Consider the following 144179-nt stretch of genomic DNA (forward strand, 5'->3'; position numbering starts at 1 on the left):
CTAGATCCTCAAATGGAATCATTTTGAAAAGGATAATAGATTTACAAAATAAACAAATCCATTTGTATGCAGTAAACATTATTTCCCTTAAATCCATGGATTCTCTGAGGTTTTGACGAGCTGTGTAATCTAGCTGGTTGGCAGCAACTGACATTTTTGGCTGGAGTGATCATAAGAGGATGCCAGGCACTGAAGCCTGTATCCTGGGATGAAAAAAAGGGTTGAGTGGTGTAGGGAGGTAAGGACAGCATCCCCTGCCGCAGCGAGTATGTGGGAAGTTCCAGAGAGGCACATGCTGCCCCACAAAATAAAAAAAGATACCATGTTTCTCATGGAATTTGCTGCTCTGCCCACAAGGACAATTTGTGCGTGTATAAGGGAACTGCAAATTTGCTGGTAGATCTCAAATGAGTTTTTAAAATATATATTTTTAATAAAAATGTGTTCTAGCCTTTTAATGCAACAAGAAAACATAGCATCTGGCTTAAATGCAGGGCCTGACCGTTTACACTTTTCTTAATTTACCACTTTTTGTTGTGTTCAGGAAGAGGAAGGGGGTTCATTGTATTTTCTGCTGTCGAGCGAGTGTAGGGCCTGGTTTGCTCTACTACACAACATTTGGGGTTATAAATAAAAAAAGGTTTTCAATAGCCTATTGCAGACCATATCGATGTACACCATTATTGTGATCATGTCTATCAAATACATTCTAATACAATCTTATGCCGTTCCTAATATTAGCCTTCTAGAAATGATACTTTTTGGGTGCTCAGGGTCCATTAAATACTAAGATAATACAGTCAAAATGCATAATGGTGCTTTTATTTTAGAATCTCAGGCCATTTCAAAAGAAACTACCTTAAAAGACCCAAGTAATTCTGGTTAGGAAACAAAAAAGCTCTATAATAGTGGGATCCTACCAATTAAATCATTTACTATTGCTTTGTATCTGCTTTGTTGTACTTTTGTAATGCAAATCCGACTCAAAGTGTTAGCATGAGATTTACTTTCCGATACAAATCTGAATTTGCGTTGGATAGTGTACAAAGTAACACAAAGAAACGTAATATACTGCCATGCACTACTCTACATCTGGGGGGACCATGGGTGGTGCATGGGTGCTACCATGCAACGACCCATGGGTGCTCCCTTGCAACCACCCATGGGTGCTCCCATGCAACCACCGATGGATTTTGATGCAAATCCCTATCTACAAAGAATCGCACACATCGATTTGCACCAAAAACCTTCACCTCCTCGAGGCCAATGCAAGAAGGAGAAATGTTTTCATTCCCCTCTGTCTTTATGAATGTGCATGTGTGCTGTATTGTACCGTACACTCACAATATGGGGAAAGCTTTAAGGCATAGTTTTTGTACTGGAAGGGACTTCATGCTTTACAAATCCTGCCCCTTGCGCAGCTGGTGTCACTTTTTTGGCTTAATGCTGCCTTCCATATAACATTCCCTTTAACACAGTTTTCTGCATTAAAGGGGCATGCAATAGGTGTTGCTGGGGCATTCCCAGCAACATCCATGGTTTTCTCACACTGCCCCAGATTTACGATAAATCTTAGCTCTGAGGCAGCACCAAAAACGTACGTCTCTCCAGGGGAGATGTAAGGTAGGCCAAACAAGGAGAAATATATTTATCTCTACTCGTTTTTCCTTTTTCTATGCATTCTGCAGCACACATAAAAAGAGGAACAAGCCTCTTGTGATTGTTTTTGTGCAAGAAGGTTTCCCTTCCTTCACAAAAATAATCATCCCCACAACGCAGGCACCCTTGCACCATGGCGCAAAGGTGCCTGAGTTGGCCCACGGCAGCCGATTGTGCTCCAGCGCTGGAGAAAAGGACAGTAATACTCTGTATCTGATAGGTACAGCGCATTCCTGCCCTTTTCTTTTGCATTAGGACAGCCCAGCAGGAAGACCTGCAGCGCTGCCCTACGGCAAAAATTCATAAATGAGGCCTCCTATCCTTTAGAGAACGAAGCTACCCTAGTGTAAGGGTGTCTGCATTGGCTCATGGTTGCTTATTGGGATTAGACGGTCCATACAGAATTGTGGCAATGTGATTACCCATTGCTATTTGCTGTGGACAAATAGCAGGACAGTAATAGCTTTACTACTATTTATGAGGTGGGTTCATGGACTTTTATTTTTTAGTCAGTATACACGGGTGTCATTAGAATTTTATGGTATGGGTTCACTTTATTCCTAGTCCCTTCACTTTTCACTTTTCACTTTTGAATTTTTTCGCAGAACATCACATTTCCGTTTTTCTTTGGAATCTTCCTGTTCTGAACCAGGCCCATGGTTACGATCCAACTGCATCACTGGCTTAGCCACTTAGTAACATATCTGTTCAGCGACAAATGGGTCACAATTCGCTTCTCTTTTTCTCTCTCTTTTCTCACAGTTTCTTTCTTCATGTTTTCTTCCTTTTATTCTCTCTCTTTAATTTTCTCTCTCCCCTTCTTCTATGTCCTAATGATGTTCATATTTTATCTACGTGCTTTTATGTAAAAAATTACTATCGAATCAGTACATATTTTACAGCCTTGATAAAGTCACGGGATGACAAAACATGTGTTGGCTATGCTTCGTCTGGACATTTCAACATGGACGAAGGCTGTGTCTTATGTTACAAACCATGTTTTATATGTTTTGAATTGTGCAATTGTTCCAACATATATGTGCTATAATAAACAGAATGATTGTGTTTATTTAAAGAAAGTCCATAGTGTTTGGACCTTACACTTATTGGAGAGTGCTTTGGTTTTTGTATAACTTACATTAAGATACTTTGACTTTGTCAGTGTATATTTACACCTTGGGTAGTAGGGTGCCTTCACCATTACAGCGCCTCCATACTCTTTACTGTGTCTGTGTCCTAACTGACTATTTTTCCCAACAATTGTTCTTTTGTTACATTAACGAGGTGTGATAATTTCACCACTGCTACCCCACTGTTTTAGGATTTTTATTATAGTAACACCAGCTGTTTTTATAGTCTGATTTACTACATTACTTTAGATAAGATTGATACATGTCAAACGCTTGAGTTGCGCTGTATTCACAGGTGTATGTATGTATGTATGTATGTGCGGTCTTATATAGCGCTCAAATTACCCTTGGGCATCTCGGCGCTTGCATTGGGAACCCGTCCTGGTTTTTCCCTGTGAGATAACCCGTACTGGGCATCCCCAAGGTGAAAGCCAGGCATCCCGACGCGGGGGGCCGTTGTGGAGATTAAGCAAGCTTGTTGCCCAGAGCTGCATAGTGTGAACTCGTGCTTAGAGTAGGCACCGAAGCGAGAATTATCGAGTCCGTGGACAATTGGGCTCCAGACCCTGCCGCGTCGGGAATCGATCGCACCCTGGTCCCGGGTCTGACCTCTGCTTCAGGGTATGCCTCCTCTAACCAGTGAGCTACACTTCTCCACAGGTCAAGATGCAAAGGCATAGGTGGCATTGATTACTAGGGGTTTGCTTGGATCAAATGCACTTACACAGATACTGAAGAGGAATTGCCAGTGGTTAATGCAGCATTTTCATAGTGAATACACAAGGTATAGTCAGCACAATATCAACTGAATGTATTTGTCTTATATGAAAAGCTGTTCATTTCTTGCGGTCGCCAGGTTTCTGGTCCACGATACTTGCTCTACTCTTTCTTTTTTCCATGATTTAAATTTTGTAATACATGTATGAAAAATGGTAAGGCAGATGTTTCTCTGTGATACAAGAATTGTTTCTTTCTCAATACAATATATTTGCAGACATGGGACCAGTGCTTCAACATTTCAAACGAATCAACAAAAATATCATAGAGATAAGCGCCATTTCTCAGCACACTCTCTCCTTGGAAGACATTCATCAATGGGTGTGGAGCATATGGGATAGCTTAACATTCCAGGGTGTGCCTGTGCACATCCCTAACAAACCTTTAAAAACACACAGTGCACTGGCCCCGTGATGACAAACCGCCAGGGCTTGCGAGACAGGAATGAGCTGATCAGATCTCCTTGCGTCCCGGAGGGCCATGAAACCGCGGCTCTGCTTTCTGCCAGTCTGAATCCTCGATGTCTAATTAATGTCTTAGTTCATGGACCAGCACAACAAAGTCCTTAGTTGTGCTCTGGTGACTGAATTCGTTTGAAGAAAAGCATATCGCGTCCTCATTAAGTGTCCATTGTTAGTCAGCTCTGTGACACACCAGCAAGACAGCGTCACCAAAGGCATCACCACAGCACATATCACACGTTGAATGCAACCGTCTGGACAAACAGGAAGATAACACCCTAACAAAAAGACTTGAGTCACAAAACTCCTGGGGGAGCACTCAAAGGTTTTTAGATACAAGTCTGTGCCTAGGAATCGTGAAAATATCTCAAAACCCCAGAACTCACCAGTTTTAGGATCCCACCGGGGTCACACATTCATTCCCAAGAGTAATTTCATAAGTAAATATGTGTGCATACATAAACGAAGTAAGTCTTTTGTTTTGCATGTGTGAAAGATCACAGAAGTACCTTTGCTCCTTTAAAACTATTTTTAATTCTCCATGGGAAAAATATTTCTCTTTGTGGAAAGAACTGTTGCTTGACACACCCTCCATGTTTGGGGATGTCCCCTCCCCAATCTAGGAACAGACTTACACCTGCCCTTGGCATGAGTTGGTCTACAGACGTGTGCCTGCCACCCTTACTTGCATGTCTTTGGATGTTCACCAACTTTTCGTAGTGTCGGTACTAGTACCATACCCACAACCTGTCTCCGTTAGCGAATTAGAAACATAGGACATTCTGCAATACTGATATTATAATGTTATGTGTGTGTATGCTCGCATGCATTAATGTCTGTGTGTGTAAAATCGTTTACAAGTACACATTAATGGTTTGTGAACCACTGACGTTAATTAGCACGAATAAAGGATGACATTTGCATGATTTTTATTAACTCAATTTAGCAAATATATTTGTGAGTCGGGCCCACCGTGTTCTGTTTAACCCCTTGCATCCTTTATGGGGGGGGGGGGGGGGGGCGTCCATTCCCACCACCTCTTTAGTCCCCTGCTGGAGACTTCTGAATACAGTATATGGTGGAACAGTGGGGATGACTTGGTCATTTTGGATGTTGTCAGCAACAGACAGTAGGCATGATGCTAATGCGTGGTCTTTACTCCTTCATTGGCTCATCCAGTCCCCCATAGTTAGAGAAAGGCACGTGCCGATACATTCCATGGACAGGCACCCAGGCGGGTTCTCTGGAAATCGAATGGGTGATGATGTCATATGTGCAAGCATGCACTAGATCTGACAGTACCATGCACGAGTCTAACAACCTTGAACACAACGCTGCCTTCTGACAGAGTGCAGACAGCAAAGCATCCCTGAAAGAAAACCTACCAAATGTTCTAGTTCGAATACTCATTGCATACCGTTAAGCTACTGCAGTGTCTAATTTCTGTAGCTGTGGGGTTAGTCTGGATATTGGGAGTATAGATTGAACCTGAATAAATTCTGTCAGCATCCAATATGTTCTCGATTGAGCCACACACTAACTGTAGTGGCACAATCTGCCCTTTAAAAACATCCCTATCAAAACGGCAGGAACAAAAGATTGTCTTTCCTCGTTTTAAGAAATGCCGTGCCACGTGGCATGTGCTCTTTCAACAAAAGGCCATTCGTGTGCTTATCTCATACGACATGGCAAATATTTGAAGCCCTTATTACACCTAAAATAACTTTTTCATCTTTGTCTTCTCTTGCCAAGACCGGGGCCTCAGCCTTTGAGGCGATCAGCCCCGAATAGGGAAGTGCGCCTCGGCCTGGACAGGGAGGGACTGTGGACACAGAGCTTTGGAATGGCTTTGAAGCCGGCCTCTTCACAGCTGGGTTGTGGGTTTATGCTGAACAATTACCGTTTTATTTAAACAAAAGTGAAGCACGAATATTCTACATCATAAAATAACCAATTGATAGCTTTTTCAGCCGTCGAACTCTTGTGGACACGCCTGAATCCTAAAAACACATTAGTGTGAAATGACGCTTTTCGCCAAGATTTATTTTTCTACGCCATTGTCCAGACTGCCCTGTTATGTTATGGAGACTAGTTATGGAACAGAATAACAGGGTTCCTCAAAATTTCTCAGCATAAATAGCGTCCTAAAGTTCATTTTTAAAGGGAATGGAATATTAAAAGCAGAGCCGTGTAACGGCACCAGAATGGAAAATTATTACTGCTTTATTGTCTGAGAGAGTTGTCTCTTAACGCCAGAGATTAATGTGTTATTCAGACACGGTTTCTGCCTTGATTTCTTACTGGTAATCTACATTACTTTCAAGTTTATCATCATCATAGTCCCTATGGTGTCAACTATTCTCCCCATTCACTGTGTAGTTCAGATGTGGCCTAACAGCTAGAGTGGTCACCTCGAAGGCGGGAATCGGCAGGGACGCTCAACATCCTGTGATTCTGGGCAAATCACTCAATCTCCGCGTGCCTAACAAAACGAATGTGCCCCTTTGTAGCGCAACTGCTCATATAAAGCGCTCTGATACCTTCGGGTCGAGTGTGCGCTACATAACTCGAAAAAAAAGGGTCTCCAACATTTTCCGTAATAAGAGGTACGCATGTTTAATGAAAATTATCCCACGCCTAATATACGTGTTGCCATAGTGAATACACCAGATTAGTTTACATTAGTTGCTACCACATGCAAGAATGCGAGCAGTGATCAACTCGGTGCATCAGGCGCGGCTGGCGATGCAGCGAGCGCACTGTAATTTGTTGTATTTATTTATTTAGTTACTTAACTCTGGCCATATGCCCTAGTTTTTCACCCCCCACCCCGCCCCTCCCCCACCCCGCCCCACTGCCCCAAAGCACTCCCTCCAGGAGCCGCTACTGACAGCCATAGCTGACGTGCCCGTGGCACCAAGATAATAATATTAGCACTAAGTCTCCTCAAGACCGCTTGATTTAGCACTCAAAATGTAAATTTTACCTTTGTTTGGGAAATTCACTATTTTTCTTCAAACATCAGTTGGAGTTCTGAAAATACAATCACTTTTAACTCGAATACACACTTTTCAATGTTTGTATACTATTATTAACTTACCAAGCAGTGGCTGCTAATTTAGTAGGCTGGGCTGCGCACAGGAAAGCCACTTAGAGGTAGCTTGAGAGATACCAGTAGCTCATGAGCTAATACTTGGAGAAGCCTGGTGCAGCTGCGCCTGCTGCAGGTAAGAGCGGTGGGTGTTGGGGCCGGCTGGGGGGGATTTCAAGAGACGACCATTTTCCCTTGTGATCGTCTCTCGAAATCCCCTCCCCCCAGCTGGCCCCACCTCCCCACTGCCCCACTGCTCTTACTTGCAGTGCCGTGGCTGGCTCGGTGTAGTTACAATTAAGGGTGGGTGGTAAACTAATTTTCGCCCATGGAGTTCTCGGAGTTTTGCCTACTCCACGCTCTGCTTAGACAGCGGAGTTTGGCAAAAACTCTGCCGACCAGGCATAGTAGAATTTACTGCCCAAGCCCAGGGACAATATCTCTGTGGAGCAGTTCCTCCATAGCCCCAGGTTTTCGCAGCGTGCTGACTCAGTAGTGCTATTATTATCTCTTTGTGGGTTGGACTTGTTCAGGGCTTTTTTTTTAAAGACAATGCAGCTTGTTGTGCGATTGTCTTGGAGGCACAGTGCAGAGCTTGCTTTGACACTAGCCCTGGCTCTTCCTCACTCCAGAGTTTATGCTGCTCCCTCTGCCCCTATGTGTGATCGCCCGCCACTGCTGCCCCACCAAGAACCAATAGCCAGCTACTGCCTCCACAATTTGATTTTGTAATTCCTCTCACGAACTCTAGCCTGGCTGATGAAGGGTGATGCACTGAAACCGGTCCCAGGATGCTTGTTTCCGGTCCAGGGAGAACCTGGCTTGGCAGTTCGGGCTGGACTGTTCCCACAAGGAACAGGGTCAAGACTGATTTGCATATGGCTGGGTCCGAATTGGGGTGGTATGGTGAGTAAAAGAATGATGGATTAAACCCAGATCCTTGTGACTGGGGGTGAATGTTTGCATTGCCCAGCACTCGTTCATCAATTGTTTCTTCTGCATATGTCACCTTAAGTGGGTAGGGCATGCCCAGACGTGGGTCCTGTGCTCACTACACCACTGGATTCAAGCTAGCCTGGCTGATGAAGGGTGATGCCCTGAAACCGGTCCCAAGATGCTTGTTTCCAGTCCAGGGAGGACCTGGCTTGGCAGTTCAGGCTGGACTGTTCCCACAAGGAACAGAGTCAAGACTGATTTGCATATGGCTGGGTCCGAATTGGGGTGGTATGGTGAGAAAAAGAATGATGGATTAAACCCAGATCCTTGTGACTGGGGGTGAATGTTTGCATTGTCCAGCTCTCCATCCATCAATTGTTTCTTTTGTATATGTCGCCCTAAGTGGGTAGGTTATGCCCATACATGGGTCCTGTGCTCACTACACCACTGGATTCAAGCTAGCCTGGTTGATGAAGGGTGATGCCCTGAAACCGGTCCCAGGATGCTTGTTTCGGGTCCAGTGAGGACCTGGCTTGGCAGTTCGGGCTGGACTGTTCCCAAAAGGAACAGGGTCAAGACTGATTTGCATATGGCTGGGTCCGAAAACTGGGGTAGTGTGGTGAGCAAAAGAATAATGGATTAAACCCAGATCCTTGTGACTGGGGGTGAATGTTTCCATTGTCCAGCACTCCGTCCATCAATTGTTTCTTTTGCATATCTCACGGACTCGGCACGCAAAAAGAACAGAGAATTCTACCAAAAAGAGAAGAGTAGTTAGACTACTAACTGTAAGTAATCATCATGGCGATGCAGCAGCCTTAAGGGTCGCAGTGGGGAGGGAGCAAAAATCTTATTTGGGGAATTTATGGCTGTGCTTGTTGATAAAGACGGAATGGCGGGTGCAGAGAAAACGTTATTCTTACTTCAGTTTGAACTACATTGTAAATGAAATCAGCATATTCAACATGTAGCGGACAGTTTTGATCTATGCAGGTATAATTACGGTACTGCTGAATAAGGAGTATGCAAAAATTACTGCTACACCCACAGTGAAAGGGTGTGGTTTCCTGTGTAATTCGGTACCGGAGTGCCATGGGGAAAGCCAGTGAGGGAAGCACTCCAGCCCGTGTACCCCACTCCCCTGTTACTTTGCTCATCCTCTGTATGGAACACCCTGAGGGAAGGGGTGGGGGAGAAAGTGTGCATGTGTGTGTGTGTGTGTGTACAGTGTTTGAGCATTTTAGAGCAATTAGGAGTCTCCGAGCATTACTGTGTTGTTATATTGTGGAGCGGAACTCTGCGGAATCATGCAGAGTTTTCAGGTAACTACGCAGAGTCCTGCGGAGGGAAACTCTGCGAACTCCGCCTACCCCTGGTTACAATCCTTCTTCTCTTTTTATTAAATTTAGCTCTGTCTTCCAAGCCTCTGAAGGCCTCCTCCACTAGTAGCTTTTCTTGGTCATACCAGGACATCAAGTAACTGCTTGAGCAGCAGAGACTGATCACAGAAGGCCCCCAAAGAGAGGACAGGCTGGACTGTGATGAGAACGATCTAGAATAGAGCTTCCAGAAATTACTGCTAAAAACCAAGTTATTTTGCATCTCGTCTATATTCCTTCCTTCATACCATTTGATACATATGAGAGGCAAAGTAATATCAACCCTGACAACTATGAGCAAGATGGATGACAGAAGTCAAAGTGCTGTCTCACTTTCATAGTTCAATTAAAAACAGAGCACAGCTATCATGCAACAGTCTGCCATACAGTAGCCTAACATAACAAGCAATGGCAATGTTAAAGGTTTGATGTTTCTATGTTGAATGCAGAGGAGTGGATAAATGAGTGAGTGAACATGAGTTGGATGGATGGTTCTATGGATGAGTGGATGAGAGCATGGATGGCTGTCTAGATTAATTGGTGAGTACATGAATGGATGAATGGTGGAGTGGGGGAACAGTGTTGGAGTAGGAGCAGTGTAAGCAATGCGAAAGTGAATGGCTGATTGTATGAAAGGAGAAATTAGTGCATGCATGGCTACCGCATTGCACTGTAATTTGTTAGTGGTATCCACAGAGATACAAAAACTGGATACAAAAATATCAACTCTGAGGCCTGGATGACAAATAAAAGAGACAGTATCTTTACCCCTTTAGTTAGGGTTCAAAAAGAGGATTAGATTGCAAAGTAGTTGTCTCAAGGAACTACCAATGTCAGTAAATAGAATACAGAAGCATAGTAGTTGTGATATGGATCCATAGAAATGTAGCCTTAACCATGTCATTTCTGTAGCAGAAGATTTAAAACGTTCCTGCTTGGACAGAAATACAAATAACTGCACTGAAAGATGGACGTGCCATTATTCTCATAGGAGGCTGGAAACAAAGATACTGGGGCTGGTGCTATCTCTGCTTCAGAACCCTAGAGGAGGAAACCCATGTTTTACAAGTAAGACAGAACAAAGAATCAACAAGTAAAGCGACATATGCATTTATAAAGAACTAAAAAATAAGTCCAGTTTTTAAAATATTGCTCCAGCCAACGAAATTAAAAATGTTGATGCCTGCTGGCCATGTAGGTATAGTGTCTCTGAACTTGCATAGCAAAAGTGTCTATCTAGAACAAGGAGAAAGAAGCCAGATCTCCACTGAAAGGCAATCAATTGTCATTGGCTATAGGTATGGTAGGTCAGAAGTTGATTGAAAGTGCAGGCACGGAACAACTGCTCTGTTGAACCTGGCTCTCTAGGCAGGGTCAACCCAGATTCTTGCCTTCTCAAGCTAAACCCGTTTTTATTGGCTCTGTACTTTTTACTGCTAATCAGTGGTAAAGTGCTTAGGCTCTTTTTTCGAAACATGGGAAAATTGGTTTACACCCGGTTAGAGTAGTTAATTTACTTGTAAGTTCCTAGTATATGGTACTACATTTACCCAAGGACTGTAAATTAAATGCTGCCAGTGGGCTACAGCAGTCATTGAGCAGCCCACTAAAGTAGCCTGTAAAATATTTCTCAGGCCTGCCACTGTTGCCTGTAGAGCAGTTTCAAATGGTCATTTCAACTTGTTAAATTCAACCTTTTGCAAGGCCTAAAACTTTATTTTTAATACTTACAAGTCACCTGTAAGTAAGCCCTGAAAGGCTCATAGGGCAGGTTGCATGGTATTTAAAATGTTCATGTCGTGGAAGTGAAAAACTCCTCAAGTCATTTTTTCCTGTTGTAAGGGTATCTCTCCATAGACTAACCCTGGGTTACTTTAGTACGTTAGTTAATAAGTGAAAGCTTTAGTTTGGGGCCAGATGGAGAAGTGTTGATTCAACTCAAATTAATTGGAAATTAAAATCCTCTTTAATGGTAAAGTCGGATTTTAAGTTACTGTTCTGAAAATGCCACAGTTAGAAGGTTGTCATTTTTCTGCCTAAAGCAAATATGCCTTTCTGCCATTTTCCAGGGTCACATGCTTGGGGGATCAAAAGGGCCTTGGGTGTGGGGCAGGGTTTTTCCATCTTGAGCATGATGTCCTGGAGGATTGTACTCAGCCCAATTTGAGCTTGAAAGGGTAGCCTCAGGGCTGGGATACCCCTATCCAAACTTCCAAGGGCTGCCTGCTCTGCCACTGAGAAATGCAGCTCACACATAGGTCTACCTGCCCTTTGGTACCCTAGACAGTTTGAAACTGAATCAGGAAAAGAGGGAGGTTAAACAAAGGGTGCATACCTCACCCACAGCCTGGCACTAGGGATAAAAGTGTCACCTTCAGAAGCTCTCATCAGAATACTACTGGACCTGTAAAAGGTTCAGAAGAAAGACTGGCCTGCCACCTGAAAAAGGAAGACTGAACCTGCTTGCATTGAGCCCAGGATCGCTAGAAATGATTCCAAGGGTCAGTTGGCTGACTTCCTGTTTGAGCTACAGTGACACAACACACTTCCAGAGGAATCTCTGCAACTGCCCAGCTGACCAACTGGGCCTGCCTGTACCTGCCCGAGCCCTAATAATGGCCTTTGCTGGAGTGAGTCCTAATCCCCAAGAGCTGTTCCCCAGGTCCAGGACCCTTAGTGTACTCCTAGCGGGGTCTTCACTTCACGCCGACAGAAACCATCCGTCACTATTAACAATGCAATGCTTCAGCAAGGTCTGCACTTCGGTCCCACAGTGACAGCCTGGATTGACCGCCAGTGCAAACCTTATGCAATGACATGCTCTTAGTGCCAACACAGAAACAGTTTGTGACACCCAACCTGCTCCTTGGGCTGACAAAGACCTACTTGCGACCCCCATGAATGGCAGCTCCTAATGCAGACTTGAGAAGGTAATTCCCTGGACTACCCTGGTCACTGTATCTAACCTGCACTCCATTGTAGTCGGTCTGAACTTCTGACTTCACCCCGGTCTAGGGTGACCAGATGTCCGCAAGTGGAACTTTTTGCTTTTTGGTGCTCTTTTCACCTAAAAACTTTACAAATGTATATGTCAGTTTCTACTGATTAGATTTTTGGTGTAATAATATACATTAAAATATTCTTTATTTTTCTAAATTGGTTTGAGATTTTCTTGTGTTTTGTTTCACTTTATAACTGTTTGAATACAGCATAAAAACATTACAACTTGCCCCTAATTTAAGCCTGACTGCTTTTGTGCCAAGTCACCAGAGGGTTAATCACATGTTTATCTAGTGACTTTGTGGTTCACCCTGACAAAGACTGTTTATTATTTGAGTGAGGCGTCCACCTCTTTCAACTAATAACCCAATTTCCTACAAGCTATTTTATCAGAGTTTGCTTACAAGAATCCACATAGAAATGGAAAGAAAAAAACTTCCATTAAAAATCAGTTGAAACCAACCATTGTTCCCAGTCACAACAGAAGATCTGGAAGCCTTGTTAGTATAGAATTTGCCACCAGCAATGATAAACCACTATACTCAATATCTGTATCTGTCTTATGTCTTTCCTCCAGGTCATGTTTAGCTCTGTGAACATGCATAGCCAGTATGTCTATTCAAAGACAGGAGCTTGGAGCTCTGTCTCCACTGAATGTTTGCCAGTTGTAATTAGCAAAGGAAGTATGGGTGAAATCATGGTTGAACAAAGCAAGTGTGTGATGGTGGCCAAAGCTCCGTGCAGGGATAACTTGCTTAAGAGAGCTGCTGTTTCATCAGACTTTATCCAAAAGGGTCCATCCTTTGGGGAAGAATGTGCAAGTATTTAGGGATTACTGCAGTGTGGACAGGTCAGGAACCATAAGCTATTTTGCACAGCTATTTTGCACAGCTCATGTTCTATAGATTTGGTTTCTAATTGTAATCAAGTTTGTCTGTATAAATAACCACAGTTGATTGTTAGACTATTAGACTACTGTACTGCATTGTTCCTGGATAATACAGGGATACTTGTCATAATTTTAGCTGTATTTTAGCTGGTGTTCTATCTTCACTGGAAAAAATCTTCTTTTTTCTGCGTGGTCATCCCATATTTTTCACCTTTTGCTGGACTCTATATTTGTGCTGGCATAGAAACTCTGTGTTCTTTACTCCTGCTAATAAGTAGTAAAGTGTCTGTGCCCCCTTTTAGACATGGTCGAATTGGCATATTCCAAATTGGTATTTTTATCTTACCTATGAGTCCCAAGTATATGGTTCAAAATGTAAGTTAAATGCCACTAGTGCAATGCAGCACTTCGAGGGCGATCCACTACAGTGGCAGTGCAGACATGGCCTCAGTCTACCCTTGAAGCCTGATGATAGCAGTGCAAAACCTGCAGTTTGACTTGTCAAAAATAAAGCCTTTAGACAGATCAAAACCTTTCTTTTGAAAATGAATAAATCGACCCCCTTGAGAAGGCATGGTGCATAGTATTTGAAAGTAGGACATGAAGAAATGTAATGTCAACTTGTCCTTACAGCGAATGGGACCCAAAAACTATTTTTCACTCACTCCTACACAAACCACAACTCTGCACTACAACACAAACAAAAACACATTTTGCTTTCATACCAATAACCCACAAAGCATACACTCTCAATTTCATAACCACCCATTCAAAAACAGTCCTACAACTGTCCTCTGTCTACGCCTAACATTGCTTCTGCCGCCCCTCTCAACCCTCTTTCATACCACTTCACCACACAACACTCCTCCTCCCATCACACAAGACTATTGACAACACTCTTTCAACATTCCCCTCCACCAATAAGGCAAAATCCTCCTCCAACTCAGCCTACAACCATCTCGTCAAACCCCTGTTTATCCACTCTCATGCTACACAGACACTCTCCTTTCACATTTAATCTCACCCCCTTCTCCTTTAACAATCATTACTCTCCATTTGTACACCTCAAATCACTACCAAAATACTAGATAATACTACCCCAGAACAACAGAAACAAATACACATACAAAATGTATCTGAACAAAGGCTTTAACAAATTCAGAATCCACCAACCATCCCACCACATCTACACACATCCCTCTGCTCTTAATACCAACATAAATAGTGCACATTTAAACCAATCTTTCTCCCACTTTTCAAGCAACAACTATGCCACCTGTGCAGCCCACAAACACACAACACTCACTCACACGTCTAGCATCCATTGCTGAATTCAGAGCCATAAAACCTGACCATCTTCCACCCATCATCCATACACCTTTCACTTTCAACATGCGCAAAAGAAAGCAAATCTACTACACTAATCATGACTCGCATCCCCTTGTCTATTGCACAATAAGCCTACCCTTTGGACACAACTCCACAGCCCATACCCTAAATTTCGACCAGTCTCACCACCATTCACACTTGCAGAGCCGAAAAATGGCTTCTAAGTCTTTTGGAGGAAGATAACAATAAACTAAAACAACACTTTTTCTCTTCTGCAATAGTTAACATCACCACCAGTAGCACACCACCTATGATTTCAAAGGACAAACCATACTCTCTCTCTAGCAGCACTAATCACTCCACCTCCAAAAAACATTCTTTAGAAATTCCTACTGATAAATGTTCATTCCATTTAAAAAACCAAGTACTACATATTTGACCTATTACCAGACACAGGACCTGACAATCTTTTCATAATTGAATCATGGCTGGGGAAGAAATGGCAGCAGTATTGCATGACACAGTTACATTAGGCTATCAAGCAATGACACAACATTGCAAAGGCAAAAGAGGAGGCAGCTTTGCCACCATATTTAGGGAAACAATAAATCTCACCAAAGCTGAGGATTATTTTAAACATGATTGTGATACCTTCCTTGTCAGATGCAACCCTACACCAACTTATCAAAGGGAACATTCCCAGACACATTTCTAGATGCAATGTTTAACCTTCTTGCAATATATTCAAACCCATGTATCCTGGGTGACCTCAACATATGGTTTGACAAGCCTAACATGGCACACCTCGGAGCCATTCTCACTGACATAGACACACACAACCTACAATAGCTCACTCATAATTCCACACACATTATAGGACACACTTTATATGTCATTTAATCAACCCAAATCAAGTATCATTCCAAATTTACTGCAGTCATGTGGCCAGATCACTTCATGGTTGCCTTCCAACACAAGACACCACAACTTACCCCAGCTAAACTCATTTTACTCACCAGTAGATATAGACCTTGGAAGAAGCTGAATTTGGAGGATCTAGAAAACTTGCTTTCCTCCAACGCAGATCTGGTCACAATAAATTCTATAGAAACACTATATGGATGGCTCCATGAAGCTTTAGATCTCTTAATTCCACTGAAAACATCTACACATAACAAAAAGAAAGCAGACCGCTTGGGTGAATGCATAGCTAAAAAGATTTTTAAAAACAAATTGCTAAGCTTCTATGCAACTGGCTCAAAATAAATCCTCAAGACAAGATACGCCTACACAGACATAACAGAATATACGTGTCAAGAATCACATAAGCTAAAAAAAATATATACTATTCCAGCCAAATCTACAATGCAACATTTTTCAAGAATGAGTTTTATAATATATTCACAAAATTCCTTAAGCCATAATGCACAGAAGCTATCAATCCAACTTCCCAAGATTAGTGTGACAAACTGGCAAATCTTTACACATTAAAGCAAATATTTTGGATTTATAGTTAATAATTAAAAAAAGCCCGGACCCGTTCACATCAAAATGATTCAGGCGAAGGCACACACAGACTCTATACTCCATCAAAGACCTATCACCGACTGAATTTCTGGATCATGTTAAAGCGAGCAAGTTTAGCCAGCGCACCAGGCTCTTATTCTTGTCCATCTCAAATCTCTCAAAGCATTCTTTAAACAATTTCAGAAGCCATCCCAGTTAGAACACTCATCAACAACTTCTTAACAACAAGAGTTTTCCCAGAAAACTTAAAAAAAGGCATATATTTGCCCGCTATTAAAGAAATGTGACCCGGACACTCAAGACTCCAGCAGCTACAGACCTAAAGCAAATGGACCATTCCTGGGCAAACATATAGAAAGAGAAGCCTTACTTTGCATGATATATATGTATCTCATAGTACACAATAAATGCATCTTATTTACATACTATATAAGAGGTGGAGTGTGTGTATATGGCGTAATACTGCTTTTATGTGAAAACATATACATGTCACAGTATGTCAATAGGGCTGTATTACGATATATTTGGATAAACTTAAAACAAATAGACCATACATGCCTCTCTCTCTGTATCGCCACTTCGTGATTATAGTTAGGTCTGTGTTTTCATAGGAAGAGCGTTTTTTGGTTTGCTAATAACTTTGGCCCTGTTTGACAAATCTTTACGAAACTTGCCAAAGCAAAAAAATAGTTCATACACCTCTGCTCCCTCCTGGAAAGTTTCAGGATGATCCATCAAGCAGAGGCTAAGAAAAAATGTGGGTACCAAAACCAAAACTTCCTCTGCATTTTCCATAGACTAGACAAAAACTGCTGAACAGATTTATGCCAAATATGGCAGGAAGCTTAATCTTCATTTCAAAACCGTGCATTTTGTGATTTGGTGTATATCTATTCAGTAGTTTTTAAAGAAATTAAGGATAAAAATATTTGCATATCTAGATGGTTGTGTTTAGGTGACTCTCGTAAGAGTACCTCAAATCGAGTTTAAATAAACTAGAGCATTTTGATTTGCCCAGGGAACTTTTTTTGCTTTGCCCAATTCACTACCGAAGGAGTCAGGCTACCACACCAATAATGGGCCCCCGGGAGAGAGTGGCCCACTGGCACTCTTCTGTAATGTTCCACTGTTGTGGTAATACCTAAAATTTTGCTCCAGCATCCTATGTGTATGTCGGGTGCATATGTTGTAATGTGCATGCGGAACATACCCAGTAGTAGTACTCTCTTTCTGTATGAGTCTGAGTACTAAAGCCAGTGGGATACATTTTAGATGTGGCTAGTTTAGCATGAAGCAAAGACAACGGATGAGGGCAGATTCTCCAGATGCTTACATGCTTACATTGATGTGGCTGGGTTATGAAGACCCAGACACTAACATAAGGAGATAGAAACAGGAATGCCATTAGAAGTTGCATGAAGACTTCTTTAGCAAGGTGCTGATAAATAGTTTTTCCTGAACTCTACTTTGGTAAGTGGTAGGGGTGAGGGGCGCCACTGTATTTTCAGTTTTGCAAGGTGACTACGTTTATTGGTCAGGCCTGCCCTTTTGTGTAATCCTGATTACTGCTCCAGGAAAGCTAATGACGGCCAGGTGCACGAACCTCACACTTTGAGCCCATCTCATGGGTTTGCCAAAATGGAGACAGCATGTGTAATATTTGAAATGGAACCACCACTGACATGTAACTATAGGGTAGGGTGGCATTTGGCCCCCTTCCCAAGCCTTAAAAGACCCTATCACCCAGAGCCGGCTCACTCACTGTGTCCCTGGCAGCCCACCCCGGAACACCGTGGTTTTCCTTCCTGCAAGAAAGCAAATCTGCTTCCACTTGATGGGAGCATTGTCTGTGCTCTTGCAATCCGGAAAGCTCTAACTGGGAAGGAGCAATGGCAACTCCTGTAACACTCAGGATGGGGAGCCAGTGGGGCTGCGGGGCCCTGGGGCTCCCCCCACAGCTTCCAACATACTGTTTGGTTTGTACTCTGGAGGCTGGGGACCCCTCTCCTTAAATTAAAAGAAAGACCTCAGGTTTGGTGTCCCCGGGGACCACAGTGGCTCAGGAAGGAGTGATGCACACCCCTCTAAATATATGTTTTGGCCCGGAGGATGAAGCCCGGGCTGTAAAGGCCCGGGGAGATGGGTCACATGCCCCCTCCCCTTATATAAAATTGCCCTGGGAATGGGGTCCCAGGGGCCCCAACAGTTAGGGAGGGGGGACTGCATCCCCCTTCTCCGTAAAAAAAGAAAGGCCTTGAGGGCCGGGGTCCCCAGGGGATAAAGGCTTGGGGAGGAGGGATGCGTGCCCCCTCCACCAATTAAAAACATATGGCCCCAGGGGATGAAGTCCATGGGGCCCGTTGTGGGGTCCCCATGACCTGCAAAGGCTTGGGGAGGGGGCCAAGTGCCCCCCTCTTCATAATGAAAAAATATTTCCAGGGGATTGGTCACCGGGGCCTACAAATGCTCTGGGAGGGTGAACGCACACCCTGATCCTTTTTTGACAAATTGGCCCCTGGGGATGGTATCTGTCTGTGTGGCCATAACCTGTGAGACCAACTGCACGCTACACCAGGCCAAAGGCTGTGCATGGCAGGAGATTGGCTTTACATATGGTAATAATCTCTTACTTTACTTTTTTTTTAAAACCTTGAAATTCACTGAAATAAATGACAGGTTTAGGTGACTATGTTTCTTGTAATAAGCAGATACATTAATATAGGGGGAGGGTACACAATTTGTATACTTAGTCACAAGATATATGTGTACATCAGGTCATGTAAATAGGGCTCCTTCTATATACATATGGGTGTATGTATAAGTTAATTTCAGTTACTTGTTAAAAAACAACCATTGTTCCATTCCTCCTATTTTGCATTTCAACTTTATTTTTCAACAGGCGACCCCCGCTTCTTGCTTTCCGAATCTTGCAGCTATTCCTAGGATTCAGAAAGCAAGAAGCGGGGATCGCCTGTTCTCCTTCAATGCCCCTAATTTATGGAATACTCTCCCTCTCCAAATGTGCAGGGAACCTAATCACCTTGCCCTTCGTAAGATGTTAAAAACCTGGCTATTTCCCTAGTTAGTCGGTTCTCTGCTGCTTGCTGCTTTCAGCGCTGGGATGCCCTAGGGTAGCCATGAGCTTAATAAATGTATTTTTCATTTCATGTTTTCAACTTTATTAATGTTTTGGTGCTGCATAAATACTTTACAAATTGCCCTAAGTTAAGCTTGCCAGCTCTGTGCCATAGCTACAGAGGGTTCAGGTCACACAGGGATGTTAATGAAGGTTGGGAGACAATGCTTTTACCAGGACTCAGGTGTTCCCTATCATTTTCCGCAAGAAAGCCTGAATTGATCCAAAATTAGCACATTTGTATGATGAATCTCCTAGGGGTGATCATAAACAAGGGAAATGGCGCTCAACAAGCAGTACACGTATTATCAGTTCCGACAATTGATTACGGTGTTCAAAGGTAGGCAGATCCTCCCAACTCCCTAAAAGTTATCAAAAAGATCATCAAAATAAAAGCCTCTTAGACACCGGCACACGCATAAGTGTTTTACACATTGGTTATTCCAAATTGGTGTTCAAAGAAAAAGTCTCTTCACAAGTGAATTGTTTGTTCTTTCTGCATGTTGTCTAGTTCTTTTGTTCTTGGGCACAATGCCTTTCATAGCCACAAAGCCAACACATGTTTTGCCGCTGTCCTCAGGGCTAAAAAATACAGAATAATCACCACTGTAATTTAACATTATATCGGCAAATCTATTTGCCCCCGTCATAGTGACATCACTGCCAAAATACTACTTATGTTTATTCATATCACTGGTGACTTTCAAGTGGAAACCCATGCACGAATTATAGTATTAACATTTCATTCAATATCTAATCAGTAAAAGACGCAACGCCAAATCCAGAGTGACATGTCAAGGATAGTGTCCCACCATCATTTAATTCCCAAACTAAAGCTAAGAGTCTCATTGTACATGACAGAACCAAAATATTAGTTCAATTCACTGCCCAGTCCTGTCCCAATGGCCATATTGTCACCCAAAGTGACACCATCGAAAGTACGTGTCAGCATCTCAAGTATCTTCTCGTCTATAAAGGCCAAAAATAGAAAGAAAGAGAGAAAAAGAACCAGACCACACCTGCGTCAATATCTGGTATATATATATATTCACTGAAAAAACCATAGGTTTCACACATGTTATAGTTAGTGGAAATTTTACTGATAAAAAACCAATGAAATTGCCCCGTTATAGTTAGCGCAGGCAACTATAACTCACGCGACCGCAATCCTCTGCTGATGCTAATACTGTATTTAGACACTTATTTGCCCATGTCTTCTTCCATACATTTTTAGCTATACATATATTACAAATATTTTTTTTTCATAAAGACACATATGTCATCAGCAGAGGATTGCGGTCGCGTGAGTTATAGTTGCCTGCGCTAACTATAACGGGGCAATTTCATTGGTTTTTTATCAGTAAAATTTCCACTAACTATAACATGTGTGAAACCTATGGTTTTTTCAGTGAATTTGCAAGGTTTTTTAAATGCTAATTCCTAACTATAACGTGTGTGAAACCTATGGTTTTTTCAGTGAATTAGTACGGTTTTTTAAATGCTAAGTTTTTTTCCCTTATAATAAGCCCTGTACATTTGGTGGCCTACGGCCACCAAAAGCACAGGGGGTGGGGTAAGTGTGGATAGTGTTTTTTTCCATTGTAATAAGCCCAGCACATTTGGTGGCCTTCGGCCACCAAAAGCACAGGGGGTGGGGTAAGTGTGGATAGTGTTTTTTTTATTTTTATTTTTTTACCGTACGCTTACCGTAAGCGTACGGTAAGCGTACCCCGCGAAATTGCCGAAAAATGTTTGGGGACTCCCTCAACATGACTATGTGGGAGGGAGTTGTCAAAACAGCCCCTTTACATGTTTTTGGGCTTCCGATTTTAAAAATCTCTCTCAGTGCGAGAGACAAAATGGCGGCCGCCGCTTCCTGGTTTCGGCCGATTCGAATGTTTACTAAGATCTAAGAGCCAATCAGAATCGCGCTCGCGCACGCCACCGTACGCTTACCGTAAGCGTACGGTAAGCGTACCGTAAGCTGGCTCAGATATATATATTGATTTAAAGGCTATTTTCTCAGAATCTACTGAACAGATTTACACCAAACCTACAAAAGGCACTTCCTTGACCTAGGGACTACCTCTCTGCCAAATTTTGAGTAATTCTGTTCAGCCATTCGGGCTGTAGCTCGTTCTAAAGGTCCTATGGAAAAATGCATGGGAAAAACGCGTTTTGGGACCCCCCTTTTATCTCAGCCCCCGCTTGACGAATCCCCCCGAGACTTTCAGGGTAGGAGCGGAGCGTAGCGCCCCACCTATTTTGAGAAATTCGCGAGGATTCGTCGACCGGCGCCAAAGTTATTCAAAATAGAATGTTGAGGTTTTCCTATGGAAACGTGGTCCTAACTATAACTACCTACTGGCTATCGCCAGTAGGTAATATATATATATATATATATATATATATATATATATATATATATATATATATATATATATATATATATATATATATATATATATATATATATATATATATATATATATATATATATATATATATATATTCACTTAAAAAACCATAGGTTTCACACATGTTATAATTAGGTGGATATTTCACTCATAAAAAACCAATGAAATTCCCCTGTTATAGTTAGTTCAGATAACTATAACTCGCGCGCCCGCAATCCACTGCTCATGACGTCACATATTACATCACTCATGACATGGTCAGTGGAATCACTCATGACATCACTGATGACATCATCCTTGTGATAGAGTGGCGGTCGCGCGAGTTATAGTTATCTGAACTAACTATAACGGGGGAATTTCATTGGTTTTTTATGAGTGAAATATCCACCTAACTATAACATGTGTGAAACTTATGGTTTTTTAAGTGAATTTGCAAGGTTTTTTAAATGCTAATTCCTAACTATAACGTGCGTGAAACCTATGTTTTTTTCAGTGAATTTGAACGGTTTTTTAAATGCTAATTTATTTATGTATTATTATTTTTTTTATATATTTATTTTACAATAAACTACGTGTTAAAAATACGTATTAAATCGCGGGGGTGTGCGCACCCCCGTGATTTAAAAAAAAAATATATATCTTTTTTTTTGGGGGGGGGGTTTCACCGTGCGCGCACGGTGTGTGCACCCCCACGATGTAAAAAAAAAATTCGGCCTTCGGGGTCCTTCAGGGACCCCCTGACAAAGGCTAGGGGGTCAGGAACTCTCTACCCTGCCCCCTTTTCACGTTCACCACCTTCCTTTTTCACTCTCGCACTGAAAACAAACAAAATGGCGGCCGACACTTCCTGATTTCGACCGATTCGAACGTTGACTAACATGTAACCACCAATCAGAATTACGCTCGTGCACGTTAGGGTGCTCGCACGGTGCGCGCACGGTGCGCGCACCCTGCACGTGTATAGATATTGATATGCTTTTAAATGCTATTTTCTCAGGAAATACTGAACAGATTTACACCAGACCTGCAAAAGGCACTTCCTTGACCTTCTGACTACCTCTCTGCCAAATTTCAAGTAATTCTGTTCAGCCGTTCGGGCTGTAGCTGTGTCTAAAGGTCCTACGGAAAAATGCATGGGAAAAACGCGTTTTGGGACCCCCCTTTAATCTCAGCCCCCGCTTGACGAATCCCCCCGAGACTTTCAGGGTAGGAGCGGAGCGTAGCGCCCCACCTATTTTGAAAAATTCGCGTGGATTCGTCGACCGGCGCCAAAGTCATTCAAAATAGAATGTTGCGGATTTCCTATGGAAACGTGGTCCTAACTATAACTACCTACTGGCGACCGCCAGTAGGTAATGTATATATATATATTATCTACTGGCCCATCTAGCGTAACGTGGGCACGGCACTAACTGCGTAAAGTGGGCGCGCGGTGCGCAAAGTGCACCGCGTGCTTACTGTGCGCGCACGGTGCGCGAAGCGCACCGTGCACGCACGGAACGAACTGCGTTAAGTGGGCGCGCACGCAACGAATGGCGTAAAGTAACTTAGCATTTAAAAAAACGTACAAATTCACTGAAAAAACCATAGGTTTCACACACGTTATAGTTAGGAATTAGCATTTAAAAAACCTTGCAAATTCACTGAAAAAACCATAGGTTTCACACATGTTATAGTTAGCGGAAATTTTACTGATAAAAAACCAATGAAATTCCCCCGTTATAGTTAGTGCAGGCAACTATAACTCACGCGACCGCAATCTTCTGCTGATGACATATGTGTCTTTATGAAAAAAAAATATTTGTAATATATGTATAGCTAAAAATGTATGGAAGAAGACATGGGCAAATAAGTGTCTAAATACAGTATTAGCATCAGCAGAGGATTGCGGTCGCGTGAGTTATAGTTGCCTGCACTAACTATAACGGGGGAATTTCATTGGTTTTTTATCAGTAAAATTTCCGCTAACTATAACATGTGTGAAACCTATGGTTTTTTCAGTGAATATATATATATATAGTGTGAGAAAGGCAAGTGTGCCGAAACGCGTCAAGCTGATTTAATAAACTTAAGCTGAATGGTGAAGCTCACCCAAGTGTCGGAGTCAGATTTCTGCGGTGGAATCGGAGGTGGTTTGAATATATATATATATATATATATATATATATATATATATATATATATATCAGTCCGTCAGCTTGCTGCAGAAGCAGCCCCCAGGCCTGCGACGTTGGTGCTGTTAGTGGCAGCAGCAGCCACTGTAATCCGATCAGAATCTTGTATCCCGTATCAATTCCAGGAATGAGAAAACAGCACACCAGGAAACCGCACAAAACTTTATTGTGCACTAGCTTTAGAAGGACGACGCGTTTCGGCGTTTGCCTTTGTCAAGTCACTTCCGACATGCCAATCAGCCATAGAAATACAAGTGTATAGTTCATTAACATGGAAAAAATACTACAGGATTGCGCTGCATCGTAAATGCTGTGAAAAATAATTCTAATACATTCATTCTGTAATATTATGAACGAAAAAGTGAATGCAGTTGCATAAACATAAAATTACATTTTACTTGAAGAAGCATGCTACGTAAGTAAGTAATTGTGTTCGCTAACCGTAATGTTGTTCGAAACAATAAAGTTGGATTTGATACAAACGCAAGTGACGACCACTGATTGTATACATCGTAATTCATGAATGGCTCTGCGCAATAGTACCATTTAGAATACAAATAATTAATTAAATAAATGTAGGCTGAAATAGCCATGTGAGTAATCCAAAAAAGCTCAAAATTGCACTAGAAGGTACAAACTCTGCGAAACGAATACAGATACATTCATGGTTATATTCAATCAAATGATACGGTAAAAGCAATTAAGTAGGACACAGAATCCTATTTTAGGGGCATGCTATTTGGATGATTATTCAGTCCTCATGTTAAGTGAACTTGATATTAAGGGAATTATTGTGACTCAATCAAGTTGGAGTTAATATCTACACATTGATAATAGCTGCCCATTATTTCAACATTGTGAACCATCACCCTGGACAATGAAATGTAAATTATTAATTCAATGCATGCTAAAATAGCCATGTTTTATATCTAAAGTGACATTCAATAATCACATAGGATCCTAAGATCACAGTTATTATGCTTATATTTGATAACGGGCAGATGGTATTGACAGTAGATACTAATGTCGTTAATATTATTCTAATAAATCAATAATAGAGCCTCCCTATAATAGTGTAAGAGGATGATTGGCACATTACGGAAGCATCCATTGCTAAATGCTGGATAGGAAGGAGTGGTGGGTTAGTGATATGTATGATGAAAACACGTGACAGAGGAAGGGTAAAGAGGAGTAACTGGGATGAGAAGTAGGAAGCCCAAAAGGAATTCCAATGAGAGCATCCACAATTGTGGTAAGCGCCTATATGATATCCCAATTGGGAAATGTGGTATCATCCTCAGTGCACCTATATCCCTATCTGAATAAAAGTGGGTGTAAAAACAATTGTGAAAAATAAATTTGAAAATAACATAAAATCCCAACTGTAAATCGGGAGTGTTCATAATGCTCTAGAGACCATTTAGTAATCGTACTACTTTTGATACCAAAATGTTATCGACTACAAGCCTATGTGAGTTGCAAGTTCCTCCCCACTATTGAGTCCTTTAGGTATTTTGCAATCCAGATCTATGATAAATCTGGACTCCAGTACTCTTAAGTTTTTCTCTCGATCCCCTCCTCGAATATGTTTGGGAATTCTCTCTACTCCAAAGAATCGCAAACTGCTGTTGTCACTGTTGTGGAATTCAGAATAGTGGCGTGCTACTGGATAGTTATGGTCACAGTTAGCAATGGCACGTAAATGCTGCAAAATTCTTAGTTTTAGTGGTAATATGGTACTGCCTACATACCGGAGGCCGCAAGGGCACTCAAGTATGTAGACAGTAAAGTCACTATTACAGTTGATCTGATGTTTTATTGGACGTTTTTGTTTGGTGCCTATGCTGTATTCTTTGCAGTTTATGCCATTGCGATCCGCATTGCACATTCCACAAGTGGTGAAACCATTGGGCATTGTCAGCCATTGCGGTTGAGTGATCTCTTCGCGGTAGCTATGGACCAATTTGTCCTTGAGTGACCTGGCCTTTCTGTACGTTATTTGTGGTCTGGTTCCTATGGATTCCCCAATAATGGGGTCTGCTATGAGTAGATTCCAGTGTTTACTCATGATTCTGTTGAGTGTCCATGCTCCCCTGCTAAATTGTGTTATCATTCTTGGCATGCTAGATTGATTACTGTCATTGTTGATTCTTTTGGTGGTACTTCTAGAGGGCTTAAAGAGTATGTCATGTTGTTTCAAATCTTTAACTTTACCTTGAGCTCTCTCTAGGGTTTCCTCTTTGTATCCTCTTGCTCTAAAACGTGTAAGCATATTATGTTGCTCTTCCACAAAGTCACTGTTTGTGCTGCAAGCACGGCGTGCTCTTAGCAACTCCCCATAGGGTATGCTTTGTTTTAAGGGGACTGGATGGTGGCTCGCAGCGTGCAACAATGTGTTGCCGGCGGTCTGTTTTCGGAATAGACGTGTTGTGATGTTATTTTCTTTAATTTCAACTGCAATGTCCAAGAATTCGCAGTAGGTTGAACTGATCTTATGAGTAAATTGCAGGTTTAAATCATTGGTCCCCAACTGGTCAATGAATTCATGAGCTAGATTTTGTGGGCCATTCCAGATCAGGAATAGATCGTCTATATACCTGATCCATAAAAGTATGTGATCGGTATATGTTTGTAACTCATCTGTCCACACTATTTGTTCCTCCCACCAACCCAGGAAAAGGTTCGCTAGGCTGGGGGCAAAACAAGTACCCATCGCGGTACCGGACCGCTGACGATACACTGATTTTTCAAAAAGAAAGATGTTATTTTGGAGACAGAATAACATCATAGTCTCTAGCATTTTGTTGTGCTCCCAAAGATCTATGTGTCTACTTTTTAGGAAGTACATACATGCTGCCACCCCCTTCTGTTGATCAATGCACGTATATGGGGAGCAGACATCTAGACTGATCATAATGTAGCCATCCTCCCATTGTATATCATGGAGTCTACGCAAAAAATCTGAGCTATCTTTGCAGTATGACATCAGATTAAGCACATATTTACATAGGAAAAAGTCCAGAAACATTGATGTGTTTTCAAGTAGTCCCCCATTGGATGAAACTATAGGACGCCCTGGTGGTAAAGTGGCGTGCTTATGGATCTTTGGTAAAAAATAAATGCACGGTATACGTGGTTTGTTTGTTCTCAAAAAATTGTACTCATCCGCATCAATAAGCCCATAAAAATACCAATCACTTAAGAGTTTATGATAGTCGGAGATAGTTTCTTTATATTGGGCCCAATCAATAAGTTCGTAGCAAGTTTCGTCCATGAGCTGTCTCATCGCTTCTGATCTGTAATTCTCCACATCCATCACCACAACATTACCTCCTTTGTCGGAGGGCTTAATAATGATTGTAGAATCAGACTCCAAAATTTTAATGGCTTCCCGTTGTTTCTTTGTGAGATTGTCCCATTTGAATTTTTGGAATGCCTTTCTTGATTTCTTTAATTCGATGATGACCGCTGAGTTGTATGCCTCGATGTTGTCAAAGGGAACATTCGGATTGAACTTCGATTTCCTTTTTAGACCGCTATATTCATGTTGTTTATTGGTAACACCACATGATTGTAAGAGTGAATGATCATCACCACCACAGTTGTTTTCCATCTCTAGGTCATATATAGATATATATATAGGATGCAAGCATGTACCTATTTTTTAAAACAAAGGAAAATAACTGAAATGAAGCACACACAAATGTTACTCAGTATGATCGAGATATGCCTTACTAACAACATCTTCTGTTTCAACAAAGAACTCTTTAAACAAATGTGTGGAACGGCAATGGGCATTTCCTTCTCTGTAAACTACGCCAACATCACTATGGGATGGTGGGAAAAGACAGTAGCCTGGAACTCAGACAATCAAGAAGAGATGGACAAAATCATCTTATGGGTTCGTTACATCGACGACCTGTTCCTCATCTGGAATGGCACAGATGGGGACTTCCGAAATTACTTTGACAAATTGAATAACAACAACATTGGCCTATCTTTTACATATGAGATGAGCAGATCGAAGATTCCATTTCTCGACACCCTGATCTACATTGAAAACAATCAGATCCATTCAACACTTTACAGGAAGAAAACAGCAACTAATAGCATTCTACATGGAACCAGCTTTCACCCCAAACCATTGTTGAACAGTATTCCCTTTGGAGAATTCATAAGACTCAAACGTAATTGCTCTAAACCAGAAGATGCAGAGAACCAAATATATGAATCCATGGAAAGGCTCAAACAAAGAGGTTATACTGAGTCCATCTTAAAGCGGAACAAAAATAGAATTGATGCCAAAACAAGAGCGGATACTCTTATGCCTAAAATCAAACCAACCTCTGAAGATGAAAAACAAGTTCCTAGGTTTATCACCACGTACAGCAAAGAGAGTGCGCTCATTATGAGCAAAATTAAGAAACATTGGCACTTGATCACAAAAGATCCTGACATTGGGAAACTAGTTGGAGTAAGACCGACAGTAACGTACAGAAAAACGACATCATTGAAGGATATGCTTGTAAAGAGCCACTTCGTTCAGGAAGAAAAAACCAGCTGGTTAACTGAACAACAAAATGGGTTCACCAAATGTAACTCTTGCAAGGCTTGCAAAATCGGAAAAAATGTGAAACACATTGCTGAGCCAAATGGAAACAATATATACATAAGTAAAAGAATAACCTGCAACACCAAATTCGCCATTTATATCATTGAGTGCACCTGCGGTCACAAGTACGTAGGTAGTACTATCTGCCCACTTAAAAAGCGCATTCTAGAGCACATCCGAGCAGTTAAAAATAAGGACACCGTATATGCAACTGCCAAACATATGATATCATGCCAAAAGGGAGACTGGCGAGCGATGTGCTACTATGGAATTGACACTATCATGCCAAACGAACGCGGTGGCGATAGAACTAAAAAGCTACGACAGTTGGAATCCCGCTATATTATCAGATTACAAACTAAGACCCCGAAAGGGATGAACAATGATGAAGAACTTTACGTGCACTTGGCATAACAAATTCAGTTTTCCTTAGCCATCAATGACATTTTGAGACAGTAGTATTCATCCCGTCTCCTTTATCCCCTTTTTTCCTCTTTCTCTTTCTCACCCTTTTTCCCTCTTTCATACACTTTAAGCACTGATTCTTTCTTCTTTTTTGACACTACTTAGTACTTTCTCTTACTTATATTTTTTATTTTTTACCTTCAGAGTTCAGATATCCCGCCGTTTGTCAATACTTTGTACTAAACAGAGACACAAGGCTGAATAAGCTCTATGACCTATAAGTTGTTTGTATACCTTTGCGTTTTAGGTACTATACCATGACCCGTTGATGCTAATTCATTTACCTGTTAAATACAATATAAGATCGATTTTCTTTTGGTTAAATTGCACAACATTGTATTGATTGCACTACATTTCCCACAATGCCATACTCAGGCTAGCTGGGTGTATATATAGTGCCATAGAAGAAGGACTCACTAACCGTGAGCAAGGCCATGTAGGCTGAAACGCGTTGGTTGAGCTGTGTGAACAATAAAGAATTGTTTGAAATCACCTCCTTCCTGAGTGCCGCATCTTTGGATTATTATTGTGGTTTCCGTGGCCAGGATCCGGCCCGTTATGCTGAGCACCCGCTGACAGTGTGCCCCGGAATTTGGATCCCTTTGTTTGGATATATATATATATATATATATATATATATATATATATATATATATATATATATATATATATATATATTACCTACTGGCGGTCGCCAGTAGGTAGTTATAGTTAGGACCACGTTTCCATAGGAAATCCGCAACATTCTATTTTGAATAACTTTGGCGCCGGTCGACGAATCCTCGCGAATTTTTCAAAATGGCGCCCGAACAGTTTAATCTCTTTCCCCACACGCCGGAGATGAAGGTCCAGTTTTGCCCCCTTCCATAGCCGTGATGGACTTCAAGCGTGCACGTCGCGGGTTTTCCCGCCAACTCCCTCAGGCCACCGAAGGGGACAGACTGCGACCAGGCATCCATACGAGGCGGTGAGGAACGCAGATTGTCTACCCAGAGCCCACCTGCGAGAGAGCTGCGTCCAAGGTATACAGAGGCCCACCAGGTTTTCAAAGTCCCGATGTCCAGAGGGTCCGATGTCCGCAGTCGTCGAGTCCAGTCCATTCTCTGAGGCCTTCCGTTTCAAGGAGCTACTCGGTGAGTACCATCGCCGGGGAGGCGTGTTGACGCGCACATAGGTTGTGCCGGTCAAGACGGATTTGGGTACACAAATCCGGTCTGCACTGTTTAGCAGTGTATATGTACTGTTTAGCAGTATATCAAGTATTCCGAAGTATTCAGTTATTGTCAAGAATTCTGCTTGGTGATTAGTTATGCAGACTGTCATCATTGTTGGTCATTTTTAAAGGTTAAAATGTTTAATGTTTAATGTTTAATGTGTTAAAATGTCCTGCATATTGTGGTATGAATGATTGTTCATTGTTGTGCTTTTTGTATTAAGTGAGTTCAAGAGTAAGTATCAGATCAGTTGTCAATATGCCGCTCTTCTCGAAGTTAAGACAGATTACTACCAGAAAAGGGGTGCTTGAAGAAGCAGTTCCTATTCCTCCTAGGGACACTCCAGGACATTTTATGTATCACAAGCATGGCTTAGACGCCATATTATTCCTTGATCTATGGGTGGACTACACCAAAGAGTTACCAGAAAGTCAGAGATGGCCCGTAGCTGGGACCTGGGATGCCGAATGTATCATGAAAGTCGAAGAAGAGTTGTGGAAGAGGAAAGCTAGACAGTCACAGAAAGACGCTGTTGAATTATGGCGTAAAGAATAGCATAGACGCACAGAGTAAGCGCTCAGAAAAGAAGAGAAAAGTAGGGAGGATTCAGACAAAGCCCGAGAAAACGTGTTAGTTGAGGAAGGTATCTGAGTAAAAGCAGAACAAGTAGACGGACAACGAAACACTCTTATGAAAGAGAAAATGTAGACCAGCTTGGAAGGATGCCATTGAGTTTTTGGCGCAAGGAGTGACATAGAAGGACAGAGTAAGTGTTTCACGAAGCAGAGAGAAGTGGACTGGTGTCTGGAAAAGCCAAGGATGAGATGTTACAGGAGGAATTTGAGCTGGTAAAATGAGCGCAGGCTGACAGAAAAAGAAATACTGACGTTGCTGGTATTTATCCCGTCCTTTCAGAGGACCCAGCAAGAGTGGCCCCAGTAAAAAGACCAGTTATAATACATATATTAATTACATAGTAGCCCAAAGGTTCTTGAGCCACCCACCAAATGAACAGCGCATAGCCGGTGTTTACATGGTCCAACATTTGACTACATTGTCAATAGGAAATTGAGAGGGGTGCAGCTAGAGAAGGAGCAACTCCTGTGATTTGATGACACCCCTAATGTACAAAGTGTTAACGAAAAATAATTAGTGACAAGTTTAGCTTGGAAAAAGAATTGTGGGTATTTCGAATTTGCAAATTTTTCATGAATACAGGTTTGTGTTCTTGATGGTCCAGTGAGCCAATGTGCTGGGTCAAGTCGGTAAGATTATGACCCCCTGAGTGCAAATTGTATGTAAAAATAATTTTTCAATTGAGCGAATTATTGCAGTTTTTATGGAATTGAGTAGTCTTTTTGTCTTTGACAGCTTCAGAGTGAGGAGAAGGTGGGGGCCGTGTAGAGCAGAATGTGATACAGAAATCGGAGACAGATTCTGACCTTGTAGCCAGTGTAGGTGGGGGCCGATGAGAGGAGCAGAACAGGGCACTGCTTAGAAGGCTTCTCTGACATCGCATCTGTGTAATGCCTGCAGCTGGAGAGCCTTGGAGCCAGGAGTAGGAAAAACAAACAAAAGATGGCTGGCAGCCCAGGCTCAGGCCGCGCTGAGGGGCTATTTTTAACTTCTCTGATAAGACAGGGCAGCTGAGAAATGTAAGTCGAGAAAGATTCCCTTGTTCTATTCTGTGCAAAACAAGTGCCCCGAGGAAATGTCTATGGAGAAGATTTGTTTTATTTTTTAGCAATTGTTATATTGCTGCTGGTCAGAAAGTAAAATGTTGCTCTTGCTTGGAATTTTAAGGGCTATGTGCCTATATAAAAACGATTTTCAAATTCAGACATTTTTGAATTGTGGCCACAAGCTGCCACCAGTTGCATTGGATAAATGATCCAGTGGTTACGGGTCTGTGAGGAAAGATGTGGGATGCATCTTCGACTAGGACATGAGGGTACATTGTGTACAAAGAAGCATAGCACATTTTTATAAAAAAAAAAAAAAAAAAAAAAAAAAAGAGACAGGTTCGTGTGTTCGTCATTTTTTGATTATTGTTGCTGATCCTGTGTGTCAGACTTGACGCGGTCATCATTGGGATGACCCACTGCCAGATGGGGTTGTATAGGGCAGGTAAATAAGTTATTGATTATAAGCCTGACAAATTAAGCAGGCCAGAATGTTCGCATCTGAGCTGTAGGTACTGTAATTACGCATCGCTGCTCATTTATATATGTTAGTGTAATTATCTATGCTTTCTGTGCCCGGTATACTGATGGCTTGGCACAATTACTAAATTTCACAGACATGATATTACCATTATCGTGCTGTCAAAATAGCAGACAACACGTTATCAGTGTATGTCTAATTGGTGTTGGAGATGAATGAAACAAAAGAAAAAGGCTATGCAAGACTAAAATATTTTTCACATAACTGCCTTTCTCTTATAGACAGGCAGCCTCGGTCATATGTTTCCAGATTGGACATTAAGGAACAATTATGATCTGTGCACTCGCATTTTAACTCTTGAAAGGCCTGTTTTAAATAAGGACTGCCACCACAGAGTGACAAATAAGGCTCGGTATTTAGGGTAATGAGAAAATATCTGACAGGATTTCCTTTTTAAAGTTTGCTTTAGTAAGCTCATTCTTGTGTGTGGTGGCCCCAAAAGTTGACTTGTTTTTGAATTAGGCTATTTATTGTATAGGTGGAAATTATTGCACATTGACTGATTTCTTTAGCAGATAAATTATTAATTATCAACATTAACAACTGTTCTTAAACTTGGTTTTCCGAATATTTAGGTAATTTAGCATTCCTATTAGGGCCTCCTAGCATTAATATTGACTTCAGGTTGGTGTAGGTTCATGTAGTAGGGACATTTGCATATGAGATGTCATTTGGCCAGCTTATGAGCTAACACAATGAGGTTTGTACATTAATTTGAAGGATTTCTCGCCGTTTCACATACGCTGTGTATCTCCTATAATTTTGCTTACGCCCAGTAGCTACACACAGGGATTAATAGTGTTGACAAGACACAGGGTTTGATAGTGTTTGACAGCAGTGAAATCTGTTTCAGATTTCCTCCTGTCAAAAAGGGGGGGAAGGAGGAGAATATTGGCTTTCTGCTGGCCCCTGAGGAGGTTCGCTTCCCGCTAGCCTCTTAAGAAATTAAGCCCCTTAGAAATTAGCCCCCTTAGAAATTAAGCCAAGGAAATAGGTATGGTGTTTTCCCCTTTTTCTCATGTTTTATTGTGATCTTTCAGGGGAATTAGTCCAAGCCCCTAATACAGCTTCTACTAAAGTCCTCCCTTGGACACAAGAACACACTGTGGCATTTGAAGAATTAAAGAGAGCTTTATGTCAAGCACCAGTTTTAGCAAACCCTGATTACAACAAATCGTTTATGTTTTTGTGACAGAGCGGGATGGAACAGCACTATCTGTCCTAACACAAGATCATGCAGGAAAACACGAGCCCTGTGCTTATCTTTCTAGTACATTAGACCCAGTAGCACAGACTTTGCCTGCGTGCCTAAAATCAGTTGCAGCAACGGCCTTAGCCATAAGACAAAGTGACTCGATAGTGCTGGGCCACCCTCTGACAGTACAAGTACCACACGCAGTAGAGGTTCTCTTGAACCGGACACAAACACAACACCTGACTGTAGCTAGACTGACGGATTATGAGCTGACGTTATTTCAACCACACATAGAGATCAGACGATGCAACATACTGAATCCTGCTACCCTTTTGCCCTCCAGTACAGAAAGCGTTTCACCACACAACTGTGTTGAAGTAATACATACCGTGACTAAACCAAGACAAGACTTGACAGATGTTGCACTCCCAGACCCCGAGCTAACACTATATGTTGACGGCTCATGCATGAGGACAGGGGCGGGAGAATTAGTGGCAGCATATGCAGTGACTGCTGATACTGTAATAATAGAGACTAAAAGAATAGACATATTGTCAGCACAAGCAGCAGAGCTCATCGCCCTGACACAAGCGTGCATAAGAGCTAAGCACCTGAGAGTAAACATTTACACCGATTTTGTGGAGAGAAAGAGGTTTCTTGACCTCTCATGGGGCCAAGATACAGCATGGCCCCTTATTCAAGCCCTACTGGAAGCAATACATTTACCAACAGCCATAGCTATCCTAAAATGTAAAGCACATACTAGAGCCACAGATACCATTTCCCAAGGCAATGATCTGGCAGACCGAACTGCTAAACAGACAGCTCAGACCCCACTAGACATGACAAAATCACAGATACTATCACTGTCCAAAGCCATGACAGTTAGGGATCCTTCCAGGGATGTACAAGACATTCAGACACATGCTACTGTAGACGAATTAAAGAAATGATCGGAACAAGGAGGGGTACTGACTGATCAAGGTTGGATGACAAAGGGCAAATCCACATGGTTTCTTCCTGATACCATGGTACAAGTGATTATAAATACCGCACATAGTCCTGCACACTTAGGAGAGAAAGCAATGATAGATAGCTTACAGAATATATGGTTCAACAAGCACCTGCGTGCAGCAGCGAAACAAAAGGTCAGAACATGTATGATCTGTTGCCAATTCAATGCAGGTAAAGGCATTCCGATGGAACAAGGTGGATTCCATCCACCTGACCACCCTTTTGAAGTGCTCCAAATGGATTATATCCAAATAAACAGATGTAGAGGTTACAAATATGTCCTGGTACTAATGAAGCAGGTGTCCCTTCTGTTAGGGTATACCTGGAAATTCCATTGTGTGCGACATCCTGAAGCAGCAGGCCTTGTAGAAAGACATAATCAGACATTAAAAATTTGCGCAGACAAAGGTATAGACTGGATGGTAGCCCTGCCGGTTGCCCTCTTTTACATGCGAATTGTAGCTCATTCTAGAACAGGCTTATCTCCCTATGAAGTGGTCTTTGGTAGACCACCAAAATATGTGGGCACTACAATGCCTAAAAGATTACTTATGTTGACAGTAACATGCTGACAGATTACCTGGCTTCCTTGATGTCTGCACTACTCTCTTGTTGTTCGCAGGTTGCTGCCGCCTTGCCTGACAACACCCAGGTCAAAGAATACTCCATCGCTCCTGGATGAAGTGCTCTGGACCACGGGGACGACCACGGGGACGGCCGTTAAAGTCAAAGTGCACCTTCACCACTCTTTTACAAAGGAAAAAAAAACTTTGAACTTGGATTTTGAACAACATTTTCTAGAGGAGAATGCCCAGAAGTTTCCACAAAGCTAAACCTTGATTCAAAAAGTCAGAACCCGTTTGATCAATTAAGTCCACTAGGTGGTGAAGCGGTTGAACATGTATTCTGGCTCGCATAAGATCTTGGACAATAACAAAGCAAAAATAAGAGAGCTAGATAAGAAGCAAATAGATGTATAGTGACTGTAATTTTTCAATATCTTAAGAGCATCACGATAATATGTATCAGCTTAATACTACATGCTATTTTTCCTCCTATTGCCTCACTCTTATACTCCTCCACTAATGATACCATAAAGCACACCATAAAGCACACATTTAGTGATCTGCCATCCTATGAGCTATCATATCGACTTGCCTTACGCAACAATACCTTTATTCAGATGCTGCACCATTCACATCAGACTAGCAATGCTACAGACTGCTGGGTCTGTGGCCGACTCCCCCCCTATCAGAACTATAAGGGAGTTTTGCCCCTTTATTCTCTATCCGTTCACACACAATGGCTCCTGTGGAGCATGGTTTAGTTTGATTAATTCCCTAGATTCGAATTCCGCAGTTTATCAAGACAACTGGGTATGGGGAAACCTGAATTTAGTTTTTGCTTAAAGTCTGCTACCCTAACAAGGAGGGACTTCCCAAAAGAACAGGAACTGATCTAAGAAATGAAGTATATGGATTAGGTAATTTTACACTTAACCTCATGATCCTGAACGTTGAATCTGAAGCTACACCAATCTTGCCCGCCATGTCCGTATTCCCAGTAAAAGAGGAATTATGTATAAGAAAGAATGGCTCCATACACATGGGCCATAGTAAATGCACCACTGTAATAAAATTCAGTGATCAAGGCAAGTCTACATTTAGAGCTTCTCGTCATTCCTACTTTATATGTGGCCAGACCGCATATATACGCCTACCTCTAGATTGGGATGGTACCTGTTACATAGCATTCCTCCTACCACCTGTTTTCCTAGCTCCTCCTGATTCTCATAGAAATACTCATTTAGTACACAATAGACAGCAGAGAGATCTCCCAATTGTCAATTACACTGAAACAGCATGGGAAAAATACACAGATTTCAATAAAGGTTTCTTTCCCTATATAGGTACAGTTACCAATAGTAAGCTGATACGTAGATTAACCAGAACCCTTGAAGCAGTAGTGAACGAAACTATTCCCGCCTTAGGCAATTTAACAGAAGAGCAGTCTGCTATGCGGATTGTTGTGCTTTAAAATAGTCTTGTCCTTGACGTTATCCTGGCCGATAGGGGCGGAGCTTGTAGGGTCATCGGATCAAGCTATTGCATTTTTCATACCAGAAAATTCGCCATCTGTATATAAAGCCATAACTCGCCTTCATAAGATTGTAAGCCAGATACACCAGAATCCAGGCACCTGGACTTGGTCCGGTTGGTTTTGGAGTGTATTATCTACCTTTGGATGGAGGGTCCTATCCTTCCTAGGTATTGGCCTTCTCATACTATTCAGTTGCTGTCTATGTCTACAATGTGGACCAGCGATCTGTGGTCTGTGTGCGACATCGTGTATTCCACCACCAAGATTTCATTCAAGATCACGGAAGAAGAAAGAAGAACAAATGATGCTATATGAACAGATCAATGGATTGATGAAGATTGATATCTCTTGAAGGGCAAGTAGGGGACAAGGAGGGAATGTGGAAATGTGGATTCTCCTGACCAGTTATGTCCCCTATCTTGGACCCCAACGGTTCTATATGCATGTTACAAGTACATGTATGTTCCCTCCAGTTCCAGTTTCGAAGACGCAAACACATGTGCGTCCACCGTTAACATGTCCTCTGTCAGATCCGCCATGAATGGGCTGGATATTCGATTCCTAAGTATGAAAGGCCACCGACTTTTTATGGCTAAGTTACTCCATTTTTACAGTTCAGGCAAGTAGGCCCGATTCTGTCCTCAAGCCTTTCCCTGCTCTCTGCCTCTGACAGCTTCAGCTTGAGCTCGCATCTGTATCCATGAACTTTGTCCTACTCCCTGTGCGGCTAACAGTGCCTGCCTCGGCTGGTTCTGCCTGCCTGCCAAGAAACTGTATTTCACCTTCGAATTATCTACTTTGCTCCTCAGCCGATGCATTCCTGTCTAGTAGTTTAAGTAAACATTCTTCCAGTTACCAAGCAAAAGGCCCGGCTTCGCTGTCTTTATGCAAGTAATTCATAGCCCTGTTACCATGGAATATTCCTACCCCATCGCATTTAGTGTAGACACTTAGACGCTTGTACACGCACACACAGTCAGTATAGAATAGATTCTGTCCGAGAGCCCTTCCCTTGTGGATAACACAGTTCTTTAAACATAGGATATTAGATATGATGTGGGATTAGGTTGACATAACCCCAGACTTTTGTCTCCACATGTAGAGCTAAATGTCAAGTCCCTTTCACCCTCTAGTTGCACGTCTATCACACGTCATGCTGCTGCACGCGCATCTCTGCCAAGTATTTCTGCTGACATTGCGAAATCATCTCCAGGTATCCACCCACACATGACAATTTACCCATTATCATCAAGTGGACGCCGACATGGACGCCAACCTTCACGCCTACTTACACGCCCACATGCTCTTATCTCATTCTCTCTTGCTCTCTTGCTTACGTACAATTGAGAAATGTATATATACTGTACTCTGTGAATAATGTTTTGAGAATATTGAGAATACTTTTCAGCCCCGTCCAGATCCAATTTTGGTGATGGAGATATTCTCCCTTTGACTCGAGTTATTGGAATAAAGCCCTTTATGTATCTGATACCACAGACTCAGCCTCTTGCTTTATGCATGATCTTATTGATATCTGAAAAATTATGACAGCGTGATATTTTATTATATATATATATATATATATATATATATATATATATATATATATATATATATATATATATATATTACCTACTGGCGGTCGCCAGTAGGTAGTTATAGTTAGGACCACGTTTCCATAGGAAATCCGCAACATTCTATTTTGAATAACTTTGGCGCCGGTCGACGAATCCTCGCGAATTTTTCAAAATAGGTGGGGCGCTACGCTCCGCTCCTACCCTGAAAGTCTCGGGGGGATTCGTCAAGCGGGGGCTGAGATAAAAGGGGGGTCCCAAAACGCGTTTTTCCCATGCATTTTTCCATAGGACCTTTAGACAGGGCTACAGCCCGAACGGCTGAACAGAATTACTTGAAATTTGGCAGAGAGGTAGTCCTCAGGTCAAGGAAGTGCCTTTTGTAGGTTTGGTGTAAATCTGTTCAGTAGATTCTGAGAAAATAGCCTTTAAATCAATATATATATCTGAGCCAGCTTACGGTGCGCTTACGGTACGCTTACCGTACGCGTACGGTGGCGTGCGCGAGCGCGATTCTGATTGGCTCTTAGATCTTAGTAAACATTCGAATCAGCCGAAACCAGGAAGCGGCCGCCGCCATTTTCTCTCTCGCACTGAGAGTGATGATGAAAATACAAAGCACAAAAACATGTAAAGGGGCTGTTTAGGCAGCTCCCACACACATAGCCATGTTGAGGGAGTCCCCAAAGATCCCCCATGGCCAAAAACGGAATTTTTTTTTTTTCGCTAATTTCGCCGATTACGCTTACCGTACGCGTACGGTAAAAAATTATATAAAAAAAAAAATTATCCACACTCTCCCCACCCCGTGTGCAATCGGTGTCCGAAGGCCACCAATTGTGCATGGCTTATAACTTTAGAGATAATCTATAATATTTTAAAAAAAATAAATTAAAAAAAAAATTATCCACACTCTGTCCACCCCGTGTGCAAATGGTGCCAGAAGGGCACCATTTGTGCATGGCTTATACTACTACGGTAAAAAATTATATAAAAAAAAACAATTATCCACACTCTCCCCACCCCGTGTGCAATTGATGGCCGAAGGCCACCAATTGTGCATGGCTTATAACAGATGAGATAAACTATAATATTTAAAAATAAATAAATATAAAAAAAAATTATCCACACTCTGTCCACCCCGTGTGCAAATGGTGCCCGAAGGGCACCATTTGTGCATTGCTTATAAAAATTACGAAAAATTAAAATATTACCTTTCAAAACGAAGTGCATCATATGTCCTCCATGTGCGCACGGTGCGCGAAGCGCATCGTGCGTACATGGCCCATCTAGCGTAACGTGGGCACGCGGTGCACGTAGCGCACCGCGTGCCCACCGTGCGTGCACGGCACTAACTGCGTAAAGTGGGTGCGCGGTGCGCGAAGCGCACCGCGTGCTTACTGTGCGCGCACGGTGCGCGAAGCGCACCGTGCGCGCACGGAACGAACTGCGTTAAGTGGGCGCGCACGCCACGAATGCCGTAAAGTAACTTAGCATTTAAAAAACCGTACAAATTCACTGAAAAAACCATAGGTTTCACACACGTTATAGTTAGGAATTAGCATTTAAAAAACCTTGCAAATTCACTGAAAAAACCATAGGTTTCACACGTTATAGTTAGCGGAAATTTTACTGATAAAAAACCAATGAAATTCCCCCGTTATAGTTAGTGCAGGCAACTATAACTCACGCGACCGCAATCTTCTGCTGATGACATATGTGTCTTTATGAAAAAAAAATATTTGTAATATATGTATAGCTAAAAATGTATGGAAGAAGACATGGGCAAATAAGTGTCAGTATTAGCATCAGCAGAGGATTGCGGTCGCGTGAGTTTCCGCTAACTATAACATGTGTGAAACCTATGGTTTTTTCAGTGAATATATATATATATATATATCATGTAAGATATGTCTGCACTCTAATTTATAATTCTAACAGCATACCTGAATATTCTGGTTGTAATTCCGTCCCAGTAGAAACAAGTAGTGTCCTCATAAAAGTAAGCTGCAAGTGTGTAAGGCAGTAATCAGTATTCTTTTATGAATGTCTGTCAATATTTGCCAGCAGCTTAATATATACAGTAAATATATTAAAAATATCACCCCCGTATGGGAGAACATTCTGTCGACAAATATGCAGGTATACTGGTATGAGTAGTCAAAAATCAGGGGCCTAATCCTAAAACGAGAATTGTAAGCGTGGGGCATTAATATTACCTCCAAAATTCATCCGCGTCTATTCCACTATCATAGGTTCATAAATAAATTTGCTTACCGGTGATAGGTAAGATGATCAGTCCCCCCAAGCCCAATTCAAGCCTCAATGCACTGTTAATTGTGCCTCTCAGGAAGCTTAATCATCAGCGATAGAGATTCTTATGGTCACTTCCTAAAGACTCCCTGATTTCAAAATATTAACCAAACGGAATTCTTGGTAGAGAATTATAGCATAAGCAATGAGAGTAGACAACTTTCCATAGTCTATTTCCCTGGCTCTTCTCATATTCAGGCTTTCCAATATTGTAGCCAATTTCCTACTTTTAACACTTTAATGAAATTGAGAAATTTTAGAGATGTCGATCATGTGCATTTTGAATTGGCCAAAATAAATCCATAATGGGTACATCACCCTGTAGAGAGAACTTTTAACCCCTTTGCTGCTAGGCCTCCCCCCCACCCCCCGTGCTAAGCCTTTTTTTGGCTATTTGGAGTAGTGCGCTCTTAGGCCCCTGTAACGTTTTGACCACATAAGGTATCCAAGCCAAATTTGCGTCCTTTTCTTACAACATCATAGGGATTCTAAAGGTACCCAGGGTTTGTGGATTCCCCTGGAGGGGTCCCAGAAATTAGCCAAAATACAGCAACATTTTGGGTTTCTTGGGAAAAATGGGAAAAAAGGGCTGCAAATTAAAGCGTCTGGGTTTTTCCCTGCAAAGGTATCAAAAAAGGGTTTGTGGGGATGAAATCACAATTTTCCCAGCTTTTAGGAAATGATAGACTTTTGTCAGAAAACCAACATTTATTACACCGTTTTGGCATTTTTCTGGGACATAGCCTATTTTTGCTATTTTTTGTGCTTTCAACCTCCTTCCAGTTAATGGTAGAAATGGGTATGAAAGCAATAATGGATCCTGGGAAGCTATACATTTGAGAAAGGTAGAGGAAATTCTGAATTCAGCAGGGGGTCATTTGTGTAGATCCATCAGGGTTTCTTTATAGAAACTAACAGTTAAATATAGGAAAAATTGAAAATTAATTGAAAAAACAGCCTTTTGTGTCAACGTTTTCGCCTGTAACTTCTTCTAATTATGACAGCTCTTTGAAAGCAATATACCGTTACATCCACTGGACCTTACTGGTTTTGGGGATATATAGGACTTGTAGGTTTACCAAGAACCCGACGAACCCAGAGTCAAAAACTGAGCAGCAATTTGCAATGGCTTTTTATTATGTACCGGGACTATAGCAATTATTGTGGGAAAATGTATACATGGAAAAATCGGTATGAAAGGCACCTATGTATTTCTGAAATGGGAACAAATTATTGAGTTTAGAAACAGTAGATATTTGCACATTTTCGAAATTGGGAATACTCATCGTAGCATGAGAATAAGAGGTCATTTTTCAAAATGACTTATTTTTTACACAATGTCTTTCATTTGGAAGGCAGAAATGCATTGAAAGTCAATAGGTTATAACAGTTGCTTTACTAATCTGAATTACCCTAAGTCTCCTGATAATAATGGTACCTCACTTGTGTGGGTAGGCATAGTGCCCACGACAGGAAACGGCTCAAAACACAACGTGAACACATCACATTTTCACAATGAAAAATTCCCCTTTTTTTTCAAAGTGCCTAGCTGTAGTTTCTGAACCCTAGCTGTGCCAGCACCTAGGGAAACCTAGCAAACCTAAAAAATTGTGAAAAAAAACACATTTTCTCCACATTTCTGTGGTGGAAAGTTATGGAATCTGTATGGATCCACAAATTTCCACCCACCCCGCGTTCCCCAAAGTCTTCCGTAGAAAAATGGTACCTCACTTGTGTGGATCGGCCTAGTGCCCGTGACAGGAAACGGCGCAAAACGCAATGTAGACACACCTCAATTTGGCAGTGAAAAATGACCCTTTTTTGGCAAAGTGCCTAGCTGTAGTTTCTGAACCATAGCTCTGCCGGCACCTAGGGAAACCTAGGAAACCTATACATTTTTGAAAACTAGACACCCAGGGAAATTCAGGATGGGGTGACTTGACTGCCTCCCACCAGGTTCTGTTTCCCAGAATCCCTTGCAATCCTAAACAATTGCAAAAAAAGCACATTTTCCCCACATTTCTGTGGTGGAAAGTTCTGGAATCTGGGTGGATCCACATATTTCCTCCTACCCAGTGTTCCCCCAGGTCTCCCGATATAAATGGTACCTCACTTTTGTGGGTCGGCCTAGTGCCCACGACAGGAAACGGCACAAAACGCAACGTGGACACACCTCAATTTCGCAGTGAAAAATGACCCTTTTTTGGCAAAATGCCTAGCTGTAGTTTTTGAACCATAGCTCTGCCGGCACCTAGGGAAACCTAGCAAACCTATACATTTTTGAAAACTAGACACCCAGGGGAATCTAGGATGGGGTGACTTGACTGCCTCCCACCATGGTCTGTTACCCAGAATCCCTTGCAAGCCTAAAAAATTGTCAAGAACACCACAATTACCCACATTTCAGTGGTGGAAAGTTCTGGAATCTGTGTGGATCAACATATTTCCACCCACCCTGCGTTCCCCAAAGTCTTCCGAGAAAAATGGTACCTCACTTGTGTGGGTCGGCCTAGTGCCCGCAGCCGGAAACGGCACAAAACGCAACGTTGACACACCTTAATTTCACAGTGAAAAATGACCCTTTTTTGACAAAGTGCCTAGCTGTAGTTTCTAACCATTGCTCTGCCGGCACCTAGGGAAACCTAGCAAACCTATACATTTTTGAAGATTAGACACCCAGGGGAATCCAGGATGGGGTGACTTGAACGCCTCCCACCAGGTTCTGTTACCCAGAATCCCTTGCAAACCTAGAAAAGTGTAAAAAAAACAAATTTTCCCCACATTTCTGTAGTGGTAAGTTCTGGAATCGGCGTGGCTCCACAAATTTCCACCCACCCCGCGTTCCCCAATGTCTTCCGAGAAAAATGGTACCTCACTTGAGTGGGTCGGCCTAGTGCCCGCGACAGGAAATGGCGCAAAATGCAACATAGACACACCTCAATTTCTCAGTGAAAAATGACCCTTTTTTGGCAAAGTGCCTCGCTGTAGTTTTTGAACCATAGCTCTGCCGGCACCTAGGGAAACCTAGCAATCCTATACATTTTTGAAAACTAGACACCCAGGGAAATCCAGGATGACTTGACTGCCTCCCACCAGGTTCTGTTACCCAGAATCCCTTGCAAACCTAATTTTTTTTAAAAAAAGCACATTTCCCCCACATTTCTATGGTGAAAAGTTCTGGAATCTGGGTGGATCCAAAAACGTCCTCCTAACCAGCGTTCCCCCAGGTCTGCCAATGAAAATGGTACCTCACTTGCATGGGTGGGTCAAGGACCCGTGACAGGCAAGGGCCCAAAATCTATTGAGGCGACATCAAAATTACCTATCACAAACCAACCTGGTTTTGCATGGGAGGTCCCGTGAGTTTTTGGCCCGGGGCTCGGCAGCCATCTAAGGAAACCTACCTAACCCACACATTTCTGGAAACTAGACACACGGGGGAGTCCAGCGAGGTATGGCTTGCGTGGCTCCCCCATCATTCTCCTACCCAGAATCCCCTGCAAACCTCAAATTTCGCCGAAAAATGCACTTTTTCCATATATTTCTGTGGTGGAAAGTTCTGGAATCTGCGTGGATCCACAAATTTCCTCCTACTCAGCGTTTCCACAGGTCTCCCGATAAAAATGATACCTCACTTGCATGGGTAGGCATAGTGGCTGCAACAGGAAATGGCCCAAATCGTACTGTGGAGACTTCAAAATTACCTATAGCAAAACTACCTGGTTTTGGGGGGGCACCTTAGATTTTGGCCCCGGGCTCGGCGGCCATCTTGGGAAAGTACCAAACCTAAACATTTCTGAAAACTAGACACCCATGGGAGTCCAATGAGGTATGGCTCTCGTGGATCCCCCAATGTTTTCCTACACAGAATGCCATGCAAACCTCAAATTTAGCTGAAAGAAACACATTTTCCACATATTTTTGTGTGGAATCACCGTGCCGGCACAAATGTCCCACCACCCAGCGTTCCCCTTGTTCTCCCGAGTAAAATGATATCTCACTTGTGTGGTTGGGCCAAAGGCCTGTGGCTAGAAAGAGCGCAAAACATAGGGATTTAGAGTATGGCACCAAGAATTCTAAGTGCTACATTTAAAAAATAAATACGTTTTTAGCCAATTCTGCTTTGGACACCCACACAAGTGAGGTATCATTTTACTCGGGAGAACAAGGGGAACGCTGGGTGGTAGGACATTTGTGCCGGCTCGGTGATTCCTCACAAAAATATGTGGAAAATGTGTTTTTTTCAGCTAAATTTGAAGTTTGCATGGCATTCTGGGTAGGAAATTATTGGGGGATCCACACAAGCCATACCGCATTGGACTCCCCCGGGTGTCTAGTTTTCAGAAAAGTTTGGGTTTGGTACTTTTTCCAAGATGGCCGTGGAGCCCGGGGCCAAAATCTAAGGTGCCCCCCCCCCCCCAAAACCAGGCAGTTTTTCTCTAGGTAATTTTGAAGTCTCCACAGTAAAATTTGGGCCATTTCCTGTTGCAGCCACTATGACTACCCACGCAAGTGAGGTACCATTTTTATTGGGAGTCCTGGGGGAACGCTGGGTGGGAGGACATTTGTGAACCAGTTCAAACACACCGCCAGCCAAGCGCCAGTACAAACACACCGCATGCCAACCGCCAGTCCACGCACACTGCCAGCCAATCGCCAGTCCACGCACACCGCCAGCCAAGCGCCAGTCCACGCACACCACACCGTCAGCCATGCGCCAGTCTACGCACACCACCAGCCAAGCGCCAGTCCACGCACACCACACCGCCAGCCAAGCGCAAGTCCACACACACCGCCAGCCAGGCGCCAGTCCACACACACCGCCAGCCAAGCACCAGTCCAAACATACTGCCTGCCAAGCGCCAGTCGACGCACACCGCCAGCCAAGTGCCAGTCCGCGCACACCACACTGTCAGCCATGCACCACTCCACGCACACCGCCAGCCAAGCGCCAGTCCACATACACCACACCGCCAGCCAAGCGCCAGTCATAGTGTTTCCTTGACTGAATCGCTTTGTGTTATTATTAATGGTTTAAAACTACTTGAATCGTGCCTTCTTGAGGCTTTTCTGATATGTGGTCTTTTCCATGTTTTACAGTTACCCCTGACGAAGGGCGGAAAGCCCGAAATGCATTGGGTTAAATCTCATCATGACTATTGGCTATATTGGATTCTTTCGACATGCTGTAATTAAGACCTCTGAGCATAATACATGCACTTGAAAATCGAAATGATCAATTTCATATGCCAAAAGATTCGAATAAAATGTGTCTAAAATGAACGAACTTTGGTTGAACGATGATTTTCTCATCTAGAATGCAGGTGTCGCATCCTGGGACTGATACACAGTTGTGCATCAGCATTACGTTACATTTTTTGGTGCCATGGGACAGGGCACTCTCCAGGATTGCACCCTAAAAAGGATTAAACTGAATAGAACATTGAACAAAAGGAGTGCGGGTTGCTAACTAACTAAGTTGTTATTCCTCTCGCTGCCCTACTAGCACCCAGCACCCATCACGAAACTCACCTTAAAGAACAATGTTCGCTGCAAACTGGACTTGATAATAACAACGGATTACTTAGGAAGACTTTTCAAGGGAGTTAACATAAACGCATTGTATTTTATGTGTTTACAGGGACTTAGTATATTTGTTTAAGCACTTGTCTATGTAATAGAGTTGCTTCGTATGGTTTTAACTTTATTGATTTGTTGAAACTTTATTGATTTGTTTACACTTTCTTTCATTTCTATACTCGGAGGAGCACACGTGGTCGCAATGGGGGTGGAGTTAGATTTTATTTAACGGGGTTAGTGAAACTGATTTTTCAAACATGGAGTGTTCATCTGCTAGTCGCTCCACACGACTAATTAAGATGTTTGAGGTAGGCAACGCCGAGAGCGGCATTTTGCAGGTTTTGTGTGTATTGCACTTTGATTTATAATCAAGTCACAACATGAGTTTATTGTGAGTTTTTCTTTTATCACAGGGGTAGTATTTGCTTTATGAACAGATGGGACGTTTTTTATTTTGACATGACATTCATCATAGTGTTTCCTTGACTGAAACGCTTTGTGTTATTATTGTTAATGGATTAAAACTACGTGAATCGTGCCTTCTTGAGGCTTTTCTGATATGTGGTCTTTTCCATGTTTTACAGTTACCCCTGACGAAGGGCGGAAAGCCCGAAATGCATTGGGTTAAATCTCATCATGACTATTGGCTATATTGGATTCTTTCGACATGCTGTAATTAAGGCCTCTGAGCATAATACATGCACTTGAAAATCGAAATGATCAATTTCATATGCCAAAAGATTCGAATAAAATGTGTCTAAAATGAACGAACTTTGGTTGAACGATGATTTTCTCATCTAGAATGCAGGTGTCCCATCCTGGGACTGATACACAGTTGTGCATCAGCATTACGTTACATTTTTCAGTGCCATGGGACAGGGCACTCTCCAGGATTGCACCCTAAAAAGGATTAAACTGAATAGAACATTGAACAAAAGGAGTGCGGGTTGCTAACTAACTAAGTTGATCTTTCAATCTAGCAACATCCTCTAAGATTACTTGCCTGTTCCACTAAAACAAGGCTGCCTATTACAGACTCCTGAAACTTTTCAAAATTCATCTTTGACTCAGGACAAGAATCCTGGAACACAACAAAAGCATTAAAGGTTGCCAAGTGGAAAAGATGGATAGCCAACTTCTTATACCAAATATAAGCCTTACGAAGAGCAGCGTAAGGTTCCAACCTCTGATCAACTCTGTCAACACCACCCATGTGCCTATTATAGTCTAAAATGCACACAGGTTTGCGTGCTTCAGCAACCTGACCCCAAACAGTCACAGGTGCACTGCTTTCATCATGGATGGTAGTCAGCATGTAGACATCTCTCCTGTCTGAAAACTTCACAGCTAGAAGCTCCTCGCAACACACTGCACTGCCCCCGCACAAGCTTTTGACAAACAAGATCTTTTGGGAGACCTTTACGGTTAGAGCGGATTGTGCCACACGCAACAATGTACACTTTGGCCAATTCCCTGAACAACCACACACCAGTGTAGAAGTTATCTACATATAAATGGTGGCCATTGTTAAAAAATCCTCTACCAAGTTCCCACACAATTTTCTCAGTCACTCCAAAAGTGGACGGACAATCAGGGGGGTTAATCCTGGATTCCTTACAGGTGTGCACCCTGAAATTAGAGACATATCCATTCCTACTGTCACACAGCATATACAGCTTAATTCCATAGCGTGCCCTCTTACTAGGAATGTATTGCCTAAAAACCAAGCGGCCCTTGAACAACACCAAAGACTCATCCACTGCAATTTCTTTCCCTGGAGCATAGATCTCAGAAAATCGATCAACAAAGTGATCAATGACAGGCCGAATCTTAAAAAGACGGTCACAATCAGAGTGATCTATTGGCAAAGCTAAACCATTATCGACAAAATGCATCATCCGAAGCAGAAGCAAATACCTATCATTACTCATGACTGCCGGAAATATAGCAGTTGCCATCAAGGGACTAGTAGACCAATATGAAGACATTGATGGCTTCTCTTAGCAAGCCCATCAAAAAAGTTAAACCCAAGAACTTCTTCATCTCTTCCAGATTTGTGGGAGTCCACCGAGTAGCTCTAGAGTGGAGCTTAAGGCTGGCACTGTTGTCCCTCAAAAACTGTTCAGCATACAAATTAGTCTGCTCAACAATCTCTGCCAAAAAGACATCGTCCATAAACAACTGAAAAAAATGTATTGGCAAAAAGTTTTCAGTATTCACTCTACACCCTGGAACACCAGTAAAATCTGGCAATGCCAGCTGCACCATGCCTGGGGAAACCCAGAGGTCAGCACTTTCAACGGGAAGCCTTGCAGCCCCAGGCTGCAGCCCAGATGCCTTTTGCCGCACTATACCAATGGGAAGCCTTGCAGCCCCAGGGTGCAGCCCAGATGCCTCTTGCCGCACTATCGGCACATCAATGTCCTCCTCTAACACAGGCACTTCATCTGCACTAAGAGTAGCTTCATCCGCACTGAGAGTAGCTTCATCATCAGATGATGCCATGTGGAGAGAAAACTCACTGCCTAAATCTTCCCCTCCCACCTCTGCCTCAGAATCAGAGTCAGTCTCTGGACCATGGTCAAGGGAAGACTCAAAAAGCATACCAACAACCTGCTGAGCAGTAATCCTGCGGCTAGCCATTATTCTTGCTAAGAAAGGAGACTGCACAAACAAGTCAACAAACAACCTTGTACAAAGTAAGTAAAAAAATGTGTGCCTTTATCACAAAGGTCTATATACTCAAAAACTATACGATTCACTTACAAGAGACAGCTACACTCACCAGCACCTACTCTGCAAAGACACAGCAAAAATCAAGGATATCCCACTAGAAACAAAAAACAAAAACAATTACTCAAAAGATAACAAAATACACATCAAGCACAAATGCAAAACGTTTTAGACACTCAAAAAACAGAAGCCAAACATACTGGTATTATTACACAATTTGCAAAAAATACATTCATGCAGAAAAATGAAACTCATTTACATTATAAAAAAAGTCTCTTACCAAACACATGCAACTACACAAACAGCAGAACCACCAGTAACGAAACCGCAACCTGCAACAGTGTAAAGTGCAAAAGCCTCGAACTAGAACAAAAAGGGAGAAATAAAGCATTATAATTACAATTCAAAAGAAATAAAAACAATTCACATTATAACACGCTATGTCACTACACAAATGGGGGCAGAAAGGCCAAATGGGATGATCTGCCCGGGGGGGGGGGGCAGAATACACATAAAAAAATATCTGTCCCCTGGAAGCAACCAATTAATTTATTTTTAAATCCCTGGATCCAGTGGGCTTTTCTGCCCCCCGGACCAGAAACGCCCAAAAATATAGGTGATCTGTCCCCAGGGGGGGGGAAGGCAGAAAAGTCTTTAAAATTATTTAGGCCCATAAGGAAGCGACCCTTGCCAAGGGGGTAGCTTCCATTTAAAATTTAAAACACTCCCTGGTGTCTAGTGGGGTTTTCTGCCCCCCCCCCCCGGGGGCAGAAAGGCCAATTAAACAAACCAATCTGCCCCCGGGGGGCAGAATATACTTTTTTTTTTAAATATGGCCCCTGGAAGCGACCCTTGCCCAAGGGGTCACTTCCAATTTAAAAAAAACAATTTCCCTGACTCTAGTGGGCTTCTCTGCCCTCCAAGGGCCAGAAATGCCCATACAATCAGGCTATCTGTCCCCAGGGGGGGGGGTAGAATATAATTGTTAAATAAATTTGGCCCCTGGAAGTGACCCGTGCCCAAGGGGTCGCTTAAATTTAAAAATAAATAAATTCCCTGGTGTCTGGTGGGGTTTTCTGGCCCAAATAAAAAAATATAAAAAATAAAAAAACTGATCTGCCCTGATCTAGCAGAGGGGGTAGAATATACTTCAAAAATATTTTGGGCCCCTGGAAGCGACCTTTGCCCAAGGGGTCGCTTCCGATTTAAAAAAAAAACAATTCCCTGGCTCTAGTGGGCTTTTCTGCCCAGCCCCCCACCCCCAGGTCCAGAATCGGCCCACAACATGGACACACCACATTTTCACAGTGAATACAGACACTTTTTTTGCAAACTGCCTAGCTGTAGATTTTAAACGCTAGCTCTGCCGGAACCTAGGGAAACCTAGCAAACCTATACATTTTTGAAAACTAGACACACAGGGGTCCAGGATGGGGTGATTTGACTGGCTCTGACCAGGTTCTGTTACCCAGAATGCCTTGCAAACCTAAAAATGTGTCAAAAGAAAACACATTTTCCTCACATTTCTGTGGTGGAAAGTTCTGGAATCTGCGTGGATACACAAAATTCCCGCCACCCGCGTCCCCCAAAATCTTCCCAGAAAGATGGTACCTCACTTATGTGGGTAGGCCTAGTGCTTGCAACAAGAAACAGTCCAAACACAATGTGGACACACCACATTTTCACAGTGAAAACGGGCGCCCTTTTTTTGAAAAGTACCTAGCTGTAGATTTTGAACCCTATCTTTGCCGGTACCTAGGGAAACCCAGCAAACCTATACATTTTTTTAAACTAGACAACCAGGGGTCGAGGATGGGGTGATTTGACTGGCTCTCACCAGGTTCTGTTACCCAGAATCCCTTGCAAACCTAAAAATTTGTCAAAAGCAAACACATTTTCCTCACATTTCTGTGTTGGAAATTTCTGGAATCTGCGTGGATCCACAAAATTCCCCCCACCCCGCATTCCCCAAAGTCTTCCGAGAAAAATGGTACCTCACTTGTGTGGGTGGGTCAAGTACCTGCGACAGGCAAGGGTCCAAAACCTATTGAGGCGACTTCAAAATTACCTTTCACAAAACAGCCTAGTTTTTCAAGGTGGGGTCCCATGAGTTTTTGGCCCCGGGCTTTGCGACCATCTAGGCAAACCTTTCAAACTCACACATTTCTGAAAACTAGACACCCTGGGGAGTCCAGCAAGATATGGCTTGCGTGGGTCCCCCAAAATTTCTCTCAAATTTCTGTGTGGGAAAGTTCTGGAATATGTGTGGATCCACAAATTTCATTCTACTCAGCATTCCCCCAGGTCTCCTGATAAAAATGGTACCTCGCTCGCGTGTGTGGTTCTAGTACCCGCAACAGGCAAGGGCCCAAAACCTATTGAGGCGACATCAAAATGAGCTATCACAAAACAACCTGGTTTTGCAAGGGGGGTCCCATGAGTTTTCGGCCCGGGCCCGGTGGCCATCTAGGGAAAACTACCAAACCCACACATTTCTGAAAACTAGCCACCTGTGGGAGTCCAGCAAGGTATGGCTTGCGTGGGTCCCCCAAAATTTCTCTACCCAGAATCCCCTGCAAACCTCAAATTTTGAATTGAAAACATCTATTTTTCTCACATTTCTGTGTGGGAAAGTTGTAGGATCACCGGGCTGACACAAATTTCCTACCACCCAGCATTCCCCCAGGTCTCTCAATAAAAATGGTACCTCACTTGTGTGGGTGGGCATAGTGGCTGCAACAGGAAATGGCCCAAATCGTATTGTGGAGACTTCAAAATTAGCTGTAACAAAATTACCTGCTTTGGGGGGGTACCTGGGGTTTTGGCCCCGGAATCGCCACCATCTAGGGAAACCTACCAAACCCAAACATTACCGAAAACTAGACACCCTGGGCAGTGCCCTGCAAACCTTAAATTTAGCTGAAAAAAACACATTTTCCACATATTTTTGTGTGTAGTCACTGTGCCGGCACAAATGTCGTACCCCACAGCAGTCCCCTCAGTCTCCCGAGTAAAATGATACCTCACTTGTGTGGGTAGGGCAAGGGCCTGTGACTGGGAAGAGCCCAAAACATAGCGAATAAGGGTATAGCACCAGGAATTTTAAGCGATACATTTAAAAAAAAAAAGTTTTTAGCCAGTTCTGCATTGGACACCCACACAACTGAGGTATCATTTTACTTGGGACACAAAGGAGACCTCTGTGAGGTAGGACAGTTGTGCCGCCATTGTGATTCCACACAAAAATATGTAGAAAATGTGGTTTTTCCAGCTAAATTTGGAAGACTGGAAGAGAGAATCTCTTCAGATACAACGCAGGGGCTTGAGGACAGATTAGTGTCCCATAACTTAAAATTCCCTAAGAGAATTGAGCATAGAGGTATATCAGTCTCATGCACTTAATCCACTTCCTGTTCTAGATTGTCTAAGACTGACTTATCACTTAATTGATTGGGTTCGACAACAAGGTTCTCCACACCTTTAAAATCCGCCCCCCTTCTTTCAGTGTGAATCCTTTATCATGAGAAACAGGATTCTGTTGTTTTATCCCACTAGATATGTGCCTCCTGATGGGGCTATTTGATGACAATGCCTTGATTACATCTAAGGCAGACCCCCTTCCCTGTACACAATTCCTTGGACAAGTTGGTATGCACCCCCACATGCACTTTATTCTCACACTTTTTTCCTGGGCAGGGGACTAGTATTATGGTCCCAGACTTCTCCCCAGGATAGCTGTCCATAAAATGTGTGGTCATTGGATCCAGAGGTGGTAGATCCTTGGTCACCTGAGTATCTAACCCTTCCCCTTCCTGAACAACAAGACATGACAAAGGATCATCATCAGGAGTAATACTTAAGCCATTACATGAGTCTCGTACTTGGGCTCAAGGGCTATAGCTACCTTCCCCTCACCAATCTCCATCTTAATACCCACTGTAGGCTCAGGGACAGATGAGTACTTTCACTTTGGCTCACAGATCCAGCATTCAATATTTGTACCACAGTTGTAGGCAAAACAACTGAAGGAACGTTGTCCATAAGCCATGTTGCTGCGACCGCAGCAGTTTCACCCAAAAGGAAAATAAACTAGGAAGAGCTTTCCCCTTCACTCCTCTAGCCCACTCAACTCAACTGCTTTGAGGCCCCACAAGCAGCACTGGGGCTACCTTCATGCCAGCTCAACAATCCCACCTTACCCCAGGCGCCCGTCCACTCCTGTCTTCTCATACGGATCTCCTGCTCCTTGCACCACACACCCCATGCATTAACATGCACCATAGGCCCCACTCATCAGCCTCCTCTGCTTCTGCTGGTGGAGCCGTCCAAGCTTGTGTCACTTTGGCAGCCTACCTACTGCCTGGGATCCAGGCAGAAGCAGGAACAAGAGTGGAAAACAGAAAAGCCAGCCAGGAGACAGACAGAGGATCGGGCCCAGCGAGCAAGAGAGAACCGCGGGGCAAGAGCACACCCTGTCGCTTCCATGGCCGGCCAGTAAACAGTGAACAAGATCATGGGCAGGGGGAGCAGCACTCCAGCTGCAAATATCAGTGGTGAAACCTTCCTTTAGGCTTTTTTATTTGATTTTTAAACAACTTGAGCTGTTAGATGTAGTCCTACACATGGTTGATGCCAATGCAGCTAACCTTTACACAGAATGTCCATATGTGTGTACTGCAACTGTTTGTGTGCCTCTGTCACCTGCGTGAAGCAGTCTTGTGTCATTTGAGTGCCCATATCTTTTATTGCCATTGTCAGGTTCTCAATGCCTGTTTTCATAAACTAATTGCCTTGCCTAATGGCTCTCTATAACCTTTCTACCCTTCTACTTAATTCAGATGTTGCTCTGTGCTGCTTGCGTTATATTTTCAGCATAGCTAGCTCTAACACATGAAAATGAGCAGGAGTAGGTGATGACTCACGGATATCTTGCCTCCTAGACCTTCCAGTCTGTCTTACAGGCCTTCTTCCTCTATGCACTGCAGGTACCGATAGCATGCTTTGTTCTTTATGCCCAGCTTAAGTTGCATTAGTTGTAGTGTGTCCTATAAACGTAGTTGTTTTGGAATGAATGCTAGCTTCACTTTCTGTGTCGGTGTATTATTGTTGGTTGGTTGTCTCTCTATCAAGTTGAATAAAAATGAAGGAACTTGTTAAATACTGATGTTATTGTTTTTCAAAAACTAGCAATGCTTACACAGGTACAATTTGTTTCTTTACAGAAAGAATATGTTTCAAAATCACCAGAGGATTTGTATTTTTATGACATGAAGCAAGGAATGTAAATTATATATTATATGTTATTAATAAGAAAATCTTGACTACATCAGCCACAATGTATTGTATAGAACCCTATGAAAAACTGATATGTATCTCAAAACAATGAGATATTAAGTTGATTTGACTTTATTTATTAAATAAAACGTTATACTACAGTATTTGGTACTTCTATTTTGTAATGTTTAAACTTGATAAGACAAAATTAAACCACTAACCTTGCTCATCTGATGCAGGTAAAGAAGTATCAATAGTAGATACTCCATTATTGGCTTCTGGCTGCTGGGTCGATTCTATCATCTCTTCCATATGGGTGAGTAGTGGTTAGCTGGACTTGCCTTCACCAGTAGCTGATGCCTCCTTCATTCTGTTTGGTAGTAGCTCATTAGAACAGGAGCATAGGTCTAAAATATTTCTTCGACCAACCTTTTGGTCACTCCAACAGCAAATATTCAGTGCTGGATCCTCTTTCATGTTTTCCTTTGTAGACTGAAGAACAGGCAGGGAAGCTTCTTTAAGGAATCTGTCATGCTACCTCCCACACTCTTCTCCAGCTCTGTCTCTTTACATTTTCTTTTTCACTCCCTTCCAACCTCCTCTTTTGGCTCCTGGCACAACATCTTCATTGTATTAAGTGCTAGACTGGAAGCAAAACAATGACTGTGTTGGTGCTCCCAGAAAATACACTTCCTGAACTGTGTGTGATTTTCATTACCTCCAAGTTCAATATTCTCAAATTGCGATACACACCATATCAAATTTGCCAATTAGATATTTTAAATCGTAACACATCACTATTTGCATCAGGAAAAGCTACATAAATCATCTTTAGCATTTCCTATTTTGGAAGTTGGAATGACTTTGAAATTAGAAATAATTACATTTGATTTTCATAATTCAGCCCTCTAGTACTTGATAAAAATCAGGATTTAGCGGTCAATTATAAAACGTAGTTGAAGGAATACTCAACTCCAGACATTTCATTAGCATTCCCCCTAGTTTATTATATTTAGCAGTTGGTTCATTGTTTATGTCCGGGAGGTGGAGTTGCAGTTATTTCTAAACCTATTTTAACTGTATCAGCCTTTTCCTTGGACTAGATTCAGAAATCTGAGACATTCTCAGTGAACATAACTGTTAGTGGTAACCATTCCATGAAGCTAATACTCTACATAGACCTCCCAGCCCAATAAAGTTTTTCTTACTTCCCTGCTGGAGTCATTCTCCCATGTATGTCTCTAAACTGACAACACAATTGTTCTAGATAAGTTTTAGTTATAGGCTGATGATAAAAGAGATGAGGATGTCCAATAATTAATTAGCTTTGGTTCTGCTCTTCAGCTTGCCCAGTTAGTTTTGGGGCTCTCCAACCTAGCCGGTCTTACTAATGTTCTTATTTTTGCCCAAAGACCATTAACTCAGTCCGTTACAACTCTATAAATGAAATGGTCTGAAAGGCCATTTTCTTTTCTATCATGAGTCTTATCATGGGCAAAAAATGTTCTGTAACTAAAGAAAATCAATTTTATCATCCTTAGTCTAATTTAAATGTATTATATCTTGCTTCTGTTTTAGAATCAACCATGCAGATGTTAATAATCATTTCATCCTTTTTAATAAATGGGTCGCGAGGGCATAAGGCACAACAGCCTATTAAAACCTATGAAATTGATTCAGGAAACCCTTTTCTCCCATAGTATTTAGACAAACTCCTCATAGCTAATAGTGGGGGCAAGAATGAATGAATAATCTTTATTCAGTCTTACCAAGTAGATCATAAAAGATAAACACATTACAAAACACGCATCATTAAAATGAACAGACAATAATATACAAGACAAAACATGTTAAGACATGTTAAAACATACCACAGTTTGATACCTTTCTTAAAGTGCTTCACCAACAGGAGTCAGAATGTTGAATTAGTCGATTGAGGAAAGGTGCTTTGAGACCCATGATATAAAGTTCAATTGTAAACAAAGTAGACCTTGAGAGGAAAAGGATCTACACGCGGGCCTGGTGAAGATCACATTAAGGCAGATACAATTCAGGTCCCAACCCAATAGACAGGAAGAGGAGTTGGCCTAACAGCTAGGGCGGTCGACCTCAAATCTGGGGGACCAGGTTAGAGTCTCGGCAAGGACGCGCAACATCCTGTGATTCTGGGCAATTCACTTAATGTCCCCGTGCCTAACAAAAATGAATGTGTCCTCATGTAACCCAACTGAAGCTTGTGTAAAACGCTCTAATACCGGATACCTTGGGGTCAAGTTCACGCTATATAAAACTCTGAAAAAAAAACATAGACAACGACCCTATTTGGGAATTTCAACAGCAAATACTACAACAAGTCATAAGTATGTCACAAGCCATATGTCTCAATAAAGAGGAGCTCACGAGGGCTAACTTGATTTTTCCAACTCCTTAACTGCCAAAGTCAAGAAATTCATGGCTTTACATGTTAGTTGGATCGGGGTCCCTCCCAATAGCTTAATTGCTGCTGGTCGACATGATCTTATTTGCAGCAGTCTTAAAGATGGTAGTAGAAATTGCTTCCTGAGTGATAGCAAAGCTGATGTACAACAAATGAAGCATGCTTCGCTGCAATGTCCATCAGAGTCGACACTCTGTGGTGGGCCAGTCCTGTTTACAAGCAGGGGTTAGGTCCTTCGATGGAAAAGTGCCCAGCCTAATTAGCAGTAAGTCATGCTTCTTGGACTCAGAAAAGTGTGCGAACAGATATGGCTGAGGGCCCCCTACTGTGTATGAGGGCAAGACCACCCACGTGTGCTGTTTGCTCACCAAAGTAATTTATCTGTGATGAATGATTGGAACTTGGCTGCTTTATTAGTTGCTCTTTTTAAAACAGAGCATTCCATTGTAGTGCCCCAGTGTAGTATGGGGGAACACAGATTTCTTGGTGTGAGCCTGTTTTTCTATTTCAAGCCAGCACTGGTGGGTCAAAGAGTTTTTATCTGCTACCCTCATTCTCCAGTAATATTTTATTAGGGCACCATGTCTGGCCGGGTCCTGATGTTGAAGACCAATCTGCAGCCTGATTTGAGCTTGCGAAATGTACAGTGGAATCGCAAATAATTTTTTTAAGAGGCTTGATTGTAAGGTTTTCAAACTCTCTACTTCTTTACCTTTAAGTAATTCCGAACCATATTCTATGGAGGGGATGAATTTCACTCCCATGACCAGTAAAAGATGGTTTGTAGATACATATTTTAACTTTTGTTACAATGATGCAAACATCAGTATATTTGTGGTTACTTGCGTAGATAGCAAGCTATGTTTCTAATTCAGATGACGGTCTAAATGAACTTCAAGGTATTTGTAGGTTGTGACCAGTTCCAGGACATTGCCATTTGCCCACCAAGTGAATCTGGCCTGGCTATTGTTGTTCAGACTTGTAAAGCATAAGACCTTCTTTTTATTGTAATTGAGTCCCAGACAAAAGATTTGTGGTGTAGCCCAATAATTGGTCTATTAGCCACTGCAACCCTATTCGGGTTTTGCTAAGAATAACAATATTGTTGGCGTATTGCAAGCTTCTGATTTGTTCTTTGCCCAGTCTTGTGGGATCTCCCTATACTTGGCATTGGTGGTTATTCAGATCAGCTACATAGATATTAAAAAAGCAGGGTGCAAGAACATACCAATGTTTTAATCCATTATTAGTGAAAATTGTATTGGTAATGCTTCGGGCATCTCCTAACTTTATTTACACCCATGAATTTGATTAAAAAATTATAATTGCCTCCAACAGTTTCACCGGCACTCCCCATTGCGTCATCTTTTTCCACAACATGGCCCTTGGGACCTTGTCGAAGGCTGCTTTTCTTAAGTCAATGAAGCAAGCATAGAGTTTGCTAGTTTTAAATAATTGCTTTCTTTGCCAAACGTGTGACTGCTGATAAGTTAGTTAAGGTGCTCATTCCTGCTCCAAAGTCTGTTTGAGTTTTGGGGACTGTTGGGCACATGCATTAATGTAGGCTTTTGCGATTCCTTAATTGCGATTATTAAGGAATCGCAATTAAGGAATGGCAAAAGCCTATGCATGTAGGAATCGCTATAAAATTAGTAATTCCCAAACATTTCTTAATTGCAACTCACAAATTGCAAGTCGCAATTAAGGAATGCCTTCCCATTCATTCCTATGGGCCTACAGGCCCATAGGAATGAATTGGAGATTGCACACGCAATTTGCGAGTACCAATAGGTACTCGCAAATTGCGCATGCAATTTCAAGGGTGCAAGGGTGTCAAAAGGACAGCCTGTTGCACCCCTGAAATTGAACTGTGCACACATGTTGCGCACACACATGCACCAAGGGCATGTGTGTGTGTGTAACCTACAACTTTGAAAAATGCACTTCAATGCATTTTTCAAAGTTTTGCAAATTACCATCAAGTTCAAATTTGCACCCCCTATTAGCAAAATCGCTATTTGCGATTTCATCATGCATTGCATTTAAGGAATCGCAATTTGCCTTATATGCAATCACAATTTAAGAAATCGCAATAAATTGCGATTTCTTAAATAGCGAGAACCTTTCAGTTTCATGCATCACAGTGGCCCTTTTTGCGGGCGCAACCGGAGGATTTTCACGAATCGCACCGTTTGCGCTCGCAAAAAAGGTTGATGCATGTGCCTGTAAGTTTCTACGGGGGACCCAGTCCTCTAATTAGGACAGCAACTTTGAGGCCTAGATCTTAGCTTCAACATTTATTAAAGCTATTAACCTGTAAGCATTAGGGTTTGAGGGACCCCCGATTTATATATTGGCTGAAATATGCTGCCTCGCCAAGATTCCGGAATAATAACGGTTTCTAGGGCGTAGTTGAACAGAGGGCTTAGATGTGATGACCAGAACCTAGGATCCTTTTTCAATAACGCGTTTGGGAGGCTATTTGGCCCTAGAAACCCACTCAGACCTGAGCCTTTTGATGGTTTGCACAACCTGCTTTTGATCAATCTGTAAATGGGCCTCCTCTGGCATGTTCAGAGTTAATTAGACCCCACAAGGCTGTACATGCCCTGATGGAGAACTGACCTGAACCGTTTTGTTGTAGATGGTATCGATGTGGATTATCCCTCAGTAGCGGCCGGCACGGACCAGGGGTGGCAGGGGTGAATGAGGTAAATAAAAATTTTAATTAAATTACCTCCTCGCCATGTCCTCCTCATTGTGTCTCTCCTACTCATCCCTCAGGCTGAAACATGATTCGGGAAGCACCCAGAAAGCACCTAGGCTCCCCTGAGCCAAGCACAATGCTGCAATGCAGCGTTGGGATTGGTCTGAGCGCCCTGGTTTGGACTCAGATGGGGACCGGGAGCCTGGGCATGTTCTCCACCCAGGCTGTAATGCCGCCTTGGTGGAGAACATGCTAAGTGCGCATGAAAGTCTGTCCGGCTGAGACAGCCGGTCAAACATTCATGCACACTTATTAGCAGAGCAGCTCCGCCTCCCAAAGCTGCCACGCCCGCAAAAGAAAAAATAAAATGATAATAACATTGACTTATCATCATTTTATATTTCCTTACACTGCGGAAGAGCAGTAGGGCGACGCTCCTCCACCTTAGTGGAGGAGTCACCACTGTTATCCATACAGTTTCCGTGATGTCAGTATTGCAATGCCGGTTGTTGCTATTGGACAATTTATTTTTTTCAGTCCAAAGGTGTTTATGATTCTTCTGCTGACTTGCGTGTAGCAATTTGGTCCAAATACCTCCACTATGCCTGACTTTTGCCACCCTAATCGCTTTTTTATAGGCTTGTTTCATTCTGATGATGTTGGAGATTGAGCCTTGACTCAGTTGGTTTCCACGCAAGCCTTCACATCTGAGCTCCTTATTGAGGTTTGTTTTCATGGACCTTAGCTCAGAAGTGAACCACTCTGCCCTGTTCTGGCCTATTTCTTGTTTGGTTAGGATCTGATCAAAAATGTCGAAATGAGAATATCTACAAATGCCTCCCAAGTCTGTGCAGGGTCGTCCTGTCTTCTTGGCTCGAGGAATTCTGATTTAGGCAGGTGCTGAGAAAATCCATGATTGTCTCTGTCATCTCTCCTTTCCATTTAGGGCACCTTAGATTGAAAGGCTGTGAAACTGAGAGCAGGCCTCTCGTTTCTAGAGCCTTAGGATGAAGGAGCACCAGGGTGAAGATTTGGGCAAAATTATCACTGTCTAATATTTCTTTTATTTTAAAATTGGTGATGCCCAAGAACAAATCTGGGTCTACCAAGGTGAAGTCTGTGGTAGAGCATGCCCTATCAGGCACCCTTGCAAAGTCAACCAGGTAGTCCATTGGACAACATCCATTGAGAGTATATAGGCCCAAGGCCTTAAGCACAGTAATACATGTTTTACCAGACGGGTGACGTCTTCTTTGATTACCAAGTGTTTACTGTGTTTGGCCTGGTAGTTTAATTTCAGAGCCCAGTAGTAAGTTCATATTGATATCACCCGACAAAATTATTTTTTCTTGTGGGTGTGTAGACTTCAAGGTTTTGGGTGTCCCCATCAAGGACTGATTTTTTGCCACTTTATGCTTCTGGGCTGGATGTATGTAAAGGTTCAAAATTATTAGTGTAGGGTGCTGCATTAAGCTTAACGCTCTGAATACATGTCTATCCAATTCCACCTCCTCATGGGCCCATGGTATATCAGTTGAGAAATAGCTTGACAGGCCACCTTTTGCTCTGCCGGTCCTTGCCTCTTTAGTCGCTGTGTTGTTATATTCCTTAAATCCCACCATTGGTGTGTGTGACAACTGCCAAGTTTCTTGCAAAAACAGGAGCTCGTGTTTATGGAGAAATTTTATAAAGTCTTCCTCACCCCCCTTCCTGCTAAAACTATTCACATTCCAAGAACATATTTTACAAGAATGAGTCTGTAAAGGGGAGCCCGAGGGTCTCCCCCATGCCTCTCTGTTGTGTGTGCCACTGGGGGGCCCATCTTGCTGATGTTGGCTCTTACGGCAGACATGTGCCTGATTACTTGCAGTCCTTCCTTGACTATAATGGGATAGTCCAAGCCAACACCCCCTTCAGCATGCTTAATGTTGGTTTTGGCTGTTGCAGCGGGCTAGGGTAGCGCATTGGCTCTACCTTCTTCATTGTTATGCCACATGCTGCAAAGGTTAGCCTATACGGTCATACTTGGGCTACAAAGGTTTCATCCAACCAGGTAGTAGTTGTAATGTCATTCCCTGGTTGTTTGGGATTTGGTCTAAACTCGATTATTTCTATGTTCTGGACTAATGAAGTTTAGGCCTGGGAATGCTTCAAGCAATCTTAGTACTGTACTTTGATGTAGAATGTCATGGGCATCCCTCGATTTGTAAAGTGAAATCAACTCATTCTTTACACCTCCCTGATTTGAGAAGCCCCTCACCTGTCTCCAGTCCCCCTGTATGGGGGGGGGTGTCACTGCTGGTACCTCTTTTAGCCCTGAGTATGTTTTTGTAGTATATGTGATAAACTCAGCAGGAAACTGGAAGGTTCTTTGGCACTATGTGGTGGGACTTTACCCAATAACCCTTCTTGGCGATTTTCTTACCTCTGACCATGAGGCATGTCCATTCAGTAATTCAGGCCTCTTGATTAGGAAAAGCCTTCTGTCGTGATGAAGGTCCACAATGCATGGTTCTTTGATTTGCTGAGATCTGACTGAGGAGACTTCAATGCTCCGATACATTGCAGATTTCTTGGCTGTATTTATGGAGGTTTCCTGTAGGAGTAGTTGAGGCGCATGTGGACTATGGGCAAAACGATCCGGTTGGCCTCTTGTTGTAAAGCCCTCCGCTGGTTCTGGGCACCAAAATATTGGATATGGGTTAATGGCAGAAGTTATCTGTTCTACTGGTTCCGTTGCCAGCTCCATGGCTAGCTCCTTGTCACTATAAATGCAAAGGGCTTGCGTGTATACAGGTGTAATGTATTTGCCTTCGCTTTGCTATTATTGCTAGAGGCTTGCATTTGTGTAGATGTGTAGATGTAATATGGGTACTCTGTTTTTTCCCTTGCTTTTCCTGGTTTTCCTCAAGTGTTTACGTTCCCTCTTCGTGAGAGAAATTTGTGGACTGGTGCTTGTTAGGATTCTGATGATTTTCTGTTGGAGCTGGCTGTATTGAGGAGATGTTTGCTGCGCCATTCGTTTGTATCGCCTCTATCTGTACAAAGGCATGATCCATAACACCAAGATCAACTACTTCTCGGAGAAAATTGAAAAAGCAAAGAATAACTCCAGAGAATTGTTTATTACAGTTCAAAAACTCATCCGAGTACAAGAATCTAGACAGAATATACTAGACCAAGCCCTTTGTAATACCTTAGAGTCCACCTTTTGTAGTAAGGTCATGAGTATCTATGATTTGTTCGCGGCTCAACCGGTATTGGATAATTTTTCTCAGCCCGCACCCCCTGATGTTGGAAAAGAGGATTCTCAGGACTCTAGCTTTCCCATAATCTCCCATCCTCACTCTTTTCGTTCGGTTGCAGAACGAATGGGTCTTTATGACCCCAACATTCCTTACTCCTCACATCTCTTTGAATCAGGGACCCGCTTATTTGATTGACCTCTTCTGCTGGTACACCCCGATCAGATTGTTAGTGGATGTCCCCAAACCACGTTTATCAAGCTGGGGTGGTAAAAGCTTCCTAAACATCACAATCAGACTTTGGAATATTCTGCCCTACACACTTAAAAACTCATGGGACTTGATGTCTTTTAGGAAGGGCTTGAAGACCTGGTTATTTACTGCATATTTTCTGAATTTTCAGGCTCTAGCCTTTAATGTAATCTCAAGAACAGCCTGATGTTGGTTGACAAGCGCCCAGTCGTCCCAGGGTATTAGCCGCGCTACACAAACAAATAAATAAATAAATATATCGATTTCAGGCTCCATCTGTGTGGGAATTGGAATGAGAGCTCCTGTTCACTGGCTCTTGCAGTGGCATTTTGTGTTGTCAAGCCACTAATTGGAGGAAGGTCTATTTAGAAACGCCTTCACTTCTTCCAATAGTTCTGTCAATATATTGTGAACAATGGCAAGTTTGTGTATGATCGATGAGCAATGACACATGTGACAGGTGGTCTATGAGTCCTGTTGAACTTTTATTATCATAGTGTTCAATGCCTAAAAATTTTTTCTTCAATTCTCAGTATGTGAACTGCGAGTCCATTTAATAGGTCCACTTGCCTGTCCATTTTATCTGTGTGGTATGTTAATGCCGTTCCCAGTTACCTCCATGGTGCTTAAAAGCTGGTGCCAGATAGATGAATATGGCAGTTGGTTGATGTGCCCAGAAAAGGGACTCTTATGTGTCTCTTATCTTTTAATTTGAGCCTCCTGTGTACCTTGTGCCCCATTTGCTCGATTTGTTTAATTTGCTTCAATTGTGGATGACTCCTCAGTGTCAATTTTGAAGAGATTCCCTACTTCATGGGCAATATGACACCCATTGAGGTAATTTAATGGGGAGAGCAAAGTATTATAGTCATGTTTACAAGCTAGAGAGGTAGAGGAACCTGACTGATCGGGAGGTAATGCCTGGGACTGTTTGAAAGGACTTAGGAGAATCTCCTGCCAGACCGCTGAGTCGTCTATGTCTTCCTCTAATGCGGTATTCTTTGGCAGATTTGGTGTCTAAGTAGATGTTTGATGTGTCTGATGTATCAAAGGCAAGTTCTGTAAATTCTATTTCTCTGAAGTCCCTTGCACGTGTACCAAAGCCTCTACCAGAAACAATAGCCAGACCTGAGTTGCCACCTGTGATTTTATGGGGGAGTCAAAACCTTACGGTGTTTGGAACTCTGATGTCTTGTCTGGCCCACTTAAGCTGCTCATCGAGTTGATCACTAACTGTGATGGTTGTGGAAGCTGTTTGTGCTTGGCTGTGCTGTAGAGAAGGCTCCTCTCAGGGAATAGGCCATTATCGCTACCTAGCTACGTACCTATTGAATGTGTCCTCATGTAACGCAACTGGTGCTGTGTAAAGCGCTCTGATACCCGATTCGGGTCAAGTTCGCGCTATATAAAACTCAGTAAAATTTAAAAATTTAAAAAATAGCCCATGGGCTTCTAGAGATGTGGAGGTGGACCCCCTACAGTACACGGTTACGAAATCTGTTATATGAACCATTTTTGGGACTGTGGTTTTAGGACTTGTCACAATTTCCTCCGTATCAGAGGCTGGGTCTGGAGCTCTTTCACTGTTGATCCTGGGCTTCATAGGCTTTCCGTTCTCCTTCTTGGCTCCCCTTTGTTCTCACCCTTGTTTTTGTGCGGGGTTAGAGGCACCTCGTACTTTTCCCGACCTCATGGTGGGCTGTTTAAGCAGTTGCAGATGGGTAACCCCAATTGTTGCTTGGTGAAATTCACTGATGGGCTTTGGAACTCAGGGACTCATGGTGAGAGAGCTTTCTCAGGGGGTACAAGCCATCCTGCCTCTGCACCAACCCTGGCTCAACCCTCGACAGCACCCCCCTAATGCTGCATCATGCCCACTGAATCAAAGTCCAAGCTCTGACTTCCCAATTTCCCGAGCTCTCGGCTCCAGGTCCCTCCAACGCAGCATTAGTGCCACCTCACCTTTCCCTGCCACTGGGTCACTGCTCTTCTCTGTGGAGAAGCGGCATGAGCACGCTATGTCTCTGCAACTAAAAACCAAGCTCTGCTGCGCCCATCCTGCCCCCAAGCTAAGAGGATGCTCAGGAGATGTCGGGTGGACTAAGGTGGACTGCAAACTAATGCGGCAAGTGGGGGAAAGCCTGCCACCAATGCCTCGACCAGCATCCGGCTCTTCAAACCGCAGCACACCACTGCCGGCGCCAACCAGCGTTGTCATAGCCAGTGCCAATACCAAAAACCAGCGTTGGGCCAAGAGTGGGGCTTGGGCTTTGACGTAGGGCCTCACGGGGAGGCCTCGGCAGGGACGGTTTGAGCTATTGGCTCCCGACTCATCACAGCATTCAGCATTTAGCCTTCAGCATCCTCGACCATGTCCTTGACCACATCCCTTTTACAGGACCTCCAGAAACACCTAAAGCAATTCAGCGCAGTGTGAGTGATTTGCAACAGGAAGAATGGAGATTCTCAAACATTTTTGTAGGTAAAGTTGCATACTATTATTAATATTATTATTATTTCAGCTTTATTTCGGTCACTAGGACCATAAAAGAATGCGAAAAATATACAGAAGAAAAAGAAAAACGTGTCACACATAATAAAATTTAAAAAACCAAGCATAAAACAGTTAATCTAAAATCATCAAAGATGTTCAATCAATTCTGGACAGCTTAATACATCGGTTACGACTAAACCACATTGTAGTTAGGTATTTAGCAACTGCAAATACAATCGGAGCCGATAAGTCTGTTTTTAAAACTCTGTATGCTGGTAAGTACTGCCTAAAACCAAGATTTTTTAAAAGTGGGACAAGCCAATACTTCCTTGCTTTTTGGTAGGTGGGGCAAAAGAATATAACGTGTAAATCAGTCTCTCGCAAGCAAGCACAGCCTGGGCATTGTCCTGAAATCTGGGAATGTGTCCAGCGAGCTGTTTGCGCCCCAAATGGGAGGGTGCTATATCGCCTTTGCATATATAGCTTCCTTGTGATCGATGGTCCAATATCGTCTAGAGCGAGCTCCAGACGATACGAATCCTTGATGGCCAAAAAACATTCGGTTAAAGAGCCCTCCCGGACACTCTCAATTACAACACGTAAACTGTGTTCATAGTAAGCCTTGGTGATGGATTTCCGTGAAGTCCGACAACACGCATTTTCTGGATCCAACCACAAATCCAATCTTCCTAATAATTCGCATGTCTGTTTAATGTGTTTTAGCCATGGGATTTGCATGGCTTTCACAAGACGCAGGACCTCTTGAAGCTCAACTCTATAACTAAGTAATTCCGGTGAGCTCCATATTTTGAGTCAGAAGGTTATGGGTTTTAGTGCCAGCTCCTCTGTGATGGATCTTAGGCCCAAGTCTAATCTTAATGGGAGGAGTGGGGTGCTAGATGGTAACGCTGCCAGTTGCCTCAGGAAGTTGTTCTCCGTAACCTGCAAATTCTGGTCAGCAGAATGCCCCCATGTTTCTCCCCCATATGTCACTGCCCCTCTTGCCTGAGTTTTATAGATTTGGAGGCGGGGACCGAGTGGCTTGTAAATCAGACCTTTTGCCATCCTGGATATGCCACCCGTCATCTGAATCAGTTTCAGGTTTGCCTTAATTTTATGTGAATCCCAAGCCATAGACTGGTTGATTGTTACCCCCAGATAGTCGAACGTGTAAACCCTCTCCAATCTGGAGACCCTATCAGGGGACTTGGGCGTGTTGAGGGGGGCGGGTTGAAGATCATATACTTGGTTTTGGAAGCATTGATCTCCAAACCGGATTTAGTGCAGAAGTTCGCAAAACCGTCCAGCACCCGTTGTATACCCATAGGGGATTTGGAGAGCAGCAGGGTATCGTCTGCAAACATTATGGCTGGGACCCTGGTGCCCGCCAACCTGGGTGCATCGGTATTGTTCAGTCCGTTTAGATGGCTAATAACCCCGTTGACAAAGAGGCAGAACAGGGTCGGTGCAAGCACACAGCCCTGTCTAACCCCCCTGTCAACGGGAAAACCATCCGAAAGGATTTCCCCCCCTTCCACATCTTACTCTGGCAAAGTTTCCCTGGTGTAATCTTTTCAGTATTATTAAAATGTCAGCAGGAATCCCCAGGTCAGTCAAGACGGCCCATAGTTTGTCCCTGGGGACTAGGTCGAAAGCCGCTCGTAAGTCCACGAACACCGTATACAGACTTCCGCCCTCTATTAGCACAGTCTTCCAATATAGAAGATTCAGGCGGAAAATATGGTCAGTAGTTGAAACGCCTCTTCTGAACCCTGCTTGATAAGGGCTCAGGATTTCGTGTTCCTCTATCCAAAACTGTAGTCGATTGAGCATCAGTATCCCAAAGATCTTTTGGGGAACATCGATGAGACTAATGGGTCTATAGTTGGCTGGGAGAAGAGGCGAACCCTTTTTAAATATGGGGACAATCTCTGCGCCCAGCCAACTAGGTGGCACCTCCATGCCCTCCAAAATGGAATTAAATAAGAACGTTAAATAAGGTGCCCAGACATCCGGCTCATGTTTGAATAGGTCGCCCGGCAGGCCATCCAGACCTGGCGCCTTGCCTGATGCCAACCCAACAATAGCTGCACGGACCTCTTTAGTTGTAAATGGTACCCCTTTCACACCAACGCTGGGCGTCTGGGTGGGTATGGTCCGTGCCCCTTCGGGTAGCGTGTAAAGGGACTGGAAGTGGTCTTTCCATGCCCTGGCAGAAATAGTAGGCTCAATGGCTGAGACCAGCTCTTCAGAGCCTGTGTTCACACAGCGCCAGAATTTGCACGAGTCCCCACATGCCAGGGAAAAAGTAAGTTTTTCCCATTTTTGGTGTTCCCATTCGGTCTTAGCATTGGTAATCAGGGATTTGTAAAGCGTTCTCTTTGCCCTAATTTCCGCACTTCCCACAGCCGCCTTTATTGCGGTAAGTAAATTGGTTTTAGCCTTGCGGCATGCCGTGTTGTACCATAGGGGGCCAACAGCACGTCCCTTAGAGCTTTTTAGGATCATAGTAAAAGATTTGGACGCCGCTTTAGTAAAATCATCATGCAGCTGCCCCAGTTGTTTATGTGCGTCCTGGGTAATACCAGACATCCCCAATTCCTGAACCTTTTCAAGTATGGGAATTACCCGGCCGTACAACTTTGGTATATTCTCTGGATTGGAAGCTAATTTCTCCCATTTCACTCTGCGTCTGTTGTTCGTCAGACCAAGCCCCACCTCAGATACCACCCTCTGCTTCCCTGTGGTTTCAATACCTGGATGATCATAATTCAATTCCAATGCGTTGTGGTCGCTGTCTTCTCTGGGTATCACCCGGAAGTCTCTAATAAGGGACCACATTGCTAAAGGAACCAGGATATAGTCAAGTCTTGACTCCCTGCCCGCTCTATTGTAGGTATTACTAGGCGGGATGTCCGATTTTAACCTTCCGTTACAAGCCCGTAAACCGTGTTTCAAGGTTAGGGATGTAATTTGTAGTGCTAGAGGGGACCAAGCTCTAGGAGCCGACGCTTGAAGTTGGGGGACAGACCACAGCACGTCCTCTTCCTGTGCCAGGCCATCCAGTATGCCCGCAAGGGGCTTGTAGTGACAATTTAGGTCGCCCCCTATTAAAAGGGGCGTCGCCTCCGGAATTTCATTGAGGGCAAGTGCCAGCTCTCCAATAGTGCTTGACTCCTGTGTAATGGACACTGGCCTGGAGTAGATATTTATCAACAAAAGACGTTGGGCGTTTGGCCATTCCAACAATACGGCTAAAATGTCCACGGTATTTAGTGAAAGGACGGTGGCCATACATCCCAGGTCATTAGCTACCCAAATTGCGAGACCTCCCGAGGGCCGCCCTCTCCCCCCCCATTTTGCTTGTATGGAAAATGTGGCAAAACCTGTATACATCGCTTCATCTCTCGCCCAGGTTTCCTGGAACAGGCAAATGTCTTTGTCCTCGATGAACGAGCACCAGGCCGGGCAATTTATTTTATTGGCCAGGCCCGCCACGTTCCAAGACAGGATCTTGAGAGGAGAACAATTAGAACTTGCCAAGGATAAATTTCGGGACGCAGCCATGGCGGCTTGATTCCCCATTGTCATATTTATGTCCTTCGCCTCAGTTATATTACAAGGTGAACTAAAAAACCTTGGAGAGGGGTCTCCATTTAGGATTGTCTCCTCACAAATATCATTACCTATGGGAACTACTGGGCATATAGTATCTAGGGGATTTATAGATTTACCCGAATCCTCCTGCCCCAACATCTTGTTTGGTCAATCCACCGTGTCTAGGCTACTAAACCTGTTGTAGGTGGGAAAGTAGTTATATTGGGAAAGTTTAGAAAAAGGAGGACGGAACCCTCCTGCACTAGGGGTCCATCTTCCTCCTCTCCTGGGTACCAAATTCCACCCCTCATCAATCTGCTCATAGCCTGCAGATGGATAGAAAAAGGATAAAGGGTGGGATTTAATAAGAGACCCCTGGGCAGACTGCGGCCAATTACATATATGCGAGACAGTGAGAGGGTCCCTAAAATTAATCAGGACGCAGTCTCCTTGGATTGATTTCCTGGTGCTGCCCAGCCATGGGACTCTCCTTACTATAAGAACCTCGCTGTGCACTCCTTCCGGGAGAGGCCTATTAATAGAAAGCCAGTGGATTACCTTATTTTTTAGGGCCTCCACCGGTTCTCTAACAGAAGATTTTAACTCCGGAATACCTGTTAGAATAACTGTGTATGGAATGGCCTCTGGTGGCAAATTGATTGTTCTATGTTTTAAGCCATTACCCTGTGCCGAGGTTGTGGATGCAACTAATTTTTCTTTCAATTTTACATTTGTGATGCAAATTGGGGCTTGAGGGTTTGTAGATTCTAAAACTGGTAGTGTGGAATGATGTGTCTGTGTGAGCCTAGGCGGGGGCGCCCTTCATCCACTGCGGGCGCTGATGTAGACGTCTTGGCACTAGGGCACAGCCCTACACTTGAGCTATGACTAGAAATGTTTGAGGAGGCAGTTAACTGTGCAATTCCCTTATGGATGTTAGCTAGACTCATTTCCATCTTTGCTAGCCTATCTTCTATGGGATCGAGTATTTTCCTCAGAATAGTGCGAACATCCGATTGGGTACAAACCTCTTCCCCAGGTGGCACATTTAAACTACGACAGGAATGAGCCGGGGAATTAGATGTAATTATTCTTTTGTTAGATGTCTGTATTGGTCCCTTACTGGCTGGACCATGCTGGTTGTGCTCACTCAAAGAGTTATGTTTTGAATTTTTTGGCTTTTTCCCCCCCCTACCGTTTGTGCCCTTCTCTTCCTCTTCGGGATAGCTCCTTCCCTCACCCCCTGTGATGACTGCACAATCTGCTTAACCCTAACAGTAGTTGCGTCCTCATTGGACACACTTCCATTTACAATCATTGGGGGGGAAGGGGCTTAGGTTCTGGTAGAGGTAATATATTGAACTCTACGGGGACAGAGATATCACAATCAATAGTGTGTGTGGTAGGATAGCATTGGTCAGATAGGTCGAGCAAGGCATTTGTCCCCCCATCATTTGTAGACATATGATCAGAAGTTTGTACCGGGGTGGTGGCGTGTGCCAGGGGGCCCAACGAGGACCTCCTGACCCAGTCAATTTCTTGGGAGATGCGCCTTTCCAAAATGGTAATCTCATCGATCAAGAGTGACCCGGCTTTAGCAATGTAAGTATCCAAAGTACCTTTTACCGCAGCAGCGGCCAGTGTGGATTTGCTCCTTGTTTCTCTTGCCGTCATCCTCCCAAGCTCCAATGAAGCGCAATAGATGGTGGCCCGGGCCCGGTCTCGCCCGTTCTCGAACGGCCTCAAACGGCCCGCTCTTTGCCCGGTCTTCGCCCCGTGCTGAGTCCCGCGCGCGTCCCGCTAGCGCGTGTGCACAGGGCGTTTTAATTTGGAAATAGATGAGTAGGAGGAGGAGGAGGAGCTGGCGGGAAGAGGCCCCAGCTTCAGCGGTGATGTCGTCGCTATGCAGGCTGGTCCTCGCAGTCCCGCCGGCAAGAAGGCCACTCAACACAAGCTCCCAGGGGACAGGCAGAGTCCGATTTTGCAGGATTGGTAGCCCAGGAATGTCCAGAAAACACCGTAGTCAAAGTAGCAGCGGCGAGCGGCTCCCGCGAAGCGGGGGCCGCGAGTCTTAAATAGTGCTGGTGGGAGGAGCTGGCGGGAAGAGGCCCCAGCTGCAGCGGTGATGTCGTCGCTATGCAGGCTGGTCCTCGCAGTCCCGCCGGCAAGAAGGCCACTCAACACAAGCTCCCAGGGGACAGGCAGAGTCCGATTTTGCAGGATTGGTAGCCCAGGAATGTCCAGATAACACCGTAGTCAAAGTAGCAGCGGCGAGCATACAGGAAGAGAGATTTTTTCGCTGCTTATACCTCTGTGGACCCCACTCAGGAGTTCTGCTCTCAACTCTCTGGCTTTTTCCAGGATAAGGTTACAAAGCGTCTAAGTTTCTTTACTTCTGATACTAAGATACTGAGAACTCATTTCTTAGATAATACCCTTGTATTGCTGACCATCATGTTCGACTTGAAAAGAACTTACCCCAGTCAATCAAGCAGATAATATCGGCAAGGTCAGTATGATTTCACCTGGCTCTCCTTTAGACCCATGCCTTGCTAAAGGTGCTATCACAGTGTCTTCCTTCTTGCTCCTTTCCTTAAAATCATTTGCAATACCTCAGTGAGTGTGGGTACTGTGCCTGAATCCTGGTAAAAATAGTCTTGAAATTCCTCTGTTGAAAAGACTTTTTGTAGATTCAACCACCATTTCCAATTACTATCCTGTCTCTTTGTTGGCTTTCGTAGCTAATTATTAACCAGCTATCAATCAGGCTTCTGCCCAATTTAAGCACAGAGATTGTATTAGCCACCGCCAGCAATAACATCAGGATGAGACTGGATGCTAGAAGATCAGCTGCTTTTATCCACCTTGATCACCTGCCAGCTTTTGTCACAGATTCCCAAGACGGCTTGATAATATAGGTGTTCAGTGCCCTGTTTACAACTGGTTCTCCTCCTTACTTAAAGATCATTTTCAAAACGTGGCCTTGGGCCCTTTGCTTTCTGTATTTAAGTGGTTAAGTGTGGGTTCGCCAAGGTACTTCTTTGAGCCCTATCGTTCTTAACATCTATGTAGCCCCACTAAGTACGACTTTCTCGTGTCTTGTTCTTAGGTCTTTTTCCTATGCAGAGGATACACGGATCGTTCTTACACTTGATGAAAGCCTGTCCTATCTACAAGAATTGTTCAATAGGTGGTTATTTTCGGTGGCCAGCTGGTTGGATTCTAATTGTTTTGGGTTAATACTATTCTATTTGGACATCAAATTGGTGGCCTTCGTACTAGTCAAAAGGGCACAAAACCTTAGTATTTTTTGTACAATAAATATTTGAAGCGCATTCCGGCAAGCACACTTTCACTGCTTCTTAATCCTGAAAGTCATCAGGATAATAATGTGTTTGCTTCCCATTTCTCCCAGGAAATGTCTAATTCGGGGCCTTATCAAATCAAAAGCAGCCCTAGCAAAAATGCTCAAACCAGCCCTGCTACCTTCGTCTCTTCATGCTGTCTCTCTCTTTCCATCCACTTCCTCTCTCTTTTCTCTTCTTCTCTCTCTCTCTCCTTCTCCCCCTCCCTCCCCGTGCCTGTGGCTATTAACCCTGAGACCTGATAAAGTGGGAGAGGCACCAACAGACGCCCCGCACTTTCAAAGCAGGTCCCCAAGGGCTCCTCCAGCCCAGTGCGGAAATGCTCAGCAGAATGAAAAGCCTGGTCAGCCCTGGGCAGGACTATTGCACTCATTTTTTGTAGCACTGCTAGGTTATCTCCATAATAAATTGTGACTGATGCAAAATGCGGCCGCCTTCCTCATTCTTGGTCACAGCAGAAATACCAGGATTTTGTCTCATCTTTTGCACCTACATTGGTTCGCTGCCTATTTAAGGCTTTGTGTTTTTGTAATAGACCATTATGTAGTCTTCCCCCTGGAAAATGAACGGCCTCTCTTCTATTATTTCATTCCTTCTAGGATTCCACGTTTTAGTTCCCCAAATTTAGAAAAGCCTGTACAGGAGGCTGCGCATAATTACTGCCCAGGCATGGAATGCCTGCCCTTTGGACATTCATGCTGAAAATGTCTTAGTAAATTGTACGAATTGTTAAAAACACATCTGTTTTCTATGTAAACAGCCTGCTGTTTAGCTTTGTTTCCTTTAGTGCCAGTACACAGTATTTTGGGGGGTAATCAAGCGCTTTATAAAACTTTTAATCAATGAATTATGGACATTATCCTATTCAGAAATGGTAAACAAGCATAACTCCCTTTCAAAATAATTCGGAAACAAAGCTCTCTCTAGTTACAGTATGGGGCATATGATGGAAGAATAATTCTCGTGCTAAATTAAAATCATGCATGCCAGTTATCGTTGTGTTTTTCTGTATACAGGGCACGTATGAGACAAAGAATTGAATGGGGAATGATTGAATATACTTTGATTGCACTTTTCAGATGTAAATACTCCACTATGTATTAGACAGACAGTGAGGCTAAAATACTCCAGTGAGCTGATCCAAGATGTTATTGACAAAGTCTCAAGCCAATGGCCGAAGCGTCCGGAGCCAAAGTAGTCAATACCTGAAGGAGGCTTTCCCAAAACCCTCTTTTTGCTTGTATACAATATGTTTGCGATGATGTCACTACACAACAAAGAAAAAAATGAGAATTCAGTTCATCAAATTTATAATGATATTTAAGGATATGGAACAGGTACACGTTGCTACCCTATAGATTTTGTGTACAGTTAACCCAGCTCCTCAGTCCATAAGCCTAACATCCCCGGGTGAGGTGGATACGGACCACTGCTAAGACCAAATTGCCACGAGCAGCATATGCCTCAGTGATTGCAAAGCAAACCCACTCAGGATGGCTATAGACATGTGTTTACCGTGGCCGGCCACAGTGGAAGTACCAAAAATCACATCTGCCATCCAAACCTCCTCAGTCAAGGCAAAGTGCAATATAATGGCTATAAGGGCATTTAGAGAGCCGAGCATTAACCTCCCCTCCTGGTTAACATGAATTTGAGACCTGTCTGGAATAATGCTAAGATAGGAACAACAACGTATTGGACCAGGTGACTGTGACCAAGAAAGTTACTTTTGCAGATAGTCAAGCCAACATGGAATATATTAAGGTCTCAAAAGGAGAGCCATGGAGATCAGAGAGTGGTCCGAGGCAGTGATGGGAGAGTCAACAACCAGCCTTCAATTTCAGAAGCTCTGAAGAAGGGGAGCATCCCAGGGAATTGCATCCTTAACCAAGGGCCATGACTCCCTAGAACCTCTGAGTGCCACCCATGAAGCCCAAATGGTAGACGGAACCAGCCCCTTATCAAACTCATCCTTCAAGAAAGCCAGGACATGGAGTGGGAAAATGAGGCCCAATAAAAACAAGGTACCAAAATGCCCCAGTTCTTAGAATAGATGACCAAATTTGACAGGCATGAGGAGGCCTGAATAGACAGCGCTTCTTCATTGGAACATCTCCTTCATTACAACACCCTTAAAGGCATGTGGAGTAAAGGCATGTGGAGTAAAGGCATGCGGGGTAAAGTCCTGCATTGTAAAATCTGATATTCAATTGCATATCAAAAGGCAATCAGTAAGAGGAAAAAAATATTAACACCAACTGGCCTACTTTGGTGAAGCCATAAAATAACATTTTAGGAATATGGAACCAAGAATAAAGAAAGAAAGAGCGGAAAGAAGGAAATGACAAGATAGAAAGAGGAACGAAATAAGCTGTGCTTGTCTAATGAACTGTCTATCAAACTTTTAATTAATTGACAGGAACCACAGAGACGGCTGTTTCTGCCAATGCAAGAGATGTCTGCTGGGCCAGTGGATATCTCTAAATCCAGCTGCTGGGTACTCCCTCAGGGCAATTAGTACTTTACTATATCACCCTGATGGAGTAAATCACGTCCGTCAAACTCTAAATCAGGCTACAAGTCCTAAGTACATCCTGCTGGTGAAGAATTCTATACATTCTAGCAGCCCTAAGCACATTACCCTTCCAAAGTAGGTTCTGAAGGTTTGTTGGTCATACGTTAGTAGATGGAAGTATATTCAAAACATCAGATGAATAAGTAGAAAGGCGGAGGTCTGGTCTCCCTGGAATGCTTACCGTGGTAACATCTGTGAGCCCCCAGCTCTTCCCCTCCTCGAGGACAGGCCAACCCAATAGCACGATGAGAATGTATGCACCCGCTCTTCTGTGCCATGTTAACTGATAAGAATGAATAAGAGTCCAAAGCTGAACCATTGTAACTCCAAAGAACTAAAATCTGTGAAGTGACCAACATGTTTATGTTTGTTAATAAAAATAATTTTTAATAATAATAAGTAGAAAGGGAGGCACGCAATAATTATTTTTAAAACATTTTTTAGGCAATACAAAGTTATTTCTTAAAAGGTATAATGAAGGATGCATCCCATATCTGTTAAATCCATGAATACCCTTTTCTTTCCAAAACATCCAGCATGAATGTATTTATTTCGAATTTTGAATGATTATTCCGGATTAGAAATTAGCAAAACCAACTGACTGAGGAGTAGTCAAAGAAAAGATGTATGCAGACAACAAAATGTGTATAATTCAATATATGATATGACAATTTATATATGAACTATTTCCTTAAAGAAAGTTAGAATGTAATGTGCACTCAAGGTTTACCCATATGGGTGATTTAAAAATAAAAATAAAAAATAAAAAATAAATATATATATATATACTTATATATACATACATATATATATTCACTGAAAAAACCATAGGTTTCACACATGTTATAGTTAGCTGGACATTTCACTCGTACAAAACCATTGAAATTCCCACGTTATAGTTAGTTCAGCTAACTATAACTCACGCGACCGCAATCCACTGCTGATGACGTCACATATTACATCACTGTATTCACTAAGATACTGTTAATAAGTCAGTTATACAATTAATTTTACAAAAAAAACACCCATTTAGACACTTATTTACCCATTTATTCTTCCATTAACCTTTAGATATACATATATAAAAAATATTTATTTTTCAGAAAGACACATATTCACTGGATGATGTCATCAGTGATGTCATCAGTGATGTCATTTGAGATGTCATCAGTGATGTCATGAGTGATGTCACTGACCATGTCATGAGTGATGTAATATGTGACGTCATCAGCAGTGGATTGCGGTCGCGCGAGTTATAGTTAGCTGAACTAACTATAACAGGGGAATTTCAATGGTTTTTTACGAGTGAAATGTCCAGCTAACAATAACATGTGTGAAACCTATGGTTTTTTCAGTGAATTTGCAAGGTTTTTTAAAAGCAAATTCCTAACTATAACGTGTGTGAAACCTATGGTTTTTTGAGTGAATTTGCAAGGTTTTTTAAATGCTAATTTCTAACTATAATGTGTGTGAAACCTATGTTTTTTTAGTGAATTTGTAAGGTTTTTTAAATGCTAATTTATGTATGTATTATTATATTTTTTATATATTTATTTTACAATAAACTACCTATGTATATAGTTATAGATTGACTGTATCCTGTAATATGGAATGGCTCAGCTCTTTTTTTTTTAATTTGGATAAAGTTGAACAGCATAGTTAATATCTTCTATAAACTTATAAACAGTTTAAAATGTTTTTTTTTTTTTAAGGGTTTTTCACGGTGCGTGCACCGTGTGCGCACCGTGCGCGCACCCCGTGATTTTTGGAAAAAAACATAAAATGTTTTTTTCACCCTTTGGGGTCCTTCAGGGACCCTCTGACAAAGGCTAGGGGGTCAGGAACTCTCTACCCTGCCCCCTTTTCACGTTCTCCACTTGTGTTTTTAGCTCTCTTCTGCCTCTAAAACTCAAAATGGCGGCTGGGGGGTGCGCGCACCGTGCGCGCACCACGCAATTTTTTGAAAAAAAATACATTGTTTTTTTCACCCTGCGGGGTCCTTCAGGGACCCCCTGACAAAGGCTAGGGGGTCAGGAACTCTCAACCCTGCCCCCTTTTCACGTTCTCGACCTTTCTTTTTCACTGTCACACACAAAATGGCGTCCGACACTTCCTGATTTCGACCGATTGGAATGTTGACTGACATCTAACCACCAATCAGAATTACGCTCGCAGACATTTGGTGCGCTCACGGTGCGCGCACGGTGCGCGCACAGTGCGTGCATATAGATATTTATGTACTTTTAACTGCAATTTTCTCAGGAACTACTGAACAGATTGACACCATATATGCAAAAGGCACATGCCTGACCTCAGGACTACCTCTTTGCCAAATTTCAAGTAATTCTGTTCAGCCGTTCGGGCTGTACCTTCGACTAAAGGTCCTATGGGAAAATGCATGGGGAAAACGCGTTTTGGGACCCCCTTGTTTTTCAGCCCCCGCTTGACGAATCACCCCGAGACTTTCAGGGTAGGAGCTGAGCGGAGTGCCCCACTAGTTTTGAAAATTTCACGAAGATAAGTCAACCGGCGCCAAAGTTATTCAAAATAGAATTTTCAGATTTCCTATGGGAACTCGGTCCTAACTACAACTATCTACTGGCGACCGCCAGTAGATAATATACTTATATATACATATATATATATATATATATATATATATATATATATATACATATATATATATATATATATATATATATATATCCAAATGAAAGCACACCACAGTTGAGGCGCCACACACAGTCGTTAAAATCACCTTCTTTATTGGCAAGACAGCAGGGAGAAGAAAGGCACTCTGCTAGTTGGAAATTCCCCAAACGCGTTTCAGGCTCTCATAGCCCTTGCTCACTGGGATCTTCGTTCAGGCATCAGCGACAAACAGTTCTTTCTGCCGCATTAGCGGCTTTTCAATTGTTGACCCCGCCCCAATGGGCATGTCATCCGACAGCATTCTGGTCTTTGAAGTTTTTGTCGCTGATGCCTGAACGAAGATCCCAGTGAGCAAGGGCTATGAGAGCCTGAAACGCGTTTGGGGAATTTCCAACTAGCAGAGTGCCTTTCTTCTCCCTGCTGTCTTGCCAATAAAGAAGGTGATTTTAACGACTGTGTGTGGCGCCTCAACTGTGGTGTGCTTTCATTTGGATATTATAGCGGTCGATGCCGGATCGCGAGGCGCCCCGCTGCGGACGTGCAGCTCCTTAGCGCTGATGATAGAGAGCGCGAGAGGAACGTCGTAACCATTGTGGCAAGATCATTACTAGCAGGGACTCGACAGTAACCTGCATAGTTACCTACTATAGGAAGATTGAGTCGAGACAGGACAATAGCGGCATGCCACATGGACTCTAAAAACTTCAAAGACCAGAATGCTGTCGGATGACATGCCCATTGGGGCGGGGTCAACAATTGAAAAGCCGCTAATGCGGCAGAAAGAACTGTTTGTCGCTGATGCCTGAACGAAGATCCCAGTGAGCAAGGGCTATGAGAGCCTGAAACGCGTTTGGGGAATTTCCAACTAGCAGAGTGCCTTTCTTCTCCCTGCTGTCTTGCCAATAAAGAAGGTGATTTTAACGACTGTGTGTGGCGCCTCAACTGTGGTGTGCTTTCATTTGGATATTATAGCGGTCGATGCCGGATCGCGAGGCGCCCCGCTGCGGACGTGCAGCTCCTTAGCGCTGATGATAGAGAGCGCGAGAGGAACGTCGTAACCATTGTGGCAAGATCATTACTAGCAGGGACTCGACAGTAACCTGCATAGTTACCTACTATAGGAAGATTGAGTCGAGACAGGACAATAGCGGCATGCCACATGGACTCTAAAAACTTCAAAGACCAGAATGCTGTCGGATGACATGCCCATTGGGGCGGGGTCAACAATTGAAAAGCCGCTAATGCGGCAGAAAGAACTGTTTGTCGCTGATGCCTGAACGAAGATCCCAGTGAGCAAGGGCTATGAGAGCCTGAAACGCGTTTGGGGAATTTCCAACTAGCAGAGTGCCTTTCTTCTCCCTGCTGTCTTGCCAATAAAGAAGGTGATTTTAACGACTGTGTGTGGCGCCTCAACTGTGGTGTGCTTTCATTTGGATATTATAGCGGTCGATGCCGGATCGCGAGGCGCCCCGCTGCGGACGTGCAGCTCCTTAGCGCTGATGATAGAGAGCGCGAGAGGAACGTCGTAACCATTGTGGCAAGATCATTACTAGCAGGGACTCGACAGTAACCTGCATAGTTACCTACTATAGGAAGATTGAGTCGAGACAGGACAATAGCGGCATGCCACATGGACTCTAAAAACTTCAAAGACCAGAATGCTGTCGGATGACATGCCCATTGGGGCGGGGTCAACAATTGAAAAGCCGCTAATGCGGCAGAAAGAACTGTTTGTCGCTGATGCCTGAACGAAGATCCCAGTGAGCAAGGGCTATGAGAGCCTGAAACGCGTTTGGGGAATTTCCAACTAGCAGAGTGCCTTTCTTCTCCCTGCTGTCTTGCCAATAAAGAAGGTGATTTTAACGACTGTGTGTGGCGCCTCAACTGTGGTGTGCTTTCATTTGGATATTATAGCGGTCGATGCCGGATCGCGAGGCGCCCCGCTGCGGACGTGCAGCTCCTTAGCGCTGATGATAGAGAGCGCGAGAGGAACGTCGTAACCATTGTGGCAAGATCATTACTAGCAGGGACTCGACAGTAACCTGCATAGTTACCTACTATAGGAAGATTGAGTCGAGACAGGACAATAGCGGCATGCCACATGGACTCTAAAAACTTCAAAGACCAGAATGCTGTCGGATGACATGCCCATTGGGGCGGGGTCAACAATTGAAAAGCCGCTAATGCGGCAGAAAGAACTGTTTGTCGCTGATGCCTGAACGAAGATCCCAGTGAGCAAGGGCTATGAGAGCCTGAAACGCGTTTGGGGAATTTCCAACTAGCAGAGTGCCTTTCTTCTCCCTGCTGTCTTGCCAATAAAGAAGGTGATTTTAACGACTGTGTGTGGCGCCTCAACTGTGGTGTGCTTTCATTTGGATATTATAGCGGTCGATGCCGGATCGCGAGGCGCCCCGCTGCGGACGTGCAGCTCCTTAGCGCTGATGATAGAGAGCGCGAGAGGAACGTCGTAACCATTGTGGCAAGATCATTACTAGCAGGGACTCGACAGTAACCTGCATAGTTACCTACTATAGGAAGATTGAGTCGAGACAGGACAATAGCGGCATGCCACATGGACTCTAAAAACTTCAAAGACCAGAATGCTGTCGGATGACATGCCCATTGGGGCGGGGTCAACAATTGAAAAGCCGCTAATGCGGCAGAAAGAACTGTTTGTCGCTGATGCCTGAACGAAGATCCCAGTGAGCAAGGGCTATGAGAGCCTGAAACGCGTTTGGGGAATTTCCAACTAGCAGAGTGCCTTTCTTCTCCCTGCTGTCTTGCCAATAAAGAAGGTGATTTTAACGACTGTGTGTGGCGCCTCAACTGTGGTGTGCTTTCATTTGGATATTATAGCGGTCGATGCCGGATCGCGAGGCGCCCCGCTGCGGACGTGCAGCTCCTTAGCGCTGATGATAGAGAGCGCGAGAGGAACGTCGTAACCATTGTGGCAAGATCATTACTAGCAGGGACTCGACAGTAACCTGCATAGTTACCTACTATAGGAAGATTGAGTCGAGACAGGACAATAGCGGCATGCCACATGGACTCTAAAAACTTCAAAGACCAGAATGCTGTCGGATGACATGCCCATTGGGGCGGGGTCAACAATTGAAAAGCCGCTAATGCGGCAGAAAGAACTGTTTGTCGCTGATGCCTGAACGAAGATCCCAGTGAGCAAGGGCTATGAGAGCCTGAAACGCGTTTGGGGAATTTCCAACTAGCAGAGTGCCTTTCTTCTCCCTGCTGTCTTGCCAATAAAGAAGGTGATTTTAACGACTGTGTGTGGCGCCTCAACTGTGGTGTGCTTTCATTTGGATATTATAGCGGTCGATGCCGGATCGCGAGGCGCCCCGCTGCGGACGTGCAGCTCCTTAGCGCTGATGATAGAGAGCGCGAGAGGAACGTCGTAACCATTGTGGCAAGATCATTACTAGCAGGGACTCGACAGTAACCTGCATAGTTACCTACTATAGGAAGATTGAGTCGAGACAGGACAATAGCGGCATGCCACATGGACTCTAAAAACTTCAAAGACCAGAATGCTGTCGGATGACATGCCCATTGGGGCGGGGTCAACAATTGAAAAGCCGCTAATGCGGCAGAAAGAACTGTTTGTCGCTGATGCCTGAACGAAGATCCCAGTGAGCAAGGGCTATGAGAGCCTGAAACGCGTTTGGGGAATTTCCAACTAGCAGAGTGCCTTTCTTCTCCCTGCTGTCTTGCCAATAAAGAAGGTGATTTTAACGACTGTGTGTGGCGCCTCAACTGTGGTGTGCTTTCATTTGGATATTATAGCGGTCGATGCCGGATCGCGAGGCGCCCCGCTGCGGACGTGCAGCTCCTTAGCGCTGATGATAGAGAGCGCGAGAGGAACGTCGTAACCATTGTGGCAAGATCATTACTAGCAGGGACTCGACAGTAACCTGCATAGTTACCTACTATAGGAAGATTGAGTCGAGACAGGACAATAGCGGCATGCCACATGGACTCTAAAAACTTCAAAGACCAGAATGCTGTCGGATGACATGCCCATTGGGGCGGGGTCAACAATTGAAAAGCCGCTAATGCGGCAGAAAGAACTGTTTGTCGCTGATGCCTGAACGAAGATCCCAGTGAGCAAGGGCTATGAGAGCCTGAAACGCGTTTGGGGAATTTCCAACTAGCAGAGTGCCTTTCTTCTCCCTGCTGTCTTGCCAATAAAGAAGGTGATTTTAACGACTGTGTGTGGCGCCTCAACTGTGGTGTGCTTTCATTTGGATATATATATATATATATAGATAGATATAAAAAATATTTGCATCTCTATCACATTAAAAATGTTCTAGTATCATAACCATATAAAACAGATTTAAATAATACTTCTATGTCATATTCCATACTATCATCAGTATTAATATAAGCCCTCTCAATAAAAATATGGTTTCTAATAACAATTATTAATCTTTTTGTTAAACGCAGCCTACTATTTCCTTCAGTTTTATTTATATACCACAAAAATGCTCCAAGTTTATTAAATAATGTTATGTTCTCACATTTCATTATACACTCAGACATAGATTATATATATAATGTATGTTCAGTCTTTTTATAATCAGTATGAGCTCAACTTTCCTATCAAAGTGCAGAGCAGTGCATAGAAAGATTGTATTGTAATTGTACTGTATTTGTATTTATATAGCGCTTACTAACCCTGACAAGGCTTCAAAGCACTTTTCCGTAGAGTAGTACGCAACTCTGGAACCCAAGAAGGATAAGAGTTGAATTAGTATAGTGAAATATGAAAGTAATTTGAGTGGTGGATAGGTTAGTCAGTTATTTGGAGGCAGAAGGATAGCGGAGGGATAAGGGTTTGCATTTATATAGCGCTTGTTACCCCTGATGGGGTGTTAAAGCGCTTTTTTTGGCGAGTAGCACGCTACTCCGGAACCCATAAAGGATTAGTGGTGAATTAGTATAGTGAAATACGAAAGTAATTTGAGTGGTGGATATTAGTAGGGGTGGGCGGAATTTGCGAAATCCACTTTCGCAAATTATCACGAAAATGTTTAAAATTATCGCAAACAAGCGGAAATATCGCGAAGATGCGGAATTTTTTTTCCCGCATGTTCGCGAGATTTTCTGCATGCTTGCGGGTCGCCAACTTACCCATGTGGTTGCTCGCGGGCGCGACCATCTTGTTTTGAGTTGTCTCGCGGTGCATGATCGCGAGAAGAAAGACGTGATCGCGCGACGCATGACGTCACTGCGGGCGCGAACTGTCGCGAGACAGCGCAAAAACAATCCAACATCTCATGGAGAACGCGACCGGATCAAGAAAACTTGTCGGCGGACGCAGGGATTCAGGTGAGGCGATCGCGCGCGCGCGAGAATGTATTATTTTACAGCGCGAGCAAGAAACAAATTATCGGCAAGCTGCGGAAAGCGGAAATTTTGACATTTTCACGCTCTCCGCGGAATGCGAAAATGTCAAATTATCGCAATTCCCGCGAACGGAACAAAATTTTTACCCAGGCCTAGATATTAGTCAGTTATTTGGATTGAGAAGGATAGTGGAGGGATAGAAGAAGGGAAAAAGGTTTGCATTTGTATGGCACTTGTTACCCCTAATGCGGTGTTGAAGCATTTTCTTGGTGAGTAGCACGCTACTCCGGAACCCATAAGGATTAGTGGTGAATTAGTATAGTGAAATATAAAAGTAATTTGAGTGGTGGATATTAATCAGTTATTTGGATTGAGAAGGATAGCGGAGGCATACAGGAGAGAAAAAGGTTTGCATTTATATAGCATTTGTTACCCCTGTTGGTGTGTTGAAGCTCATTTTTGGCAAGTAGCACGCTACTCCGAAACCCATAAAGGATTAGTGGTGAATTACTATTGTGAAATATGAAAGTAATTTGAGTGGTGGATATTAGTCAGTTATATGGATTGAGAAGGATAGCGGAGGAATAGAAGAGGGAAAAAGGGTTGCATTTATATAGTGCTTGCTACCACTAATGAGGTGTTGAAGCGCTTTTTTCGGTGAGTAGCATGCTACTCAGAACCCATAAAGGATTAGTGGTGAATTAGTATAGTGACATTTGAAAATTGATAAATGGACATGTTAGTCTGTTATTTTGATTGAAAAGGATAATGGAGGGATAGAAGAGTGAAGTATTTAGATTTTTTTGAGGATGTCATAGCAGTAGTAGGAGGCTTGGGATGAGTGAAAAGGGATGTGGAGGGGAAGAGTCAGAGGGAAGAGTTTAGAAAGGCTTGCTTTGGGAGATCAGTATAGTAAAAGAGGAGTCAGATGGTGCAAGGAGGAGTAGAGTAGGGGAGAGTCTAGAAAGGGCTATTTTGGGGGTCATAGTAGTGGTATGGGGTTTGAGATGAATGAGAGAGTGGATGTAGAGGATATAGTGATAGAGGAATAGGGTGAGAAATAGGGTAGTGCATTGGAAAGAGTAGTAGAAAGAGGTTTGAGATGAGTCAGAGAGGAGAGGTAGAAGATATAACCAGAGAGGTATAGGGTAAGAAATGGGATAGTGCATTGGATATGCTGAATTAGAAGAAAGGGATACATATATAGATCCATAAGCACATGGAAAGTTTATAGATGCATAAAGGAAATAAGTAGATGCAGATTAAAGATATTGATAGAGGTATAGGGTGAGAAATAGGGTAGTGCATTTAATATGCTTTTTTGGGGGGAGGAAAGTAATAAATACATAGATCTAAGTACACGGAAGGTATATAGATGCATAAAGGAAGTAAGTATAAGTCGATTAAAGATGCATTCGATAAACTCTGGTTTTCAAGTGATGTGCTGTAGGGATAAAGTATTCTACTCACACAACAGACAGATCATTGTTGACATTTTTTTGTTGTCCTTGAGGTTTCATCATATATGATTGAATTTCTGTCCCATTCTCATTTTTAGTATCCTTCTTTTTCTAATAACTGCGATGTAAACCTTTACCCTCTGCCCTGGTCGCATGGGCATAAATAATGTTCTTTTTGCACAGTGTTAGGTCTGCAAGATAAAGATATTGATTTAAGTTTCAAAGCCGGCTTCCATATTTTCCTACTCTCCCTCCATTTCTATGTTCTGAGTGTATCTGAAATATTTGCCTGCTCCAATTTGGATCTGATGTTAACTCTGTATGTTTACTTGGCTTCTTGGATCAGAATCTCTTGCAAATGTTTCCAGAAGCTTTAACATCGAGAACACATTATATTGACATTGGCATGGAGGATCCCAAATCTGGGTCAGAATTTCATTAGCAGGATTCCATATTTCCTTTATTATTATCGATGGGGAAGGTTCCAGTTCTTCCAGACTATCCACTTCAGTCAGAGAGAAAAGGGGGCATGTCATTTGTTATGAGCCTTTTGTTGTATTCTTATTTATTGGGCTACTACAACTATCTATTATTGATGCATCATAGTCCAATTGTAGCAGTTCCTTTTTGTCAGAAATCTTTGAGCAAAGGAGCAGTAGACGACTATTCTCTTGATCGTTCGCCTGCCCACCTTCAAGAAAAGTCTGATCCCTAATACCGTTGTGATTTTCTGATGCATAACATTCTCATTATTATTCTTTAAAGAAGATCTATTTATAGATTCACCAAGCACATGTGGCACCACTGTCTTAATGTCTTGTTTTCAAGGCATTTTGAGCTCTGTTTTGTTGTCATTCATTGAAAGGGCCCCAACAAGCATTTGTGTCTGCCTGTCAGGGATTAATTTCTCGATTCTTTTTTGAGTAATTTCTGCTTGGATAGATTACCTGCCAATCTTTTTAAAAATGAAATAGTCTTTTTCACATTTGATTTGAAAAACATTTATTTTCCTGTTAAAGTCTTTGTAATTTTTTTGTCATGGCAGTTGTTGCCTGAGGTATGCCTGTTGATGGCTTGGCTCATACTTTGACTCTTGGAGCCAAACTAGATATCCGGCTCAGCTTTCCCCAACGCTCTCTGGGTCCCAAAAATGCACTGTCTCCTATCTGCTCGAGAATACTATTTTATGTAAAATGTAAATCCCCAGCTGAACATGTCTGTGCATAGAATATGATATAAAATATGCTGATAGAGAAAAAAGACAGAAGTGAAAACAGAAATTGTGCATACAGTAGCTGTTGTGCATACCAGTGATCATGGAATTCACATGGCAGTTTCCTTTGAAGCTGTCAGAAACCTGTTAAATATGTGCAGCCGGTGTCTTATATTGTACTCCAAATAAAACATATCTTTAGGTTTGAGCTTCAAGCAGCCAGAGATTCTGGTATGTGTTTTTCTTAAAGTGCTTAATAAGATGCCCCTCAATTATAAGTGCATGAGGTCAGGTTACATAGGTTTTATTGGTTTTGATTCATTTTGCATTAGTACAATTTGTTCCATCCCTTGTTTTACCCACTGATATAAAATACCTCTTTTACCAAATCAATGATATGAAATGTTGTTTTTCCATCAGTCAATCAGTGCACTTATTGTTTCACTCTAGTCAGTTGCTGGAACGTCAATGCACAATTGACGTGGTGCAAAATTGGCCAAACCCAGTAAATGTATGCAATCCATCATCATGAGCCAAGTTACAGTCATTTTGTTGGTCACTAACTATTTCTGAAATGGTGAAGTAGTGATCTTACATCAGCAGTAGGCCAAATTGTTCAAAATGAGATTTGAATTCAACAACCAGTACAAAAGTAACCTGTGCATCAAGTTGAAAAATATTTTGGACTAGTGGGTTGGTTTAAATGCAGCTGTAAAATTGCTGAATCATTAGTGCAAAATTGCTTTGTCAGTGATGTATACCCTGAGGCAGCATTGTGGTTGGCCCACTGTCTTGGTGAGCCACTGTAATCATATGCGCACAGGAACATATACACTTCCCGAAAGAGCTGAAAAACATGGCTATTGCCAAGGTAACTGCATCATCCTACAAGTGTGGGGTAGAACCCATATATGAAACAGCTCCATGAGAACATTACTTTCCATGTTCAAGTACGTTTTGAAGGGATGACCTATGTCTAGTCTAGGTATATACTAATGTTAATTCAAACATAACCCTACGGGCTCAAACTAATACCGTAACACCCACCCAGCACTCAGCCAGCTGATCGTATCTGCTACAGTCTGCATAATAATTCCCTGATACTGTTTGACCCTCTTACACTCACAGAAGACAAAACGGAAAAAGGTCATGTCCATCACCCAGCAATGTGCCCACAGCAATAAACCACTCATCAGCTTCTGAACATGCATGGAATAACTGAAGAGATCCTTCACATGCAGCTGACCAACTGATGACTTCAATGTAGTCCATCACTATAGGTCCCAACTAGCCACATACGAAGGCTGCTTCTTGACATCTGGCAATCACAATCAGATATGGCCTGATTATGACAAAGTCCATACCAGCAGATCGCGCCACCATTTCTCCCTTCAACCTATGCCTTCATAGGACCATATTTAAAAGAAATTGTCTCAGACTTGACAACTTAGCTGTTTTTTCTGAAATAGGTAGAAGCCTACCAACAATGTCAAGAATTAAAAACTGAGTTGTAATTCCTTATAGCTCTACTTAGGCCAAATTACTCCACGATGATTCACCTAAATGCTGAAAAACAATCTAACTGGTAGACTGAGAAGGGACTTGACTTCAATTCTTGGATGTTTCATCCCTACAAGCTACTGAATACCCTTCCTTATTTAATGTATGATTGAAATGAACTATTTATGTACATGAAAAGTCAAATACATTCTCCCTGATATTAGTTTCACTTATTTCATTATGTGGGTGTTCTGGTTTCTTTTCGACAAAATAATGAAAATCGGCAATTTATTTCTAGGACTAATAAACAATCTTACAACATTTGAGATTACTTTAGAAATTGGTGTTAACATGTCGAATAAAGGTACTGAGCTGAACACTTATTTTGTGGGGTGGATGGTCCATGCTCTCCACACCCATTCTTACATGAGAGAAAACACACATATTACGAATAAGGAGTTGGCAGAAAGTTGAGCAGTGGACTTTCCTAATTCTAAAACAAACCTCCTTTGCAGACTTGCAATATAACAATGTATTGGACAGCAACCAAAATATACACCTCCTCCACCCTAGAATTCCACCACACTCTGAACAAAACACAGAAACAGCTGCAATAATTGTTTGCCTCTTTCTGTAATGATGAGCTGCATCAGACGTAAATGTATTTTAACACAGATGGGACTGTAATGAACTTTAAACAGGGGTTCAACACTATTTTCAGATGGTTTGGTCTATGCCAGTGATACTCAAAGTAAGGCCTAGGGCCACTTGCACCCCTCTTGACCTTTATATGCACCCCCCCCCCCCCCGTGACCAACACCATGGGCTGCGTTTACTTACTAAGCTCAAATATTCTGATAAAAATGTTAAACGGGCAAGCAATTATCTGCAGATTAACTGAAGTTATGAAGTAACTAAGGTTGTGTCCTGCACTTACTTAACTTTAGGAACACCTTTATTTTTTAAAGCTATCTTGCAACAAAAGTGTCAAAATAGGATTATGTGTCATCAAAATTCAAAAAAGTGGATTTCATTAACATGCAGAAGCGTTTTACCATACACTGCATTGAGAGGTATTTTTAAGTGATAGTTTTCAAAAATGAATTTCGAAAAATTCATGATTCCCCCACCCCACCCTAACAACAATGCCAATAGTGAACTATGAGGCAAGTTACTTGTCACGTGCACCCTGTGGGTTGCCTAGGTTGCTAATATACGTGGACAACATTATAATCAAACACAGGAGAAGGTTTTGTACAGCGCACATTCTGAACTCATGTATTTCAAGGTCCTCTTCTATTCCATAATGAAGACAAAGAGGCAAAGTGAAGAAAGTAATGCCTAGGATCACCCTGTTTGGTCAAGGGGAAAGCCAGGATTGATCCCAGGTTTTCTGGTTTCACATTGTGCAATTTAGCCTCTAGATGTACATGCCTTGCTTCCCTAGGACCACCTTAATCAATCCATGACCCACCTGGACCCCCTACCGCCATCTTGCTGGCATTAGTGAGGCCCTCGGTGACACCACGGACCATACCCTGCGTCCCCTGGGTAAATATTTGCGAGTACCCATGGTCTATGCCTTTTAGCAGCTAAGATTCTAACTGAAAAGAGAGAGAGAGAGAGAGAGAGAGAGAGAGAGAGAGAGTGTGTGTGTGTGTGTGTGTGTGTGTGTGTGTCTCTGTGTGTGTGTGTGCGCGCGTGCGTGCGTGTGTGTGTGTGTGTGTGTGTGTGTGTGTGTAAGTGCACTAATAAGCAGTCTTCCACATGTTCATTACTATGGTACAAAGCTCACATTTCATGTTAGCACCACAGTACAGCATAACTGACATTAGAAAACAAAAGTATACTGTCATACGGAATGAATGTTAAATGACTTAACAGGGTTAACTAACACTGCTAATAGTCAGATGGTCCTTGTATATAATAGGCACTCTATCTAAAAATGTATTACTACAGTGCAAAGGACAAATTCAATTCAAAATACTTTTTTTCGGTCAGTGACAATAAAAGTACAAATACAATATATATATTATCCTTTCGATTTATAGACAATAACATAATCACGGAGATTTATAAATATCTAAAATACCGTTGGTAAAATGTATACAATAAAATTGAATGAAACAATACTAGTACTATAAAACTAATGTGGAAACCTTCCAGTAAATAGGTATAAAAATCAATTGCAAACATTTTGGAAACCAGTGGCCATCTGACACATATAGGGGAAACTTGTTTTTTAAAATTATTGCATGTATTTAAAACTTACGATGATGTCAAGATGGATATTGAAAAACATGAGAGAAAAATATTAGTAGCAAAACAGTTTCCCTGTACAGCCACGATGTAGCCCCCTTTACAAACAAATAATAAATACTTTAAGTAAAGCATAGGGACTACTAAAGGTGATAACTGGCCAAATAAAAACATGTTGCTTGCATTTTCCTCCACATTGTTATTCAAAAACGTGATACAGCAAAAACTAGACATTGGCCTACGTCGACCTTAGAATGCAGAGGGCATGTTTATGTTCTCTAACATCCAGGAACCTACAGATTGGAATAATCCCCTTTTTCCTGCTCAAAAGGTAGGTTGGACAGAAGAACAGCAGTGTTCTACCGTTTCCCTTTCTGATCCACAGGTAGGGCATGTACACCCAAGTGTGCCCAATTTACAGGCCCATTTACCAGTATAGGAGGCAATTGGCAAAGTTTTGTATCTAAACTGCAGATACAGTTTCTGGGCCACCGGAGACTCTATTTTGTCAAGAAAGTGTTCAAAATTATAAGCTACCTTAGTTTGAAGAAATCATTCAGTCCGAGTACCATGGGAGGAAACTACCAGTATTTGATCCAATTTATACTGGAAATATCTTTCTTTAACCCGGGTTTGAACAATGGTCAGTACAACCTCCAGCTTCTCCGACAATTCTCCACACCCAATCCGCACAATTCTCCACACCCAATCCGACAATTCTCCACACCCAATCTTAATTAGAGTGCCTTTCACATATCTGATCAATGGGATGCCTCTCAATCCCAGGATTCCTAACACTTTTTTGAGACCAGCTCGGTAAGAAGACAGCTCACAGGTGGCACAGATCCGTCGCCAATAAGGAATGGGCCTAATCCCCACTCCCTCAGTAAGGGATCTCAGTCACAGATCATGTCTGAGAGGAATTGCTACTGGGAAGAACTAATAACTGACAAAGTAAACGATTCTCTGTGACTTGTGATTTGGACATATTAGTATGGATAGAGGGATCCAAATGGGGAAGCAAAACAAAAAGTTTTGGGATAACCCTGCGAAAAGGGCCATTTCCAACAGACATCATTTTGTGTTCACAGAGTTTGGACCCATACATGGCAGCTAATAAAGCCTGCATTGTGTATATTTGGATTGCGAGTGAGATTGGGCGGGAATACGAACTTTGCTTTGTTCTTAATAATGCACCACTATGCTGCGTAACTTTAAGTCTCCATTTCTCAATATGACAACTCCAATCCAAATCCTCAGTGAGCGTCAGCCCTAGATATTCAAACTCCTTGAGCCGCTCTAAGGGAACACCAATAAGCATGGAGTTAGCTTGTGTATTGTTGCCAGGATTTAAGATCATACATTTTGTTTTCACAACACTTATTTCGAGACCCCTCTGGTTACAGAACCTCCCGAAGTAACATAGCCTTTTCTGTAAACCAATAGTGGATTTGGAAATTGAAAGGGTGCTTTTCCGCAAACATTACAGGCAAAACCTTGATGTGAGTCAGCCTGGGTGCAGAAATCAAATCAATCCCATATAATGAAAAAAGAGTGGGGGCAAGGACGCACTCTTGCCTAACCACAGGATCCACAGGAATGGGATCCATCAGTTCACCCGACAATCCACACCGTACTTGTGTTAAGTTATCTAAGTGTAATCTGGTTAAAATAGCCAAAAGATCGGGCGGGACCCAAATCTGCCAAACCTGCCATAATTTCAATTGAGGTGCCATATTATTGGCTGGACGTAAATCAACGAAAGGAGTGTAAAGACTGCCAACACTCAAGACCATTGTTTTACAAAAAATTAGTTGGAAAAGAAAAACTTGCTCCACTATACTAGTGCCCTTCCTAAACCCTGCTTGAATGGGTGTTAATATGGCTTGCTCTTCCATCCAGGCATGAAGCCAGTCAAGGCGTATAATGCAAAATAATTTTTGGGAACAGTAAATAAGACTGAAAGGCTGTAGCGGCTCCTGGAGGGAGGGGCAGGGTGGGGGGGGGTAGTAAACGCCGGCATCCGGCCGATCGGAGTTAGGTAAAGAAATAAATAAAACAAATTAAATTGCACGCGCTGCAATGCATTTGGCGTTGCAGCAGGCGCAAGTTAATTCATTTTGTTTCTTTATCTAACTCCAATCTGTCATATGCCGGAGTTTACTACCCCCCGCCCCGCCCCATTGCCCCCGCAGCACTCCCTCCAGGAGCCGCAACTGCTGAAAGGTCTATAATTACTGGAGTCTACTAGAGTTCCCTTTTTAGGAATGGGGTTAATTTCTGCCCCTGCCCATGTGGGAGGTATGGGTGCTCCATTCAAGATGTTATTCAAAATTAACAAAAATATATGGCCACTATACATCTAATTCACTCCTATAGAGATCTCCGGGATTTTGTCTAATTCGAAAGCTTTATTAGCCACTAACTATGTTGACATTCTGTGGGGTGATTGGAATTGATTTCATACAGCTTGAGCAGACAGCCACTCCTACCATAGGTTTTTCAGCCATCAGCATTTACTGGGATTGAATACGTCTTCTTTTAGAGAGTATAGGGAAGAGAAGTGTGCTACCCAGTTTGCTGCAGAGACTTTGGATATTGTGGGGCAAGCACCCCCTTTACATCCCACCGAGATCTGATTCCAAAAGTTGCAGTGGTCCCTATTCTTCACTGCAGTCAGCATGTCATCCCAACACTACAATTCCCAGTCATTTCTAGCTGTTTGATAGTTTTTTTGTACAAGACCCTCAGAACTTTGATTTCCCCTCGATGCTGACTTTTGATTGCAGAGAGTAGGGCAGATCTAACATTCTTGCCTGCTCTATCGTACCATAACTTTGATAGCTTTATTTCGGTCGGTGACCATAAAAGCACAGATAAAATATATACATAGACATAAAATACATAAATAATTCGGCATTTGAGATAAAAAGTTATTAAACAACAGTTATCAAAGTAGCAACATAAGCCATTCTAATTCCATTCTTTGTTTCGGCCGTGGCCAAGAGAAAGAAAAAAAATATACAGTACACATATTCAATCACTGTTAAAAGATAAAAACTTTTAAGAGGGACCCAACGCCTTTAGGATACGGTTACGCGTATGCCAAACATTGGTAAGAAATTTTGTTAGTGCGAAGACAGTTGGGCCAGAGACATCAGATTTTAAAATCCTATACATTGGTGCATATTCCCTGCAGCCCATATTCCTTATCAACGGGAGGAGCCAGTATTTTCGTGCTACCTTGTAGGCTGGGCAGAAAAAAGCCACATGCAAATCAGTTTCCTCCGTAGCATCACAAGCCGGACACTGCATTGTGGTAGGAGCCGATGGCCAGGTGCTTGTAAAGGACCGGAAAGGCAGTGTGCCGTATCTCCATTGGAGAAACAGCTTCCGGGCCAGTACAGGGGAGATAGGATCCAATACCTTCTCAAACCTATAAAGATCCTTGCTTTGCAGAAACACGGAGGATAAGGACCCTTCTGCCTGGGTGGCTTGGGCCCTGGCTAATTTGTGTTTGTGATATACGTTAGCTAGGGACTTTTTGGAAATATTTAGTGCGGCTTTCGCTGGCTCAGTCCATAAATCGGGGAGCCCTATTTCCATGCAAGTGGCTTGGATGTTTTTGACCCAAGGGATATTGAGCACTTTCGGGTGATTCAGAAGTTCGACCAGTTCCGCCCTATATTCTGCGAGATCATTGCTACTCCACAGCCTACGCCAGAATGCTAAGGGTCTCAGGCTTATTTCGTCAGCTAACGGTCGTAGGCCCAAATCAAGCCTCAGGGGGAGGAGCGGGGTGCTGGGCGGGAGTGCGGCTATCTGTCTTATAAACTTATTTTCCGTTAATGACAGACTCCGACAAGGCGTGTGGCCCCATAATTCCGCCCCATACATTATCGCTCCCCTAGCCTGGGCCTTATATATCTGGATTAGTGCCCCCAATGGGCGGTATGATGAACCAGTCATCATCCGGGCGATACCCCCAGTGGTTTGCGTAAGTTTGAGGTTAGCCCTACTCTGGTGAGATCCCCAAGTCATGGTTTCGTTGAGAGTCACACCAAGGTATTCAAAGGTGGCCACTCTCTCGAGCCGTGCAGCTCCCAATTGCGGATTTGGCCGCAATTTTTGCCTCGGATTCAAAACCATGAATTTAGTTTTTGCCGCATTAATTTCCAGCCCCCTATCAATACAGAAGGCCACGGAGGAGTCAAGAATCCTCTGTATACCCATAGGGGTTTTGGATAGCAGCAGGGTGTCGTCCGCAAACATAATTGCGGGCACCCTGCTGCCATTTAGTTTCGGGGCGTCAGTATATTCAGTGGCATTCAGATGGGCGATTACCCCGTTGACGAAGAGGCAAAACAGGGTCGGTGCCAGCACACAACCCTGTCTTACCCCCCGGCCAACGGGGAATCTATCAGTCAGTTCCCCCGACCTCCCGCACCTCACTCGGGCGTAATTATTGTGGTGCAGCCTCTGTAAGATCAATAGGATGTCCGGGGGAACACCCATCTCTGCCAGGACGCTCCAAAGTTTCCCCCTGGGCACCAGATCGAAGGCGGCCCGTAAGTCCACAAAAATTGTGTACAGACTACCGCCCTCGAATTTTGCTGCCCTCCAATAGATTAGGTTCAATCTAAAAACCTGGTCCACTGTGGATACCCCCTTCCTAAATCCCGCCTGGTAGGGACTAAGGGCACCCACCTCCTCCATCCAGTCCTGGTGCCTATTCAGCAACACCCTACCAAACAGTTTCTGTGCCACGTCTATTAAACTGATTGGTCTGTAGTTTGCTGGGAGGAGAGGCGAGCCCTTTTTAAAGATGGGGACCACCTCTGCCCCCAGCCAAGTACTAGGGATTTCCATGCCACCAAGAACTCCATTGAAAAGGGCCGTAAGGTAAGGGGCCCAAACAATGGGCTCCTGTTTAAACATATCCCCTGGTAATCCATCCAGTCCCGGCACCTTTCCAGAAGCCAGTCCTGAGATGGCAGCGGTGACCTCGCCCAGCGTTATTGGCTCCCCTTCACAGTCCGGCCAGCCCACCTCATCAGCAGCAGGAGATTCTCCCGGCTCAGAGCTGTATAGGGTCTGGAAGTGAGCCTGCCACACCCCTGGGGCAATATTGGGCTCTAGTGCCGATTGTAAGTTCCCCGACCCCCCGTTCACAATCCTCCAGAACAGACGTTGGTTTTGGGTCGCTAGGGCCTTGGTGAGTTCTTCCCACTGGTTTTCCTCCCATTCTACCTTAGCGTGGGCACCATAACTGTGATGGGGTGAACTGCGTTTTTTTAGATGCCACATAAAAGTAGCCCTTAGAATCATAAAACATCTTATTGTGGATTATACAGATGGATTTCTAATCCACCATGCTGCCATGGTCCTACCCCAGATTGAGAAGGTCTCCTAGACAGCCAGCAACCAGGAAACATGTTTTACCCATCTGCTCCTCCATATACTTCATACTGGCCCACTTCACTCTACGCATGTTACTGGACACACATGCCCTAGGGTCTAATGGATCCCCAGAGCAAGTCTTCAAGCCCAAGGCAGATAGATCTACCTCAAGTATTAGGGCCTTGTGGTCACTATCTGAGCAAAGAACAATAGAAAAATCAATAAATGATGGTCAAGCCCTGAGATCCACTAAAACATAATCAATGAGGCTGGTGCTGGGAAAAAGATTAAAAGTATGTTTCCCCTCACTATCGGACGTTGTTCTTCTATTCACAGCTCACAGTCCCAATTTCATAGTGATGGCATTCATTTCTAAAGCCGGGGGTTACCATTTCTTTATCGGAGACATTGACAGACAGGGGATACCCCATACACCGTCTTTGTCATGAGTAAGAGTTGATCCATCATCATCTAAGGGCTCAAACTGACAATTAAAATCCCCACCTACAACCGTCAGTACATCCCCCAAAGCAGCTGTCATATCAGAAATTAACACTTTTAAGTACCTACTCCTCTGTTTGCTTCTTCCTCCAGAGAGCAGTCTATCGCAGCAAGAGTGTCTCCAAACCTGATAGCTGCAAACAAAGGCCATGGGATTGACTCGAAAATCAAACCTGGATGTCAACTTCACTGATTTAAGTTAATCAAAAGGTTACAAAGGCTCCCAGCTCTACTTTTTATGATTACCTTATCATCATGAGTGGGCCAGTAGGCTCCTTTCCCATGACACATAAAACAAGGACTGGTCACACTACTGATTAATTAAAATCATCACCATCTCGTTCCTGAGAAGATCCACAAATCTGCATGGGAGACTCCTTTACGTCGAATCTCCAGTAATCCCTGGGTCTCCCTAGATGGAACCCAGAGATTTCCATGTATTGTGCCATTCACAAGCACACATACATCCCTGTGCACATACACACCACACATGCACAGTCTCTCATGTATTGTACCACTCCCTTCCAGAGGTAAACATACACCCAAGCATGCACACACAGACACGTGCTGACTTCCATGTACTGCACAAATCACAGGCACACCTACATCCCAGAGGGTACATGCAGAAGCACACTGATTTCCATGTATTGCACCCTTCACAGATGCACCTACATCCCAGAGTGTACATCAGCGTGGAGAAGCTCTGTCCAAGTTCTGCCGGTTGTGACCAGGACTGATGACTGAGGGTCTGCCAGTTTCCTTGCTAGGTAAATTGGCATCACCCAAGAGATCTGAGAAAAATGGACCCTGTAAGGAGCAGGAGATCACCTGGAGGGAGCGAGGTCCCACTGGAATCCTGCCGATTAATCCTGTATGCTGCCACTACCTTGCTTGTGCTACTTAGCTGTGGGTAGGGGCAGTGTCCCTTCACCCTTATATGGGTAGCATATTGTGCACCCCTCCCGGTAGTAGCAAGACCGCACTCCATGAGACAGGCCTAGATTACGTCATACTCGCATGAAATGTGTCTGCCCATGACCACAAAAATGTACCTAGTGTAAAGATATCACCGCTGTGGCATCCATGGCAGGCATTCATGTCTATTACCAAGCAAGGGAATTTTACGGCCCAACAAGAGGACCAGTCCAAAGCCAATGCCTTGCAGGCAACCCCTATGTGTGCAGCTGTGGACTGGTCGCTTTACAGAAGGTTACCCACAGGACAAAGACCTGTTCCTACCTCCTTTCTGCATAGCGAAAGACAGAGTGCTGGTACCTCTGGTTGCTGTCATCAGTCAAGGTTGCATGTTTCTTAAAACTTTCACATGACAGGTGACAGGTGATCTGTCATTCTTTATATGTTATGTATACTCGTTATATGTTATGCAATGTCCAATCCCTTTCTGTCATTTATTTGGGCTCCTGATTATGGCTTCACACATGTAGTGATTCATATCACAATATTTAGTCAAGACTGTTACTGGTGGTGGCACCATACACTATCTTATTGGTTTGGCATAATTCATGCTAATCCCATCCATTTACTCCTAGGTTATTAAAATGTGATTCTGCAATTCTAAAATCAGCTCAACACAGTACATTTCAGCTCATAAATTCTGTTTTAAGTACACAAAATGGTCCAGGAAAGTCACATTTGAGTACGTACTCAGTGTTATGTTGTAATGGATTGCCCAGCCTTTTGACCAAAATTCTGTCCCTTGGCCAATGATGGCACCTTCTAAAGTTTTTTTGTCGAGTCTTGGTTGACCAAGGCACCCACTGCCATGTGGTGATATGGAGGTAATGAAAGCAGTGATATGTATTTTTAGGAGTTTATTTTGGTGGCTCAATTGAATTAATATACGTTTCAAATGTACGGTCATTCTGCCTGCTTTATTCCTCAGTTCATTGCTCATCACAAGGCACACAGTCCTTAATTCTTGCTTCACTTGTGTGTTTCTTCTAAAAACCAAGTCATACCGGAATTCTTCATGTACAAGCTGAATTAAGAGAAAAGAGATTAACACAGGGAGAAGGGAGCGATGGACTCCAGGGCATCCTAAACAACGAGCCTTGCGTAGCCTAATTGAAGATTAATTGTAAGTAATGATGTAATATCATCTGATTTTGAAATACTGGCAAGCACTTCAACTAATAATAATAGCTTATTTGTGTTTTTGTACTCAGTGTATGAACTTCAGAGAAGGAAAGCTTGTGCTTAACCCACCACGATTCAAATTCTTTGCCTGCAGGTCACACAGGCTGTCAGCAGCGAACATGTAACATGATGAGCTACATTGCCTGCTAATTATATTCATTTACAATAGACTTTCAGTAAAAGCTAAATGCTAGGAGGAATTAATAGCTCAGTTAGACAATAAAGCTGCCATATGCCGTGCATAGCTGTCATGTAGGAGTTTCCTTTGGCCGCAGCTATGCCCCCTGGCTTGCCCCTTGCAACATCTGGCACTGCCTTTGTGACCCCTGTCCTCACAGGTGAAAAGCTCTCTGTCAAGAACATGGGGGCAACTTGCTCTTACGGTCATTGGGGCTCCACGCTGTGCATTTTTTAAAGTGAATACTAAGCCATTATTTGCAGTTAGCGTTCTGCCATTGGCTCTGGCATTCCAAAGGCAACCCCTGGATTGCAGAGACACACATGGGAAAGTATTGGCACTTGCATTCTGGAAACAGTTTTTTGGGCATTCTGAGCACCCATGGTAAAATACTGGTGCTGGCATACTTGAGAAAATTCCTGGCAAATTGAGCACCTCTGGCAAAATATTTAGCAAATGTATAGCATATTAAAGATACTTCTTTTTCATAACTGAGGACAACAATGGCATATGGAAGAGAGCAACCATTACAAAATGCCTGGCCTCACCTACTAGAGGTAGATTTTGACATAAGGGTCACTCATCATGTATGGATGGCATTATTTGAAGCGTTCTGGCACAAACAAATTTCATATAACTTTTGGAATAAAACGCATCCGTGGTATAAATGTTGGTATTGGCACAATAGACACATTTTGACAAACAGGGCCAACTATAGTACATTATTAAAACAATTATGTCAACTACTGGGGAGCGTCAGAATTCATAGGCTTGGCATACCTTGAAAGGAATTGTATATTTAATTAGAGCAAATTTATTGAGAGAAAATATAGGTAAAAGGTTTGCTTTAAAATTTACTTTTTGTCCCCCTTTTTTCAAAATGTTCTTGGAGGAGAATCACCCAGCTCTCCTAGAAGAGGTCTGGCTCACTCAATTCACTTACGCACAAATATTTAGGGCCACTATTACGCTCCACCATTTTCAAAGACCATATCAGCAACCAAACATAGGTAAAATCTAAAATAGACATTTCTCTGTGTTGTTAAAGTAATAAAGGAATGTCAGAAATATCAATTATTGTGATGTTATCAGAATTAAGGTCCTGTGACACCTCTTCTTGTGACGATTCTGGGTCATAGGTCACATGATGTGTCTTCCTATGATAGCATTAAGGTCAAAGGTTGTGTGATGTCACTTAAACTATCCCTGTAATTTTGGTAAATCAAAGTCTGTGATGCTGTGAAATCAATCAATCAATCAATCAGAACATTTGTAATGCGCACTACTCACCCGTGAGGGTCTCAAGGTGCTGGGGGGTGGTGCTACTGCTCGAATAGCCAGGTCTTGAGTAGCTTCCTGAAGGTTAGTAGGTCCTGGGGCTGCTGTAGGAGGATGGGGATGGTGTTCCAGGTTTTGGCGGCGAGGTGGGAGAACAATCTGCCACCGGTGGTCGCTCTTCGGATGCGGGGGGGGTGGCGAGGGTGAGGTCGGCAGAGCAGAGCTGGCAGTTCGGGTTGTAAAAGGTGATGCGTCTGTTGAGGTATGCCGGTCCGGTGTAGTGGAGTGCCTTGTGTGCGTGGGTGAGGAGCTTGAAGGTGATCCTCTTGTTGACGGGAAGCCAGTGCAGGTCTCTCAGGCGTTCTGTATGCGTTGTAGTCGTTTCAGGAGTTTGGCCGAGGCTCCCACGCAGAGGGCGTTTCCGTAGTCCAGCATGCTGCTGACGAGGGCCTAGGTGACCGTTCTTCTTGTTTCGGTGGGGATCCACCTGTAGATCTTGCGGAGCATGCGGAGGGCGTTGAAGCAGGAGGACGAGACGGCGTTGACTTGCTTGGTCAGGGAGAGTGTTGAGTCGAGGATGAACCCCAGGTTGCGTGCGTGGTTGGTGGGTGTCGGTGCTGCTCCCAGTGCGGTCGGCTACCAGGAGTCATCCCATGCCGAGGGGGTGGAGCCGAGGATGAGGACCTCCGTCTTGTCCGAGTTCAGCTTCAGACGGCTGTTCTTCATCCACTCGGCGATGGCTTCCATTCCTTTGTGGAGGTTGGTTTTGGCGGTGAGGGGGTCCTTGGTGAGGGAGAGGATCAGCTGGGTGTCGTCAGCGTAAGAGATCATGTTGAGGTCGTGCAGTCGGGCGACGTGGGCGAGCGGTGCCATGTAGACATTGAACAATGTCGGGCTGAGGGATGATCCTTAGGGTACGCTGCGGATGATCTCGGTGGCTTCGGAATGGAAAGGGGGGAGACGGACGCTCTAGGTTCTGCCGGAGAGGAAGGAGGTGGTCCATTCCAGAGCCTTGTCTCGGATCCCTGCGTTGTGGAGGCGTGTGCGTAGGGTGCGGTGGCAGACAGTGTCGAAGGCAGCTGATAGGTCCAGGAGGATGAGGGCCGCGGTTTCGCCGTTGTCCAGCAGGGCCCTGATGTCATCGGTGGCGGCGATGAGGGCAGTTTCGGTACAGTGGTTGCTGCGGAACTCGGACTGGGACGGGTCCAGGATGCTGTTCTCCTCAAGGTAGCGGGTCAGTTGTCTCTTGACGGTCTTCTCGATGACCTTCGCAGGGAACGGGAGCAGGGAGATGGTCCGGAAGTTCTTGAGGTCCCTCGGATCTGCCTTGGGTTTTTTGAGTAAGGCGTTGATCTCGGCATGCTTACAGCTCTCCGGGAAGGTCGCGGTCACGAGGGAGATGTTGATGGTCTTGCGTAGATGGGGTGCAATGGTGGCGCTGGCTTTGTTGAAGATGTGGTGTGGGCATGGGTCTGACGGAAATGAAGACACATTGAATAGTTGTATTAAACGGAGAGACCCCTTTACGGTGAGGTTGTTATGAAACTGTCTGGGAGCAATGAACTACAAAGCAGAAATTTCCCTCACTGGGATATAATCCAGCAGGCTTGCTTTCCAAATGGGTAGTTACTGAGTCATTAAGGGCCTGATGTGCTAGTCTCATTCACAAGATATTAACAGTCTGAACTCTGAAGTGCGCCAAGGCCTGAGGCAACCTCATGGGTTGATAATCTGCAATGTGAAAGCCCTGATAGGTGTAGTGTGTCATGTGACACAAAAGTAATGAGGGTAGAGCACATGCATAACAAGAATACAAGTCATCCTGATGCCCAACAGGTCAACAGGTATTTCAATAATGTTAGAGCCAAAGCCGTGCTCATAAGGTCCGGATGAGTTCGCCAGTACATTTTCGTGTCGCCTCCCTCTGTCTTTTAAGTAAGCAATATGCACACCAAGGTATTGTCCATATTGGAAATGAGGAGCACTGTCTATGCTCCACCACCGGAGTTAATCTGCCTAAAACGGCCACAATAGAAAAAAGATAAAAAGGACATCGACAAACAAACTAAAAGAAAAAAAAAACTGTTTCTGGTCACATGCCAGAACCAATGCAACCTGAGCTCCACCAGACAAGAAGGATTCTCCAGTTCTCCAGGTTCCACCCAGGCTTATACATTTACTCAGAAGCTACTTCCTGCCTGCAAGAGATTCTCATATCCAGGACCTCATAATGCCAGTGCCATCAATGAAGAGCAATAGCTCAGCTGCGCCTCCCTGGGGCAGTATGAAATGTATCAACAGGCGCGGTTGACTTACCACATTGCGCTGAGTTCCTGTGACAATGCCTTGCCACACCTCACAGTATTATACTCACAACTCTGAGAGGACAGGAGATTACGCCTCCCCTCACTCTAACAAAAGATCAACTCAAATCACAATACAAAAAGGACTCACTCACCAATAAAACTGAATAAGCAAATAGACAAAATGAATACACAAGGGGGAGACTCTATAGACAACGCCCTCCCAAAAACTGTTTTTTTGGGAAAACCAAAGTATTTTTTTCATTGCCCTCACCCACTGAATAGCGGCATGCTTCATCATAGGGCCCGCTGGCACACCCTGAAGTGATCCAATATTCAGTGTGGAGCACTATTTTTTTGAAACATTGCGAATATTTTATGTGTTTGAAACTCAATGGTTTCAAAATAGGGATCCCATAATGCAGAGAACAAATACAGTTAAAACTACCTAGGAGGGTACCCGCCTATAACGTTATTATGGGTCACCTTTGGCAGGATTAAAAAGCATCAGTGCCGGTGAATGGGTGTTGGTACGCAACCACCAAAGAGGGGAAAAGTTCTGTCTCCCATTTGAAAGACACCTGTTTTTGATGGCCAGGCGACAGGGAACCATGGTGATGGCATACAGGGAAAATAACCAGGTCACAAGAAACATATCTATATTTCGAAAATGGTGAAGTGGCTGCCCAGTAGATGGTGGCACACATGACCTGGAAGAGTGGAATGATGAATGAGATAACAGTGTGGAGGGAGGTCATGGACCAAATCAGGCTGAACCACCATGGCCACCTCGGGATGGTGGAGATGCCACCCCCACTGTGGAGACTGTCCACAGACATCCCTACTGTCTACAGCCTTGTATTAGCTAACCACAAAGACTCAAAGACTATGTCCTTGGCAGTTTACTGTGCCACAGTGCTACGGGCACAACTTGAGGGCTCTAGTTTTTACTTATTTATTTGAGAGTTTTAAATAGCGCTAGCTAGACCCGAGGGTATCAGAGCGCTTTACAAGACGTATGAACAGGTTCCAAACACTGATAAGAGGGTTCGTACGCGTAAACATAGTATAACCAAAGGGAGTAAGAACTATACCGCATTATAAGTCGATCAATTCAACTGAGTTACTCATTCTTAAACGAAAGAAACGTTTTGAGGGAATGTATTGTGTCATGTAATGGGGGGAGGGCACACACATGACACGAATCCACTTCATCCTGGCGAAGGGCACGTCGTCGGGGATTTCAATAAAGTTGGAGCCGGAGTCGTGCTCGGACATGTTCTGAAGCATCTCATGTCACCTCCCTGTCTTTTGCGCAAGCGACGCGCACGCCAAGGGAGTCTGCACAATGGGGTTTATATGAAAGACAGAAAGAAAGGAGGCTAGTGATGACATTGTATTAGATTCCAGCTGGAATATTAAAATCAAACATCAGTAAAGTGATGCTGGTTACATAAGGCTGGCGCGCTGACTGGTGCTGTAGACACAATCTTGCAAAGCCCCTTTGTGATCTTTTCCAAGAGACCAGCCTATCATTCGGTGGACACAGCTGAAATGTATATCCATGTACACTCCTTCTGCAAATATTTTGATCTTCCACATTCTGGACTTTTTCCCACTTATCCAGATGTAACTGGCATTACATCAAAGACATTGAAACAGGCTTGTTATGATGGCACAGCCCTTCTCAAGCAAAGACAATCGTTGCCGACCTGAAGCAAAAGAATTCTGAGCTCTCATGTGCTGCTGTTTTAACACTTGCTGTTAACAGAACTGCTTCCTCTTCCAGCCTTTGCATATCCGCCTCTGTCCAATCTTTCAGCCACATGTGAATGGGTAGACTTCATCACCGGTGCCCAAGCTGCCAACACTGCTATTCCTTTATCTTGTTTTCTTTTTTTTGCAGCTTATATAGCGCGAACTCGAACCGAAGGCATCAGAGCGCTTTACATAAGCACCGGTTGTATTACAGAAGGACACATTCATTATTTATTTACTTATTAGGCACGCGGAGAAAAAGTGATTTTGCCCAGGATCACAGGATGCTTCTGCCACCCGCCAGACTCGAACCTGGTTCCCCAGCTTCATAGTCAGCCGCTCTGGCCGTTTAGCCACAGTCGTTAAGAAGGAGCCTTGGACAGCAGTGGGTGTGACACAGACACTGGAACAGGATGCAGCATGCTAGCGGCCATCCCCACCGTGATCACGATAATGAGAAAACCCTGTTGATGTCCTTTGTACTGCACAGACTGAGACTTGTGCACGGGGAAGGGCAGAGTCTATGGCTAGCTCCTGTTAGAGTTCCTGCCCACCCCACTGCCCGCACAAAGGCAGCAGTCCCCTGGCATTGGCCCTGGTGCACTGGAACAGTGCCTGGTGTCCTCTGGAGTCTGCAGACATTGGCTTGGCAGTAGTGGTACGGCCTAGAGGTGCAAGGGTGAAGCGCAGGCCTGGCGTGAAATGCCCTGGTTTGCACACGGGCTCTAGGTGAGACATGGGGCAATCCAGACCTTCGGGCCTCCCCATTGTGGCCATGTGCACCCTAGCACACATGCATTGTGGGCCTTCACATATACTATACCCCACTTAGCATTGCACGGATTCCACAGACCCCATGCCGTGAATGGAGGCGGCATGCTGGCAAAGAATGTGCTAAAAAACGACCTAGGGTGTGACTGAGCTTCATCCTATAGCTACAGCCTGTGTATGCTGTCTCCAGTGGGTGAGCCATGTGATGAGTGGAGTGAATGGAGGCGGCATGCTGGCAAAGACTGATAAAACACTACCTAGGGTGTGACTGTGCTTCATCCTATAGCTACAGCCTGTGTATGCTGTCTCCAGTGGGTGGGCCATGTGATGAGTGGAGTGAATGGAGGCGGCATGCTGGCAAAGACTGATAAAACACTACCTAGGGTGTGACTGTGCTTCATGCTATAGCTACAGCCTGTGTATGCTGTCTCCAGTGGGTGAGCCATGTGATGAGTGGAGTGAATGGAGGCGGCATGCTGGCAAAGACTGATAAAACACTACCTAGGGTGTGACTGTGCTTCATCCTATAGCTACAGCCTGTGTATGCTGTCTCCAGTGGGTGGGCCATGTGATGAGTGGAGTGAATGGAGGCGGCATGCTGGCAAAGACTGATAAAACACTACCTAGGGTGTGACTGTGCTTCATGCTATAGCTACAGCCTGTGTATGCTGTCTCCAGTGGGTGAGCCATGTGATGAGTGGAGTGAATGGAGGCGGCATGCTGGCAAAGACTGATAAAACACTACCTAGGGTGTGACTGTGCTTCATCCTATAGCTACAGCCTGTGTATGCTGTCTCCAGTGGGTGGGCCATGTGATGAGTGGAGTGAATGGAGGCGGCATGCTGGCAAAGACTGCTATAACACTACCTAGGGTGTGACTGTGCTTCATCCTATAGCAACAGCCTGTGTATGCTGTCTCCAGTGGGTGAGCCATGTGATGAGTGGAGTGGTCGGATAGAAGTCCAAGCAGGTGGATCTGTCCATGTGCATTTGAGGGTTTCGGGCATGATGTGCTTTGTGGTTTTGCAAACGTCTACAAGGAACTTTCTGTGTTCAGCCTCTTGCTGTGCAACCAAGCAGCAGAGATACCTGGTTAGGAACTTGCATGTCACTGGCATTGGAGTGAAGAGGATTATTTATAAATATATATTATTACGTACTTTGCGTCTGTAAGTACAACATTTCTGCTTTTCCTTGGCACATATCTAAGCGCAAGCCTTCCTGCAGCTTCTGTTTTTGAAGGCGACTGCAGGAAGTCACTGTTTTTTGAAAGAACTGACTTTGATCAAAAAAATACGCAGTGGTCAGAGATGACACAATGACATAAGCCACAGAGGTGTAAAGGCTCGACAGACTGACTCGGCTTCCTTGCCTTGGCTCCCTTCTAAGCCTGCTGCGATCTATTGGATACATGGTTCACCGCTGCTCACGTCTACATTGAACCACTGGCTAAAGGACCTGGCCTGCATTAGGAGATGGGAACCTGTGGAAGAGGGGGCGGAGCTCTCTTTTGGATCACGCCTTTATAGCTCATGTTCTAGAATTCAATACTCTCTCACATCACACTCAGCTCCACGGATTACCTTCCGGTGTACTATATTGGGAGGTGAAATCTCAGATCACTGTCCAATCCCGTTAATTCTGTCTAAATAATGGAACCTGAACATAATAAGGAATAAGCTACCCATAAATAAAAAACACTTCCTTCAGATCCGAAATGAGCACGCTTTGTGCTTTGGCTAAGGGCTTCATGCTATTGGCACAGTTTCAAAGACTGGCTGTCACAGCAGCCTTGCATGGTGCAATAATGAGGGAAGTGACCTTCTACAAACCTAAGTCTAGGGAACACCAATTTAATCTTGAGATAAAGATTAAAACGGACCTACTATGATCATCTTGCCACTGGAAAGCTGAGTGAAAAAGTATGAGCTTACAGCGCTGTTTGGAATCAAGGCTCAATATGCCTTAAACAGCACTAGATGGCATAACTACGAATACGGCTAAAAGGCAGGCCAGCTCATTGCAGCACCACCAAAGAGATAAGGGCAGATCACAGTCCATGTGATCAGAGATAACTTTAACTACTTGATCACTCATTATTTCAAGATAACGGAGACCTTCACAACTTTTTATTATTGTCTATATCACTCAGATGGTGGAGATCATGTCCTTAGCCAAAAATGACTTCATGTCTATATTACGCCTCCCGATGCTTTTCCAATGAGGGTGAGGCTTTGCAGGGAGGGGACATTACTGTGGAGGAAATCTCAAAAGAACTACCTTAAAGCAGGCACTAGGGGAATGGTGGTTTCCCAGGCAAATTGTATCACAGAAACAACTCCCAAATTGCTCCGTCCTTCAAAAATGTTCAAAGAGGATGAAACCACAGGCAAATTTTCGAGGAGAGTTGAATAAAGCAATCATATGCCTTCTACCAAACCCAGTCAAAGGCCTGTAATTATGCACCAGCTATAGACATTTTTCTTTAATTTAACTAATGATAGAATTATAATTCAGATCTTGGCAAGCTAGCTGCACCAGGTCATCCTGAGTCTTATACATGATTTTCAAGTAGGTTTTGCACAGGGCTACACATACGTCAACCATATGGGCTCCTTTTAAATAATATGTGGTTAAGTGAAGAACAACCTAAAAAGGACTCTAGCTGTGTAATTTGACACAGAAAATTTCTTTGACCAAGTTGAATGGGGATACTTCTTTTAGATTTCTGAATGGTAAGGACTTGGTGTTCATTTTATCTCCAAAGTGAAATGGCTTTATACTGACCTATTTCCCAGATAGATTCACAGATAGATTCACTGACGCCTTCCACGAATCAAGGTGTATAAGCCAGAAGTGCTTTTTCCCTCTCCCATGTGTAGAACCATTTGTGGCAACCTTCAGATATGCTGTAGGCATAAGAAGGATTCATACATCAGCGGGCTGCTCTACTCTGCTGTTAAATGCAGATGATAACCTTCTCACTCTGTGGGTCCCTAAGACCTCAAGGTCAGAACTCATTTCACTACTTGATCATTTCCCCTCCTTTTCAGGATACAAGATCAACTGTGATAAGTGTGTGGTCCTCATGTTCTCTAGAGGCCCCACAAGGGCAGCTTTTGAGGACTGAGATTTAATGCCTATCATCAAATTTGAAATATCTGGGAGTATTCGTCTATGTGTGTCTGAAAGGAATGGTTGCAATTAATTCCCAACCCTTAATCCCAAAAACAAAAACATAGGTTTACAAGGTCATCCTCCCTACTACCATTCCCTTGAGGACACATTCAAGTAGTCAAAACGGTGGTTGCTGCATGATATAACTACCTGTTTGGCTGTCTCTTCCCATACCTAAAATGATTTTGTTGATCATAAACAAGGTTAAAAAAAACTTTACATGGGCCACAGGAGACTCGGGCTTCAATTGGCTACGCTGAATGCAGCAGCAACCTCTGGGTACAGATGCATGATATAAGACGTCGTCACTTAGGGCACTAACTATCTGCAGTATTGTACTAACATTCCTGGGTCTTCATCATGAGAATCAACTGGGTTAAACTCTCACAAATCTTGAGGTAGGTATTGGTGAACTGTGTGTTTTAAGCCAATTACCAAATTACAGAGACCTCAGTGTAATGTGATAGCCCTCAAAAATTGTCCAAATGTATTGAGGTAGTGTATTACAGTTTGAAACATTTTTAAACAAATCAACTGTATGTCATAATTGCATATGTACATATAGTTAGCTAGACTGTTGAAAAGGGATCCTATACATGGAAAATGAAAAACACAAATAATTTAAGACTGAGCCATACCTTAGGTAACCACCCAACTACCCTGACATAAAAGATATAAGAATGTTTGCCTAATATACTTCACATTCTAAATCATTTGATATAAAATGCTTCAAAATGACACCAGTTTAATCAAGAGTTACGCAACTTTGACCATAGTTACAGTTGGACTGCCAATTTCATTTTGGGTGCTAATTCCTATTTGCACCCGAAACATGCTTACTAGTGGGACACAAAATGCCCCCATGTGAGAGTTTGTACCTGCGATTTTACGGAAGCAAAGCTGTCTGAAATTGTCTGGTGCAATTGCAGGCAATTCCAGTTTGCTCACCCCATACCCTGTGAAATTGTATGTAGTGTGTGTGCTGTAGCATGGAACTTGGAATAGGGTGCAAATTGTAGAGCCACTAAGTACTGCATTCTTCAGTAGCATCAAGTAGCAAGCACACAACTTGAACCCACCATTTGTGTGATAGTAATCATCAGGAATTAAGATGCCAAAATTGAAACATTGAGTGGACACATCTCTTATTTGAATCCACGGCGTTATTCCGCCGCCTTTTTCCCCGCTTGGAATCACAACGCGGTTGTTGCAACGACCACGTTGTGATTCCGCATACCATTACTCCGCAAGTCGGAACAACGACTTGCGGAGGGGGGGCGCTGGATGTTGGAATAGTATAATTTACTATTCCAACTACAGTCTGTGCGGACACTAGGGAAGGTGTTGGATTTTAAATCCAACACCTCCCCCCCCCCTCCGCAAGTCGTTCTTCCGTCTTGCGGAGTAATGGTATGCGGAATCACAACACGGTCGTTGTAACGACCGCGTTGTGATTCCAAGCGGGGAAAAAGTTTTGGGGTAAACGTTGTTTACCCTCTTATTTAGATATATTTAGATTAATTAAGTAAACATCCGAGACTTAGGTGTAAGTGTCACTCTAAGCACAATTGGCTTTGATTCAGAATTGAGGAAGTGAGATTACATAAATACAAAAAACGATAACATATATTTGTAATGTAATTTTCCGTCTACCAGTCATCAGTTTCAGGACTTCGAAATTTCAACAAAAATCAATCAAATTAAATTGCAGGGAAAAGAAACCAATAATCTGGTATATGGCTGGAACTTAAAGGTTTAGCAGCATTTTAACCTTTAGAGCCAGAATCAAAGGTCTAAAGGTTTTCAACCAAGATAAAGTTATGAAACAAAAGCAAATGCTTCTTTCGTTTGCTAACAGTAATAAGCCAACCAAGATGTTCTGATTGTGGCACCCTGTTAAAAAAAGTCAATTTAACCATGCTTTAGCTAAAGCAAAATATCCCTTAAGAAATCTAGGTTTCACTTCATAGGATGATTACTTCATGAATCCGGTCAACCTGTTAGATATGACCACAAACTAAAATCAATAAGTGAAATAAACCTGAAATTAGCTACACAGTTGAGGGTATCGCCACAATAGATGAACCCTGAAAGTACCTGATATATTACTGACCCAAGACGTTTAAGAAATGTACAGAAATCATTCTGTCCAGGTGCCTCCCCACTTATATTTTGTCTAATTACAAAATTAAGCATACATTTGAAAACACAACAGTCTGAAACTCGTTAATTTGTTTTTAATTAAAAAAGCAATCTTTCAATTTTCTGAAACTGATTTCCTAAGTCACACTGCTTTGATGCTGAGAAGCGTATGCTCGTACCACTGCAAAAGTCACAATCCCCTCAACCCACAGTGTACAATAGCCTGGCTCTACAGTCAATGATAGTGAAAACTGAACTACTGACTTGTCTTATGGAAGAAGAACTGCTCCACCAGATTGGTACAGAGTCTTTTCATTTTGTGAACGCTCCTTTGCCACTGAAGGTGTTGGCAGGAAAGTTATTTGACTTGCTTCAATTTTCTAATATTCTTCTTACTATGAATAAGATAAAGAAAATGCACTTTTACTTGTTAGCTCTAAGCAGGGTTCTCAAAAGCCGGTCCTGGTGGGCCGGATTCATGCCAGATTTTTAACATATCTCCATTTAGATATATGTGGCTATCTTAACAATCTGGCATTGATCCGGCCCTCCAGGACCGACTTTGGAGAACCCTGCTCTAAAGGAATATGTAATAATGTACACTGACCAACGTATCCGGTATGATTATATTCCCAGTTATTAACCAAAGTTAGAGCATTATATTTTATAAGCACAAGGAAGAGCAAGGAATAAGTTAAAGATACCACCATTAATGCCAGTATACATCCCTATTGCAAAATATATTTTAGCCCCACAGACTAAACTACATACTTACATGCTAAAGGTAATAATTGGCAGCAAAAGAGAAAAAAATTGAGGGGCAGATTTACAAGCCTCTAGCAACACTTTTACGCTGGTGTTGCGGCACTTTTGTGACACAGCGGCGGCGTAAACAATGTGGCTAATTCACAATGTGACGCATCTAGGGAGATGCGTCACGCTGTAAAGCCCTGCATCACACTATACCTGGGTCATGTATAATGCATGCAGGGTGGGCGGTTCGACGCAGAAAAGCCTTGTGAAAGTGACGCAGTGAAATCTACAAGATTTTACTGCGCCACTTCTAGGACGCCACTGCGTCAAAACCTTGAAGTAGGTGTAAGGAGTGACGCAGTACAATAAGTAAAGGCCTCAACATGCATTGCTGCAGTTGCGACACAACTATAGCAATGTGTGACTTTTGGGCCAACAGATGTGTGAGAATTTCTGACGCATATGTCAGTCCTTGCGCCATGGTGCGCCGTATTATAAATATGGTGCACCCACGGTGGCATAAGGGTATGGCAGGCTGGCGCAGGGAAACTGACGCATCTCTACAGATGCGTCCATTTCTTGTACATCTGCCCCTGAGCCTTTTTCTGTAGTCATTCTGCATGACAATTTGCTTCTCGTAATTCTGCTTGATTCAATCAACACATTAGAAAGACCGACTTCTTACAATATCCACTGTTCATGTAACATTAGTGCAGGAAACAAGATCATATGAAGAGCTAAGTAATGAAAGATATCAAACTTATGTAGGCTGTGCAACATAAGGGTCTGTCCAAGTGGACTCTAGTGGCAGTGCACACAATGGAAATTAAATGCTTTGTGAAGAGTATATCCAAACAGCTAATTTCCTGGAGGTATGATCTATGCCACGCTGACAGCAGTATGCCCAGTTTATAAACATAATGAATGTGAGTTTTTAGCTCCTGGAGACATGGGTTTTGCAACAAGCCATTATATAGTGACAAATACAGTAGTTGAGCAGCATTAAGATACTCACATATCATGTCCTGCGTCTGTAGTTGAGTTTTAGTTGGATAGTGGAGAGAATTATTTAGATATATTGATTAAGTTCTTCATGCCCAATGGTCTGTAAGTGCAAAATTCCAGCTTTTCGTTGCCACCTTTCTAAGTCCAAGCCCTCCTGCACTTTCTGTTTGTGAAGGTGATTGCAGGGAGAGTCATAAGATCTCCAGCATACTTCAAATTAGCATTCTGGAGCCCTTTTGTGTGCTAAGCAGCATTACTAACTAATAGCCAATCGTATGCTAGCATTCAAACCTTTCTGAAGGATCCACTGTCTTCTTTTGGACAGGTCAAGGTGGAGGCTTTAAACCAAAGTGGAGATAACTACTGCCCAAGTTAGGAGGGTTCTAAGAGCAAGTGGAATACAATTTAAGAAGGTTTTCAAGCAGGCAACGTGGAACATGATGTTTTCTACTACCTGCGTAATTAGACTCATCATCTGACATTGATCATACTGTCAATAATTGAAACATCTTTATTCTAGCAGTTTACATGAAATGGACCCTCTCCAATACACGAAAAATTAAATGGAACGAACAGTGTACAAAATCCCTCTTATTTCAATTAAAACTAAGAAATATGAAGAAAAATGCAAACAATCCACCTTGTGAACCAATTTCAGCTTTATTCAGATACAACTACACACTGCTCAATAGCATGCATTACCTCTTTTTTTGCATATTAAACCCAACACCTCTCAACTTTCAGTTTCTACATATCCACCCTCACACTCCAAATGCAAGGAATTCCTTCATGTTTTCAATGGTAAAATGTATTTGATTATAAACACAATGAAAATTCAGCTCTCTATAGAACCAGTCGTCACATAATATCTACAAACAAATGGGAGACTACATTTCTCATCCAAATAGAAGATCATTACTTCATAATCAGGACGATCTAACTGCCAAACTACTACCTTGACTAGCATTTGCATCGCTCAAGGTTACACATAACTCAGTGACCAGACTGTAAACAATTAGCCCCTCATTCTTCATGAGCCTATCTGATTATTATTAAATGTACGGATCGATTATTGTGCTGCATTTCTTGAAAAACTGTCCATCAAAGCAACCATCCTTACCTATCTCAACTACTACTTCCCATCTTAGGTGAACAAAGAGGACGCAGAAGTCATGTATCTCTCCACATTGAGGTTTCTAGATTCAGGGCGTCTCTTTCCCATTCTGAAACAAAACTCAGCTACCCTTTTTACCTCATATGAAGACTCATCTCTTCTCCCTCATCATGAACTAACTGCTTCCTTGCTCTCCATATTCTACAAACTGTTCTGGTCCTGGTTGATGTCCCACACACACCGCAGGACGTACACTGGACACCATCTTCACCACTAGTGACAGCATCGAATACATAGCCACCACGCTGCTCACATGGACTGACCAATTCATCATCCACTTCAAGATTGACACACTGCAGGTCAATGCACCCACCAGCACCAGATTACCCAGCCACAGCTGGGGCAAAATCTACGAAACAGACTAGCTCCTACCCTCATCACGGATCAACCCAACCCCAGGAAAGACCTCGACAAGGATATTACAAGCGTCAACAACTGGATTAGAAACTGCACAGACTCCCTCTCACCCATCGAGCCCATCAAAGAAGATCCAAAAGCAAGTCAGCCGGTACACAGAGGACGTCCGAGAACCATAATGGCACTGCAAAAAACTAGAAAGGTAATGGAGAATCAGCCATGAAACCACCAATAAATCCCCTTACAAAGCTGCTCTGAGACGATACCACAAGAAACTACGAGACACCAAGAAATGTGCACTAGCTGAGTGCATCGAAGGAAGCTCCAACAGCAGCAAGTATATCTTCTCAATCATGATGGTGTGGTGAAGTCCTTTAAGGATTGAGACGATCTCCTTGCTGCTGCTGGAGCAAGTGTCAAAAACATCCCCCTCATAAGAACTCTGCAACGACCTACCAAAATTTTCCACAGCAAAACCACCAATATCTACAGCAACTTCCCACACCAGCCACACCCTGTCAACCTCATTGCCAAGCTACCAAACGCCAACCAAGACAACCACCTGACCGAATGGACAGACCTCACCAGATATGACATAGAATCAATCATGCGGACCATCCACTCAGGGGGCCTCAACGGACCCATGCCTCCACCTCATCTACAACTTAGGAACTTACCTAATCAGCACCAAACTCCACCACATCATCAACACCTCCATCGCATCTGCCACATTCCTGGAAACATGAAAGACACAGAAGTCAACGCTCGCCTCAAAACACCATCAGCTGATCCAAATAAGCTATGCAACTTCCGTCCAATATCCCTGCTCCCATACCCAGCCAAAGTGATGGAGAAGGCCATCAACAATCAACTCCAAACCCATGTCTCAACCCACCATCTACTGGGCAACACTCAATCTGGCTCATGAAAGAACCACAGCAATGAAACAGCACTCACTGCAGCCACTGACAACATAAGGACCATCTTGGACAACAGAGAAGCAACAGACCTCATCCTACTAGACCTATCCAGAGCCTTCATCACTGTTTCCCACTACACTCTGATCAGAAGACTCCACGACATAGGCATCAAAGGACCCATACTCCACTGGACCTGCTCCTTCATCACGGGAAAAACCCAAAGAGTTTGTATGCCACCATTCACATTAGAAACCAAGAAAGTGATCTGCGGAGTACACATGGGATCTTCCCTCAGCCACACCCTGTTCAATATCTGCATGATACGCTACCCAACATCATTCAGTCTCAAGGCAACTCCATCATCACATATGCCAATTACACCAACCCCATTCTTTCTCTGACAGAAAAGACTACCACCTCCAGAACCAACTTCACCAACAGCATGACCATGGAAGCAAACTGGATGAGAATAAACTGCATGAAGCTTAATTCTGATAAGACGGAAGTCCTGATCTTCGGTAACAAGATCTCCCTCTGGGACTCCTCCTGGTGGTTGTCAGAGCTAAGGACCAACACCCACCAACCACGCTATAAAACTGGATATCATCCGAGAAGACAAATTCTTCATGACGTCACAAGTCAATGTAGAGAGCACTCCCTGCTTCCACATCCTATGCATGCTATGAAAGATCTTCAAGTAGCTGCCACAGAACACCAGGAGGACCATCACTCAAGCACTCATCACAAGCAGGCTTGACTACAGCAATGCACTGTATGCCGGAATCTCCCTGCAGCTCCTACAAAGACTCCAAACCATCAAGAATGCCACTGCAAGACTCAAACTAGACCTTCCATGCCACACCCACATCGCACAGGCGATTCACAAATGCAGCCAATCCAAATTTCTCACTCACACTTATAAACCCCTATATAACCGGACCAACATACTTTAACATCCTCATACACTTTCACCAGCCAACCAGATATCTATGCTTTACCTCACTCTCGCTTGCTTACACCCCGCGACCACAAAATCAAAGCAGGAGGTCGCTTCTTCTCCTGCATCTCACCCAAAACATGGAATGGCCTCCCCCAGCACATTAGAGTTTTATACTCACATCTTAAGTTCCACAAGAGGCTGAAGACCTGGCTCTTCAAATAAATCAGCGAGGATCAGTCACCCACTAACCTGCTCAGGCACTTGGATACCCTCACTGGTGACTAGTGCACTATGCAGGACTACCTAACAGAAAATAATTCTAGTTTCAATACTGAGGTTCCTTGTTTTTTGTTCTGGCTTGACAGTGAAGCTGTTTATATAACATGTTGTTGTACAACGTGGGGTTTAGCTGCACCCGGGAAAGTATTAACGTCTCTCCTCATGCTATTAACTCTTTAGTGTATCAAACTGCTCTTTAGGAGGTGAGTCCACCAGAATGTATGACGGACTGAAAATTACACTCAAGCATCACCCTGTTTGTTACATTCATTTCTTTATCTTCTATATGCATAATATACAACAAGCAATAATTTGTGCTACTTTTTTTCAGTATTGGCAAAACCATTTGGGCTCGCTCTATCAAGATGGTCAGCCCATTATTACCCTATCATCACTGGATAATCTATTTATCTGAAGAGAAATATTTTACACTTGCTTTGAATTTAGAATTAGAAAATTCACATCTTGGTATTCCTGATAGCATGTTCCAGTGCAGATCACACAGGGTGAAACCCCTGTAAAGCAAGCATAGTTTTCTACATGTCCGAAGGAAGTGCTTTTCTTGGGTAGGCAGGATAATTGAACACTGTTCTCCAAGTTCAGGAATAACTGCTGTGGGGGCATGTATAATGGATCACGTACATGTACTCTGTAGCTTGCACCCATCAGAACTGACCATACTGATCTTAAAAAATAATTTCCATCACTTCTGTCCCCAGCCATTTATAAGCAAAACGGGTACTCCATTTTTTCTATCAATTGCACTAAAAGTAATTTTGTTTACACAAAATGCATTAGTAATTTGCTTGCCTCATCCATTCTGATAAAACTCTTTGGATCACAGAAAAATCCACATTCTTATTGAATCATCATATGTACCAGCCATGGTGAAGAAGTGTAGAATTTACAGTTGCAGTTCACTGGTACACTTTCGAGAGGAGTTTTGTAACAATATGGTCAAATATGTTTGCAAAAGTGATGTTATTATCATTATTATTGGTAGTAGTAGTAGTAGTAGTAGTTGTAGTGATAGTAAAAGTAGTAGTATTAGAAGAAGAGGTATTAATAATAGCATGATTAATATCATTATTGCTGTATATTCTTCCTTCTCAAAGTAGATTTCTTCTCTCTATTACCCTGTGTTTCATAGCACCCAAATTAACATGGAAGAAAATCAAACAGGCACACTATTTTAATTGGAGAACTGTCTACCTATTGAAAGAGATTGAATTTTTCACATTATGTATCCAATGTGAAGTTTGTGACTTCTCTTAAAAGTACCATACATGTGCCATGTGTATCATGACAAAATCAGATAAAGTAAAATTATTTCTTTATCAGATATACAGTCATTATTATGATGTATTTATCTCAATTTAATAACAGAGGTACTGAACTTTGTTTTTTGGTTAAAATGTTCTTTAAACCAAGTGCCTCATTACGATGGCCGAGGGACTGCCATCGACAGGCTGTTGGTGGCGGTACCTCGGCCATTGTAACAGGGATCTCCATCCGCCATCTTACAATGGCTTCTGGATGGGTGGCGCATGGTCCCGACAGGCGGTCTTTATTCAACCACCTGTCAGACCTCCCTGTGCTCCCAGAATGGTGGCAGTGCCTGTCAGGCACCACCATAGGGATTACAATATCCCTTTCTGCCGGTCGTTCTGCGGCCGTCAAACCGCAGCAAAACGGCGGGCGGAAACAGATTTGGGGGCCCGTAGCATGCTCCCCTAACCTCCTGGGCAAGGGACCTAGGCCCTACATATCCTCACACCATGTAGTAGGCATCGCATGGTACCTGCCATGAGTGGGCTGTCTGTTTTACGGCGGCTGCTGCAGAGCTCAACACCCGCCGCAATACAAAACATGGGCAATACGATCGCCACTGTGGTGGTCGCATCCTAATTTGTCCTGTGGGACCGTTGCCTTGTAGGCGGGTGGTCCCAAATACAATTGGATGGCGGACGGACAAAAGTCTGTCCTTCATCCTAATGACCCCCAAGTACTTACAATCTTCGTTAGAGTTAGAGCACCTCTTATTAGTTCAGCATTTGTCAAAATCTTTATGTGCATAAAATTGCAAGCATCTAGCATCCATGTTTTTAAAACTACATATGGATTCTCACTGGAAAGGGAAATAGTTTATTTATAAGGTAGAATGATGCAACTTCATGTTCCAAACTTTATCTACCAAGTTCATCAGCAAAAAAGCCTACATAAACCCGATTTGTAACTCTTGTGTGACAAACGTAGTTCTCTTGGGTGATCCTGTCATTGTCATGCTTTGTTCCAGAAATGTGAAGGACATTTTATACCATTTTACGGTTTGCCTACTTCCACTCTTTTATATCATTCCTTGTTTAAGCTTTGGTAAGGCTTCTGATTCCTAATGTGGGTCTCATGGATATGGAACCATCAAAATGGCAGGGATAGCAGAAGCATCACATACAGGGTCGGACTGGCCATACTGGCCATCAGGTGTTTCCCTGGTGGGCCAGAGGCAAGGGGGCTGATTTTTACCTAAGGAGGGTCATTTTCACCTATCAGGGCCACTCTTGGTAAGGGCTTGGACGAGTCACAGTAATTCCAGCAGCGAAGTGCGATGAAAATATAAGCTGTTCTCAGCTGACTATGCAGTGAGGGGGTTGGTCTGACAAAATTTGCCAGGGCTGCTTTTGGCTCGCAGTCACTTATTGATCACATACCCAAACGTTGACCCAATGACTTCACAGGAAGTTCCATCATATGATCTTTGACAAAGAATCCTTCAAGGTAGCAATGTCACATGATCTTGATTCTGATGGCATCGAAATAATTGACACTGCTGAACATAAGAGCCCATTAAGTGCACAATTATGCAATAACACAGAAGTTCTGAACACAGATACATGTATATTTTAATACACCATCTGTATTTTAAATATGGTGCGGACATAATAATAACAATGTTCCCTAGGAAAGGGTGAACAAATCTGATAAATACAGACCCAGTTAGTGCTGTAATAGTTAAAAGTGTCCAGCCAGACAGAGGTTCAATGTTTAATTTTTCAGCAATTCTTGGAGATATGTACAAGACAATTTACTGAGAGTGGGACACAGCCTGCATTCCACTACAGAAACGTAGAAACATACAAAACATATAGTCTGGGAAACATTTAAGCAAGGCTCAGGCAATGCTCACGGTTTGTTCTCAGGAGAAAAATTCACAGTTATAGGTAAACAAATCGCAAGGAACACCTCTACATGACAAACAGTAACATCATAGTGTATGTATGAGGTGTTATAGGGTGTCGACGGCGTTTCGATCCAGGAAACAAATGTGTGGATCATCTTCAGGCCATTAAATAAGCATGCCTTTATTATAAGTGCCTTAAATTACTATATGAACAAAACAGTTTAGGAGAAAGAAGGGATTATGGGGAGAAAAACACGAAGATTGGAATTAGGAGGATATATCTCGGCAACATAACCTAGTTTAGTTTGTATGTCATTCTGGAAAAATAGCACCTCTAGAGACTAACATTCAATTGAAACAACCTGCAATATTAGGCCAAATAACACGGAGTTCAGCATTGAAAGATGGCGCAAGAAAGTGACAAAAAAGACTTTTCAACAAGTAGGTATTGTGACAACGTGCATATTTACAAAAAACGGTGCATATTTAGTGAAAACAATATTGGTTCAACACTATTATGAGACCTCGGTAGCTTTTTTCTAATTACTGGCCCCAAATTTAGAGATTTAAGAGAGAGAAAGAGTGACTTAATAGCAGGAATGGAAAACAAAGTCCGTTGTCGCATGAGTTACGCATAAGAATGGAGGGGACACGGTCAAGAGAGATACGGCAGTAGCGATGAATCATGCCGAAGTCAGGTGATAGGTAATGCGTTAAGAAACCTGCAGCTGCATGCGTGCATGCAACGTGAATGTGCAGGAGCTTACCGTGGATTTATACGTCGGTGAGTAAGGGCAGCGGGAATGTCCTCAATGGGAGTGGCGGAGGTAGAGGTTGCGATGTAAAGTTAGGAATTTAGCGTAATGCTGAGGCAGGAAGGAAGGGAAATAATTAAATTGAGTAAGTGAAGGGACCCGCATGACTAAAAGTGCGCAGCAGGAAGCTGAGACTCCCCATCAATTGTTGATTCAGAAAAAGAGTCACAGGAGTGTGCTGTGTGGGCGCGATGGCCTGTGAAAGAAATAAGGGCATTCAGAAAGGATCGAGGATGGGGGTGAGTTGCTGTGTGCATGAGGTGTCGCGATACGCTTACCTTTAGCCGTAGGTTACGGCGTGATGTCTCAGGGGATCAATGTCCGTAGATGTGGGGGAAGTGAGAAGTCTGTGTCAAGGTCTCATATACAGAGAGACGTGCCAGGATTGGAAGATGTTGTCGGTGGTCATGAGGAAAAGTGAGAATAGAAGAAGGACTGAATGCTGTCAGGTGGTCATGAGGAATAGTGGGAATAGAAGAAGGACTGAATGATGGAGTGCGGTATGAACTCAGAGTTGGTTAGAAGAAAGTAAATTCTCGTGTGACAAGGCTAAAAAGAAGGGTTAAAAACAATAGACTGTGAGGCAATAGTTTATTGACATTTACGAACGGTGAATTAAAAGGACTGCATTTCATCAAGAATAATTTTGCAGAAAGGAGTGTGAACATAGCAATCAGATAAGGGTAGTCCAGTCCTCAAGGCGGTTTAACCTCTTGAGTGCCCATGACGAGCTGGTCTCGTCATGGGCCGCGGTTGTGCTGTGCCCATGATGAGACCAGCTCGTCATAAACCCCGCCCGCTAATGCAACGGCCGGCACAGGGCGGGGAAAGGGGCGGGCACTCAAGGGGTTAACCCAGTATGCAAACTGTCGATTTTCAATATCCATTTTATTTCTTCTTTGTTGAGCAGTTTGGCAATGTCGCCTCCACTTTGTGGGGGTTTGATCACACAAATGATAGTCCAGCGTATTTCATCTTCCGAGTGTCCAGTCTGTGTGTAGTGTTCGACCAGTGGCGCATTGGGTGTCTTGCATCTTATTCGACTGCGGTGTTGACATATGTGCATTCGTATTTTCTGTGTGGTTTGTCCAATATATATTTTGTAGCAAGGGCACAAAATAGCATATATAACATTACATGTGTTACAGTTTGTGAATGTTTTAAGTTCAAATCGTATATCATTAAAGCAAAACACCTTGCCTTCAATCGTTAGATCACAGATACTGCAATTCCCACATTTTGCGTGACCTGTGATAGGCAGTAATCCCCATTGATCGTTTAAGGTGACAGATTGTCTTTTGGTGGGCAGTGCCGCACGCACGAGGTGATCTTTAATGTTTTTGCTTTTTTTGAAAGCAAACATGGGGCGTTCAAGGTTGAGAGTTCCTATGTTAAGAACATTCCAGTTTTTTTGGATAGATTTGCGTACCGTGTTGGAAACTGGGGAGAAAGTGGTAACGAAAACTAAACGATTTTGGCATGGTTTAGTTTTGACTTCCAGTAGTACCTCGCGTGGGCAGTACCAAGCTCTCTTCATGGCATTGCGTACCAGACTACGCGGGTAGCCTCTATTGGTTAGTTTGTTGCTTAACAACTTAGCCTGATGGAAGTAGTATTCCTTCATTGAGCAGTTTCTTCTGATTCGGAGGAACTGGGAGTAAGGAAGGGAGTCTCGAAGTGCATGAGGGTGATGACTGTCGTACCGTAATAAGGTGTTGCATTCAGTGGGTTTGCGAAATAGACTGGTAATGAGTATACCCTCGCTGTGTATAATGTTCAGGTCAAGGAATGGGATTGATGCCCTATCATGTGTGAGGGTAAATTTTAGGCCAGCGCAATTATCATTGAGCCAGTGAAGAAATGACTCTAGGGTTTGTTTAGTGTCCTGCCAGATCATGAAGATGTTGTCTATATATCTTTTCCATTGTCTAATGCCATTGTTGAAGGGGTTAGTGGGGGACAGAATGTGATTGGTCTCAAGTGAGTACATGTACAAAATGGCCAGGTTCGGAGCGAAAATAGCCCCCATTGAAGTACCTTTCACTTGTTGAAAGAATTGTCCATCAAACTGGAAAAAGTTCCTTGTTAGGCAAATCTCCAAGAGTTGAAGTATAAAGTTTGTGGGAACTGGGTGGGGTCGTGGACGTTTATTCAGCACAATTTCCATCACGAGTAAAGAGTCTACCTGCGGAATATTTGTAGATAAGGACTCTAAGTCCAATGTACAGAGGATTTCAGTAGAGGGGTCGAAAGGATAATTTTCAACCATGCTAATCATTGACATGCTGTCACGTATATAGCATTCAGTGAGTTGAACAAAGTCTCTTATCAAGAAGTCAACATATTGCCCCAACGGTTCTAAGATAGATCCGCAACCTGAGACAATTGGGCGACCAGGGGGATTTTCCAAGGTTTTATGAACTTTAGGCAAAGTGTAAATGACTGGGATCCGTGGTGATTTGATGTTAAGGTACTGGTGTTCATGTTTACTGAGAAAACCTTGTTCTAGGCCATCATTGGTGATCTGTAGGATCAAGGTCTGGAGTTCTTTGGTGGGATTTGTGGGTAATCTGCAATAGTGATCTGTATTGGCCAGTTGGCGATTGATTTCATCTCTATATGTGTTGATCTCTTGGAGTACTATCCCTCCGCCCTTGTCGGCCGGTTTAATCACAAGATTTTCATTGTGACGTCGGCTGGAGATGGCAATTTTCTCAGCTTTGGTGATGTTGTAGGGGATGTACTGGTGGGAGTGTTCCAATTCTATGATCTCTTTCAGGACTAGTTTATCAAAAGTGAAGATCTCACTGGGGATCATATTAGAGAAAGGCGAAAAGGTGGATGGAGGGCGTAGTGGTGTGTTTGATGTGTTCAGATAGTCTAAGCAACAAATGTCTGGCGTTCCCCTAGGGGGTAGTTCCAACGGGGTTTTGCTTGCCTCGACCTCTTTTTTGTGGTTCTGATTGGCCCGCCCTAAAAAATGGGTATTAGGGTTTCTTGTGTTAGTGCTAGTGCCTTCACCTGCGTCGGAGCTGTCGGAGTACTCTGCTGAGGTGTCAGAAAATCCAAGGTCTCAGATTTTGGGGGTTGTTTTAGGCCCTGTTGATGAATTTCACAGATTGGAACAAAACAAAAAATCCAACAAAGTGAAAAAGGATATAAAATCCTTTTCACAAGAACGAGCCTACCCATATCTCAACAAAGATTTTTAAACAAACAGGGCCTATAACAACCCCCAAAATCTGAGACCTTGGGGCCGTTTTAATAGACAAAATAACCTAGTTGGATTTTCCCCCCAGGGGAACGCCAGACACGGCAGGAATTTTATCAATGGTAACCCCAATGATGCAAAACAACAATCATAATAACAACCTCACAATTCCAATTTTTAATCTTTCCACACATCAACTGTCAGATCATGAAGTGTCAATATTGTGTAAAGGACTTTCTTTCGTCCCTACTATATATCTCAACTTTCTGGAGCTACAAACTGAACTATTACGTTTTTTCCGCAAATACGACTACACAGTTATTTCTCACAGAACCCATGTCCGATCAACACATCAAACACACCACTATGCACTCCAGCCACCTTTTTGCCTTTTTCTAATATGATCCCCAGTGAGATCATCACTTTTGAGAAACTAGTCCTGAAAGAGATCATAGAATTGGAACACTCCCACCAGTACATCCCCTACAACATCACCAAAGCTGAGAAAATTGCCATCTCCAGCCGACGTCACAATGAAAATCTTGTGATTAAACCGGCCGACAAAGGCGGAGGGATAGTACTCCAAGAGATCAACACATATAGAGATGAAATCAACCGCCAACTAGCCAATACAGATCACTATTGCAGATTACCCACAAATCCCACCAAAGAACTCCAGACTATGATCCTACAGATCACCAATGATGGCCTAGAACAAGGTTTTCTCAGTAAACATGAACACCAGTACCTTAACATTAAATCTCCACGGATCCCAGTCATTTACACTTTGCTTAAAGTTCATAAAAACTTGGAAAATCCCCCCGGTCGCCCAATTTTCTCAGGTTGCGGATATATCTTAGAACCGTTGGGGCAATATGTTGACTTGGAGATTTGCCTAACAAGGAACTTTTTCCAGTTTGATGGACAATTCTTTCAACAAGTGAAAGGTACTTCAATGGGGGCTATTTTCGCTCCGAACCTGGCCATTTTGTACATGGACTCACTTGAGACCAATCACATTCTGTCCCCCACTAATCCCTTCAACAATGGCATTAGACAATGGAAAAGATATATAGACGATATCTTCATGATCTGGCAGGACACTGAACAAACCCTAGAGTCATTTCTTCACTGGCTCAATAATAATTGCGCTGGCCTAAAATTTACCCTCACACATGATAGGGCATCAATCCCATTCCTTGACCTGAACATTATACACAGAGAGGGTATACTCATTACCAGTCTACTTCGCAAACAAACTGAACGCAACACCTTATTACGGTACGACAGTCATCACCCTCGAGCACTTCGATACTCCCTTCCTTATTCCCAGTTCCTCCGAATCAGAAGAAACTGCTCAATGAAGGAAGACTACTTCCATGAGGCTAAGTTGTTAAGCAACAAACTGACCAATAGAGGCTACCCGCGTAGACTGGTACGCAATGCATGAAGAGAGCTTGGTACTGCCCACACGAGATACTACTGAAAGTCAAAACTAAACCATGCCAAAATCGTTTAGTTCGCGTTACCACTTTCTCCCCAGTTTCCAACACGGTACGCAAATCTATCCTAAAAAACTGGAATGTTCTTAATGCAGGAACTCTCAACATTGAACGCCCCATGTTTGCTTTCAAATAAAGCAAAAACATTAAAGATCACCCCGTGGGTGCGGCACTGCCCACCATAAGACAATCTGTCACCTTAAACGATCAATGGGGATTACTGCCTATCTCGGGTCACGCAAAAATGGGAATTGCAGTATCTGTGATCTAACGATTGAAGGCAAGGTGTTTTGCTTTAATGATATACGATTTGAACTTAAAACATTCACAAACTGTAACACATGTAATGTTATATATGCTATTTTGTGCCCTTGCAACAAAATATATATTGGACAAACCACACAGAATATACGAATGCGCATATTTCAACACCGCAGTCGAATAAGATGCATTACCCAATGCGCCACTGGTCGAACACTACACACAGACTGGACACTCGGTAGATGAAATACGCTGGACTATCATTTGTGTGATCAAACCCCCACAAAGGGGAGGCAACATTGCCAAATTGCTCAACAAAGAAGAAATAAAATGGATATTGAAAACCGACAGTTTGCATACTGGGTTAAACCGCCTTGAGGACTGGACTACCCTTATCTGATTGCTATGTTCACACTCCTTTCTGCAAAATTATTCTTGATGAAATGCATTCCTTTTAATTCACCGTAAATGTCAATAAGCTATTGCCTCACAGTCTATTTTTTTAACCCTTCTTTTTAGCCTTGTCACACGTGAATTTACTTTCTTCTAACCAACTCTGAGTTCCTAACCCACTCCAATATGGCCCCCGTTCTCATCATTCAGTCCTTCTTCTTTTCCCACTTTTCCTCATGACCACCTGACAACATCCTCCAATCCTGGCACGTCTCTCTGTATATGAGACCTTGACACAGACTTCTCACTTCCCCCGCATCTTCCGACATTGATCCCCTGAGACATCACGCCGTAACCTACGGCTAAAGGTAAGCGTATCGCGACACCTCATGCATGCAGCAACTCACCCCATCCCCGATCCTTTCTGAATGCCCTTATTTCTTTCACAGGCCATCGCGCCCACAGAGCACACTACCGTGGCTCTTTTTCTGATTCAACAATTGATGGTGAGTCTCAGCTTCCTGCTACGCGCTTTTAGTCATGCGGGTCCCTTCACTTACTCAATTTAATTATTTCCCTTCCTTCCTACCTCAGCATTAAGCTAAATTCCTAACTGTATATCGCGACCTCTACCTCCGCCACTCCCGTTGAGGACATTCCCGCTGCCCTTACTCACCGACGTATAAATCCACGGTAAGCTCCCACACATTCACGTTGCATGCACGCTTGCAGCTGCAGGTTTCTTAACGCATTACCTATCACCTGACTTCGGCATGATTCATCGCTACTGCCGTATCTCTCTTGACCGTGTCCCCTCCATTTTTTATGCGTAACTCATGCGACAACGGACTTTGTTTTCCATTCCTGCTATTAAGTCACTCTTTCTCTCTCTTAAATCTCTAAATTTGGGGCCAGTAATTAGAAAAAAGCTACTGAGGTCTCATAATAGAGTTGAACCAATATTGTTTTCACTAAATATGCACAGTTTTTTGTAAATATGCACGTTGTCACAATACCTACTTGTTGACGCAGCACTTGTTGAAAAGTCTTTTTTGTCACTTTCTTGCGCCATCTTTCAATGCTGAACTCCGTGTTATTTGGCCTAATATTGCAGGGTGTTTCAATTGAATGTTAGTCTCTAGAGGTGCTATTTTTCCAGAATGACATACAAACTAAACTAGGTTACGTTGCCGAGATATATCCTCCTAATTCCAATCTTCTTGTTTTTCTCCCCATAATCCCTTCTTTCTCCCAAACTGTTTTATTCATATAGTAATTTAAGGCACCTATAATTCAGGCATGCTTATTTAATGTCCTGAAGATAATCCACACATTTGTTTCCTAGATCAAAACGCCGTCGACACCCTAAAACACCTCATACATACACTATGAAGTTACTATTTGTCATGTAGAGGTGTTCCTTGCGATTTGTTGTGAATTTATCCCCTGAGAACAAACCATGAGCGTTGCCTGAGCCTTGCTTAAATGTTTCCCAGACTATATGTTTTGTATGTTTCTACGTTTCTGTAGTGGAATGCAGGCTTGTGTCCCACTCTCAGTATATTGTCTTGTACATATCTCCAAGAATTGCTGAAAAATTAAACATTGAACCTCTGTCCGGCTGGACACGTTTAACTAATACAGCACTGACTGGGTCTGTATTTATCAATTTTGTTCACCCTTTCCTATGGACCATTGTTGCTTAGAATAACTGATTCCCAAGGTCCCAGGCAGACTTTATTTGGGTCCCCCTTGTTGTTTAAAAAGGAGGCATAATAATAATGTTTCACTTTATTATTTTTATTGCATGAAAAATTATGTTTGCTCGAAGATGAAAATATAGGACCGCAAAAATTCAACACAACACTGGGAACTATAATTATTATTAAAACAACATTAAAAATCAAGGTTTAATGGTTTCCATAGAGTATATCCCAAGATATGTTTTTTCCACCTGTATTAATTCACACAGACCATATAGGGAATGTGAACTATGTTATTGAATTAACTTATTTGTTATCATTGTCAAACCATTTTGGTTATGATCATTTGTAAGGCATTATCATTGTTGCAAAGGTGAAGTCTTTATTGAAACACTTAATTTTCCATATTTTCATAATAATGAAAATCATCAACATGTTTAAAAACTTGCACTTTATTATTTATTTCATGTATAATTAATTCAGGGGTGTGTGCACTGCTGAATTTTAATGGCCCTAGTTTCAGTGGTGGCTGCAGAAAGTAAACAGTGCTTGCCTGTGCACTCTAAAGTATGGAAGAGGCACTCTGCAAGTATTGGCTCCACTCTTAAACTAGTTCGAAAAAAGCTAACTCATTCAAATATAAAGTCCAAAGGAAGTCATCAATAATTTAAATAATGAAGGTACTCAGTCGTATATCAAAACAAGGGGGGGAGAAAGAGGTCAGGATATAGAGGACTCAACCTCCTTTATTCAATTTAACAACCAAGAATAGTTAAGGAATATAGAAGGCTTTCTTAAAATAGCCCTCACCTACCAAGATGTCCCATGGTGGCATTCTTCATTATAGGGTCTTCCCAACCCGCTGTGGGATGGGATGTGCTGCGACCAACAAAGACGTGGGAATACTTTGTGTATGGACCTCTTGCTGCCTGGACCTTCTGCTACACGGACCTTTGCCTTTTAGAATCCTGTACTGGGCTGTTGTTTAGTTTGCTGCCCCACTGCTCGCCGGACCCGCTTCGCGGGTCCCGCATCGCAGAGGAAGTCGGCGGGGGACTTGTGCTTGTGCAGTGGCTGTGACGACTGGGGAGTCTTGGGGCATCGCTACAGGGCTGCGAGCGTCTCTGCAGGGACTCCATCTCCCAGGAGTCCCTGCCTGGCCAATCTGCATCACCTTGCTAGCCCCGCCCCCTGCACGTCACATACTTTCTATATTAGTGGCGTCTGCTTCCGCTGCGCGGGAGCGCGCGGGAGCGTCCCGGGAGAAGCCCGGGACAAGGGCGGGACCGTCTGTGGCCGTCCGTGGTCGGTTGTGGTTGGGTTGGCCCACCCCCCTCGATCTGTTTTGTTGTGTTTGTACCATAGCCTCATTTTGTCTATAGGGTGGTATTGTGGATTTTTGCTGGTTTTGTTTGTATTTTACCATCCTTGGGTGTTTTAGCCCCCCTATAAAACATGCCCTTACGTTCAGGGAAAGAACGTTCTGTGAATTTGCAGACATCTAGTGGGGTGGTATCTGGCCCTCTAGATGCCTTTCTAATTAGAGCAACGGGCATTTTGGGAAAGGAGATAGCCTTTGCGGAGAAACGGCTTTCTCTAGATCTTATTACTGGGAAACGCTCATCTCTAGGTCGCATTGCCTTAGCGCCAAGCCCCCAAGCACCTGCTATGAGCGCCACCCAGTTATCGGTTCCCGTTCTGGTGGATGTTCATCCCGTGGCGGAGGGGGAGTTTTTGTATTCATCAGTTAGCAACTCCCACACCAGTGTTTTGCCTGGTAGTGGGGGAGGGGATAGTGTGCTATCAGCAAGTCCAGCCTTAATGGACTCTACTAACGGGGACTCACAGATGAACATACCTGGAAAGAGAAAGAGAAGGAAGGGCCGCCAGAGGGGGGGTGCAACTAAAAAAATCCCGAAAGTAAATAGTACACTCCAGCCCACCAGTGCTCCGGAAACTATTACCTGTCACCAGTCCCCTATGATCATAAGCAATTTTCCTATTTCCCCCTATGAATCACCTAGGAACTTGGCTACCAGTTCCAGTAACAATTGTAAAGATGATGGCCTTATAAGCAAAATAGAAATATTATTAAAAACACTTATGCTTCCACTATTAGAGCGCACTAGACTTATGAACTCGAAACTGGACGCTCTTGAGAACCTGGTTAATGGTAATATGGGCATGTTAAACAAGTTAATAAATGCACAAAAGGTATCATCCACTTTATCTGATATTCTAAACCCCCAAGGAGCCGTAGGTACTATCAAGCAGTCCCTTCCAGCTACTGCTAAACAATCTAATACCCAAACTGTTTTAACCAACTTTGCAGGCGTGGCCCCTAGGGGAGGGAGCTCAAATACTAATATAACATCTAATAGCAAAGCAGGTGTTGATGCACAAGTCTTGCCCACTACGAAGGTTAGCTCCAAACCTACCACATTGCCCAAACCAAGCACCTCCAAATCCACTGCTGCTGCCCCTGCTTTGAATTCTTCAAGGGGTGGTCCCAAGTCGATCTCACATACTAAGTGAAGCAATAGAGTACAGGGAAGTCATCATAACCATCAAACTAATCCCGCTGTGGCCCCACAGACGCTCAACAAACAGGGTCCCCCCTGCACTGATTTACCCCCTGAGGCCACTCCTTATACGATTGTCTTAACAGGCGTCTCAACCCTAAGGGAAGATACAACTGAATCCTATGGGGATCTTAAAAACAAGGTGGTCTTTTGGTTAAATAAAAACAGACCCCTTCCCCCGTCCTCTGGCACAGAAATATTGAGTGTGAGGAGAGTACACTGGGTGGGGCACTGTTCGAAGGACCTGGAGGGGGATTGCATTGTGATAAATTTCAGGGACCCTTGGGTGGTGGACCATATACGTAGGGATGCTAGATTTGGGAGGATGGGCGATGTGCAGTCTTTAGGCCTCAGTTATTTTTATCCCAAAAGAAACACAGTGCCCTTTTTCAACCCCCTAATGTCCAGAAGAAATGTTGGGAGTGTACCGGTTGTTAGGCTTCCATACTCACCTTTTCTCCCCTAATTACACAACCGTTTCGAACCACTCTCTGGCCTGGAGGGTATCGATTGACTTAGTCCCGAACCTGGCAGAGGGAGTCATTGTAGCATCCCCACTATTGGGGTTGCATGCCTATCCAGTGAGGGTGATGGGCTTTATGAGCCGGTCAAGGTCCCCGAGCGAGTGCTAGGGGGTAGTTCGTCAGTTGGTTTTCCACCACCCGAGGGTGGGGAGACACTATCAGAGCATGGGGACATGAATCGAGCTGCTCCAACCATGCTGGACTCTTCAATTAAAAGAGCCTCATGGAATATCGCTGGCCTAAAGGGACGAATTGGCTCAGAAGACTGGACAGATTTCATAGACAACTATGATATCTTATTATTTCAAGAGAGTTGGGCCCCTGAACCGATATTTCGGGAAGGCTTTCTTAATTTTTTTAAACCAGCAATCAAGGGTACTAAGGGTAGAGCTTCCGGGGGCTTGGTAATCTGGGTTAAGCAGTCCATTAGTTATAGACCAGTGGAAATTTTGGTTAATAACCCCGATCTTCTGGGAATTAAGTTAATCAAGGAGAAACATCGGGAAATCATTGTTATTAATATATACGCTCGAGGACATCCCGGTGGGCGATGTCCGGTCATCTTAGAGGAGCTGGATTCTTACCTTGAACTTATTGGGAGGGATAAATTTATACTTATTGGGGGGGATCTAAACTTTACTTTCGAACCCCTGTTAAGCGATGGTGAGAATTTGGGGTCTGAGGAGGATGCTGTGTGGAATATCCCATCCCTGTCATTAAATAATATCAAAAAGGCCACAGAAGCGGCTCTGCATTGGGCAGGGCTGTGTTTGGAGTGGGGTCTGAGAGCGGCTAATGGTCGCACGATATCTGACAAGGCTGGTAAATCCACATTTGACAATGGGGTTAGCCAAAGTAGAATTGATTACAATCTGGTTAAAATAGAGTACTGGTCTCTCTTATAAGACATGGCTGTCATTGACCGTCCCAAGAGTGATCATAACCCCTTGTCCTTAAGTATAAAGCTCCCTGGTGGACTTGTTAGATCCCCTGTAGCCTCGTGCATCACTGCCGAGGCTATTCTAACCAATGATAGAAGAAGGGTTAAATGGAGCAGGGTTGTGGAGGACCCCACCCTGCTTAACGGCATATCAGTGGAAGTATCATCTACCTTGAATGCCATAGCGAACCTATCTCCGAACGAGGGTGTTATCCACCGGATTAGTGATTTGCACGAGCAGTGTTTTATTAAACTCAAGGCCCTCCTTACCTCACCACCTAGCTAGGGAAACTAAAAACTCCCAGTTCTAGTAGGAAATGGTATAATAAAAAATGCAGGGAAGCCCATAGTGGGCTAATAAAAGCCATCAAGTCTAGGGTGACCACCGATATTAAAATGGCTCGCCAACGGTATAAAAAGGTCCAGTGGGAGGCGAAGAGGGAGTGGGACGAAGCCCACTGGACAAACTTGCTTGAGGCTTGCCTTTCGTCTAACCAGACTAAGTTTTGGGAAGTCGTGAAATGGGGCAGGAACCCCGACTCCCAAACCCCTGCAAATCATGTACCAGTAGAAGCATGGGTGGACTTTTATTCAACCCAGTTTAGGGACCCAGACTATAAACCTCTTGTTGACCCGGGGATCTGCGCGCCTTTGCCGCCCCCCTCCTGTCATCCCCTGGTGTTTACGAATGATGACTCCAAGACTGCACTTTGTTCGGTTCAAGCGGGAAAAGCCCCTGGGATGGATTGCATCCCGGAAGACTTACTTAAAATCGACCCCCATCTTTGGGTTCCCTATGTTACTCAGCTTGCAAATGCCATTGCTAAGGGGGCTAGGATCCCTGAGTCCTGGAAGGGGGCTGAAATTCTTCCTATATTTAAAAAGGGGGACTGCTCGGCTCCCGGAAACTACCGCCCCATCAGTCTCATTGACTCCCTCCAAAAAATTGTTGCCAGGATGGTCCTCGCCAGGGTTCAGGGGTGGATGGAGTCGGAGAGCATTCTTTCTCCGATGCAGGCTGGCTTTACATCAGGTACCAGCACCATTGACCAGGTCTTCAGATTTATTCTGATATACTGGAAGGTGGTGCTGTTGGGCGGCGGGTCTATCTACGCCGCCTTTGTGGACCTAAAGTCCGCCTTCGATCTGGTGCCCAGGGCAAAATTGTGGGCTGTTCTGGGCACCTTAGGAATGCCACAAGAACTCCTTGAACTCCTGGTAAGATTACACGAGGGCAATTTTGCTAGGGTGAGGTGGGGAGGTCAAGGGCAGGTGACGGATAGTTTCCCCGTAACACGGGGTATCCGCCAGGGGTGCGTTTTAGCACCTACCCTCTTTTTACTGTTTATTGACCAGGTGGTGAAGTTCTTTGCAGACACTCCTACTGATGCACCGACCCTGGGTGGGACTAAATTTCCCTTGCTCATCTTTGCAGATGACACTTTAATCCTATCAAAGACGCGTAAGGGCCTCCAAATGGCCCTAAACAGATTTGAGGATTTTTGTAAATTAAACGATCTGCAAATAAATGTGAGCAGGACTAAATTTCCCTTGCTCATCTTTGCAGATGACACTTTAATCCTATCAAAGACGCGTAAGGGCCTCCAAACGGCCCTAAACAGATTTGAGGATTTTTGTAAATTAAACAATCTGCAAATAAATGTGAGCAAGACTAAATTTATGGTTCTAATCGCCCCATAAAGAGTTGTGTAAGCATGAATGGTGTGGGTCTGGAACAGGTGGCGGTTATGACTTATTTAGGAGTAACTCTAGACTCTCGGCTACGTTTGAAGCCCCAGGTTGATATTCTTCGCTTAAAATTTGCACGCCTCACGGGCTGTTTGATCCAGGAGCAAAAAATGTCTCTTACCAAAAGGGTAATACCGGCACTTAAGATCTATGACGCAAACATTAGTTCAGCTATACTGTATGGGGCTGACCTGTGGTTTTTTTTGGACCTATCCCCTTTGGTAACAGTCCAAAACAAATTTTTGCGTAATTTGGTAGGACTACCCCAATCCACCCCAATTAAAAATCTCTCTTGTTGGACATGGGTTGTAAGTCTATCAAAGAGATGGCACGATATCGGTTGGTTGCGTTGTGGAGACGGATTTGGATATCGCCGGATCTAAGTCTCTTTGCTACTGAACTTGCGGAAGTACGATCTATCCTGGGTTCTAGCAACATCCCTTGGTTCCGTGAAGTGAAAAAAATCCTGGATGAAATGGGTCTTATCCAACTGTGGGATTCCCCGGGGAGTTCTGTTTTCCCTTCCAAGCAAGCCTTCAAGTCACTGTACTGGGCATCAGTTAGACATCAATCCGTTGTGTGTTCCGATGGCGCTTCCCTTTCTGGCAGATTTCTGGTGCATAAGTTAGATCCCTCCCTGGAGAATTACTGGGATGTTATCACCAAGAGTCTGGACAAAAAATTATACCACCAGTTTAGAGTAGGTTGTTTGCCAGTAAGGTCTTTTTCCAAAAAATGGGCTGGTAGTTCGAATGAGTACTGCCCCTGGTGTAACGATCAAAAGGAGAGTGTGGGCCACTTCTTCTTTGCTTGTCCCGCTTATTATGCCCCAAGGTACAAATGGATTAGGCCCATCTTCCAACGGATGAACATCAGTAGATGCATAGAGGCATTGTGGGCCCTAAGAACTAACACCTCAGAATTGGTTGTAATTGGGGTAGCAAAGTACCTAGGGTGGGCTTGGGTTATTAGAGCCAGACATTCTTAACTATCCTGGTTTTTCAATTTTAACATTGGGTTTTACTTCACTTTATACTGCGTCTTTAAATACTGTTTCATTCTTTCTTAAATTGTGCATTGCTATGCACTAATATGGTGTTTTAAATAATTTGCTTGTATGATTGATTGATCTTAATATCTTTTTATGCAATTGTCTTTTATGAGATAACAATCGAAATAAAGACGTATGAAACCTGAAACCTGTATTGACTACTATAAAGCAATAGATGATATAGGAGTGGGAGGGTCTACTTTAAGGTTAAAAAATACCTAGATAAGTAGGAACAAAATATTAATTCAATCCTCTTGCTGGTATTGTTAACAATGGGGAAAGGAGAAGCACATGTGTATGTGTGTGTATCTCACAGTCAACATGTTTCAAGCCATTCCCCCAAGGCTTTTCATTAGGACCTTAACAGTGAACCCTAGTGCCACTCCTATTAGTGATATCAATGAGGTCTTCTCAATAAGTGTTAACTCCTTGTGTGCTTCAGACGGCCCCCGGCCGTCCGATGTCACAGTGGGCATGTGCGGAGGATGGCCAGGGCCCGTCTGAAACCCACCCACTAAATAAAACGCCCGCACAGCGCGAAATTTCGCGCAGCACGGAATGGGTTAAAGAAAAACAAACATACAATACACAATCAGTATTTGTTCTTTTTAGATATCTTTTTAGCCAAATTTTGGCCGCATGAGTTCAAGTAGGTAAGGGATGCTGGTAGTCAAAAAGTTGTCAAAGCTACTCCCTTGCCGTGACGTTTTGCCTGCCTTTTGCTCTGACGAATGGGGATGGGTAGGAACGTGTTCAATGTGTACTGCAGTTTTTTTATATCCATCTATTCAGGATGATGACAACATTTGGTGTATTAACCTGTTTTCTTTCTGTTCTAATAAAAAAATCTTTTTAAAAAAATTGCCCTTGTTCCTGAGCTGACACTATTGCTTTAGCCAAGAAACTGCTCCATGACTTTATCCTTAGGTTTGGAATTTCGATTTGGATCAGTAGTTACAAAGAAACTCATTTTGTGTTGACTCTTATTCGTTAACTGTGTACAGCTATAGGAATTCAAGAACATTTTCACTATGCGTATCATGCTGATTCTTTGTGAAAAGTCAAGAGGTACAATGGAGCTTTTAAAAACAAGGAGGCCTATTCACAACCCGCATTCTGTAGTACATTTAGTAGTACTACATTAGTACCATTCACATATTACAAAATGCTATTCACGTACCTGTGTGTGACTTCATCTCTCCTGTCTTTTGTGTGCAGAGATCTTAGCACACATACACATATGCTTTTGTAGTAAATGTGGAAGGGATTGGGAGTGACTGGAAAATGGGGAATACTTATTTCAAAACAGCAGTTTAGGGAAGAGAAATGAGGGGTTTCAGGGGAGCAGAGAAGGGGTTTACGGATGGCCATATATCAACCCATCAAAAGATAAGTCCATTCCTATTTACAAACTACACATCTAAAGTTCCCACAGCCACAGAACCACTGAACACAATTCCTTATCAAACAGAAAAGACTAAGGGGCACATGCATCATTGAACATACCGGTCGCAAATGGGCCGATTAGTATTTGTGACCGGTATTTCTGAATTTGGGATGCATCAACCCAAATGCAAAATCGCAATTTAGGGAATCGCAAATTTTGCGATTACCTAAATTGCAAATGCATTTAGGGAATCACAAATTGTGAGTCCCTAAATGCAATGCATCATGCACTTCCAAATTGCGATTTAGCAATTTGGAATCGCAAATTACCATCAACTTCAAGTTGATGGTAATTTGAAAAAACTTTGAAAAATGCACAACAATGCATTTTTTAAGGTGCTCACTTGCCAATTTCAGTGGTGAATCAGGGTGGCCTTTTGGCCCCCTTGCACCCTTGAAATTTCATGCGCAATTTGTGAGTACCTATTTGGTACTCACAAATTGCTCCTGCAATTCCCATTCATTCCCATGGGCCTCTAGGCCCATAGGAATGAATGGGTAGCTATTCATTATTTGTGAATCGCAATTTGCAATTCGCAATTAAGGAATATGTAGAAATCGCAATTTTTTTTGCGATTCCTACATGCATAAGGAATTGCGATTCATAAATAGTGATTTGTAACAAATGCTATTAAGGAATTGCAATTCCTTCAATCAATCAAACAATCAGGGTTTTATAAAGCGTGCTACTCTCCCATGAGGGTCTCAAAGCGCTTGGAGGGTGGGTGAGGGGGAGTGCAGCTCCGGTCAGTCGAAGAGCCAGGTCTTGAGGTTTTTCCTGAAGGTGTGCAGGGTAGGGGAGCGTCTGATGTTGACAGGGAGCTTGTTCCAGGCCTTGGCTGCGACATAGGATAAGGCTCTTCTGCCTGCTCTGTTTCTGCGGATGTGGGGGGTTACTGCCAGGGCGCGGTCGGCAGAGCGGAGGTCCCTTTTGGGTACGTGGAAGGAGACTCTCTCGTTGAGGTATTTGGGTCCGATGTTGTGGAGGGATTTGTAGGCATGGATGAGCAGTTTGAAGGTTACAATCTTCTCGACGGGGAGCCAGTAGCGGTCTCGTAGGTGTTGGGTCATGTGTTCATGTCGTGGGGTCCTGAGGACGAGTCTGGCTGCAGCGTTCTGAATCATTTGGAGCTTGTGTAGGAGGGTTCTGTTGATTCCAGCTTGGAGTGAGTTGCTGTAGTCCAGCCTGCTGGTTATGAGTGCGTGGGTGATGGTTTTCCTGCATTCCGGGGGTATCCATTTGAAGGTCTTGCGGAGGATGCGAAGGCAGTTGAAACTGGTGGAGGCGACGGGGTTGATCGGGCGGGTCATGGTGAGGGAGGAGTCGAGGATGATGCCGAGGCTCCGTGCATGGTCTGTAGGGGTGGGTGGATTCCCGAGGGTGGAGGGCCACCAGGTGTTGTCCCAGGCAGAGGTGGATGGTCCGAGGATGAGGACTTCCGTCTTCTCCGAGTTGAGCTTCAGGTAGCTATCTTTCATCCTTATGTTGATGCATGTGGCCCTAAGAGCCCAGATGAGAGTTTGGCAGACACAGTACTCCATCAAAAACGTGGTGGATTACTCTGCCCACCAAACTAACTGTCCGGCCACCTTATTTAGAGCCAGGCATACTATTATCTGAAAGCTTCCTCCAACAGCCTGAAAGAGTAGGGGCCATCAGAGAAAGGACATCAAACCACCTTCCCTATGTAGAGCAGACAGTCTGGCAGTTTTTGTTTCTGTCCATCACTGCTGGGAAAAACATAGCAGTATCAAACAGAAAATAGGACAAATGCCCCACACACCCCGGGAGATCATTCCCATTTTGGGAGTTTGTTTTGAAAAATAAAATGAAATGGTGTGCCATTGACTGAAAATTGGTCTGTGCACCAATCTGCATCACCTTTTGAAGAACCACAGGGACAGTGATCTCTAAATATGGGAAACAGAGGCCGACCAAGGGTGCATACACAATGTCCTTTGCCACGGATGGAAGTTCACCCACCAAAGTCAAAATCAGGCCATAGAATGTTATTGTTGAGCATCATTAAATCAGTAAACTGTAACACAAAACAAAATTACAGTAATGCAGTATGACGCGCTAAATAAAAACATATTCTTTTATCAGACATTATCCTTATTATTCATATTATTACTGTTATTGGTAGAAATAGTAGTAGTAGTTTGCTTATCACTAGTAATAACAATAGGAATAATGCTAAGGTTGAATCAACCATGAAACATATGATTGTTATTTTTAACTCAAAAAATTATCCCCAAAATTGCCGTACACTTGATATATTCAATTGCTAATCTAACTTCTATTAATCTAGGCTTGATAAATACAAAGATTTTATCCAGAGATCCAATGTTAAAATAAAAAGTACTGCAACTATGAAGGTCTATGTTGTCTCTAGGAGGCTGTCCCAGAGCAGTAGCTTACTCATATTGGTACTTAGAATTTATAATGCACAGGAATATGTCCACATTCTAGTAACCACTCCCATTATCTACTGCTCCTAAGGTTTTGACTGGGCTAGGGTTAACTTCAATGGCAGCTGCCGCAAATCTTGAATGGTAGGGTGGGCGAGGCAGGAGGGCAGGGGTTGGGGGGTGGGCTTAAAATTATTAAGAATAAAAGACTTGCCTGCTGCTCCACTCTGCTGACGGCTGCCTCACTGCTCCTCTCATCGCCATCAGGCCGGAAGGGGATGAGCCCTCAGGCACAGGCTCCACACCCAATCCAGACTCTGCTTACACATGAGAGCAGTGCCAGGATTGGTCTGAGCAACCTCGTTTTCCACTCAGGTAGTGCATTGGAGCCTGTGCCTTTTCTCCAACCCGACTGTGTAACACAGTAGGGTTGGAGTAACATACATGCGCACTTATGAGTGCATGCAACTCCTCCTTGACATGCCCAGCTCGCCCTCCCCTATAGTCATTGCGGGGCTCGGAAAGAAAGCAGAAATAAAATGACAATAACTGTGTTATTGTCATTTTATTTACAGTCTGCTGGCACGGGCTGTGGGGTGATGCTACCCGCCATTACGAAGGCGCCGTGCCCGGTTAACTAATTTTTGCATGTTAACTGTTAGTTGATCATGCTGACCTTGTGCTTGTGTTTTGTAAAGAACAGACTATTTCGTACCCAAGCTAGTCTAAGTTAAATGTTGTTGGGGCCTGTGGTGTTGCTTGGACAATTATTATTTCCGCCTTAGCATCCTTAAAATAAAGCAGAGCTGTTATTTTCATACCCTTTTCTTTTCATACCACCATTTAGTGGTCTGTTTGTATTCTGTATTAAACAAGATGCATGCATTAATCATGTTAGATTTTACCTATACTACTCCTGTCATCTGCTCTGTATTAAGTGTGTGATCCTGTGTATTATAATTTTTAGCTTTTTATGTTGCTTGCCCAAAGTGAAATTCTAAATCTAATTATTTTTAATTGTAGGCTGTTAACTAATTAAACATCCCTGCTGCTCTCTCTTTTTATCATGCAAACGATTTCCTAATTACTATCTGCCCTTGATCACTAAATTCAACAGTAAGTGAGGAAATACATAGCATTAACAATCATATTAATATCTCTGTCAATAAGACCTAAAAATGCATATAGGCCCTCTAGATTTAAGAACTAGGAGCCAAATTTACAAACCTTTTGTTATGATTTCAAATATTTCTGATCAGATTTTACAACCACAAAAAAGCAATTTCTATATGTACTAATCCCATGCTAGGAGTTGGTAAGGTTTTACAGACTCCTATAATGACCTTGCCACTGGGTACGATTTGGTATTAGGAAAGGGTGTGTTGTGGGCATCCTGTCCAAATACCAAGTAGGTATCCAATGTGTCAATGGTTTGTGACCGTAATTCCAGGTGCAAAACAATGAAAAGCTATTGAATCCCAATTTGGGATGGTGACCCTTCCCCTTTGTGAATTTAGTTAAAATTAAAAGGAAAACTCTCAAAGTCACTTTAAAAAAAAAACTGATTTAAAAAAAAAAAAAAGACCTTGTTACCTTTAGGAAAATGGGATACTTGTTTTAATAAATATTTATTTCAAGTCAGTCACTAATATGATGGGTATGGTGCTGGGGTTCGGTAGTGCTAGAATGTGGAACTCTAGTACATATGCTGTAACACTGGGGAAAGATGACAAAAGTTAGTGGGAGAGGAGTTGGAGAATATTAGCAGGGTGACATGATGTATGCCTGCTCTCTAATAAATTTACTTAATTACATCTCCTCGTGAATGTGTTATAATTACAATGGTCTACTGACCCTTACATGCCACCATCTCTTTAATTTTGTCTGATTGGAGGGAGTCACAATTTGTGACTTACCTCAGGAATATTAATGTAGCGGGTCGTACTGCACCCACTCCAATTCACAATTTTACTTAGCCACCTTAATAGGTGGCTTAGTAAAGTTGTGAATTGGAGTGGATTGCAGTACATAGTCGCTTCACAAATTCAATGCTGGTAGCTAAAAGACTGGTCACAAATTTTTGCTTCGGGTATAATCTACTTCTGGTTCTAGGTTCCAAGATCAAAGGCTTTTTTATAATCAGAGTACTTCTTTTTTATAATATTTTCTAGCAGGGACACTGTTGTCTGGATTGTCCTCAACACCATCTCAACGTGTACTCATTCTGCCTCTTTCTGCAGAAGGGCTGTAATAATGATTATTAAATGCTATTCCTCCTGCAGCATAAAATACATGGGTTGTACCTAAAGTGCCTAAACTAATATATTGTGAATACATAGGACAGGTTACATAGACCTTGATCTTGTAAACCTGTGTATCATTTTAGTGGCACTCTCAAATGCATTATTCTTTTACTTCTGGTGGAAATTGTCCCTGAGCATGCTCTACCTGCACTGTACCAACACAATTCTTTCCTTCATTTACTTCCTGCCACTTTTTTTTATCAAATGATGTGGTATGCAATAACAAAGTCTTTCATCTTTTATCTGTTGCATGGCTCTAATGTTCAACTCAGCATGTCCCCCTCTTGGAAAGGTACTTCCGCTGCATGGAAAGGAACTTCTGCCATTTTTTATTTGGCAATTAAGCGGTTTTCCTTAGATCTTGAATTTACCGGGATTATTGTCTTCATCTTGTCATACCGCCAGGTGGAGATGATGTGGAATTTGCATACTTCCAGGTGGACAAGTTGTGGAATTTGCATACCTCCAGGTGGAGATGATGTGAAATTCGGATCATCAGCAGCTTAAAGGTGCTGATAAATTAAATTTGCCTTGTTTGGTCTTGAACCTTGTTACTATGCCTTTCATTGAGATGTTATAAACAACTACGTCCCACAAGGAATATAAATAATAGAGTTTGTACATGAATTGTATTTATAGACTATTTAGTAAACCACTTGTACCTGGAAAGCTCTCATTCTTAGATACCTCATGGAACATTGTTGTTTAGAACTGAATGCCCATGTAAGAGTTTACATGGTGGCTCCTCTAGTTTTCTTTCTTAGTTTCTTTGAGCTTTGAAAATTACAGCTACTATATTGATCTCAAAGGACTCTTTCATTTTGTGCTTGTCCATTGGTGTGCATCATTGTTTGTAGTTTTTTTCTTTCAGTACATTAAATCCCTCTAGAATGTTTTGTATTCACAACAAATCTAATTTATGAATTGCTCTTTTACATTATTTTGTTATCTTTTGCAAGTTTTCACCATTGGAGAGTTCCTTGTCAATTCTGAACTACCCATCGAATCGCAGGCTTGATATGTAATGCAGTTAAATAGATAACTGAAAAAATAAATAAGTAAATAAATCAATACATAAATGTTGGTGTTTGCCAGTGTCAATGACAATCAATGATCTAGTCTCACATTATGATGCTACAGCTTCTCTTCTGTGTAGGTAGTGATAATATGATGAGAAGTAGTAATAAAATGCAGAAAAGCACTGTGGTAACAGTGCATTTTAATTACACATGGTAATTTTACTTTCTCAGTAATTGGAGTGGCAGTGGGTTGTTTGTGGTAGGTAGAAGTAAGGAGCACTTTTTTACAGTAGCTGCTTGTTTGATGAACTCTTTTAGCTGTAACTGGCAGTGTTCTGCCATTTTATTGTAAGTATTCGTAATTAAGCAGGATATGCTAATGGTGGTCAAGTATGCCTATGTTATGTCTGGCTCAACAGTGCTGCCATCACCTGAGCTTATGTGGTCAACTGCAAACGAGTTTTAAGTAGCCCTACTGAGAGTGAGGATTTGGCTCCACCAACAAGTTGATTTCCTTGAGTAAAACATTTGACTCTGCAGACCATCTGTGTTTCTGCCACACAAGAGTGTTTTACAGCACATTTTGTCTTGTGGAAAAGTATGCTCAGTATGGTAGAACTGATTTGATTATGATGACATGCCAATGACAAAGGCTAAATGTCTGATCTGTTAATTTATGAAAAGTTAGGACAAAGGCGGTAGGCCTGACATACGTATTGTGAAAAACATATGTTAAAGCCAACAGACCTTTAAGGCTGAATTGTTATAATATTCTGTTAAAGCCTGTAGGCAGACATTGAATTACATAGAATTTCCCAGATTACTGTGGTAGGCAAGGGTTTGGTGTTGCTTAACCCCTCTTGCAAGCCCTAGAGTTCATCTTTAATGATCCTTGTTAAATATACTTAGGAAAATGTATATTTTTTTCAAGTGTAGTTATGTACATATCTTTAGTTTTATTAATCTATACCTTATGATTGAACTGTGGGTAAGCTTACACTCAATACAGTAGAGTTTGTTGTTGAGAGAAGCCAATGGTAAAATCTATTGGCCTTGTTAATTCACTGGGAAATGTTATTTCACAGGCCATAGGTCTGATATGTTTATTGTAAAACAATTATGACAAAGACAGTGGGTCTCACATAGTTATTGTCAAAAACATATGTTAAACACAATATGCTTTTTAACATTGGCATTATATTATTTTAGAAACTGAGGATAGGTATTTTGTTACATGGAATCTCACAGATTACGGACATATGCAAGGTGTTTGGTGTTGATTGCCTCTCTGATAATTGCTGCGGATTTGAGCTGTGAGCAGCGGGAGTTGTATATTCTTTTGCCAACAGTCAGTTTGTACATGTTTGTGTTTCTATGACTGTATACCTGACAATAACCTTATGGGAACACTTATGTTCAGTACAGCAGGCCTCAGATGGTTATGGTTACATGCTTGAAAGTTACCTTGTGGCAAAGTTTATGTGCAATATGATAGGCCTGAGTTGATTTTTGGTGATAAGCCAAAGATAAAAGATGTCGGTCTGGATATTTCATTGGGGGAAGTGTTGTTAGGTGCCATAGGTCTGATCTGTTCATAATAAAAAGTCATAACATAGGTAATAGGTGTCACAGATTTACTGTGGATTATTCTTACTTAGTTTTAAAGCCTGCAGGCAAGTCTGTTTTTGCATGGATTACTGTAGTACAAAGAGGTTTGGTTTTAGTCACTCTCTCTGGATAGAGCAAAGGATTTGCACTTACATAATCTTTATTAACTTTGTTAGGGGGTTGTATATTGCTTTCCCAATTGTAATTGTGTACATATTTGTAATTTTATGATGGTATGATTCGTGGTTGTCTTGTGGGAAAGTCTATGCTCAATACAGTAACCCTGAGATGGTCATGGTGACTAGCTAATGATAACAGCCATAGGCAAGATTGGGCCACTGGGAAATGTTACGTAAGGTGTCATGGGTCTGATCTGTTTATTATGAACTACTACAGAAGGTGTTAGGCCTGACTTATTTATTATGAAACATCTATGTTAAAGCCAAGAGTGCTTAATAGGTGGATTGTTATCATACTGAGCATGTAGGCAGGTATTTTGTTACATGGAATCTCACAGATTAGCTAAGTAGACAAGGTTTTGGTCTTGGTTATCCTCCTTTGCTAAACCCTGGTGTAGAATATTTGCACTATGCTAATCCTGACTAGGCCGTCTTTGAGGGGCCTGAGAAATTCTGTTCCCTTCCATGGTCTTGTAAGTAAAAATATTAAGAAAACAAACACACATACGTATACATAGATACAAATACATACATACATAAAGGGGCTGTGGGTTAGCTGCATTCTACCACTGGTCTACACGCGTATAATTCAAAATCTGCTTTCGCCCATTACACCGTACAGTATGAAGCAGTGTGTCAACAGACATTTATGCCAATTATAATGAATTGAACAAATACTCAGAAGAAGAAGCTGCAGAAAGAATTAAGCAAATAGATCAGTAAAATATCTTTAAGGCTATTGACATTGGCATGCACACACTCTCTAAGAGAGTATGCTCACTAAACAACATCCTGTCTTCAGCATTAGAACTCTTTAAAAGAGACTTTAAAATAGAGGTTTGTTACAACACACCCAAGCTCAGCTAAGAGCTATTATACAATTAAATTGGGCATTAGAAACACTAAAAGCCGGCTTCGCACTTTGTCAACTTTTAAACGAACCAGCTATTTTTGCACATTATAATTTGACCCTAACACAGAAAACAATGGCTAAAAATGAATCCTCATATACTCTGCTGAGTATCAAGCAAATGAAGGAAGCACCTTTTCTTTAGCTATCATCCACCTATTACCTGTCTAATACACAGCATTGTTTCCCTAGCCATTACAGCTTTTCACTTTCATGACTGTCAGGATTACAAATCTTTGGGTCGGTATGAAACAATGCACAATTCACATCCGGTACATTTGTGGAAGTTTCCTCTCTCCTACATGTGTAGGAAAGAAGATAACCCTGCATTTATTAGTACATCCAACTCTGGAAATCCATTAGAATACACCCTTCTGTGTCAAACCATTTCATTGAATAGAATCTGTGGTGCTTTAATGGTGCTAGGGTTAAGTTGAGTTTTATAAGTAACTTCTACTACATGCATTCCCACACACCATAAACTGCTGTACAATGGTTCCTATTTGGTTCTTACCAATGTTACCTGCTGGGGCTTCAAACCAGGCCAGCCTTATTTGATAACGGTTTGTAAAACAATACAGTGCTATGGAAGGGCCTCGTACTCACCTATTCAACATGTAATCACAAATGTTCCTTGGACTGCAAACAGCCAGAATGGCTTCAGAGTTTCAGAGGCTGTTACAGACGCAATACCTGACTCACTTTGCTGATATCATGGATATGATTTTTAATTCATTTTCAACAACTTGCATTGTGCATTTTTTTAAGGACAATGGATCTGGTTTGGTGACTGGATTTAAAGCAGTATTTAGTCTGATACCATAGTCTTTTCACCATTTGTTCTGCAGTCTCTTTGAAGGATTTCCGACCATTGTACTACTCATCGGCTGTGGTATTGTAATTTTTCTACACTGTTCTAAAGACAAAATGAATAACATGGAGAAAACCTATCGAGCTGAAAAAAGATGCAGAGAAAATCTAGCATGTTATCTGGGACATGCTTGGCTTTCTGAACTTAGCGAAAGTTGGATGCTAATTTTTTTCGTACAAAAGACAATTTAAAAGTGAGACCTGTGTTATGGTGTATAAACTTTCCAGCTGAAATCATCTTGGATTTACTTCTAAAGCAACCTCCAGTGGCTTTCCTCAATGTGGAAATTTTGCTGAAACTGTTCCAATTCTACCAGAGGCAATGGCGAGCAATGCACTTGTCCCTCCCACAAAATGCGAACTATAATGGATCAAATTCACCAGTGAAAATCTTTGACAAGTTGCTTGATGACTGGTTTGGCTCACTGTTATTTTTCAAGCTTCCAAATCCAGTATTCTCACCATTTACCGAGTACTTTGGAATTGCAACTGATTGCTGGTCCATACCATGTGCAAGCCAACAGAGCTAAGAACAACAAGCACACACTAACTGGATTTTAAAACGACCACATGAATGCTGCGTGTTCACTGGATGACGTTGATATGTCCTCAAATGAGGAATAAAGGCAAAACTCTAAACTGTTACAGATACTGTGCCAAGAAGATGAAGTTTTGTTTTCTACAGACTTTTTTTTATATTATGCTCTTTCTTTTTTAAAGCTGCATCATTTTGTAATTGGCATATTCAGTATGATGCCTAATCTGTTTATTCACCAACATGCATCACTCTTAGCTAACATAAATTGCCACACGCTGGAATAATGCGTATAAGTGTCTTTTAATTTTATTGCCTAAAGAAATGTATGTATTCATGCATGACTTACTGTATTTATTCTTGCTATTTCATTTTATTATGTTTTTATGATAATATCTTATGTTTTATTTTATGCTTCATATGTATATTGCGAATGAGCTTAGTTTAAGTTTAGAATTTATATCTCAATGTTCCCTATTAGCTAGAAAATATTCCATATTTCTCTTCACCCATGTGACATCACAATTCAGACGTACAAGTCGGAGATGACGTAAAAATAAAAGGGCAGACTCC

The sequence above is a fragment of the Triturus cristatus genome, chromosome 5_2, assembly GCF_964204655.1.
Source record: "Triturus cristatus chromosome 5_2, aTriCri1.1, whole genome shotgun sequence".
NCBI classification, from domain to species: domain Eukaryota; kingdom Metazoa; phylum Chordata; class Amphibia; order Caudata; family Salamandridae; genus Triturus; species Triturus cristatus.